The sequence below is a fragment of the Homalodisca vitripennis genome, chromosome 4 (assembly GCF_021130785.1).
Source record: "Homalodisca vitripennis isolate AUS2020 chromosome 4, UT_GWSS_2.1, whole genome shotgun sequence".
Classification (NCBI taxonomy): Eukaryota; Metazoa; Arthropoda; class Insecta; order Hemiptera; family Cicadellidae; genus Homalodisca; species Homalodisca vitripennis.
This window is the reverse complement of record NC_060210.1, coordinates 166,536,546-166,638,359: the sequence shown is the minus strand read 5'-3', so window position 1 is coordinate 166,638,359 and position 101,814 is coordinate 166,536,546. Positions and strand designations below refer to the sequence as shown.

Sequence of the window (101,814 nt, the reverse complement as noted above, 5' to 3'; positions counted from 1 at the left end):
CAAACAGTCTGTTACACAACAGGCCTTTCTCTTAGATTGCACTCTTCAGTCTGTCAACCACTAGCTTCTCTCCCTTTCCTAGCTCCGGGAGCAACGTCACTGTCCTGTACCATTTTACCTCAATAGGCTCAATTTCTTTGCTCAAAATGAAGACCCTTACCACTCATTCCATCCACACATCAGGAAATCTTCCATCCATCAACATTTTGTTGTATATGTCTGGAAGATAACCTCTTATTCTTCCCAACATCATCTTAATAACTTCTATTATCACTATGTCGTACTCTGGGGCATTCCCATTCTTCTTCATTTCCTATACCGCTTTTTCGAGTTCCGCTTCTACAAATTCCGGTTCATTAATTCCTTCGCTCTCCATTTCTATCTCTACTTACTGAATTGTCAGCCCTTCATTATCTTCCATTCCATTGACACCTACCAGAAGTCCTTCGGTTAATGTTCTTAACGTATCATATACCGTAGTTGTATAGGTTTTGCCTTCCTTTCGCCAAGGATCACTTTCTCCTTCTATATCCAGAATCTATAATATATCTATTCTTCACAAAAATTATCCTTCTATCTGCTTCTGTTCTTGTCCTTATATCCATCGTTTCAACTACTTATTAACATTGCTCTCATTAATGTTATTCCTTCTGTCCGCCATTGCTCTTTACTAGAATTTGGCTCTGTCTCTCATTGTTCTCTCCATCACATTATTGATAACCCTCTGTATCTCTTTGGCATGCTCATTCACTACTAGAACGTTCCAGGTTACTCTCTCGAGCTCTTTAACTAAAATCATATAACAAATCTTTGTGATTCTAAAAAAAAGTACTATGTTACATTATTTAAGTTTATTGCCGTACGGTTCTATTTTTTTGAAACCAATAATATAATATGTTTATCTCAATCTGGGTTCAATCACAATATCTTCACAATGTCTGCCGTTTCTTTATTTCTTCGAAACTCATTGACTGCCGTTACGTGAAATGAACATAATTTTACTAACTTTTTTTATTTAATTAAGGATTTTTACGTTGTCGACGCTCAGGGTAACTTAACGTGGTATATTTGAGCCAAGCTGAGGTATGTTTTCTAAGAGTTTGTTTTCTTCAGAAAATTGTAATAGAATATTTTCCTCGTGGACTTGTTGGTAGATCAGATCGGATTTTAACATTCTTCACTTTATTAATTTATCATTGCATTGATTTATGCTTTGAATATCAATAATTTGTTTAAAAATTCAAAATATAGTTCCAGCAAAACAAACTAAAATTAGTTATACATATAGAAAAACTAAGACATTATCTGGTCGGAAAGATATTAAACTGTTCGCATAAAGTTGTCGAGTTTATTATATTTGTTGTCGAGTTAACAATATGAACTTTCTAGTAATATTTTGTTAGAATTATTTATTTATATTTTATTTCTGGAATCGTTGTAAAGAAAACAAGTTTTGTTGTGTAAAATAAAATCATAAACAATACGCACTTCAAGTCGGTTTTATCTAAATGGCCAAGATATTTCCTTTCTTTGGTTGTGAACTTTTGATTAAAATATGTTGTAAAATAAATTAAATGGGTTATTCCATAACTTCCAACATAACATAAGCTCACTACCAAAAGGTTGAAAGTAGGCTACATTATTTTATTTTTATTTCTTAGTTCAACTACACGTATAAAACAGGTGTTAATAAGGATCTAATTGTTATACGTATTGCACAGTTTTGTTTTAAATATTGAAGAAATGTATCAGTAACAGCGAGTAAAATGTAATCACTTTTAAGAAGTAAAATGTGTATAAATAGTAAAATCTGCAAAATAGAGGTATTGTACTTTTAATATTTACGCCCAGTGGGATTTTCGAAATAAGAATAGTCCTATATTCGTCCAGGAACCGCAAGAATTCCAGTAAAGTTCTAGTACAATGGTTGAATAGTTTACGCGATAAAGCAAAACAAACAAAGGCACTTTAACATTTATAATATTACTAGGATTAGGATACTGTTTTGTGAATTAAAGGGAACTCTTTGTTTGCATAGTCTCTAATAATGTCAAAATTATTTGTCTTTAATCATCTTTGTCATTGAACACTCTACTCCAATTATCGTGTTGGAATGTTTTTTTTTCGATAGTTTACTTACTAAAAATTATAAGTTTTATTTTTTAACTGGTAGCGTACTTGTTTCTAAGAAAATGGTAACTAAATAGCTAATATGTTTATGTTAAAGGTTAACATAAATGTTGCCTATACCGTGCCTCCCCTGTCAGATCCCAGGTTGATGCCCTGTAAAAGCTTCTCTAAAACGGTAACCTAAAAGCATATATAATATGGCATTAGAGTTTTTGTTATGACCAGTAGGCTGAATTTAAAAACGCTAAAAAACAAAATAGATTTTTTTTTAGATTTATGTTCTTGTATGTTCATTAATATTATTACCATGGTCATTCGCCGATTTTCATAACGATTTCCGCCACACTTTGTGTATGAAAACCCGAAATTACACAACCAAAGTAATAACATCGCGATTAGTAAAAATAATATTTAACTTGAAGTTCATATTTCCTGACTATATTTTGTTCTCCGCCGAGCGTCTGTGGTGTTTATGCGCAATGCACGCAGTGAACGCCAACCGCTCAGCGGCGGTAAAAACACACGATTACTAATTTCATGTCTCAAAATTTGTGTAGTTGTATGCAAAGTAAATACACCCTCCACCAAAAAACAGGTCGTATTATATCGAAAATATTTTGTATCAGAAATGGTTTGAAATTAAAAATAACATTTAAACTATAAAATACATATTGTTAAAGTATTACAAATACACACCCATATTTTAAAGTAAAATATATGTTCCGAAAGCTCATTTTATAATCTATAAATTTAAAGTAACAGGAAAAAGATATGACTTGTAGTTCTTAAGATATCGCCATTTTGTAGAGCCCCTTTCAAATAGCGTCGTTTTCATAAATTATTTTTTGTATTATCGGGTGGTCTCCAAAAGATTAAACTGTCACTTGAGTTGTAGGCGTTTTTGAATAGCATAAAATCAAAATAGTATTAATGATCTCCGAGTGCTGTAAAACTTACAATTTATAATATTATTAGCATTTAACATATTCGTCGGGGGGGGGGGGGGGAGGATGACTGGGAGGTACGACGAAACATTTGCAACCCTCCCTCATTAGATCATCCTAGATACGCTTATGCACGTTACTACAGCTGGAATAATGTGTTTCCATAAATATAAGTGACGTCATCAGTGTAAGCTGCCATCCATATTCGTTCCTGTAGAAACACTACACTACGTAAAGTATCTGGTGTAATTCAGTGCCGCCACATTTTACTGCTAGTCTGTCTACAACCTAGTTCAGACATTATGTAGGCTACTTTATTGTAAACTCCCACAGTAGCATAATTTTTCACAGAAACTAATTAAACTTCTACCGATCCAGTGATCCGGGCAGTGTGCATCTAGCCATTTTTGCACAGGAAGAGCATAATGTGGAGGAGGTCCATCTTTTTGAAAATAATTCATATATTATTTTGGGATATAAGTCTTTTAATACGAGTTTGAAGTTTTCAAATGAACACCCTATATATCAGCATGATTATTAATTAACTATACAATTATAAGTGAGCCCTCAATTAAATTGTTCAATGTTTTATTAAATGTTTATATTATAATTTCGCCACATTAAACATTTTTCTCTGTAAAGTAACCTTCTATCAAAGTACTGCTTAAGAGAAGCCATAAAGGACAAGCTACAAACCAATTGAGTGCCTTTATTTCATCCTTTGCGTTTTCGGCAGGTCCTCTCTATTTATGTATTGTATATAATGTAATTTGCATTCTGAGTTTTGTTTCCAGTGTCAAATAACGGTTTGTATTTCAATATGCTTTCTAATATATTGTAGTAAAATTTACTACAAAATTAAACACATTTATAAATTTTACATAAACAATAATATAGCATGGATTTAAAATTTTTAAGATTCCGATGTTATTGTCTGTACCAGCCCAGCTCAGCTATATTTTGAAGTTTATCAACAGAGGCCTCTCAAACCTTGTAGGCATGTTTTCTTGGTTTCTTAGCGTAGCGAGTGGTGTGTACATCTTGTGGATTGTGAGGTTTACGTATTTGATCATAGGGGATTTTGTTAATTTTAATGTGTTTGAAGGTGCACTAAAGTATCAATATTTTGCCAAATATTTAAAACTATTACTTATGATTTAGAAATGCATGAAAAATTAAATGTAAAATATAAAACTAATTTTATTTCAAATAAATGCAAGGACTATTCAAGAGCTACTTGAAATACTGTGTAGACACCTCCTTTTAGATTATGACTGGGCAAGATAAATCAAATTCTGAACTAACTGGTTTGCATAATATTCTAGTATGTCATGTTATAAGAAAAAAATCTCATTTACGAATTTTAGTTCTGTTGCAACTGTAAGTCAAATAACTGGGAAAATAAAATAATAATAAACCAGTTTGTCGTTTGGATGAGGGTGATGAGATTAGGTTAATCCCGAACCGTGGCTAACGAATTTGAAATTTAATAGTTATTTTCTTAATATAACAGATAATCGATACAACTGTTTAATAATCCACATATGGGTTCTATTAATTGATCTTTAAAAGCCATTTTCAGGCCAATATTTGTTGATCTTGTATATTGAAAGACCAATAAATCTGTTAATACTAATGCAGCTCCAGGAATGTTGGGAGTTTATGTAATAAAAGTTAGTTAGTTTTATTAAAAACTATTATTTATAATGTATTTGTATTTGGGGGAGTTTGGGTTCTGGTTTAGTCAACAACAAAAATATTTTAAGACTGTCAGTAAATCGCCATTAATAATTATAAGACTAAGGAAGACCAAGTGTACGAGTCCAAATTCAAAGAAACTCATTTTTTAAACAATAATTTGGGATATTACTGTGTTAATGGTCTTATTTCCCCGAAACCGCGACGACTACATTTACGATATTGTGAAAAGAGCTTTAAATACATTAGTATTTCTCTTGACGAAGGGATGAACTGGGAAATTTGTCATAATAAATTAAAATATAACTTATACAATATCTTAAGATACTAAGAAAAGTGTTAACAGAATCCTGTTACAAAAGTTATTATTTTGTTCTGGTCGAAAATAAACTAGGGAATAAATTTTGGGGAATAAATATGAATACTCAAGTCCCCAATATTGTGAGACTACGAGAATAACAGAAATTATAACATGTCTCATATAATGATAATGCGTAAACAAACTTAAGAATAAGCCTTTGTTATAGCAAAACCCTAACATCTTGTACAAAACTGTATACAGTATTTTTATTAGGCTACAGCTAAAATATTAAAACTTTTTTAAACATCTTTAAAATTCAAGAATTTGTTATACAGTATTTTGGTGTTTTGATATTAAAACTGTATTAAGGAATTGTGTTTGAAGCAAGCAAAAGTTACTGTGCTTTATTATTCTCTCAGTGAATATTAATAAAAATTGTTTATTTTATAACTATTTAAGTAATTATTTATTTTCGTACTACATGCACTTTTAATTTCATTTTGTCTTAAGGGGATACACTACTGAAAAATTAAGAAATTTTTGTAATTTTTCAAAAATAATTTTATTTTAAATTTTTTATATAGCCTATATTTCTTTTAGACTCCAGAAACAGTGTTTGGGTGTGTTCTGATGATTTTTTATGCATATAAACACGTTTTTTATACAAGCTTACATATTGAAAAAAAAAAAACCATTTTTCACACTTTGTTGTTCTTTAGTAATTTTTATTGTGCTACAGCTTATATTGTGTTATTGTAACGATAGTAAATAATAAAAATGAAGAAAACACTCTTCTAAAGGACATAAAATGTGTACACAATTTATATTGCATACTGTACAAGTGTTACTCTTTGCCCCTCACCTGTCTCAGTCAGCTGTGTGTTGTGTTGTTTGGTTAGAGGTTATGTCTGTGAAAGTTGATATGGTTTATTATTGATGTTTGTTGCGAATGTGTGGTTGTGTTTTTAGAAAAATATGGGAAGGTTGAATAAATCCAAGTTGTCTTTATCCAAGCGTAATAAAAAACCGACACCTTTTGGCTCATAAAGCATTGCATTTGATAAGCATATATATATATATATATATATATATATATATATATATATATATATATATATATATATATATATATATGATATGTACATATATTTAGACACATGTAAAACTTGTTTATATATAGGCCTACAAACATATAAAAAAACTTAGGAAGCAAATATCATCCAGTTATAACATAATACTTACAACATAATGTTGAGCTCAACTTTACGAGCGATTTACCGCAAATTTGATTTTTTCCTTGTTTTCAGGTACAAAATGGGTTATTCCAAGAGAACGACTAAACCTAAAGAGCTGACATTTTTTATGGGGGATGATAGCACTATAATCTAAAACTTCATGTCATTTAGTGTATACATGTGCATTAGTTTTTGTCTAAACAATTTTAATATAAAATGTACTAACTAAAATAAAAAAGTTTTTTCAATTACCTTTGAACAAATAGTAAACCTTTAGTAATCACTATGAAATGACATGAGTTTTTAGGGCTTATCAGTATCAACAATTTGCCACCAAGATCAAAAATATTGGACTTTTAGTTCCTGACTTATATCAAATTTAAAAAATCATTAAATTAAATAAAAAAACGTATTTAATATATATATATATATATATATATGTAAAAAAAATTAAAATTTCAAAATAGGTCATTTCATTTCTAATTGGACCTATTTACCTTTAGAAATAATAATCTTCATTTAAAAAAAGATAAGAAAAGATTTTTGTGATTTCAGTAGTGTATCCCCTTAAGTAAAAGACGTAAGTGTTACGTGTCCTACAGTAAAACTGGCATGAGACAAGTTTTAGTTTTATTTTAATAGTCTTCCTAGTATAAAATCAATCAAGTATAAATAGTGTTCTGATTTGTAAAATTAAATACACTCTGTTCTAAAGACACATATTAAAAAAAGTGGAAGCTAGACGTTGATTTTGAGTAAACTATTAAATATTATTCCGTGCTAAAACTGACTTTACCTAAAATTTAAACCTATGCATTAGTTACGGTACAGAGAAAACTGTCATGTGCGTAAAAGGTTAAGATAAGTTCTATATTGTGCTTTATTTGATTTAGGATGAATTGTCCTAGTTCGACATGATGCCGTAATGCCCTATTTACTTATGATTTGCCATCATTTTGTGACTCCACTCTATCAGATATTAAGTTCAACTAATATTTAAAAAATTAAATAATTGGGCCCCAACCATGGGATTAAAATTCTTAACATTGTTGTTGGGGTTCACCGTAGAATGGTTATCGGAATGAAAAACAGAGGGGACCGGAGGAAAAATTACAAAATACTATTAGATTAAGATTATAACACGGCCTTTTAAAACTAACCTATTCCGATTGGCAATAACGAATAATTAAATTGACATTTAATTTAATTATTTTGAAACCAAAAGCTTGTATGAAATGTTTTGATAACAAAATACAACATTTACAAATATTTTACATTTACTGTGGTTCCATTAACCAGCGTAAGAAACTAAATAAATTGTACGGGTATTATGCCATGGTATCAAGGTGTTTATCGCGGCATTTTTCCAGGTATTACCAAGCGACTTTCCCAAATTTGCCACTGAGCTAGTATTAGACAAATTTCGTTCTATGATACTTGTTTAAACGAGAACCATTTCAACACCAAAAACTTGACGCGTAGATTTTAACAAATGTACCTTGACGCGTTTACAAAATGAGTGTAATTGAACCAATCTAACAACAGATGTGTACACTTTCATTTGAAATATATTGGTGGGGCTCAGGCCCGTGTGATCGAGACTTGGTACCATATCAAAGTGTCTCTAAGCACATTACCGTAGCGTATGTATATACACACTAAACCTGATCTCAGAACTATTAAATACTGTACATTAAGATTTAATAAATTTAAACTTGTGAATTTTTTCTTAAGACACTCTAGACTTCAAAACTTAAATAAAAGTTTACTACAAAAATCATGCATTTGCCAAAAGATAAAGGGTACAAAGTTCTAAGAAAGGTCAATTAACTTTCAAAATAAGTACATTATTTCAATTGTTTTTAAAACAATAAAGGAAGGTTGTTTAAAGCAGATTTGATTTCATTCGATAAGGAGCAATGAAAAGATTAAAGTACTGGATATTGTGAACATGAGTATATCCCTGATTAGCACAAAGATTACTATGAAGTAATAAGAAACTGGTTAACAATAGGTACTGAATTTTTTGACATTGACATAGAACCTGAGAACAGCGATGATTAAATTTATCTGCTATTGGCGTTTCATCGGTTTCTCCGTTTCTTTTTTTTTAGTACATTTTGATCTTGAATATCTTGATCAAAATGTACTAAATATTTGTTTATTTTTTATAGTTAATTTTATATACATTATAAGTACATTTAATCAGAAAAAAGTTTTTTTAATTTTTCACAGCATTTTCTCACAGCAAATTTTAGATTTCTAAAACTGCACTTCATATTTATATAAAACCTGTAACGTATATTAAATCAGTAGGTTGTTTCAAAAAACGTGTTTTTGGATTTTATTTTTTCAAAATCATAAAATATAATTTTTTTTTATTTCCTGAAACTTTACTTTGTTGACTTACGCCCATTTAACAAAAACCAATTCAATTTCAACTGACCAAACTCTAATAATGGTTAAAAACAGTTTTCTTTTTATATGTTTATCTAGGCTGTTATTGTTATTCTATAAACAGAAGTGCTTAAGAAACTGTAGGCTTAGAAATTTAATATGATGTGTTTATAAATGTTTTGATATATTGAAAGGTTTATAGATAGTGGAACTTTCGAATTTGTAGAAATAATATTTCATAAAATATGACTACATTGAAACAGCCATTAAGAGTGTATAAGTAACATATTTGTGCAAATTAACCTTAAACATTTATTTATTGAGAGATAGTTTGGATCTTCACATTTTGGCCTTTCCTAGCCCAACACGCTTACACGAGTGTTATAGGTGTGTGGTAATAATATAAACAAAGAGTTTCAAGATTGCGGTTTTCCAAAGTTGGGGGAAGGTTATTGTATCAAACCCAACAAAGTTTTAAAACGTTCAGGTAATTTAAACAATGTTTCTGTCTACATGTTGTTTGATATTAAGTAAGGTTTTACGACAACAGGCGTACAAAATATTTAGAGGCATACGAGAACATGGAATCCATTATAAGTGAATTAGCCAAACGAAATTTCTGGTTTAATGCATCTGAACCGTATCATGTTTCAAAAACAATGATTATTATCATTGGTCGGATGTATATGCTTGTAACGATTTGTGTCTTGTAATGTTTCAAGATAAAGTTTCTTAACATGCATATTGAAGAGTTGACATACTATTGTCATAATATTGTCCACATTAACTCTTTTACATAAAAATGTGCCTCCAGTTTCATATTTTCAAATGACAGTTAAATATGAAAATCTATCTATCTTCCTACTGACCCGGAAGAGAGGTATTTCAAACTCTAAAACGGTTTCCATGTTATGAGGAGAAATTTGGTCTGAGCCCAAGTCAACAAGTGGTGAACGTGAAGAAAATAGAATCGGCTTTATAGCCTCAGCCTACACGGCTACACGTACTGTTCCACACTGAGTTGACAGCCGAGTCCACGGAGTGTCGATGACTCAGACAGAACCTTGTGCCAAGTCCAAGGTCTTTCACACTTCATTCCTCCAGCGAATTAAAACATGCTCTTAGAAAGTTCTGGATTACTTCACTCTCCGCCTGTTACGAGGTTCAATTTTTTGTGATTGTTCGCTTTCTTTGACGGAAAAAGTGCTTTCCTGAATCGACTACAAAACGAGTTTCTTGCGTCCGTGACCTCACTGCTACTGCTAATTGGCAAATATCCGTCCGCTGCGGCATGCTCCGAGACAACGATCTGAAGTTTGTCAACGCAGTACTTGGGGCATCATAACAAATCTAGTTGGTTTTAGTATAAGTTACTGCTCAAATGTGTCAAAACATATGCGTCCGTCCACTGCGAAATACTCCGAGACAACCGTCTGAAGTTTGTCAACGCAGTATTTGGGGCATCATAACAAGTCTAGTCTGTCTTAGTATAAGTTACTGCTCAAATGTGTCATATGCGTCCGTCCACTGCGAAATACTCCGAGACAACCGTCTGAAGTTTGTCAACGCAGTATTTGGGGCATCATAACAAGTCTAGTCTGTCTTAGTATAAGTTACTGCTCAAATGTGTCAAAACATATGTGTCCGTCCGCTGCGAAATACTCCGAGACAACCGTCTGAAGTTTGTCAACGCAGTATTTGGGGCATCATAACAAGTCTAGTCTGTCTTAGTATAAGTTACTGCTCAAATGTGTCAAAACATATGCGTCCGTCCACTGCGAAATACTCCGAGACAACCGTCTGAAGTTTGTCAACGCAGTATTTGGGGCATCATAACAAGTCTAGTCTGTCTTAGTATAAGTTACTGCTCAAATGTGTCACAACATATGTGTCAGTCCGCTGCGGCATACTCCGAGACAACCGTCTGAAGTTTGTCAACGCAGTATTTGGGGCATCATAACAAGTCTAGTCTGTCTTAGTATAAGTTACTGCTCAAATGTGTCAAAACATATGCGTCCGTCCACTGCGAAATACTCCGAGACAACCGTCTGAAGTTTGTCAACGCAGTATTTGGGGCATCATAACAAGTCTAGTCTGTCTTAGTATAAGTTACTGCTCAAATATGTCAAAACATATGCGTCCGTCCACTGCGAAATGCTCCGAGACAACCGTCTGGAGTTTGTTATAATTATATTTGGAGAATTCTTTCAAATCTAGTCTTCGTATCACTTACTATTCCAATGTTATACCACAGATGTGGCAGTCCACTGCGAAATGCTCCGAGACAACTGTCTGGAGTTTGTTATAATTATATTTGGAGAATTCTTTCAAATCTAGTTTATCTTCGTATCACTTACTGCTCCAGTGTTTTACAACAGAGTTTCGAGTCTTCTTCGGGACGCCTGAATCTTGAATGTTTATTTACAAACAGTAAATAGTGTTATATAAGAGAAGGTCTCTAGGTAGAATCCAAGGACTTTTAGCTTAGGGAGACAAAACATACTATTACAGGTGTCTTAGGAGGTAGTGAGTATTCGAACTATATCCTGACATATGTTATTCATTTAGCAACATAAACGTGGACGTGACAATAAATCATGGTGGAGGGGACGGACCTTGATGTTACTATCTATTTACTGAGTGTTCCTTACTATACTGGACAATAACAAACCTTGACCTGGACTCAGTTTCCTGTCTGTAACGACAAAATGGTTAGTTGTCGCGGTGACGTGTAATCAAATTGTCATAACGGCCTACAAGCGAGTCTGTGTCCTGGCCTCCAGCTTCGTCATCGTCACTATCGTGTCCGGACCAGCGATCATTGACTGTACTATAAGTTACTCTGTTACTGTCGTTGATTTTCTGTATTTTTTATCTAATGGGATAGGAATCCATCATAAGTATTAAAACTGCACGCGTTATTAGTAGAATGCCTTGAAGGTGTTTTGTAGAGGGAGCAGGACTAATTAAACGTTACAAATAAGTTTGAAAAATGCCTCATCGTCCTTTGGATGGCATTAACCGTGAATAGGCTACTCTGGAAGAAACGTTTTACATATATAGAAAAATTAATAGGTAGCGAAACGTTGAGCATACACGCCGCATCATGCCTGATCAAAGCAATACGATCAACTTAATAACATTAGATAACTAGATAACATTAATGTCAGTAAACTACCAACATTAAAAACCACACCAAGAAACTCAACCACCTTTCTGGTAGTTTGATCAAAACGTTTTAGGATAAAGTACCAGGATGGATAATACAATTTCACGGTTGATCAAGTCTGATCTGCATATTTTTCATAATTTCATACAAAATGTATAAAATTTGATATTTTTGGAACATTAACTAAATACTTTTAATGTTTACTGGGTATATGTATATGATATTATTTATATGCTATACAGTGTGTTCCAAATTTGATGCACAATGATGGAAGGGATCTTGGAAACTATCAGTGATACAGCAAACATTAAATGGACAAGTTTAGCGTAACAACAATATCAACAAAGTAAAGGGATTAAATTAATTATTGATTATGTCGTTGTACTCACGGCGCGCAAAAAACTGTTTTTGGTTCAATTTTTCAAACTGCCACAGCAACGTGTACCTTTATAATGAAACGTTTTTTACATCATATTTCTTCTTTTAAATATTAAGTTTTTAAATATTAAAATGAACTATTTTTCACGACCAACAAGAATGAGCTATAGGGTTTAAGACATTTTGTTTAAACCAACGACCCACTTTTTACTTCATAAAAAAAATAGATATTTTACTCATTTCAAAAAATATGTTGTGCGTTCTTTGTGGTTTTCGTCAAATGATTCTTAAGACCTCGTTTTTGTATGGCCCTTTAAAGGGAATTTAATTATACTATTCGGATGGTTGATAAAACGGACTGATATTTCACTATACATAGTGTTGGAATCATCTGTTACAAATTAGAATAGAAATGATATGACAAGGTCAGTCTAAAAATGACTGTTACTGACATTTTTGTGACTGATTATTATCACAATAGAACACAATGCTATATTAATTTTATAATCTTATAAAAATTAAAATCATCATATAAAAATAATTAAACAACCTAATTAAACTTGTGCAACTTATTTTATTCTAACTCAAAATACCCGCTGGCCCGCACGTTCACAAAACTGGATGCCATTGAGTTTGTTGTGGGGGAAATCGCTAACAGTTGACATATGAAGAGCAACATGCGGTGTTGAAATAGTAGGACGCGCGTGATGCAGAGAGGGGGTATTAAAGTCTTACTATAAAATATGATATAACTAGCTTTTACCCGCGGCTTCGCTTGCATTTAGTCTATTAAATAGCATTGGAGATCATTACTAATGAGGTAAATTAATATGATAACTATATTTTACAGCACATTCCAGCAGTTTCATCTTTCCATTTTGGAAGTATCACAATACTGACATTTTTTATTCAATCAATCAATCAATCAATCAATTCATTTATTGCCAAAAACATAACATTGCATAGGCATTTCGTCAAGAAAATTATAATATCCTAACTTAAAGTATAGACTACTGAACAGATCAAACACAACAAGACCAAATCAATATAACAGGAGTGATCTACAATTTATTATCCTCAACGTATTCCCGGACACTGTAATATTCTCTCGAAATAAGAAAATTTTTTCAGACGATTTTGAAATTCCCTATCGTCCACAACAATTTTCAAGCAGGATGGCAAAGAGTTTAAAAGGCGGATGCAGGAGTAAAGACTTTGTTTTCAAAAAAAGATGTTTTTTATGGCAGGGTAGGATTAGGTTGTTTCTTTTTCTTAAGGAGTAATTATGGGCTGGATTAACGTTGACTGAAAAAAGGTGGGGATACTTTTTTGTAAAAAGAAAGACACTGAAGGATATAAATGGATGGGAACGTAAGGATATTATTACTGCGAAAGTAACCTCTACAAGACTGGGAACGACTCAACTTGAAAATAATCCGTATAGCTCTTTTCTGGAGACGAAAAACATATTGAGTTTTCTTACTCTCGTATCCCCATATAGAGACTCCATAGCAAAGGTAAGGATAAAAACAGCCATAGTAAGTAAGCAAAGAATTTCCTCACTAGCAAAACAGGATAGTCTATATACATCAAAAATATGCAGCTGCTTAGTTTTTTTTCGTGACTTTATCAATGTGACTAAAAAAGTTTTAGCTGATCATCCAAAACAATTCCAAGATAATTAACATTCAAAGAAGGACACATTTCTGACTCTCCAATCATAATGTTTTGAGATTCAATCAACGTTTTAGCAGACTTTTCTAATTCCAAAATCAAGAAAATTGGTTTTAGATGTATTTACAAACAGAGAGTTTTCACCCAACCACTGCAGCAAATTACTGGCCTGAACAAAGGTTTGGATTTCAAGCTCGGCTCGATTGCAACCAGAGATGACCAAAGAGGTATCATCAGCAAACAAAAACAACTTGGAACCTTTCACGCTTCGATGGATGTCATTTATGAATAGTAAAAATAATAAAGGACCAAGTACGGAGCCTTGGGGGAACTCCAGTGCGTACTTCTCGCTCCTCAGAAAATTGTTTTCTTAAGCACCCTGTATCATCAATAAAAGGAATTTCAACAATCTGTCTACGGTTCAGGAGATAAGAAGCAATCCAATCAAAAGCTTTCCCTCTAATACCCAAGTTTTCAAGTTTTCTGAGCAAACAACCCGTGATCCACAACGTCGAAAGCCTTCGTAAGATCCAAAAATAGGCCAAACACGTGATTCCTGTTATCCAATGAGTTTGATACCTCAGTTAGAAGACTAAAAAATTGCATTGACTGTAGACAACCCCTCACGAAAGCCATATTGATGGTCATGTAAAAATTCCATTGACAGACAGGTAGTTGGAAAGTCTGGTCAGCACAAGCCTTTCAAGAACTTTTGAAAATGTAGAAAGGATCGAAATGGGGCGGTAATTGCTAAGTTTCATTTGGACTATCCTTTTTTCTTAAATATAGGTTTTTACAATTGAGAGCTTCAAGTGTGATGGGAACTTCCCAGATTCAAATGACGAGTTCGCAATCTGTGCAAGAGGGATCAGCCAATATATCTATACAGCTCAACAAAATCCTGGATGAAACTCCATCAAATCCTGCTGAATTGCTTGTTTTCAAGGACTTTACGACTGAGATGATTTCATTCTTATCAGTTGGAGCAAAAAAATATAGAGGAACTCATACTTGATGAAGACAATGATCTAGGAGGAACAAATGAAGAATTACCCTCAGAATCTCTCAAACTCTGGCTTATTTCTGCAAAAATGGATGTTGAATTTCTCTGAAATCATCCTAGGGATTGTTCATCAGATCGCCATTCTCGTCAATTAAGCGTAATATGTGTGAAGGCATTAGCTTTCTTATCAGGAATGAGATCCTTAACCACATTCCAAGCAGCTTCGCTGTTTATTTCTGAGCCCCGCTGATGTAGGTCAATACTTTTTTCGCTTTGGCGGAATGGATGCCGATTCCTAAACTCCTTCTTGTTTGAATAAAAGAAACTCTCAAAGGATGAGAAGAGTCACAGATGCTTAGACAGCAAGTAGAGAAACAAAAGGCGATTATGAAGTTTTTTTTAGATCTTCATCCAAAAGGAATCCTCATCTGAGTGCCCCATGTACCGAACTTAGTCTTTTTTTGTAGGAAAAACACAATCAATATAAAAATGACAAAATTGCCAAGAAATGAGTCAAACATTTCATCAACATCAGCGGCTCCAAAAAGCTCATGCCATGATTCACCCTCCAGAAGACTCCTCAAGACCCGAATGCCGTCCGGGGTGAAGCACGCTTGAATGTAAATTTAATAATATTGTGGGTTGAAGGAACAAATGAGGCAATGTCTCCAATTTGCGCATGATGATCGGAATTCCAGTAATTAGAACCTGAGGTGAAAAACATATTCTTTGGAATATTGCTAAATATGTTGTCAATGAGTGAACTGGAACCATTAAATTCTCGAGTGAAAGTGTCTATTGTGCTCACCAAGCCGAACGAATTCATCAGATCGATAAAAATTTTAGATGACTGACTAATGGTGGAAAAATCTATATTGAAATCACCAGACAAAACAATCCATCTGTCAAGATGGATACAGGTTTCCAAGCAATGCTGAAATCGATAGAAAAAAAAAATCATTTATTTCAGAAATGCTCTGATTAGGTGGTCTATAGACACATATAAAAATAATACTATTTGCTTCAGACTCAACTCTAACACCACACAACTCACAAACACACCCTCAATCGAGAACTCAGACATATCAATTTCATAAAACTTAAGTAGTTCCTTAACTAAAATACAAACGCCTCCTCTTTTTAAGATAGAACGACAGTACCCCCCGAAGCAATACAGTAGCCAGGCATGCTGAAAGAGTCTAAGGTCCGCTTTATTAAAAAAAATGCTCCAGAGATACAAAGCAAATCTGGGGAGTACAGATCAAGTAAAACTTCAATTTGAGGCATTTTTGCCTTGGCACCCTGCACATTCTGATGGATAACTCGGAGACTTCGTAATAGAGGCCTGCCCACCAAAGAACAATTACCATTCACTAAAACACTATCCACTCTCGGCAAACAGCCCTCAAAAAACAGTCATTCTTAGGGAGGATAGGTGTCTTTCGGCACTGTATCCGACATAACTGGGAGTGATTCGGACATATAGTTATATGAGAGATCTCGGTTAATTAAGACAGGAATAGGAGAGGTTTGGGAGCTACAATCAACAGGCATCATGTTAAAAAGGAGACTAGCTATCCTCCTCTTCCCTGAAATGTTAAGATGGAGGCCAAATTTGGTGTAAAGTTGAGGCTTGAATACTGAGCTGAGTGACAGGAAATGGGCATGAACAAACTGTGAAACGATTTGAAAAAACTTTCATATTAATCTTAGAAATCAAACTATTTAGATCAGGCCTATCCCGTCTATAAAGGAAGGCCAACCACAATCACGTTTGTGTTGCTAGTCGATGTTAATAATCTGGTAAATGAGTTCAATAAATCTTCAATACTACAGTGTCCAGAGTTTACATCATTGGTCCCACCAAAAATTATCAAATAATCATTTTTACATAAATCACTAGATACATCATCTATATCATGTACAACATGATCCAACTTAGCACCAGGTCTGACAAAAGAAAGTACATCAGAACCACTATTACATTTTTCTTGTAACAAGTTACTTAGCAGTTTTACCATGACTGTCAGTTAACAACCTAATTTTCCTTCTTGGACGTCTTACAGAAACAGAAGGAGAGACATTTTCCTCATCGCAATATTATTCTGGTGTTTAAGCTTAACACTTCCGTACTGATTACATTTGTTCTATCAGCACATTTGTTTGACCTAGAAGTCTTGTGTCTCCTAAGGTGACTAGGAGAGTTGTGCAATCTTATTGGACTATACCAAAATCTCCACTTACTCTTGGAGTTACCCCTACCACCTCACAAGGAGGTTCAGATTCGTCAAGGGAAGAGAGGATGGAGTAAGGATTATTGTGCTCAAAAGAGACATCAAGAGAGGTACTGGGGTGAATTTTACTGGAAGTTTGGACAGTTACCCAACCTAACTCATCTGACTGCTCCCCTCCAGCCTCCAGGGAAGCTGGTTTAAGCTGTACTTTCAATGAGATCAGGTTGATCAGGTTGGCGACACCATCAAGCTACTTGAAGAACAAACCTCACTTAAATCAGAATTTACATGTAATATCACATCAGTGTACCAATCAAGAAACGGTATCTGCAACATCTTATTACAGTAAGCTTCATTAACCAATTTAGTATACATCAAGACATTCAAGCCACACTCATAGTTGTTGTTTTGTTTTGCACAATCCACCTCAACAAGAGTAAGTCCAGCATTCAGTCTCTCGATCAAAATGTTCGCACTTAAGAGATTGTGTTTGCCAAGCGAATCAAAATGGAATGCCTGCTTTACAAACAAGTCTACGAATAGTAAACTCCAGTGATCACCAGAATCACTTTTAATTTTATCAAGGTTATTGCCTACACAAAAAAAACGCATATTTTAGAGTTATAAAATGATAATTCCTCTAGAATTGGCAAAAACATCACCAGAATCACCCAACTTAACAAATTGCGTAACAGATGGACCGAAAAATTTCATTGAACCAATATAAATTGAAGGATGATTATGACATTCAATTGAAGGGTAGTATTGAAACCCAGTACTATTAAATACATACCAATTTTTACGCATGAAATTTCGACAGCGCGTGGTCTGAATTTCTGCATTATGAATTCTTCTCGCCTGCAATTGTTCTGGCGTTTCTATCGCTCTTCTAGCTGCCTGCAGCGCAGCTTGTCTTTCTGAACGAACTTGTGCCTGAATAGGCGTTTCTGCTGCTCTCAAAACACTTTGTCGCATTGCTTGCTGTTGTCTTTCAGTTCTGCGTGAACCACAGATTTTTGATTCTGAGGCATTTTTAAAGAAGAACGTAGTAAGAATTGGAATCAGTGAGTAATATTTAAAATAATGAAATGGCATCCAACCACAAAAATAAAACTTAACCTCAAAATTTCAAATATTTGAACACCGCATGTAATAATGACAGAAGAAAATAACATTAAAATAGAAGAATTCCTCCAAACAGCTGAAATTATAATCAATTAGATGGATGGATGGATGGATTGGATTGGATTAAATGTTAACGTAACCATCGATAATACAATGTGACGGTATTACAGTACTTAGGGTTGGAACTTCATTATTAGAATGCAAGATGGCGTTTAAGTAGCTAGATTTTGAGATTTGTTGACATTTTTTTTAATTTTTCGTAAAAAATAAAATTTGCTTATTAATAAAATTTGTTTATTAATAAAAAGTAGCCTATGTTACTTCTAGCACCTCCAAGAATATGTATACAAAGTTTCATGATGATCGGTTAAGTAGTTTACACTTGAAAGCGTAACAAACAAACTTACATTCGCATTCATAATATTACTAGGGATTTGAAACATGCTATTGTAAAAATCAGTAAAAAAAATATCAGAAACGGTCATTTTAGACTGACCTTGTCATATAATTTAAATTATAATTTATAACAGCTGATTCCAACATTATGTGCAGTAAAATATCAATCATGTATACCAACCAACCATCCGTATAGTATAATTAAAATTCCCTCCAAAGAACCATACAAAAACAGGGGTTTACGAATTATTTGATGAAACCACAAAGAAAGTACATGGTATTTAAATCAGTACAAAATCTATTTATAGAAAAATAAAAATTTATAAAACTATCAAAGCCTAGTCAAAAGATTTGATTAATATGAATAAAAAAGTACCTATCTGGTAAAGTAATATACCTGAAACTAGATGATATTTTATTTAATGAATTGATAAGTATGATCAAGTAGTATGAGTAAGACACATCAAGTTTCATATTATGACTAAATGGATGACAAGTTTTGTCAAGGAATAATATGAATAGTATCCTACAGTTTTGATACAAAATTGTTAATATTAATAATAGTATTACACTTGATCATTCTTAATATTCAATTTTGATTTAATGGAGTGTTAAACTTCACCAGGTTTGACAAAACAATTAAATTAATTAAAAGTGCATTAAATCAAATCGTTTGTAAATATATAAATTATTGGATTTCACATTTGTTTACGTAGTTATTAAAATTAACACAACTTCAAAGTTGTGCATTAAAAAATTGTCCTTGAAGTTTTGTGAACATTTAAAACTGATCTCTGTGATTTTTTTGCCGAATGATGTCACAGAGTTGAAAAATTATGCGCTTTAAATTTTGAGAAATATCTCACTGCATATTTCATATCAGTCGATTAGCAATATTCGTTAATATAGTTAAAATGGAACTCCATACAAGGCAACATAAATCAATTTAGACAATGTGCTAGTATATGTGGACAGTTGAAATTTTACATAATAATAAACTATATAGAATTGTTAAGTAAAAGAAATTGTATGTTTCAAATAACACAGCCTGTGTTCTGTAGTAATTGTATATATAAACATATAAATATAAACACACACACACACACACACACACACACACACACACACACACACACACACACACACACACACACACACACACACACACACACACACACACACACACACACACACATACACACACACACATACACACACACACACACACACACACACACACACACACACACACACACACACACACACACACACACACACACACACACACACACACACACACACATATATATATATATATATATATATATATATATATATATAAACATTATAAGATGTACTACAATACGATCTTATAACGCAAAAATAATGTTCAAATACCGTTATTAAACAATAGTATATTGTGCTATTTCAAGATTTTTACTTTGATAAAACATTAAATTTACCGTAACAACTTTAATTTGCCATCACTTTGTAACTGTATAGGTATTGTAGACTGGTAAAAGTAAATTAAAATAAAGTTTAGCGTTGATCGAAATAATTTTAAATATTGCAAGTTTTGTATCATCGTTTTTGTATTGGAATGTTCTAATTCAGTTTATAATTATTTTCACTAAGAGAGGCCAGTGAATAGGTCTTTGGATGTACGGTTTATGAAAACTATGAGCGGTCAGAGAGTCCGGACAGCTGCTAAACAGTGGAAAATTGATATCGGAGGGAAAAATTTACATTTCACGGTCATGTCTAATATTACAGCGAACCCTATTGACTTTCCTATCAATGATCAGGAGCAGGACCAGGAGCAGGAGCAGGACCAGGACCGAGTCGGAAACACTTTCGCCGTCGTCTCCCCTCCATCAAGGTCAGTATAAAGGAGGATTTGACTCCTGGGACGCAGTAGTACCCTCCTGTTCCTCGCCGACCGACATGTGGGTAAGTTTGTAGGGGACATACGCTCTAAGGGGGAATTTGTATATTTTAATTTTGAGAACTATAGTAGTGTATCGAAAGTGAAGAATGCAAGTCATTTGAGTTCTTAATGTTTTTGTTAGTTTCAGGCCTACTATGAAACCATTAAAATATTACCAAGCCAGTTCCAAATATTCAGTACCTAAACTACAAAAAAAATCATAATGACTTTTTATAAAAATGATCTCGTGACGTACAAGATAAACGCATTTGAAACAGTACAATAAGCTACAATTAATATGCACAGTGAAAACTTAAAACTACTTTTATGTCAAATTTTAAATATCAATAATGAGTAAACCACTGTTAGTGTTTATTTTCAAATTTGATATACGGTAATAACAGGAAGTAAACTTTTGCAATAACTTTACTCTGATGTTAAATTGTTTGTTGTAAATGTAAATGTGAGACGTCAGAAAAATATTTTACGTTTGTTATTGTTAATATAATATTTTTTATAATTAGTGTGACATTAATTTCTCATTATTATTTAGAAGAAACTTATCAACAGTACATTTTTAATACTAATATTCTCTGAAATACTCCTGTGTTAACTACAATAGTAAAAGGCAGTTAGTTTTATATGGATGTGGAAAAACAATGAAATATTGTATTGTAGTGCACACGCATTTAGTGGGTTAGGTTTACTATCCTATTTAGGAACATGTACTTAGTGGTGTATATATATTTGTAGTTAATGCTTTATTTAATTGACTTTTTATTCAAACCATGATTTCCCGTATTTGCTTAATACATATATTTTATCTTCATGAACTAAAACCTTATATATATATATATATATATATATATATATATATATATATATTATATATATATATATATATATCAAGACTTAAAGGCTTAACAGTTACATATAAATAATATAAACCTGTATATTTTATAAATGTTGAATGATACCTACTCTTTACTTTTGGGAGGGCTGATTGCCGCACGATCTAAGACGTCGGACTTAAGTTCTGAATTAAAAGGAGCGCAAGTTCAAATCCTGCCTGTGGCCGTAGCACTTTTTATCAGTACCACCGACCTTGTAGTGTATCGACTCTCCTGTTATTCTGTGTAATATACCGTAATCCTCGCACAGGCCGGTGGCCCGTGAGAACGGGCGGAATAAGGGTTAAAACAGAATTGATTTCTCCTTAAGGAACATAATCTTCTAAAATAAAAACTCAAAACTATAAGAGTATTCTTGCAACAAATTTTTGAATCCAGGTACTGTATTTAGTGGGATTGTGCTACTTTCACAAAACAGAACAGTTAAAACAAAACTCCCATTTAGAAAACTTTACTTAGAAGTTGAGGTTAATTTTTAGAAACTATGAAAAAAATGTATTGGCCTTTTCAACTCAAAGTCTGCATGCATGAAAAAGACTGTAAACAAAAAGGAGAGCAATGATAGAACACCGACGGACAATTTCTTAAATAATTTAATAAAATTGGAATAACATAACGTATCTAAACTGTAGTTTGCATTTAAGCTTACTAATTATTAATTAACCCAAACAATGTTATTAGAATTTACGTTGTTTCCATCAATAATAAAACTATTATTAGAATTGTTTTTAACATTTCAACTAGTTTTGTAGTCAAATTATTTTTTGTTAGGGTTAGGTGTATATTGCATTGAACAATTACTACGAACATTTTGATATTTTAAATATTTATAATTTTTCTTACCATCAAATAATATTTGTTCAGTTTTTATTTTTCATTATTGACCTTTCTACAAAAGTGTTAGTATGTGTTAGTCTATCAGAAAAACGAGTTACTCGTGCAGGGGATAAACAGGCGTCCAAAGATTTGTGTTTATTAGTATTTTAAAATTGTTATACTGTTTTATATCTACAACTTTATTTAATAACTGTTCTCAAATATTTATAAAATAAAAATAATACATATATTTCTAAAGTGTTTTATTAATGTTTTTAGGAAATTGTTCTTAGAATGTCGTCTTAAGTTTTGGTACAATGTTTAACGAGTAGAGAGTATTTTTCTAAATTTTCTAAACGCGACGAGTATTTCATTCTTCTTGTTTACGGACTGGTATGGAACGAGACCGGAAATATTACTAAAACAAAGTTCTACAGAATAAATAAAAATCATCATGAAATTTATGATAGGATAACGAATGCGAAAAGTGTTACTGAGTAGTCCTTAATAAATTTGAAACTTTAAAAAAACTGCAACTATTTCAGATTGTATTATTTAATTCTAATCCCTTGGAAAACGAGAAATATGTATAATATTTATAATGTATATAAATATATTACAATGTTTTATTGCTTACACGCCTTAAACTTTATTTTAATTCATGCAATATATATATATATATATATATATATATATATATATATATATATATATATATATATAATGCAGAGCTTCTTATAAAGACAATCTATGCTTAATATAAATTAAAATATTGGTTTTCACAGATAACAACATTTTTTTAAATTCATTGATACATTTAAATTAAAACTTCTGAGAGAAATTTATAGATTTGAGACGAGTTTATATATATATATATATATATATATATATATATATATATATATTTCTATAGTATGCATGATAAAATAACATACTATGTTATATAAATTTTGTAATTACTTTTGACCAAATTAATGGATATAAAGTTATTATATAAGTTAATAAACTGTACTATGAAAATGAAAAATTTTAATACGCATGTAAATGATATGCGTGATAGATATATATGTCATTTATAATTACGTTTACCATCAATGTTTGTGAAAAAAGACTTTCAATATCTTACCACGTAGGCTATAACGCAATTGTAATATAGATGCACCTTTTGTCTCGTAGGCTACTTTTTGCTTGTTTAAATATTCCTTCTAAATAATCAAACATTGTGGGAAAGGAGAATTCATGAGCCATGGAAGTAATCTACGTAGTAAACATTCAGTCAGTATTATTCAGCTTCGCGTATCAGTATCTCAAATCTGAATGTTCACGTGTTTTCGCGCTGTATTAATGCAAAATTTCTCACATATCAACAGGAAGCCTTGTTTCCGGCTTATCAAGGCCGTTGGCGGAGTTCCAACTTTACATAAATACCTAATTGTATGAATTTTGATTGCCAAAGTTTTATCCCTCCAATTTGAAATATTTAAACATTATATTTGTGGGTCACGAAACATAAATATTGGCACGAATTGTTAAATTATTAATAAGCAAATAAACGGTTTATAGATGAAATTAATAAATAGTTTTGTATTATATATATATATATATATATATATATATATATATATATATACATATATTGCAGAGTTTCTTATAAGACAATATATGCTTAATATAACTTAAAATATTGCTTTCACAGATGACAACATTTTTTTTAAATTCATTGATACATTTAAATTAAAACTTCTAAGAGAAATGTATAGATTTGAGACGAGTTTATATTTACTGCAGCCTATAATGCAGTTTTAGACTTTAGCCCCATGTTAAAAGCGGAGATTCAGACGATGTGTGGTCAGCAGCTGAGTAACGTGCCCTCTTAAAGCTTTCATATAATACTCAAGCTGTACATCTTTACAGAAAATAAAAATCCCTTCTGGAAAAGAAGATTATGTATTGCCCCAACGATCCCGTAGGTTTTGAAAATAAACACTGCAAACAAAATTAAATATGGTAGTATCTTTGAACACGATTTATAAATATAATTTATGGTAAAGTAACCATAGCCGATGTGACATATAGGAGCAGTTGGTACTGATGAAGGGGACTGTGTGTCCGATATGGTCTGAAGAGGCGACGATGACCTGTGTGTCATTGACTCTCACGCCATATACTGAGGAGTTCCCACGTTAAAAAGTTGCACGCAGGAAAAAAATCATCATGGTTAACTCTTTCTAAGAAACGTGATGTTAAAGCTAATAATACCGTCTTTTCGTCACGCACAATAATTTGGTGCAACATTTTGTTGCCTTGGAGCGTGTCTTTGTTGAACTCCAGGACATCCTGACTGGAGTTCTTCAAGGCAGTAATTTAACGTAACTAAGTTGACCAAGGCGATATACCAGCCACGTGTTTCCTACAATTTTTTCCACTCATATTTGTATCCTTTCGTAGTTCTGTCATTGCTGGTTATATTTCTGGCAATGTATAAAAAAGGAGTAGGAATATGTGTGGTCATTTGCTGTCGTAATATTATAATGTAAATAAAACACCTAAGTATAATTAAGTCAACCAGAGCTGCCAAATTAATATTTTACGTAGATATTGACAACAACGTAGCCCAAATGTAAACTTAATTAGACTAGTGGTTGATGAAGAACAGATTTATGTTCTTATTTTACAAGGGTATAAAGTGCGCCTTGCACATGAATACTAAAATCCATAAAAACGTCTCGAAATTATTGTGACCTGCTTTGTCGCGCCTTTTGAGACCTTCAAAAATTTGTGATATTTACTTTGCTAGGCAGACCTCTCCTTTTCTTTACGCAGTTATGAACTTCACATTATTTCAAATGTTAAATATACAGTATACCAAGAAATTATTAGTCAGATTATTTCGATTTTAACTTTCCCTGGATTCCGACGCTTCTACATTTTTACATCCAATTATTGAAATTTGCCCGATTTCACATTAACCGGTAAATCGCCTCTAATCTGAACACGTTTTCTTATTTATTGCAAGAAATTGGTCTAACAGGTATATCTCGTAATTGTTTGCTTTCGAAAATGAGTTTAGATCCATCACAGTCACGCCTTTAAATCGATTAAAGATGTTCTCAAATTTTATATGTTAGCTATATTGACGCTCCCAACCTATTATTTTGAACAACGACCTTGTGTGTTCAGGTCAGGTGTCCCTCGTGTCTCACGTCTGATGGATGTGCATGTGTTACAGGTTTCTCCGCTGGCATTGGTCGTTCTGGCTCTGGTACTTTCCGCCCGGCACGCCTCCTGCGAACCTCCGCTGCCAAGTAAGGCTTTCACCCTGCTGACCTTGCCCTGCCGCCGCCACTGCTTTCATCCATTTACAACCGGTCATATGCTTCCATCATTTCCCTTTCACACATAACCCATCATTATTTATACCCGGTTTAATAATATCTACATAGCAGACGGTCTAGTGTGGAGGGAAATTGATATCTGCTGCTGATCGTTCGGTGTGGAATATGTAATGTAGAGAGAAATTACTTTTTATCTTTAAGAAATTCAAATATATAGAAATTCATTACCTTTTGGAAAACTATGAAAGATCTTTAGAAATTCATTTCGTTCTGCGATATTTTATAAAAACCTAAATGCAGAAAAATACTATTCAAAAGATTAAATTACAATTAATTAATGTACTCCTAAATATTGGACATGATTGAATATTAATAGATTGTATATTGTAAAATATCGTACGTGTGAATGTAGTGTTTAGCTCCAGTACACGTATATCATCCTATCTGTTTTACCAAATGATACTTAACATATTTATTACATGTACGATATTTATATTAAGTATATATGTATATTGGTATTTATTAATATGTATTGTTTAGTACATTGTAAATATTAAGTTGCTATATTTAGCCAATACAAAAACTAGTAGCCCCTAGGTCTCTGATTTATTTAGTCTCAATGAATGAAATTTTAAATTTTAGAAACATATTTTTAAATAAGAAGAACACAAAACCAAACATGAATAAATGTAGTTGTGACCATTTACTAATGAGGTTACAGTGCTACCAATACATTGATTACAATTCCGCCATCATTATATTTCATTAATGGTTTGTAATGGTGGTAAACATGCATTAGTGTTAACATACAAAAATATCTCACAAAGATTAACTGCTTCAATAAACTTTTAACTGCGATTTTCAAGTAAAAAGTTTTCATTCTACTTAGCACTGAAAATATAAGGAGGCAGGATAACAGAGACTTGTACTCAAAAATAACGTCCCGGTCGTTTTAGTTGTACGACCAAGTAACAAAAATCGTTTGCCACATGCTCCTCAATGTGGTCAGAACACCGCAAGGATGTAACAAAAAACGGCATTTGAGAAGACCTAGAAACCCACTAAATAACCCGTTTACGTTGTAATGTGAGTTGCCGGTATCGTCCAAGCAGTCACTTTCATTATTCAAAGAAACGCTCGATTAAGGTGAAATTTCAGCACGTGGCTGACGACACTCGACGCTAACTTTATAGCAATGCTAAGAGGGGAGGAGACAATATATACACAATGTCAGAAATAAATAATTAAAAACATTTCGAAGGTTAACAATACATTGGCTTAATTCGTTGCCACGGACAAAGCTCAATTCTTATAAAATTTATGAGACTAACCTACAAGAGTGACTTCATTCTGATTCGTGACAGCAATCACTGTAGGAGGGAGTTAATAGTGTACACCTGTATGTTGTTTATACTTGAAGCTAAGTCATGACTGTTTTTGTAGCAGCAAAAGTTGGAAATAATAAATTCTGCTATTAGAGTTTCCAGATTAAATGTTTTATTTATTTATTTATTTTTGTACAATAACTACAGGAATATTATCCCAAAACAGCTATATTGACAACACAAGTTAATAATAATAATTTACAATATAATATATAAGTACGTATACGAAGAAACTCAATTACAAAATCATTATTAGGCTGAGTAAAAATTAACTGTTTCTATTACAGCACGAGAAAAAAATAAAAATATAATAAAATACATAATAATAATTTAAAACTTTAACAAAACTCGGTTACTACCTTAAGTTTAAAAAATAATATTTAGCTTATTTACAAATGAATTAATAATTATTATTAAGGGGACCCGGACAGTAAAAAATTTGGTAAAAATTACGTTTTCACTTTTTTATTTATTTTTTGTAGACAATTTTCTTGTGAACATTTTGATATACAACACTTCATATTTTAAATTTTATTAGCACTCATAAAAAAATAAATTCGAAAGTGTGTTTACGTAAATATGGCAAGGAAACAACACCTCATAGCTGAGTAACGCAACTTATTTGTTTTAGTACTCATTACTTCATCAGTAAAAGAGATGATGCCTTATGGAGCAGATGTCCTAATAGACAAATTAGAGTGTATTGGACACGTACAAAAGCGGATGGGTACTAGGCTACGCAAACTAAAGTCCTATAATAATTCCATAAAACTTGCTGATGGTAAACCTCTGAATAGTAAAAAACCGCCTTTCATCAAGTGCTATAGACCAGCTCCAGGCCTATTATGGCCAAACCATAAGAAGGAGCAATACAGTTGAAGAGATGAAGCAAGGAATATTGGCTTTATTTCATCACAAGTCATCCAGTGATGAAAATCCTCAACATGGTCTTTGCCCAAAAGGCGCTGAAAGTTGGTGCAAGTATCACCGATCTCTTGTAACTGGTGAGACATACAAACATAAAAATAATATCCCCTCAGTTATTATGGAGTTTATTAGGCCAGTGTTTAGGAGCCTGTCAGATCCTGATCTCTTGAAAAATTGTTTACACAAAAAGACCTAAAACCCTAACGAAAGTGTAAATAGTGTGATATGGGCTCGCCTCCCAAAAACTGGATTTGTGGGTATAAAGACCTTACATTTTGGAGTTTATAAAGCCGTTTCAACTTTTAATATCGGACAGATTACTAAATGTAAGGTCCTACAGAAATTGGGCATTTCAATTGGCAAAAACACTGTTTCTACAATGAAATTACTAGACACCGAGAGGCTTCGAAATTCAATGTGCGCTTCTGCTGAATTATAGAAAAGGGCAAGGCAGACCAAGAGGCAATCTAAAAGGAAGCTGGAGGACAAGGAAGAAGACACAGACAACCAAGTTATGGGGCTGGCCTGTTTTAAACACAATTTGTAAGTATAATCTGTTTTTTTACAACATTGAAATGGTACGCATTACTTTAAATCGCGATTCCCGAAAGTTGCATTTTTTTACATTGTGGAACACTTTTTTCAAAAACCATTTGAGATATCAGACTGAAATTTTTACCACATATTCTAGGCTATTATTTGAACACTTTAACACGAGCATTTGTTAATTAGCACGTTATTTAATATTTTATAAAATATTATATGTGAAATTTTAAGTAAAAAATTAGCAGCATATAAAAAAAATTAAATTTTTAAAACAAATGTGTATTTTTTAAAATCCCTGTGTTAAAGTGTACTAATAATGTCAAAGAATGTGTGGTAAAAATTTCATTTGGTTATCTCTAATGGATTTTGAAGAAAGTGATCCACAAAATACACAATTTAACATTAGCGTAATAGGACTGTCCGGGTCCCCTTAAATATATCCAATTCATTTTTATACATATTTAACAACCTAATACCTTTAAATAAATGAAAAGTTATAAAACTGCACTGTATTACAACGTGGTGTAAAAAAAAAACCAAGGAGGGTCTCAGATTATTTCTTGGGACATGCAGAAAAACCTTACCAACTAAAAAAGAACTATCAACTAAGTTATGTAAAATTTTATAAATGTATAAAATAATAGATCGGTTTCGTCTTGTTAACAAAGTCTCAAAAGAAAAAAATACGTCTTCTTAAGACAGTTGTTGACAGGTTTCGTTTACAAGAAACATTAAATCTTTTAAAATATAGAAACTTAGAAACTTGTTTTGAATTAGCTCCAGAGAAGCAATGTTATGTAACGAATAAGGGGTCCAAATTATTGCACAATACTCCAGCCTACTTCTTACGAATGCATTATATAGTTTAATGATAGGATTAATTGAATGAAAAAACATTGTGTTTCTAATTACAAAACACAACATCCTATGGCATCATTTTGTTCATAATTCTTAGAGTGCCTAGTACATAGTCAAAAAAATAAATCGAAGGGTAGTACTGAAAATAATTCCAGCTATACTTGCTTAGAATAAAACAGCTTAATTGAAACACACTTACTATTTACAAATGTCAGATTTAATTTAAGGAAATGTAATTATTTTTCACTTGTTGTAGGTTATATTGGTCATGGAGGAGGTGGAGGAGCGGGTAGTCACAAAATTGAAGTCGCCAAACACGGCGGATATCTGGAAGACGACTCGTTCCATGGAGGACGAGGCTACAGCAGCGGTGGCCCTGGAAAGGGTCATGGTGGGACAATAAAAACTATTGTAGTCCGAGGAAGCGGAGGAAGTGGAAGAGGACTTTCAAGTTTATTCGGATTGGGAGGTAGTTACAGCAGTGGAGGGTACAGCGGGTATCCAAAAGTTAGTTATAGCAGTGGAGGTTACAGTAGTGGTGGTTACAGAGGATATTCCAGTAGTGGATTGAAAAGTGGACCACATGGAGGAGGGTATAGCGGTGGAAGTATAAGTGGATACTCAGGAGGAAGCCATAGTGGGGGTTATGGAGGATTCTCAGGAGGAGGTGGAGGATATTCGAGCGGAGGATATTCAGGTGGAGGACACAGTGGCCTCGGAGGATATTCAGGTGGAGGACATAGTGGTCTCGGAGGATATTCAGGTGGGGGACACAGTGGTCTCGGAGGATATTCAGGTGGGGGACACAGTGGTCTCGGAGGATATTCAAGTAGTAGCTTAAGCAGTGGAGGCCATGGAAGTTATTCGGGTGGAGGATATAGCAGTGGAGGTAAAGGTGGATATCTCGGAGGTGGTCATGGTGGTGGATATTCGCAAAGTGGTTTAAGCTCCGGAGGATATTCAGGTGCCCACGGTGGACTTGGAGGGTATTCTAGCGGTGGGCACGGAGCTGGACATGGAGGATATTCAACCGGAGGATACAGTAGTAGTGGTATCGGTGGTCACTCTACAGGAAGTTACAGCGGCCTGGGGCATGGAGGATACTCTAGCTCTAGCGGAGGATATTCAGGACTTGGTGGGTACTCGAGTGGTGGTTTGTCTTCTGGTGGCCATGGTGGCTACTCAGGAAGTAGCTACAGTAGCGATGGTCATGATAGCAGCGCTGATGGAGGATATGGTGGAAGTGGGCACGGAGGATATTCTGGTGCTACTGGGGGCCTCGGTAGTTACTCAGGAGGAGGTCTAGGTACAAGTGGGTCAGGATCTCATGGAAGTGGAGGTTACGACGGATACAGCAGTGGAGGACAGAGTAGTTACAGTGGAGGACAGAGTAGTTACAGTGGAGGACAGAGCAGTTACAGTGGAGTGGGAGGGCATAGTGCGGGTCATGGTAGTGATTACACCGGGGGTGTTGCCGAATACCCTGGAGGTTCCAGTTACTCCAGTGGAGGCCACGACAACTACAGTGGAGGATATTCCACTGTGGGGAGTAGTTACAGCTCTGGTGCAGACAGCCACGGTTCAGGGGGGAGTGACAGCTACGCCAGTTCCTACCAAGGATCCTACTCCAGCCCCAGCGCATCGTCATCAGGCGGCCATAGGGTGTCCTCAGGCAAGTAGTTAATAATAACAGACAGACATTATTGACTTTTTTTGTAACATACAACTACGGTAACTATTGATCATAATTTTTTATTGTTATACTACATTTAATAAGTATGCATAATCATGTAATCACATTTCAAATAGGTATCGGTAGCCCTTGACAGTCTGGCACATAGGAGGACAATTTGAATTGAACAATTGAACCAGAGAGTCAGAATCACGTATTGGATAATCGACCATAAACTGGTTGAGATATAAGAAAATAATTGGAATGAAACAAACATATTTTGTAACAATACATCACAATTGATTATTATAAAAGGAAAAGACATCAATGTTTTGCATTATTTGGCAATTTTCATAGCGACTTCGTGATTTACAACCCTACCTAAATAATGCAACAGGCACATTACAATTTTGACGCTAGCCGTGGTAAACAGTCTGCTTACACTCGCCACAGAGTTCACAACATCAAGCTTGTCTCCTATATCTTTGTAAGGACGTGTCACATAGACTCTCACAATGCGGTCATCACCTCCTCGTCACTGGTTAGAATATCAAATTCCTTAATACCGTTGCCTGCTCCAGTGAAGCAAGGAACATCGGTTCTTAGCTTTACCGCCGAGTTCCACATCTCAACTTGTTCACAAGATCGTTTGAACATGTCTCTAAATCCTCCGGATGGATATTAATATCATTATATCGTATTAACATACCACTACGTTCGTATAATTATAATAACATTCGTCATATGTTTTAGCTTATAAAAACATAGGTCCGAATCTTTTGCATACTTTTAAATCATCCTGTATTTATAATTGATACATAAACTTAAATTTAAAATGAATTTAAAACAAATAACGACGGTTGGTTATGTTACGTTTTAATATTGTGTGCAATGTTTACATTTACTCAACGAAAATCATTACGTTGTCAAGTGATGATTTGATCGTAAGATGTAAAGTAAAGTAACAGTTTAGATTTGTAAGAATCGGAGGATTAGCGAATTGCAAGTTGCTTATAAACTTTTCTACGTTTTATTATAATTCGTGGCAGTCTTCAATGATGTGACATGATTATCTCACAATGAAGTATTATATTCTGTGATCTGCCTAAGGTCTTTGATTCAGATGCGCATCATATTCTTTTATAAAAACTAGAATTCTACGGCATAAAGGGAAACAATTTGAGCAGGTTTAGGCCTTATGTTAGAAACAGAAAACGAAAAACTATTATTTTTAGTGACAAGATGAATCTGACTGGAAGCAGATAGATTGAATTAGGTTTGCCACAAGGCTCAGTTTTGGGCCTACTTTGTTTTTAGTTTATATTAATGACAAGTAAATACAAATGGAAGGTAATTTAATTTTATATACAGAATTACGTCAGTAATTATTAAAGAATCAAACATGCATATTTTAGAAAATAAAATTATAGAATCAATATAAAAATTAAATGAATGCTTCCATTCCAACGGCTTGCAAATGAAAAACCAAAATCAAAGTTAATTCATTTGAAAACATGTCAAAATAAAACTTATTTGAGCCTAGCTATTTTGAATATAATTGCATTTGAAAAGACCGAAACTATTTCTTTCTTAGGTATAAAATTGAATGAGCATTTAAGCTGGATTTTACAGGTATAGAATTTTTAGAAAAATATTTAGTTCTACTTGCTATGTATTAATGTTTTTACAAATTATAGTGAGTGAAGTTTTAAAAATGATATATTACGGGTATTCCCACTACATTATGAAGTATGGCATTACACTATGGGTATGTTCACATAAAAAGCAGTATGTATTCAAACTAAAAAAAAGCAGTAAGCGTGTTACCAAATGTAGCTCCAGGACACCACCATTCAGAAACTTTTTTTAAATGCTACAAATATTTATAGTACCGTCACTTTATATTTTGAGGTTTTACTTTATATGTATCGAACAGACATTTAACACTAGAAACTGTCCCCATAGGTATAATAATACAAGACATAGAGAACTGCTTCCAATCCCAATTCATAGGACAAAACATTCTAATGAACACCGTTTTATGAATTGAGCTGTTCATTCTTTACCACACATATTTATCATACAAAGAGTTTTCACACACAATTAAACACCTATCTCTCAGATAAGGCCTATTACTGAGTAAATGAATACTTTTTATATTCAACCAATTTGTAAAACGTGCAAATATTTTTAATTGCATGTTGTGTATTTTTATTATATGTTTTAATACTTTTAAATTATTTTAGTTAGTAAGTTTATATTATGACAAGGCCTGTTTCGTACACCTGTTTCGTATTACGAACAATTTGTAATAGTGTATAATGTTACCGGTATGAGTTAATAAACACTTGTGACTTATTGTGTGTGTTTGAGTGTTTCTATATAATTGGAATGTTTGTTATAGGTTACAACTGAAACTCCTCGAGAGCCTGTTCGTTATTGAGTCAACCAAATATTTATTAACTGTTACTACAATTTTGTACAAAACTAAGTTATTTTCAATTAAAAATTCAAGGAGTTGTAGATACAAACTGTAAATAGTATTTCTGTATGTCAAATATATTTGTTATAAAACGGTATTTTCTTATTTCTGTTTTCCCTACGCCAATGTTGATAATGTCATAGGTTATACTGAATAAGTATCATAAACGATTGTGTACGAGTGTTATGAAAGAACTCACAGTCATAAATTTAAGTGCATTTCCATACATTCATTTTTTATATATTATTTACAGCTGTTAATCATAGAGTCAATGGTATTTGAACGTCTATTCTCGTTTCATATTCAAAAGCAACAACACCAACACCAACTGTCCGAATCCTCTGGTTAAATAATCCGTTATTATGTATGATTCCTTCGTAGACAAGTCTACAAAACATAAATTTGGGAAGATGTCATGACTGAAACACACGCTAGTTTAGACGCGGTGAAGTTTATATCGCGTCTTTTCTCTTTATAAAGCTTTAAAAACCAGAAAGAATTTTTATGTTAACATCCATGATCATAATAGAGATAATAAGGATTGAGTTACGACATGATTAACTGGTAATGAGGGTTAAAGATGACAAGAGATATTGAGTGTTTGGAAAACCTATACTGAAATCCTTCTTGAACATTTTGGAGAATTTGAAAGTCGTTTTCCTACGTATTTAAGATGTGAGACGGTTAGTAAATTCTCTTTCCACTCGAATGGAGACCTACACCGGCATGCAGTCGTTCCTTGGCGGGAGAGTGGTTGGGAACTGGATTGTCTGATCACCACACTCGGCTCACCCTGATAATACAACTGACACTAATTTCCGACGTGTTTCTGATAACACGTGTACTTGTTATTTTTACAGCATGGCTCATGTTTTAAGTTATCTTGTATCTAGAGAGACCTATCCGGTTGACATTTGTCAAACATTTAACCCCAGCTTGCATTCCTGAAAAGATAATCAAAATATTAATAAAACAAGAAAAACCTCTCGCTCGAGGTAGAGTAACCTTAGACAAGACTTTGAAAAATATGTACATATGTATTTAACATGATAGTTAAACAGTATTATAATTCATAACAACAAGTAATAATAAAAGTCATCCATGTATATGATGAACATCGCTTAATTTCTCAAATTTCCACACTTCGAAACATTTTTGAATTGATTGTTCATGAATACTCAATTAATATTTTTTAACTCTCATTTGTTTGGATTTATAAAGGGAAAGTATTCTAGTGAGGAAATAAGAAAATTTAATATCATATTGTGACTGGAATAAAAAAAAGTAAAAACGAGTTTGAGCCATGATGATGCACAACATCTCCTGGATTTTTGAGAGACCTCAGGAAGTGTCTCTAAGACTTAGCATTTAATTTGACTATCTTCGTACATAATTAGACGGATAAATTTTACTTATACGGATCACATATCCAGAATTAAATAATACAGACAAGAGAAAACTGCTGACGTCTAGGTATTATAGTGAGAGTAGGCCTATAAGAGTGACTTACATTACAGCTTCTGTCTCAAAGAGACTGTGTTCAGATTATCAAGCAACGCAGGCGATCATCAGGGATCGATTCTGGGGTCAACGTGGTACAATCTGTATGTATATAACTTACCTGTAGCAATCCCTGACCACATACCGATCTGGTTATACTCTGAAGATACTTATGTCAGCTTTTCCAGTGGCGCTATTTGAAGAGTTTGAATTTCACTGTCATACATACCAGACATACCAGTCTGGAATTGCTTAACTTTACATCTGACCGTTAAAAACTGTATACTTGAAATTTTTAGGCCTGTCAAATCCAATTCACTTGTAAATGTTCACTTGTTTCTTGTAACAAGAAAGCGAATGTGTTAAAATACTTGTGAGTCCTATAAAGTTGATAGTCTCAGATTAAACAGATTTGCTAGTCGCTCTCTTATTAAAGAGATTCCTTGATAAAACTTGCCTAGTGCCACAATAAGTCTTCACTCAAATAATTGTGTTTGTTGTATTACAAAAGAGTGCTGTTCGTGTATTTCGTGTATTAGCTTAGGTAGACAAGACTCTTTTAAATATTGCTTTAAATATTAATACTGTTAAAACCTTTATCTTTATAACAAGTATTTGCAAAATCTAATAGTGCAGAAGTCACTGACGAGTGGGCAGTACTCAACCACACCCAACCATGGGTGAACATATTACAGAGCCAATCGGTTAACCATTCGTATCCGTATTAAGATAACAGTGCCAGGAGCATTTGGGGTTTTTTTTAACCATCTAAATCTAAGTTTGTAAACTATACAGAGAATTAGGGATGATAACAGTACAGCTACTCTGGATTGGTAATAACAATCTTTTTGTAAATAGGAACTGTCCCACACACATTGTTTAAAACAGATATTTGTGGTAGTAAGAGCGAATAAAATGCAAATTTTAACGAACAATATTTATATCTGAAATTCATTTTAAGTTATTCAAATATGGAGTTAAAAATAAGTGGTTGAGCAGTTTTTTTATCATAAGGACTGTTGTAATAGACTAATTTAGGCTAATACTAATACATTACCTATTTATTACTCATGGATTTAACATCTGTAACTACTCCTAAACAAATTATAGATCCGTTTTGTTAAAAATCTATTATTAGGCCAAGTTACTTGCAGTAGAAAGATTTTAAAAGTATAAAACAGCGTAAGTACTGAAAATACTGTCGTGCTCACTTTCCTAACTAAACTTTGTACAGAGGCAGTTCTTTAACATATTTGATAACTTTTTAGAAAGTATTAAGTAGTAAAACGTCGAAGATGGCGGCCGGGTGAAATTTTGTAAAGTTATGTCTAGGCTATTTTAAACACAGAATATAAAAGGAATGTTTTGTTAAGAAAATAATACAATTCAATTAACTTTTATATTCACACATTTATTGATTTATCCACCAATGTATGGCAGCCATTCAAAGTTTCCAAAATGTTTGGTTATATCTCTGTTATCATGTTCCCCATAGAGCACTACAGAAAGGGGCTGTTTTCACAAGTTTTAAAATAATTTTTTAATAAGGTTTTAATATGATTGCCGTACAATGTTTTGAGAAGTATACGATAAGTTTGAGTGAAAACAAGTAAATACGTTAGGCAAAACAATTTCTGACTGATTCTAACAAAACTAAGAAGAATTGTAACATTTCTTATACGCTTTTAACTGTTCAAATATGGTAAGTTTTTAAGATTACTTAATTTCGTAATGTTCGAAAAATTGTTAGGTACCCTATTTTAACATAGCAAAAAATAAGTCATAATACAAGCATTATGCAAATTATCCTTCAAAACTCATAGGTAACTTCTCTTTGATATTGCACATGGAAGCCACATATTAAATCTACATATCTTCGGAGTGTGCTGGAAGAAATCTTTTGATACCTCTCAAAGTTCAATATTTCGGAATTTCGAAACGGAATAACTTTTCTAAAGCTCAGGTATTACTCAACACATGACAAAATGGAAAAGACTTTTGATAATTTCTGGGTAATTTGAAGCAACTGTTGTCCTAATAATTTATTTTACACCTCCTAACGTGTAAAAATGTTGGCACACAAAATCTGAAAAGCATACGATAACATCGTGTGTAACATACGATAACATCGTGTGTAACATACGATAACATCGTGTGTAACATACGATAACATCGTGTGTAACATACGATAACATCGTGTGTAACATACGATAACATCGTGTGTAACATACGATAACATCGTGTGTAACATACGATAACATCGTGTGTAACATACGATAACATCGTGTGTAACATACGATAACACGTGTGTAACATACGATGACACCGTGTGTAACATACGATGACACCGTGTGTAACATACGATGACACCGTGTGTAACATACGATGACACGTGTGTAACATACGATAACACCGTGTGTAACATACGATAACACCGTGTGTAACATACGTGTGTGTAACATACGATAACACCGTGTGTAACATACGATAACACCGTGTGTAACATACGATAACACCGTGTGTAACATACGATAACACCGTGTGTAACATACGATAACACCGTGTGTAACATACGATAACACCGTGTGTAACATACGATAACACCGTGTGTAACATACGATAACACCGTGTGTAACATACGATAACACCGTGTGTAACATACGATAACACCGTGTGTAACATACGATAACACCGTGTGTAACATATGATAACATCGTGTGTAACATACGATAACACGTGTGTAACATACGATAACATCGTGTGTAACATACGATAACACGTGTGTAACATACGATAACACGTGTGTAACATACGATAACACCGTGTGTAACATACGATAACACCGTGTGTAACATACGATAACACCGTGTGTAACATACGATAACACCGTGTGTAACATACGATAACATCGTGTGTAACATACGATAACACCGTGTGTAACATCCGATAACATCGTGTGTAACATACGATAACACCGTGTGTAACATACGATAACACCGTGTGTAACATACGATAACATCGTGTGTAACATACGATAACATCGTGTGTAACATACGATAACATCGTGTGTAACATACGATAACATCGTGTGTAACATACGATAACACGTGTGTAACATACGATAACATCGTGTGTAACATACGATAACATCGTGTGTAACATACGATAACATCGTGTGTAACATACGATAACACCGTGTGTAACATACGATAACACGTGTGTAACATACGATAACACCCTGTGTAACATACGATAAACATCGTGCGTAACATACGATAACATCGTGTGTAACATACGACAACATCGTGTGTAACATACGATAACATCGTGTGTAACATACGATAACATCGTGTGTAACATACGATAACACGTGTGTAACATACGATAACATCGTGTGTAACATACGATAACATCGTGCGTAACATACGATAACATCGTGTGTAACATACGATAACATCGTGTGTAACATACGATAACACATGGTATTGTTTTATTCTGTAAATTATTTAATAGGCTATCCATTTAATAACATTTTTAAGTATGAGTTTATTTCTCAATACATAATATTAATTCAAATGTTCTAAACTGATAAACATTTTCGTTAATTTACACAATTTTATCTCGGTTGTAATTCAATATAGCGCAAAAATTCGGTTAAAACACATTTTATCTATGGTTTAACTACTTTTGAGCTTTTAAATATCTTAATATTGAAATGTGTACATATCGTGGAGCTACTAAAGTTTTGAAAATAAATAATTAGCATGCAGTGATTAAGCCAAAAGTAGCCATACCAACAACACTGTGGAAAGTATCCTTCAGAACATATACATACAATTTCAATATGATTATTTCCTTCCCATTTTCAATAGCTGTGTCCTCAAATTCTCCAGGAAGCTATATTTTAGGTTAAAATGTTAAAACACATACACAAGAAAATAATCTCATCTAAAATAATTCGTATTACACATTTATGTTTTTAAACTAGCGAACACATGACTTTCTAAACAAGATTATAGTCTGCGCCACAAATCAATGTGAAACAACAGCGTGTTTTTTTTACGATTACACCTTACCCAAACACTGTGCCATCATTAGTAAATGGCAAGAATTAAATTTTTATTAAAAAGAATTTGTATGTGATTGACATTTTAATCTCCCCAAAAACAACAATAAAATATTAATACAGCGATCACAGTTTTGATTTGAACAAAATTAACAAGTGCTTTTTTATCTATTCTTTATTGATTTCTGTACATCATATTTTCCTACGTAATATTACTTAAGATAGCAAAAGTATAAAAATAACACAAAAAAATACAATTTAATAGGCAAATATAAATACAAACTAGAGCTATTGGTCATCCAGTTGGCAGTTGACTAGAACTAGAAATATTAGGAGAAAGTTTACTTGGCTACTTGACATTTAACTTTCTTTTTCAGATTTGGATATTGATCTTTCAAAAGTCATGGCTTATGTTTTTTTAAGAAAAGGTGAATGAACATGAAAATTTGTCCAGGATTAGAATAATAAATAGCTCTCTTTTGGTTGGTGGTCGTATAGCAACCACAAGGTCGAAGCAACAACAAACTCCTGCGCACGTAGGGCAAAATCAATCCACCTTGACTCGTGCACGATGTGTATGACCCCGCACTCGCATTCCATCCACAAGTAAGTAGTGTATGGTGTCTAATATATATCTTGTATAAGTAGCAAAATTAGCTAAATTTCATTACAAACATTTTGACACTGTTTTATATATTTATAAATAGATAAAATCTGAGTACATTAATTACTGAAATTCCAATATGTATTAGGAAAACTGCAGATCATCATATCTTAAAGTGTAAATTATAGGAGACCGCTTATGATATACACGAAAGAACTGAGTCAACAATCGCAGTTTTATTTAATAAATGAATTTATATCTCAGTTTTTAGACATTTTTTGTATCTTGATTCAGAATCCTTTGGAGAGGAAGTACCAAGCGCAGCAACAAACAAAACTTTACGTATGGACTTGGCCTTAATCTGCGATCCTTCTAGAGCAGACAGGATGTGACATGCTGCTTCATGAGATTCTCGTCAAGACATCTGGAACATCTGATGTAAGTCTGAACATTTAGGACCGTAGACTCTTTATGGGAGTATCCAGGTACTTTTCTATCGCCCTCCTTCTAATGGACAATGATGCCTGTATTAATAGTACGTTTCATAAATGTTACACGATAAGGTAATGTAAGTACAACTGCTAAGTTTATGTTATTCTGAAGACTCTAATTGATGAAAATAATTTTAGTTACATTTTATAATAAACCATAAATAACATTTTTAAACTCTTAAAGACAATATGCTATCGAATTAGATAGTTTGTTTACAGCACACTTTTATATACTTCTTAGTGAGGTTACAGCTGCAAACGAATAAATTATTTTGTCACTATTGAGAGTTACGTCAGTACACAAATATAATTTAACACTTTTAGATATAATATCTTTGGTAATTTAGTGATTTAATAAACTGTGAAGTAAAGGCTACGGACCAAACGATACTAGAATGCGAAAAGTGAGACGTCTATTAGGCTAAATACAAGTAACCGTACAATAAACTTTCTAAGTCTAAAATGGCCCTATATTAATAAAAATTCAGAATAATTGCAGTGAAATGGTAAACATAAATACAACACTATTTCAATAGTTAACCATAACACTAGAACGAACATATGTTGAATATTATGTCAAATACCTCTTTCCAATTTTAGGTTCAGAAGTTATCACTTATAACTTACAATATCACTTACGAGAGGTTCTACTTTGGTAGGAAATAGATGAAGTTTTATTTAGTATTAGACAAAGATTTAGTAAATAATGTGTTTTACACATTTTTGATTAACGGCACATCTTAAAGTTTAATCACACGTTTTGCTACAATGTCTTTAATAAAATGAGCATTGATGTAACGATTATAGATAGATCCCGTGACTTTAGTTATCTAAAGACAAAGTTGCACCAATAGCTCACATTTACAAAAGTCAGATGTCAGTCCATTAATGTGAATCACTTCAGATACACAATGTGCAGCTCTCTGCCTCTGCTGTGGACAAAGCTACAACTTGCTGCTTCTTCGGGCCCAGAACACAAGATTTCCGAATATATGTATTGCCTGAACACAAATTGGAGATAAATGTTTGGTCACAAGTAAATCGTATAAAAAGTAACAACCATGAATATAAAAATTTTTAAACTTGCTTGATAGCTTGAAGTATATAATTTAGGTCATGAACAGAAAATATGCTCTGTTTATGTTTAAAGGTCACCTTTTTTAACGTTTCAAGGTAGGATTTCGAACTCCTTAAGACAAAGAAAGTACGGTTTAAATTTACTACTGATTATACGAGCTGCTGTGTAACTTTTCGACCACAGAAATCTTATTATACCACGCACTTCACACTTGGCGGGATTTTCTATCACGGCGCTCATGTTTTTACGTTGTAACAAAAGAACGCGCGATCGCACCATTCTCTCCCTTGCACAGCTAGAAGCGTACTGAACGGCTGCGCACGCCGATGTGAGAATGACGGCGCTACCCCCACTACTTATCGCGCCACGCCCAAACGGCGGTTACTTTATGGACGACCCTCGTAGATTTAAACCAACACATAGACCCGTTTAAAACCTTTGCTCCAAATAAGGCGAGCGAACAGCCTGTTCAAAAACCAAAGTATCTGTGATCCTACCTGCTCCAGAAATCGAGTTGAATACTGTTCATTAATGTCTTGGCAGCAGGTACAGAATCATAGCAAAATTCACACACTTCCTATAATAGTTGTTCATACGTCCCTGCAAACTATAGTTTACGTCAGAAACTGTAGTTCCAACGTCTCGGTGGGTTGAGTTTTGACTATACCAATACATTGTGTGCTATTCTACTACTGTTGAAGGTGAGTAAGCATACGAGAGAAGAGAGATATTACTGCAACTAGTGTTCCTTATTAAAAACAATTGGGTGTGGAAAAATTAATTTTTTAGAGATGATACAAACACTAATCTATATAAAAATTAAAACCTGATTTGTGTAACTGTTCTGGAAAGATTTACAGTCAATTTTCTTTATTTTGTCTATGTCCCTGTCTCATGAAATGTAAATTTATGTTATTAATACAAAATTAGTAAGTAAAAAGTAACTTTATAATCGTTACACTTAATGTTCTTGTATGATTTGGCTGTTTAGAGAATGGAAGACATCACACGGTACCTTGCAGCAGAGCAGAAGTGTGTCCAGCTGATAGCACAGGTCAGTACAGTACAGCACAGGTAAGCACAGTACAGAACAAGTGAGCACGAAAAAACTTGGATTTTATGGTATAAGAGGCGTGCCCGTTCAGTGACTTAGCTAAGTTCTAAGCCACCGAACATAAATAGTCCAAATCTTTAATAAACTCGCTGATTCTCCTGAGTTTTGGGGTCCTTCAGGGATCAATTCTCAGTCCGATTATTTTTCTCATCTATGTATCTAATGGCATCACTACTGCATGGGAGATTCCGTACAGTACACTGGAACAGTAAACGTTTATTGACTTCAACAATCTTGTCCAAAATTTCAACAGCCTTAATATCAAAGCGAAATACTCAAAATCAAATGTTCTGACTCTCGCACTGCGATTGAGATCCAAATGACGGACTGGCTGTCTTATTGGATGATTTTATTTGGAAGAAGTTGATTGTTCCAAACCCCTCGGAATATTCCTGGATCGGGGATTGACGTGGAATGTTCACATTGACCTTTTTTTCCCCCAAACCGTCCTCGGGCATTTATGTTTTGGGGCATTTCGCCAAAAACTGTCCTATTCAGATTTTGATGGCAGTATTTAAGGATTTATTTACTCCCAAAATTCCCTACGGTTTAGTGTTCTGAGGAGCAATCACAAACCAGTTCTTCAGAACTTTAAAAATAAAAAAACAAGCGGTTCGCATAATTGCGCGATTGGTTCAGAGAGTCGTGTAAGGAAGACTTCAAAAAGTTACAACTACTGATTCTGCCTAGACTCTACATTTAAGAAATAACATAATTCTGTATGTCTAAATGTGCTGCGACTAGCGATCGAGAAATACGTACGAAACACGATGCAGAGATACCTACACACTGGAAGACACATAACGGGGGTTTACGAACACTTGCCTTAACATGCAGAGGTTCTCTTTATCAACAAATGGTCTGATTCAATAAAAAATGCCACTCGCCTAAGACGTTAAAATCTCGTTTGAAGCGCTTTTTAGACTCTCAAGCATTTTACAGTGCTGGCGAGTTCATGGCATACGACTGGGTGACCCCACAGTTAGCAGACTGACAACCAGCGTTAGAGGTAGAAATATAAGAAGTATAATAGATGAAATTGTATGTTTGCCTGGCGTTTCAATGTAGTATGACTGTTCTGAAATTTTAAGCTAAAATTGACGATTTCTATATATTATATTATGTTTCTGGCAACATATATCTCCTTACATCTGGATCAATATCACGCATTTACCAATCGCCAATTGTAGGTACCTCAACTCTACTCAACAACTAGTATAAAGCGGTGTCACAGGGCAAGTGAACATGACTTTTCGATGAAAAGGGGAACCTGAGAGCACTCCTTAAATATTTCCTCACCAGTCTCTCTTGATTATTCAAGATCCAAACGTATGCAGATAGATTTATGCTATGCTTCGTTCCAGGCGCATCATATAGATACACTTCATGATAAATCTATGGTTATTGCTCCGGTAAGAGGTTGAACTCAAGGGAATGTATTGTCACCTCTACTTTGGCATTTTGTGGTTGATGATCTCTTGGAAGATCTGACGCAAGTAGGTATCTATTGGCCCAGTATTATGTCGCTGATATGATGTCGTTGTATTCATGCATGTTTTAAGTCTTGATGTCAATCCCACTAAGACAGTAGTATTTCACGAGGAAAGAGAACCTTGAGTCTCTTTTTGAGTCTTACAACTGCTTTTAGAGGTTATACCATTAGACTTACATGTCATGGCTGAAGTCTATATCGAATGCGAGTTGCAAACCATTAAGGGTAATTATCTCAATGGTTAATCCGTACGAGCCAACGCACCATTTTGATCTGGTGCTGGGTTACATCATCGTCAGATATGATAGGCAAAGAGTCTGTCTTGAGTAAAACCCTTTCTTGTAACTATCTATACCCGGAAGATTGAAAAAGGAATATAATTAGATGAAAGCAACTTGGTCTGTTATACAAATAGCGATCAGGTTGTTGTAGCTGAGTTTAAACAAATAACTTCTCTCATTACTGGACATGGCCGTTTCATGAAAGTGTTGTACACACTTTGTGACTAACAGCTAAAGATCCCCAAGAGACTACCCAGACACATCATCTAGGATTGCAACAGGCCTGAAGAGAAGGACCCTGTTTGGAATCTTATGAGACTATGACCGTATCCTGAATATAGTCAGATTTGGAATATGATGTCATTATTAGTCTCATTAAACTTACGAGTTTGTTAGCCAGCAATTGGGGTGTACTAAAACATATGTTGCTATTAACATATCTTGTCGGGCTAGGAACTTCCAACTTAGTGACATAGTTTTTCACTTTTAATTTGGTTGTAATAAAATTGAATATTTCACTACAAGTTGAGAAAAGCGCCTTTTCCAGTGCAACATTGCGGCCCTCGTGTGAGGCATAGCCTCACACAAAAATAAAACAATCGAGCGCTGGCATTGCTTTTTGGATGAGTTATGAACAATAATTTTCAGTAGAATGTACAATATGTAATCACTATTATAAGCCACAACGTCACTAACTTAACTTTTCAGTAAACTGAAAAGTAAACAGTACTGGTAAAACTTTTCACTCACAACAGTAATATTAATAATTGTTGTCAAAACAAGTTATGAAAAGTTGTTTCACTGGGCAAGGGGCAAGAAATGTAACACGTGTACTACCGTCTCAGCTATTTGAATTTAAATTTTCTGTTTGTATGCGATAAGAGAGGAAATTACCACTTTTTCAAACAGTCTAAATTTTTAGAAATTTTTACTTTTATGTGTAGTATAAGGTATTGTTCCGGGTATCGTTAAAATGACAAATTTATTTCAGTTCTTGCTGTATAATGATTTCAATGCTACTTTACCAATGTTCATCGAAGAGGCAGTTACCCTGGATTACCGCCTTTCGGAAGAAGAACTGAACAAAGTGGATCACATTAAAAGAGAAGACATCCAAAAATTAATTTCAGCTTTTCAGTCATCTGAACACGCACAGTTCTTTAAGGTAGAAACTTGAGAAACTTTTTGTAATTCATAGTAGGTAACGATAGTAAAGATTAACAAGGGAGAAAATGTGATTTTCTATTGAATAAACAATTATTCCTACATTCCTATTCCAAGGATAATATAGTGATGGAGTTTTTAATATAGCATAGTTGCTATTAAAATAGTACTTATTAACAACATATCAATACAACTTTTCTGGATAATTGTATCTCTTTAGAAACATAATAATTAAGTTGATTTAATGTTTAGTACACAAATTTTTACGGAATTATTACATGTTCCGTTGAATGTTTAATCAATTATAATTTACATTCTGCAGTTTTAATTATTTCTTGTCTAACCTAGTTGGCTAAAAAAGATCAACATTTGTTTGTTCTAGGCTTGGAAAGAGTTCATTCCTGAAAGCATTAAAACAGTTCCAGACTACAAGAAACTGACATTTTACTTGCATGTCCATTTTGCAATAGTTCCTTTCAGAAATAAGTCAGTGACTACAGCAGATGAGGAAAAGGAACAAGAATTTCAGGAAAAGGTTCAAGATTTTGATGAAAAAGTAATAGAGAATGTAAATCCATATAAAGCTAAAGTTGAGAATGTGGTAAAAGATTTCAATCGATTAGATGTGATAGAGGAATCATCAAGTCCTAGTGTAGAGTATGACACAGACAGCCTGGACCAGAGTCAGGTCGTGATCGAGGGCGACCACCAAGAAAGCAGCGATACCCACGCAGAGGAACACGATCACAATGAGATTACTAAAACTAATGAAAATACAGCACCGAACGGGATGGATGTTTTGAAGAGTTTCCTGGCAGCGGAAGGTGAAACTTACAGCCCTCAACAAGAGTTCCTACCGTTTTTTGCGCTCCCCTACGTTCCAAACCCTGACGAACATCCATCATTTACAAATCTTTTCCAGGTATTACATAAATCACATCCATTGATCCAACATTTGAATTCAGATTTTATTGGAAATTATTTACTTCGGGCATATAATTTAGGGTTGATATATGGTACATTCATTGATTAAATGCCTATTTTCCAAGATTAATTTTGTTACCTATATATGAGAATCATGCTTTTTATTGGCTTCAATGTAATTCTTTAGTCTTACTAAAATAAAGTGATTTAAAATACGTTATAAACATAATATAATGTTTCACAAATGGCTTAAATATCTGAAGAACTGATATGTTTTATAACTTAATTGAGCTCACAAGTTAACCAAAGTAATTTACTTATATTTCAGGAAAAATGGTCTAACTCACTAAATGAAAAATTTTATGAATTTATATATCGCCATAGTTGTGGTGCAGAGGTTGCTCCGAAAATTGCTAAAATGTGTGAAGAGCCAAGTACAGGCAACAGTAGCCAAGAGCCAGATGTAAAGCCAAGTATCGATAAAACAAACTCAAATACAATCTCTTCTCCAAACACAGGTGAAATTGTGAGAAGATACAAACAAGCAAGAAGGAGATTCAGTAAACTTCACAGGGATCATCAGAACTTGATCGGTGAGTTTCTTAAACCAGACAAGCATGTAGGGTACAGCAACCTCAAAGTGTATTAGCTAATTTTAAAATATGATTTTCTTTCAAAATAATGCCAAATCCCCCATAAAAACATAAATATATACTTTAAATATGTCCCTTTTCAAATATTTTGTAATTTATCAGACTTAAAGCACAATTTGAAAATATTGTGATTGAAGACACCAATTTCAACCATATTCAATTTAATTTAGTTTATTTAAAATATCCCAAAGGTTCTAACTATATTTTGCTAATCCACAGAAAAGTTATGAAAAATTCAAGGAACCTTAAGACGCAATGTTTTGATACTTTTACATTAATTTAATCAAAAAGGAAATGCACATTATACTTTAAAAGTGGTTTAACTTATATTTTTATATACAGTATTACAACTTTTATTTTTATAAATTTTATTTTATTCAGGCAACAGTAAGACACTTTTGTCAATTTAATTAAGACAAATAAAATAGTAATTTGTATTTACTTTGTAAATGCAATGTAACATTTAATTTAGTGTTAAAGTAAACTCATATGAGAACATTTCATTAATTGTTTTACTGTGATAGGAGATCAGATCAGATAGATATAAACTCCACTCTATTTATATCTACGACATTCGCTAATTCCAGTTTCTGCTAATTTTGTAGTATTAGTGAACGTACCCGAACTATAGAAGTTTACAGCTAGAGAGTTATGTATTTTTATGACATTTGCTGCAGGTGTACTCAACTACTGTGCAAAGGAAAATCTTTATTAATGGAAGTCTCTATATAAGTTTGGGGTAGTATAAGATGTTAGGATAGTTTATCTTACTAAATATTACTATTGTAAATTTAATTCCTGCAGTTTAATTTTAAAAATTATTACCAGGCAATGTATAAGATTTATTTATATTTTTTATATCTGCATAATATTCAAATTAAGGCTTTCGTGATGAAGAAATATGATCCAATTATTTATTATATGACTTTAAATTATGACCATTGTGCTATTGAGGCATAGCAACATGACTCGAAGGCCATCGCCAAAAAGCATCAGTGATCGAGTCGATTCCATGTATTTGATTGAGCTAAGCTTGTAGACATAAGTAATTCATAAAATGGTCAAATCAACATATCGATAAAACTGATTTATTAATCGATAATGGATCTTAAACTCTAAAGTTATTAGTCAAAATATGCTTTTGATAGAGAATTTGATCATTTTTCTTGAACACAACGGTTTGTGGAGGCCTGGCAGCTTTGGATTCTTTAGCATTCAGCGCATCAGCACATACGGTACTGATGAATCACGCCAACAAACTAGAAAAAAGACAAGGAAGAAGGCAATTTGGATAAATAGACACTTAGCATAAGTAGTCATGTAAATGAAAGAATGTTGATAATGGGACTGTCTGAGAGAAATGGTTTAGGCGACTTAAAATATGTGGCTTCCTATGCAAATTAATTGTTTTGTGGCAAACCCACAACGGCCAGTACCTAATCTCAAAACGTGGAATATGCACATAAAACAACTAACGAAAGCTGTTTAGGAGCTCTAGCTTCTTGTCCCAGATTAAAATATTAAAATCTATAAAACTGAATGTGAAATATTACATAAGGATTAAAATCGTACAGAACAACTTGTGTTTAAAAACAACCAAAAACTGGTTTAAGACAATAGTTAGTGTATAGAAATAGTTTCAGATTAAGAATGAGGGCGATAGCAAATAAATAGATGTAGCGATACAAGCTAATGTAGTTCACTTAGGTTGAGCAGTGTACTGATAATTAATTGTGGTAATCAAAATTACAAAAGCTGTAAAAGTATTAATTGTCCTGGAATATCACTTGCTGCAAACACGAGATATAGCTGAGGTAGGATAAAAAAAACTTTCCGGATAAACCTCAAATACTTACGATTTATTTTGATTCACTCAGAGGAGTTGTGGCTAAGCTGTAAACAGTTCTTTTTCAGTTCTGTATTCAGTTCAGGAAAGAGTTGACCGCATTTAAAATACTTTCAAAAATGGGTTTTTATTTTTTTGCAGTAATATCTTAACATTTATCAATAATCATCTTTTGATACCATTATAAAAGTTAAATCGAACTAACATAAGAACAAACTCTGAAGTACTTACAAGAACTTTGTTTTGATCCTTCTATAGCAGGTCTATACAAAGGTTCCACTGATTTGCATTGCTTTCTACTTTATCTACTTTGCTACAGGAGTTGCAGCTGAGCTTACAACTGCCCTGGAGAACTCGGTTCGGGGGCAAGCTGTCGATCTCCGTACTACTCTTAACAACTGTGCCTTGATCTTTCCAGAATTATTCAGTAATACCTCAACGCCTACTGATGGTTCTTCACAACGACTAAAGGTAAAATGTTTTACAAAAAATATCTTATTAAAAATAATTGCCTGCGAAGCAACTGGATTTGTCCTTTACGTCAAACCATGTTTTTCCATTTTCTTTGTCACAGAGTCTTCAAGATATCTTAAGCTGTAATTAAGGTATGACTCACGCATCCAAATTCTTTTGAAGTACAATTTATATAATTTATTCGTAAAGTTCTAATTTTAAAATGTTTGACTATTTCTTGAATAACCAGTAATAATATAGAGGACATTGAAAGAATCTTAGGTCAGTATAAATAGTATTTTTATACATTTTCAATGTGTATGACGTGAGAAAAGTGCCTTTAAACGTTGTTCCTTGTCTTTGTTTGTAATTTGTAAGTTTTTAGTTACGGTCCTGATAATTTTGGAAAAGAAAATTAAAATACTGTCACTTGTTTAGAATATGTACATAAATAACAATCTCTATTGGTTTTGTAGTCTATGCTCAGTAGTATACCTTTATTACATTGGTTTTTGTTATTGATAAAAATTATATTCCTAAAAGGGAGGGTAAATGCTGAAGGATTCATTTAGTTTTCAATAAGCCAAATGAAACAAATTTTTGGGATTATATATTTTTGAAGAGTCAACTAAAGGTGTCATTTCGAAATTTCAACAATGGAAACATTTTGTTTTACAATAATAAAAGAAACTCATATGCTTGTTCAGAATTTAGGTTTCTCAAATTTAGTTATGAAGTACACTTGCAATTCATCCTAAGTTTTAACGCTCCGAACCTGGACTAGAACAGTTGTGGCCATTTATACAGAAAATATATATTTAAAAATCTAACAGGGTTTTTGTGAAATTTGTTTTTAGATTTTCACCTTAGCCTTCAGGAAGCAGTGGATGAACTATCACTGACTATATAAAGATCAGCTGGAATGCAATATAATTTTATACAATTTCTTAATTTTAAAATCGTTTTTCCAGGTAATGGTTATTGAACCACTAAGAGACTCAAAGGTTCTGTGCTGTTCAGAGCTTGATGTAAACAAAATTAAAGCACAACTCTCAACAGGCAGCATAAAAACCAAGTTACTCCTTCTGCAAGCAATCCGTTGGGTAAGTAAGACTAATAAAGTTTCACTTTAACCTGTATAAGTGCATGGGGTCAGTATCGAGCCACTAATAGTACAACCATAATGTTAGAGTTTATCTGCTTTATATTCTTGGTATATATGGGTTAAACTACTTACCGAAACAATATTCCTGCTACATTTGTCAATAAGGGTCTTTAACAAAATTTTCCATATTATACTTGGCTTAAGCAAAGAGGCACAATACATTTTTTCAAGCCGCTTGCAAGCTGTGAACAAGCAGCGTGCGAATGCTGGGGGTTCAGTAATACCTAGGTCTCAAATGAGATCCACAATTGCACAACACACTTGAGCAGAGACTTAGCTTACAAGCGGTCACTCATTGTGCTTGGAAGTCAGATTGAGACAGCAACCGAGACACCACTCCAGAGTGTATTGATGAGCTAGCGCATGCCGCTTGCCCGTAATTTGAAAAAAACGTAAGTGCTCATGGAGCCTAAAATTGTATGCTTGGGTCCTCAGAACTGTTTTTAAACATTTTAACTGATCGGTTGTTGATCTATGAAATGACTGTGTGGGGATACTTGACTTTAGTAAAATATCACACCTGTAGAATAAATATTTTTTTAGGATTTGTTTTGTGAACCTAATCAAAAAGAGAGCAATAAATGGTTTTTTGGTAGAGGATGACACGAGGCAGTGGAGAAGAGCGAGACCAGGCGGTAGTGTGGTTGTCCCGCCATGACGTGTTAAGTGTGCATGGTAGATTGGTGAGAGACATGCTCCAACCTGCAGATACTAGCACACCTCATCCTCTGCAGCAGAGCCTGGCTCGCCTAATAAACACTGTAGCCTCGTTGAGAGCCGGTCGAGACTACTTGGCTTCCTCGCACTCTCTCCTGGTTCATCTCATCAATACGGTCAAACTAGAGTCCAATGTCAGACTGGATAACGTCACTTCAGACATGCTCTTGGCCACTCTTCAAAAATTAAGCCTTAGGTTTGTCAGTTGATCAATTTTAATACTAATTGTTCTAGTTTAAGTTGATGAGGGTGATTATAAAAATCCTTTTGTTATTTTGTCTAAAATACACCAACACACTATGAGTTATAAACAAATTTAATATTTACTACTAAGCTCTTCTTTTTCAAATCTAGTAGTTTTTGATTGAAAATATAGTTAGTTATCCTTTGTGAATTGTAAAGGTTGTTGTAAGAGTGTTTTGATGTCAGCCACTAATATAAATGAGAAATAGAATCAGAAAACCTTTCAGGAATAGAAATGGGTCAGTGAAATAGAAATGGGGCATCTAATATGTTAAAACTAAATACTTTGACAATTATCTCTGAAGCGCATTGAACAATTTCAAGCATTTTATTTTGTTATACTAAATAACTGTTACATGCATTAAAATAATTTTTGGTAATTTTTTGGTACTGGTACACAAGAAATATCTCCTTAAAGACAAAACTGATTATCACAACTTCATGGAATAACACGTCATCTTAATTTTGCTGTATTATACCTCCTCAGAATGAAACCATTCCTTCGACATATACAAACATTTGTTTAATTTTAAGCCTTTCAAAGTTTTTTTTCTAACAAAGGTTACCAATAATTTTGGTTATTTATGTATATGTTGGATTATTGTCTCATTATATAATTATTTGACTGTTATATTACTAATCCGAAATGATCATAATATAGTGAATACAGATATGAATCAATATTCCTGTCTTTACACTAGCTGATAATTAATTGGACCTATGAAATTTTTGACCTTGTGGTATATTTAGAATAACTTTGCATCATATATGTTTGGAAATTTCCTTTTTGTGTTTTATATATATATAGAAGAAAAAGACTTCATATATATAATATATTTCGACTTTTATGTCGTTTTCAAAAAGGTACAAAAAGTGTATATAATGTAAGAATATATATATATATTTTATATATACATATATATTGTTCTTGGAGGGCAATTAATTCCAGATCATCATATTTTTTACTACTTTTACCAGATGCTTTGCAGATTTAAAAAATAGTTGACACTTTAACTACCAAGTGGCACAGTGTCTAATGTCAAAACACACACACACACACACACACACACACACACACACACACACACACACACACACACACACACACACACACACACACACACACACCATATTGTAGAACACTTGTGCTGCGACATATACATATCTTATTATCAACTTCAAAGTACATTTATTGTTCCTATTCTATGTGTAGGGAACACACATAATTTGCACTTGTTAAAACCAATTTTGAGATTCTTTAGTGACAAAACGTTGGTGAATATTTTAAGCTCTTGTAGAAACTGTCAGTTTGTTTGAAGGTGATATGGGATCAAAACAGTGCAAATGTTTTTGAGTTTTGCAGATTAGAGAAAATCCTATAACAACATTATGGATCAAATCAGTTGCACTATTCTCATGTCTTAATCGTTTCTGTTCCTCAATTATTTCTCTTAGTTAATTTTTAAGTTTATTACATAGAAGATTAAAAACTCTGAACATTTTTATAACAAAATGTTATATCAGTATTTGGTATATATTATTACTAACAGATGGAACAATACATTTGGAAAACACCGGAAAGTCATTATAGTCTCAGAACACATTAAAATATTTCTCAATTATAGTGTGGCTTCTCAAAAAATTAATTTTAGTTTTAACATTTTAAACTATCATTATCTTGGTAAGTTCATAATCATCACATATCTTCCCAACAAGGGAATGTTGCTAGATGCGTAGCCTTGCCATAACCTAAGATTATATTGCATGAACATTGTCCCGCCTAAATATAGTTGCTAGTTTCTTGTACTTTTACCTTTTTAAATCATTTCTTCTTTAATTAACTAAAGAGTTTATATATAATGTTTAAACAATAACTCTTAAAACTTAAGTCTTAACTACTGTGACATAACCATTACTATCATTATATGGAACCTTGTATTTATTGTACCCTAGCTAGAAAGAATGTTAAATTTTGTTTTAATTTTGTGCCATTGATTCTATAACCCCTAAAAAACAACCTTTGCAAATTTATCAAAATTAGTAATATTTTCAGACTGAATTTTTTTACAAATAGAACAAACTTCATTCTAATTTGCCACTACAGCAATTACAACCCTTTTCTGAAAACCATGAAAATTGTTTATAAACATGTAGATATTATGAGTTTTATTAGACTATTTAGTTACAATTTATATGCATCTTGTCATTTGCATTTGGACACATTGTATCTTATTTTGGTATTTTATATTCAGTACAACTTAGTCAACATAAAGTTAAAACAAATCAATTACGTTAATAACTGAAAAATCATGAAAATAAGATATTATGAAAAAACAATGATCATTGACTAATGAGTGAAAGTCTGGAGGATTTGTATATAAACCCCCTCTTCCAAAGAAGTAACTGGATACTACGAGTATGAACATAAAATAAATACTCTAGGGCGTAATTTTCATCATGACAAGACAATCTGCATCCTCTGTTTCAGGAGAAATGCTCGTTTGATGATGATCGAGAAAGATATGGTAGAGTGGTTAGTGAGCCGTCTAAGTGGAGAGTGTGAACGTCTATATTCACTAGAGTACAGCACTGCTCTACTACTTAACCTATGTCTGCATGTGGAAGCCAGGGAGCGCTGCCCCACTACTGTGCTCAAACTACTCACTGATCTGCTCGACACAGGCCAAACGCAGGTACACATTAATACCAAACGAAGAAGATAAGAATTGTCATATTTTGGTATTTTAATATAATAATGTATATTAAAATTGCAGATAAAAAGAGTCATATTACAAACACACTCTAAAAACTAAGAATTGTAAAAACTATATACTCCAACTCAGGTTTTTTTTACATTAATTTTTATTTAATTTAGACACAACATTGCTAGCTGTTCTCTGTTTTTTTCAAAAGTGTGATGATAACCACTCCACTGAACACCTTTTATAGAAATCAACGACGCTGAATGTTACGATTTATGACATTAGTTTGAACCAAAATCAAATTGTGCTTTATGGAACTATGGTGCAGATTCTAAGGTTAAAAACCACTTCTTCACAACATCACGGATGTTTAGTGAAGCCATGAATTTTAACCAAAGTTGGTATTGACATTCTATAAAATAGATGATATCCCAGGAATGTTTAGGTGCCCTTTGGGCTAAGAGAGCGGAGCACATGATTTTTACTGTTTATTGAAATCTAAATGGAAAATATAGATGCATGGATTTGGACCAAAATTAGCATGGCTGTTAAACTTGTTTTTCCATTTACTATGAACACACAGAAATTTTATGATCAAACTGGTACTTTTTACAGATCTAATTGTAAGCATGAATAATTGTTTAGATTCATTTGGAAAAATTGTTCTAATAATTGATTTTTTACTAATAAAGAGTTTTTTCACATGTAAGCAATTACCCCACAAAGTAATTCCATAACTCAACATCAAGTATACATGGGCATAATACATAAGCTAAACCAACTTCCAAAAGATATTATTCTAAGTAGTATACTCAAATCATACCTGGCTGAATTAAGTTTCTTATTTAATATATTGAAATGGTCAGAAAAATGTAATTTAGTGCCGAGATGTATGCCTACAAATTTTACTACTTGTGTATTATATTACTAACCCCTTTACAAAAATGATCATTTCTTAATTTAAAGCATAATGAATACATTATGCTAATATCTAATAAGTTTTATCTCGATTTAACAACAGACCGCGAGTAAGAAAAATTTGGTCAAGTTTGTCAAAGACATCTTTGGTGTCAAATTCTAAGTCACTTAACATTTTTCGTCTATTAAGAGCAGTATCATCTGCATATAAAAAGAGGCTACAAACTTCTTTAGAGAGGTAATTTGGCAGATCATTGACATAGACAACGAATAATAATGGATGTAAGATTGACCCTCGGGGTACACCATGTTTTACATCTGCTCAATTAGAACAATATTTTCCTGATTTATTAGTAATAACTGTCCTCTGTTTATGATTAAATAAATAAGAATATAATAGTGTAAGAGATGTACATTTAACACTCATTCTTCTTAACTTTGTCAGCAACAGTGTGTGGTTTACACAGTTAAAAGCCTTAGATAAGTCACAGAAAACACCTGAAGTGTAACTTAACTCATCCAAGGCCTCAATGGTACTGTTTACAAAAGAGAACAGAGCTGCTTGTGTACTAATTTCTTTTCTAAACCCATACTGCTCTTTACATAATTTGTTATTAGATTATTCTAAAAAGTCAAACTGTCTACTATGGATAATTTTTTCATACTTTTTTGAAATCAAACTTGGAAGAGTTATCAGTCTATAATTGTTTATTTCACTAGGTGAACCCTTTTTATGTATTGGGTGAATTTCTGATAACTTTAATAAATCAATAAAAATTGTTTTATAATGAAACAACTGCCCAGCATGTGATATGAAGATTTACTGGTTTAATAAAAATTGGCATAAATGCCCTATAATTTTGCCAATAGTCAACAAGCAACGGTTGCAAATAGCTATTGAGTGTTTTCAAAGTCATAGGGTAGATTACCATGGTTAAAACTGCCACATATAACAACTACACTAAACATCTTATAGATTCATGAATCTTAACAATAATCAAGATAAATGAATGTCAATTAAAGTTAGTGCATGTATACCTTTAGATAAAAGGAGCTTCAAGCTCTATGATGTTAAATGGTTTGGAGCTCTCAGAAGATGGAAGTTCCCCTGGACTGAATTCTTCCACAAGCTGGAAGCTTTGAAAAGGTGGAAACTTAAAGCGTTGAAGCTTCCACAGGTTTCTAGATTCACCGGATTCTTTCCAATCTGTATTAAAATTTGGCATAAACCTTTAATAACCCAATCACCAATATGAGTGCAAGGGCTCAATGGTGGGAATTAAGCATGATTGGGTTGTGCTTTGATTGCTAAACAGAAAGATACAACTATGAATTGAATTTGATTTCTTTATCTGGAAGAGATTCATAATCTTTTACCTCACCTCATTACAGCATGAGATCCTTTGAACACCTGCTTACTACAACAGGCTTTTGGGTAGATTTGTAGTATAAATATTTCACAATGTTTGAGTAAATGAATATCTATTTGTCATCATGATTAAGGCCACAAATTTGCAAGAGTTTATACATAATACAAATAAAAAGTAAATAACAAGATCTACTTAGTTTTTGGGTCTTATCTGATGACGAGAGCAGAGAGTTAACATGGTTTTCTATAAAACTACTCTAGATGCTTTGAGGTTAGATGGATTTCTATCTAAATCAGCAACAACTTTCAAGGAACAAATGTTTGCTTTGGAACCGGAAAGTGGAGCCATATGGCCAAAACCACAAAACCATTTTCTATACCACAGTCCCGGACCTCCTAGTGATACATAAAATTTGACAAAGTGTAATAAGAGCACTGTATGGAATAAATTTTGATCCATGATAGTTGTTGTATGGGCCAAGGAGGCAAAGTTTCAAGGTCAGAAACTTTTATCTGCACAATTTCCCTGCATTTATGAATGCATTGATTTTAATAAAAACTGGTGTGGATGTTCTACGGAACAAATATGAAGTGTGAATAGTTTGTGAGCTCCTTGGGTTAAGGGAGTTCTAATTTGAAAAATGTTCTTTAGAATTGAAAACACATTATTACAGCATTTGGTATTTCAAACCAAACACTTGATTACATTTTAAAGAATTTGAGGCAACCTTGCTGTATGTCCAGATTATGGCAATGGTGGCCGGCAGTCTATATTGCCTTCTGAGTCATGATCGTCTAAACAAAACTGCAAGACAGATGAACCTTGAAAGTGTCCTCAGCTCCCAGGCAGAGAGGTATGCCAGGGATCCTCAGGCCCTGAGACAGATACAGACACTGCTGAGGCTGCTTCGAGGAGAGCTGCCCTCAGACTCAATTTTACCAGTATCAGAGGAACCATCTGAAGATGAATTGGTAACAAAACATAACATGACATTACAAAATATTTGTAACTCCAGAATTAATTTAATAGAAAAAAATGTTGAAAAAGTCTAGTAGTAAACTGACTACTCGTTGATATTTATACTTCATTACACTTTTGTGAACTAAATACAATATGGAATATTTAATTAAAATAAAATTTTATATTTACAATGTACAGTATTATTTTTAAGAAACAAACAAATATACCATTTGTTTAGTTTGTTATTGATGATGGAAGGTTTTAATGGATAATAGGATTTCGGACATTTGCCATTGTTATATGTTACAAAATGAGATCTACAATCTGATCTCTTCCACAGGTGAATAACCAGCCTAGTTGAGACCTTTCTTTAATCTAAAAAAACAACGCTGAAAATGAATGCAGGAAATACAATTAGCTGAGCTAAAACTGAATTTAAATTGTTCTTGTTTTGAAAGCATTGATTAAAATTGGCAAACATTTTAACCTAGAAAATATGCAAAGGAATTTTACAATAGGGTGCTAACTTTGGGAAATTGATAAGAAAAAAAAAAAAAAAAAAAAAAAAAAAAAAAAATATTTTTTTATTATATTGGTTTTTTCCAAGTAATTGTTAAAGGTATAAAGTTGACTTTGGAACATATGGTATACTTATGGAGTACCTATAAGTTTATCGTACTATCACTAGTATAAAAAAATTCAACATTTTCCAAAATATAATTTTTTTTTTTGTGTAAGGCCTTTCTGAATCAAAGAGTCCATCATCAGGCACTTCACAAATTATCTGCAATTGATATTACTAGTGATAGTACGATAAACCTTTTTTCCAATGCTCCAAGATTCTACATTCAACATGGCACTCAAGCCCAGTGAGCTAAACAGACTTCACAAATACAAACAAACAAATCAATTGCAGATAATTTGTGAAGTGCCTGATGATGGAATCTTTGATTCAGAAAGGCCTTGCACAAAATAAAAATTATATATTGGAAAATGTTGAATTTGTTTATACTAGTGATAGTACGATAAACCTTTTTTCCAATGCTCCAAGATTCTACCTATAAGTTGTTTAAAAGTTTGGTTTCCCTTTTAAAGGTGGTGATTTTTATCCCCAATACTTAAACTCTGTTCACTTAAAATATTCAACAATTTGAAAATTTTCCCTGTCCGTTCAAGTTCAAATTATCAATGTTTAACTGTATCACTGTGTAATATTCAAAAGTACAACATATGTTTTTGTTATAACCTTTCATTAAACTGAAACCTCAACCTTTTCTAATTATAATAATCCCTAACACCATGTAGCATTATTCTCTCTTATTTGTTTGTTTACAAGGACGACCCAGAAATCTTGGAAGCAGAATTAGATGCTGATGATCCAGTGAAAGCTGTGGGAGATGACCAATCAGGAGAGGCACTACTAGAGAACCATTACAGACGTATCTTCCCATCACATGGAGTTGTCTGCCCCTATCGTGCAGAGCCCGAGATAGCCATCCTACCATCCACCCCTCGATCTAGACCCCCAACTAGAGAAAAATGATTTTTATTTGTTGCAAACTGTATATAAACTGAATTCTACTATTTACATTATACAAGTATTACCTCGATATAGTATCAATAAAGTTAATAAAATATATTTGATTAAATGTTTATTATGTATTTTACATTCCAGAGAAATGTTACCTATTTATTTAATTGAAAAGCAAATTATATTTGTAACTCTGATCTTGGTAACTATTTAACTAAATATATTGTAACTATATATAAAGTATTGAGGATGTAAACTTGCCAAAATTGTACAAAATTTGAATGAAAGATTTAATTTTCTGAAAAATTAAAATTAAAGTATAGTGTGAATGTTGAGTTCATCTCCAATTCACCTTCCGCTTAATGCAGCATGTGAAATATGACACTGTCCACAATAAGTGTTATGTGTAGATAACGCAGTTGTTCCACTGAGCTTTGGTATTTTATCTTACACATTATAGTGCAACCAATTGTGTACCTGATGAGATAATGAAAGAACCTCTTTATCTGGATTACACTGGACGGTAGCTGAGTACCTCTATTTGTGGCCTAGGTGTCTCTGATATTGAAACGATGCAGAGATTGATTTGAATGTTTTTTCATCACCGACTTTTTTGGATCTCTTCAGACAGACGTGGTCTCAAGATTCCAGGAGTGAAGATTGTGATAATGTCAGATTTTTTACACTGCACTAAGCGGAAGGTGAAATAGTGAAATACAACTAAACTTAACATTCACATTGAATCAATCCTTCCCATTATAGTTACATTATATAAAGTATAGCATTGTGTCTTCCAATTTGTCTTAATGGTAAAAAAATAATATTTTATTAACAAAACGTTAATTCAGACAAAAATTATCTGTCTTTATAAGTCGGAAATAGTTTTAAATTACTGAAACATTTAGTACATAACAATATTACATACTTCAATAGTCTTTGTATTTATAAGGCAAATAAGAGCTTTTTAACACCTACAAACTAAGTACTACGTCTGTTACTTTTGTTCAAGGAGTATGTATGAGGGAAGTTACATTTTGAGAAAATATACTACACATGTCTTATTTATTTATTACACAAACAGGCTGTTTATTAGGCTGAGAGCTCAGTAACGGCTTTTATAATATTTAAGTGCCTACAAAAAGATTTCATCATATACAAATGTTCTGAAATATTTGAACATTTCAGCAGTAGGAGTGCATTGTACCAAGTAACAACTGCATGCTTAAAACAAGATGATGGTTGCTTTTGAGTACTTGGCCAGTTTGACACTGGGCACTGGTAAAAATGACCATTAATATACCTGTAGTGGAGTCTAAAAGCTTTTGAGTGGAAAGTAGCAGGACAGGTGTATTGAGATGGAACATTCCTTCAGTTCACAATTCACATCATAATCAGTTGATCTTAAATATTCTCAGAACTCAGTCACTGGATCTTGCTATCCAGGTAAGGATGTAAGAGGCATGCAAATTCTGAACCTAATACAAGTGAACAAGAACCACGGACAATTCTTTTTTATGACTAAAATTGATCTCAGTAAAAGCGCATGTCAACATCTGGATTAAAGTGTTTATAACAGTTCTGGTGAAACCTTGCAAGCCTGATAAAACGAGTTGAAGTACAGATATAGGATTTTTCATAATCAACAATGCAAGAAATGCCACCATCCCTATAATATACATTCTGTTTAAGCTATAGAGTGCAACACAGCCATGGTTCTTGTTCTCAGAAATTAACTAGCCTGAAGACGTCAACCATAGTAATTAGTTTTAACACATTGGCATTCATATGTGTACATTTGAGTGTGATTGTATGTGTTTGTGAGTCGTCTATGCATATGTGTACGGGGAATTGTGCCAATATTTGATATGAATGTGTTGGGTGAGTTGTTGAACAAACCTCACAAACCTGCTTGTGTACGCAAAAAAAAGAGGAAAAAAAAAATCCTGTTGTATTTCATAAAATTTATCTTTTCTACCCTAAACATAACACTATTGACTTGCTGATAAATAATTTTTTGTAGTGAAAACATGTCTATTTTTATATAGCAATATTTTGTATTACATGTATGTCAATATCTTTTTATGAATACAAAGTAGATGCATCAGTTCGCAAAGATATTGACTTACAAACTCCCTGCACATATAGATGCTGGCTTGTATGGGAAGCTTTTCAAAATTTTATTTAATAATATTTTTTTGTTTGATAATTGGGATAAACAATGATTTCAATTTATTTTATTTTGTGAATTTAAAAGAGACATGTATGCATGCATACACAAGTCATATACACTGTATTTGTACAAAAAGTATTTTTGTGCTACTGAATTGTATGCATGACTGTGGTACATTGAATAGCACTATATTACTACCCAGGTTGGAGATGATGGGCAAATAGTTTTTTAACTAATATTTTTTAAATTTTGCTTAGTTTTATTGCAATCATTAAGGTTTCAATAGTTTAATACTAGTTAATAAATTAAAATTTACAAAAAAGCAATCTACACAACATATTTTATTCAATATCACACTTTGGTCACGTTATTTTTGTCGGTTTTTAGATAAAATTGATATAGATTGAATATTATCGATTCTGTCAGTACTTAGAGGTGACGGTGCTCTACTACTTATCTGGGGCGATGCTCGTGGCCTGCTGCACCTCCTGTTGCCAGGAACTAAGGGTGAGGGTGTTTTATCATCACTAGATTCTTCAAGCAGTGGATTGGATTTAGCACGGCTCAAAAGATTCAATTTTTGCTCATCTGTGTCTTCATAAAGCATTTCAATTATACGTGAGTAATCTTCTGTACACATTTGTGATAATTTCTTTCTCAATTCATTCAATGAATCCTTATTTGCTGAATCGTTAATCTGTGACTGTGTTCGTGGTGTGCTATGATGATCTTGAGCTAGTTGTTGTTGGGGTCTCTGTTGGGGTGATGTACTGTAGAGATCCAGTACCGTTTGTTCATGGGAAAGTGATCTCTCGGGATTAGATACTCTATGTCTACTTTCAGGCCTACGACAGTGCTTTGGGTGAGGCCTACACTTATGATGTTTTTCTGAGTCTTTTATAAATCCAGCTCCGAGAGCAGGTTTTTTCAAAAGCGACACGTCTATCCTCCCTGAAAACATAAAAATATATGTGGTTTATTTTTTTTTTAAATTTCAGATCTGTGCATGAATAAATCCATTCATAAAACCCCCCCACTACAACCCCTAAACTGGAGGACGAAGATACCAATCGCTCTGAAAATGCTACACACACACACACACACACACACACACAAAAATACACCTTTTGTAACACATACACACAAAAAATGACAATTGTACTGATCTTGACGATTATGTTCAAATAAACAATGTCTTATGTCTTATGTCATTAGATACTAGTAACTTATAAATTAAGTTTATATATACATTGAAGTTTATTTGTCCTCAAAGTATTTGGGTCTGTTTCCCTTAATAAAGTTTTAGGGACTATGATATTACAAGAAAACATTTGAGCTTGATATGGTCAAGTGCATGAAGAAGAGCTATAGCTGTTAGAAGAAACTGTGGCACCAGTGCTTCAAAGATAATGTTTGAAGAGGATGAATCATGCAGAGTGATAGTAAGAGAACTTAGAAAAATTCTAACATTGAAAAAAGTCTGTCTTAACTTTGTGTATCTCAAACTTGTTTAGTAAACATAGTGTTAATGAATTAAGGGATTACAAAGTTTATAAAAACCAAGTAATTGTTTATCATTCCTTCTTATTTTGAAAACTGGTAAATGAAATTACTGCATACTATTTAATACCTTTTTGTACTGTAAAATAAATTATGTATATATTAATTATAAATAAAAAAAACTCCTAGAACTCTTACAAACTATTTGATGCCTTAAAAATTCACAGTTTATTAACACTTCTCATCTAGTATTCATATCTAGTATTCTGTGTGAGCCAGAATGACCAGAGGCGTCTTGAGAGTAGATGGAGTCAGCACGAATTATGTACTAGAGAGCTGGAATAGTTTTCACCCAAAAGAATACGTACACCTATCACTACATCACAGTGGTACTTAGAAAAAGTACAGTGTACACAGCATGGAATATAGTTGTTTTCTTTGTATCTTGTAATTAAAGTATAACACAATTGAATCATTGTATTGTTCTGTACTTAATAATTGTTCTATGAAGATAGCATATTGTGTGTTTATTGTACCTCATAATGTAGCACCTGACAAGACTTTGCCAGGAGGGATTTGAAAGAAGAAGCATTACAAATTGGAAACAAGATAAAGTTACTCAGGTGGTAAATAAATACTGAGCATGAATTTAATTTACTTGATTTAATCAATCTTTTCATTAAAAAACTAGACATATTATACATCCTAATAAATAAAAATGTTGTTATATTACATTATTTTTACATCTACATATATTCCTTCTAGCTTACAAAAGCCAGTTCTTTAACAACTTATAACTAATACATACATAATGTTAGTTTACACATAACTACAAAATTGAATAAAATTAGATTGTGATTACACAAGATTTAAGTCTATCGTTGAATCCCAATATTTTGCTTTTCTGTTATGTTCTTAAAAAATAAATATCCCTGCAAAATGTTAATTAGTACAAGCAGATTTTTTTAGTTTTAGTACATAGCATTTCATCCTAAAAGTATAAAATGTTTAACTAACAGATCATAGAATACAGACTGAAAATAATACTAATTTAAATTATTCAAATATTTATAATCAACAATATAACATATAATAAGGCAAAATGTTTTACAACATTTTACTTATAGTCCAAACCAAAATGTTCTATATCAATTTCTAAAGGTTACAAAATTGGTATAGAACCTTTAAAAAGTTACATAATTACAAGCCAAACGACTTAGGTTTTTTAAACATGTTTGTAAGGTCAAATACTTTTAAACTGAGGAAAAAAACAAATATGGTTTTATCTGGTTTAGTAGGCCCTAATTGTTAAAAAAGTACAAAAGTTAAATTTTCTTCTTAAATTGAAAAATTCAAGCCCACCCTGTCACCCTCGAATAGTTAAACATCTAAGAAAATATATTCTATCTAGATTTACAACTGTTCAAACATTTAGTATAAAATTCAAATGAAAAAAGTAATCTTTATAAGTGCTCACAAAACTAAATATCAATTGTCATTACTTATTTTCATTTATTTATTTTCAGGCAACAAAACCGGCAGAAGCCCAATCAAATCACAGCAGTTCTATAAAACATGACAGAAAGGAACTAGAATAGTAGCAATAAAACAATAATAACCTAAAACAATATGGTTTCATTTTGCTTTACATTTAAATAACTTACTAACACAAATAATTACATAATAGTTAATTAATGTAATATAAATGTATATAATAAGTCTACACGTTACGCTCTAATACTGATTGATCTTGGAAACAATGTTACACTATCACCAATTTGATAATAAAATAAAATAAAGTATGTAAATTTATGAAATTTTCACTTAAGAAAAATGCACAATCCAAGTGGAGCTTACCTACTACTTTCAAAATTCTTGAGATTCTACAATAATCACAACTGTTTACACAATTTTACAACAAACTTTACAGGAGCGTAAATTTAAAACATCCGTAACAGACATTTAACTTTAACCAATAACATTTTTTATCAAATGACAATAAATGCTTGATTCTTTCTAAACTTTGATTCATCTAAAATTATGACTCAGATTTCATGTCAAGTACATAATGATGTAATGTAAATTTAAAACATTTTAATAAAGCTATAATGGAAGTTATATATATAATTTTTGGCCTATTCACCCAACTGTATTCTAAGTATTACAAAATACATGAGATGATATCATGATAGTCACAAGAGAGACATGTTTAATGCCAGTAAAAATCCCCAACAAGAGAGCTGAGAGATGGCAGGATAGTGAATCACTTTCATGAAATATGATCATACAGTAATGGCAACATCACTGATCCTGTGTTTAAAGGTATGATCATATCCGTTGTATTTTTCTATATCCAGCACATGGCCAAACATTAATCCCTCTCTTACACACCAATCAGGTTTACAACATTGAATGACAGTCTCTTTCTATTTGTCCAGTCCATCCATGAACCCAGCACACGTCTATCTGTGTAAATTTGATCTGGTAACACCAAAGGAATTATTATACATTTTTATAAAATTAATTATTACTCATAAGAGATAGTATGAGACATGACGGTAGTGGCCACTGAAGATGATAGATAGTTTGTTGTCTTGATAAGGGGTTGACAAACTGAGAAACAAGTGCATTAATAATTAAATATGTTTTCTCATTACTGAAATCAAATTAAAACAAGCCGCTGGGCACTTGTCCAACAATAAATATTGATTTTAAGAAAATTATAGAATTTCTGGTATGCCAATTTCTAAAAATTGTAAGTGGCACACAGTGGTTGTTGAAAAATAAGAAATCCTAAATGTTTACCAACTAAAAATGTTTACACAACTGATTATGTTACAGACTTATTGAAACAAACTTAGTAAAACAAACTTTACAGCTAAGTAAGGCACTACAAGCATGACAGTGTTCGTCAATGAAGAAATAGGGTTATCAGTTTGCCTCTAAACAGAGAGTCGAATGAAAAAAAACAACATGAGCGAAACAGCTGTTCCAGTATTTTGCCATAAACACAAATTATATTACATGACAAATAACAGAAAGGAATGACATCAGACTATAGGCAGGGTGTTTCACGAGTGGTTGGCACAATTTCAGGATATGATAGTAGACACAAAAGAAAACAAAAAAGTCCATAGTGACATCCTGAAGTTATGCCAATCTCTCGGGAAACACCCTGTATATACACCATGTAATCATATATTCTACAAATACCAAGTACAAAACATATATTGGTAAAATTAGAAAAATACAAAATACTAGAAAATTGGTTGAATTGACCTCTTGTCATAAAAGGGTTAACAAAGGAATGCCTTGTGTCTGATGTCTAGAGTATGCAATTTAGAAACACTAAAAGCAATATACTTCACATTAATTAATTTTCATATGGCATGTCATATTGTAATATATCAATGAAAAACACTTCGAATTATTTTTTAATCTTAAATCAAGGCAGCAAGCAAAAATATTTTTTTAACCGTATTATGTAGTCTGACAGTACACTCATCATATATTTTTGAAACCATAATAAATATTAAGGTAAACCAAATATCAAGTCCAAATACTCAACCATACAATACCATATTTAACAGATATCTAGTCCCACACAATTTAATTTTTATTTTTAAAGAAAGCTTGTTTCATGGTACAAAGTTTTTATTTTATTTACAAAAAGATAATGCTCGAGAACACAATTTAATATTATTATAAAAGCTACTTTGCATTAGTATGTCTGTTTGTGTGTAGTGCAGTCTGTCTTGTGTATAGAAGCTACTTCAAATTAGAGCATCTGCCGCATTCAATGTGTTAAATTACTGTACAATAACTGTCCAGCTATAATACATGTTATTAACACCTTCACTGAAGCTTTATGCTGAGTGTTCTTGTCTTGTGTATAGAGGCTACTTCGCATTAGTGCGTCTTCCGCAGTCAACGTATACTATTCCTTATACTATGAGTTATTTTATTTTATTTTAGACTTATTGAACAATTTTGTATACAAGAAATTAAGGAATTTGGTATTGGCTAGTTATATGAATATTATGAATTTTCTGACGCTGTCAATTGCATTTATATACGTTTAAAGACAAATAAAGAATCTTGAATTTTGTTAAATAATGTGTAAATTCCAGTTGTTTTTTTATTAGCAGCATAATTATCAAATGCAGATCAAAATATACTTTTAATACATGGAAATGTGGCTTAATCCTGTATCAATCAATATTCAAAGAATATGTTTAAAACTTTCTTGATAAGTGCTGAAACCTAGTGGAAAATCTGAAAACCACATGTGATGCTGCCTGACAAGATGATACAATTCAAATATTCTCTAACATGTATGTTTTCTACGTATTACAGTTTCTGATGTTAATGGATTAAGTGAATACTCAGTTAACAACAGAACATCAACATGTTTACAAGTAAGATTTATGGAGGATCCAATTATTATGTTCAGAAACAAAAAAGTCTGACCTATTTAAGTCTAAAATTAACAATACAGATCCTATTTTTTCTGAATATGCACGTTCCTTTACAACAAGGTATCCCATTTTATTTTAATTAAATTTAGTCTAAATAAAATCATACTGAAACATTAATTTACAATCATAAAAAGATGATACTGACCACTGACAAAAATGTACTGCTGAGGTAAACAGCTAAAATAAATTAAAACGATAACTTAAATGATTTTTTACATATGTACTGTTTATCTGTATAATGCATTAAGGCACATTAGTGTCTAATAATTAGCAGTTTTAAGTCTTTTAATAGATCGTTGTGATTAAGCTGAAAATATAACATAACTTACCCTCGAGGACAAGTAAAAGCAGGAGTCTGTTGTTCACTTGGAAGGGGTAGCAGATTTGATGAAAGTCCAAATGGTGTTTGGAAACCTCCAGGATTTTCAGGTTGAGATTGAGTTTCAAAATTCTCACGAGGACGGCTTGACGAGTTTGCTTTTGGGCATGGCAAGACTCTTCTTTTTGTCAGAGTATTGGGTTTAGGGATGGGTGTAGGGGAGTAGGTTCTCTCGCTAGGACAGATTCTAGAACATCGTGAGGGTTTACATGAGGAACGAGGACATTCAGGTAATGGTAATTGCCTATGCTGATCACCAGTTGGGGGAGGACGTTGAGTTTGACGTTTGCATTGCTTGTAAATCTCTGCTAATTCATCTAGTTTGTCGGCAAGATGGTCAGATAGGTCACTAACTTCGACTAAGCTATTTTCTATCTTTTGTTTAGTATTTAGTGGTTGGTTTTTGGAGCTTCCTTGTATATCCAAACAATCTATACTCTCCCGCCGCATAGTTAACAATTTTTCAATATATTTTCTCAAGTCCTTTTTCAAATCAGTTTTTTTGAACATTTTCTTCAAATTTTCTATAAGCTCTAACTCAGAAGCTGTCAACTGATCTGGTGGATCACAGTAACTTGATGTACTGGAGTCTGTTGGAGGTGTCTCAAACTTTTTACATTTTTTCTTGTGTTTTGCCCCTTTATTTGGTGGTTTTACAATAACATGTATGTTTCCAGAAGGTTCAGTACGAACAGAAACCAGAGAATTTACGTGGTAGCTGTGATCTGCTGAGTGTGTAGGAGACGGGGATCTGGAACTGGTTCCTCGAGATCCTGACTTGGGTGAAGTCCTGTGAGGTTGTCTCTCTGTCTCAACACAACTATCTTCTGGTATTACTGGTAGCTGTGGCATGTCGACGTGTTGACACAGCGCAAGATTTAGAGTCGGTGGTGGGGAATCATTAGTAGTTTTTGATGTTGTTTCATGCGGAGAACCTTGAACACAAACAAAATTGTTCTCTGAGTAGAATTTAAAATGAAAGCACATGTGTTTAAGATATATACTTATTTATAGTAGTTAAGTGCTGTAGTTTTGCAAAAAGGCAACTTCAAATTCTAAATATTTCAATATTTCTCCAAAAGATCCCTGTAGCAAAATTAAGAAACAGTTAAAACATTACATAAAGTTAGTATTCACAACTCAAATATCCAACTGTTTTCTTTTTTACATCGGATGGGTAAGGTTGGTGGCATGGACCGCCCCCTGTCGAGATCCCATGAGGAGGGATAGCAGACTATATCTCAGTCATCTCACTTTGAAAGAAGGGGAGGCTAGCTCTGTTCCAGCCTCATCCACCTAAAGCGAGTAGAGGAAGATACTTTAGGCTAGCAACACCCTTTAACACTAAAGGAGTTCTACTCATTCCAACAGTCATCCTCCACAGTAGATCAGATCTATCAATCAACCATTTTACCCATATATCTTGACATTTGCGACTAGTGATGTGCCACTCATGGACGTTCATGGAGTTGCCCAGATGTAAGTGACAATCGGTTTATTATACTGCACCCTTTGGCATTTAACTTTCATGCCCGTGTCATCACATTTCCAAACAAATTATCCTTTAATTTTGAAATAAAAACCACAGATGATCTTCCTCTAGTTCTAGTATAAGAATAAATCTGAAATGATTATAGACAAAAACCAATTCTGTGAATGTCATGTTACAAAACTCAAATGTTTTTTGTGAAGACCATTTTTGAAACAAGCACTAAAATACTAATCATCTATAGATGTTGATAATTTTATTAAACAAATAAATATCGCCTTATAAAGTGATCATATTCATTAAAATTTAACTATTTGATAGTCAAATACCAGAAAGTTTTTTTTATTCTTGGGGAAAGTTGTATTTACTTTGATTTATTGTTTTTCTTTGGCATTAGCATTGACAGCTGTTCCTATGATCAGTCTTGAGTTATTGTAACAATCACTGTGCTGTTTAAGTTCTTGTCAGTTTTACTCATTTCGTCTTCTGAAGGAATAGTACGGGAGCTAGCAACGTTTCTAAAACAAGAATTTCAGGTCAGCTGAAATTTTGATATGCTGTCTTTCTTGCTCTTTCGGTTGGAGTCCGGGCTATCTGGCTGGCGGTAGTGGTTGCGTTTATTAATGCGCATCTTACCTGCACAGGTAAAAATCCTGCAGCGCTTCGGCAAATGGACAACATGGCGTCAGTCTAAAGTCACATGTGTTTCTGTAATTAAAAAAAAGCACTTCAAACTGTCTCTCTCAAACCACCTGTCTCATTTATTTCAGTAGGCAGTTCAATGTCACGGTACTTTAATTTATATTTTAAACGTATATTCAAAACTTCCTGGCACTTCTTCAGTTTATCAACCACGAAAAGAATGATTTTATCTTTATGCCCTTTACAGAAACACGTTTCATTTTACCACTGGCGATTGTAGCGAAATTAATAAATAAACATCACAAATAACACAAACACAAAACAAACATGTGACTTTAGACTGACGCCATGTTGTCCATTTGCCGAAGCGCTCCAGGATTTTTACCTGTGCAGGTAAGATGCGCATTAATAAACGCAACCACTACCGCCAGCCAGATAGCCCGGACTCCAACCGAAAGAGCAAGAAAGACAGCATATCAAAATTTCAGCTGACCTGAAATTCTCTCTCGAAAACGTTGCTAGCTCCTATACTAGAAGACGTTATTACATCTAATGGCAAAATGAGAAAATGAGGGAGAGATACATTAACATTTCATGAAAATAATACATGGAACGTTATTGATGAAGAGCTTGATTTCATTTTCGGTGCCTATTACTCAATATAAATATATGTGTGTGTGTGTAAAAGTCCTATCAATTCCTCCTAACATCATACGTGACTTATATGTGTAGCTATTTGAAGGAAATATTTCTTTGCTTATATTATATATCAGATATGAAACAATACTGGTTCAGCATGGTTAATTAATTATTCAAAATTAAGGAGAAACCCTCTTTTTAATTTCCAAACAACCAAATAGTAATAATTACCTGATATTTTGGACTGCTTGGATTTTTCTGTATGAAGCAGGGTTTCAAATGCACCAGCTAATTTTTTCTGTTTATTTTCATTTCTAGCCAAAACATCTCTTTCTCTTTGATAGATTCTAGGCTGAAAACATAAAATATATTCATATATTTAAGTAGAGATATTTAAAATAGACCAAATTATAATAATTAAGCTACATGACTGTAAAATAATTTGTGTACCCTATTATATTACAAGGCTAAAATACATTTGTTTATTTGCATTAGAATGTAAAGTATACAAATATAACTAATTGTGTGGTAAAATTTAAGTAAGCAAACTCAAAAACTAAAATTAAGTGGAATATATTAAATGTGAATATTTAATTGATGTCTTATAAGTTGTTTTATAGGGGGATTACAAATTAAAGACCAAGTATAATGTCAAAAAAGGACTGATGGTAACGTAAATGTTTCTATCTCAAGTTTATTGGCAGTCAGTAAACAAAACCAATATTTGTGAACAATTATTTTGTGAAAGGTAAGTACAAATTGATAAAGTTAATTTAATAGCAATTATCTTAAAATTGAATTTGAGAAAACTGCCAAAAAAAGAGCACATAACAGTATGTAACCAACAATTACTTTGAAACTTGCTCAGCAGGTGTTAAGTAATGTATCTATTCGTTGTCCTTCGATGAAACTTTTTTAGTACTGCATACTACTATGATGCAGGAAAATAACCAATTCTTAATGGTATATTAACCATACCCTTTATTTATAATCAGATTCTTGGATCACGATGTTATTATTTATTCTAGGTCTTATTTAAAATTATTTCAATAAAAAAGTGTTAATCAAATATTTTGAATTAAATTAGCTATCAAACATATCAAACAAACAAATGTTCCATAGCTGATTTCCAAGAAAATAAAGGAACAAGTGCAAAAGTTCCCCAATTGCAGGTATTTTTGTAAAAATGCCCAAATTCCAAGATTTTTACATAATTGTTTTTACCCAATTAGAACCTTACAAAACTCTGTATATAACTCAGTGTACTTATATTCAAGACATTCTATAAATTATAGAAAACAGGATACTAAAGGATAAATTCTGAGATGTTATGTTTATATTCAAATTAACTAATGTAAAAGTTAAGCCTAATAAGTTATTGAACAATTTCCACATTGAATCTTGAGATCCATTGGGATGAAACCTCAATGAGTACAAAATACCAAGTTTAACTATAAGTAAAAGGTATGAGGTCACATATGTTACTGGATTCAAGAGCAGAAAACACAAAAAAAATTAATCATTTTTGCATTATTCATCTAGTTTTGTTTTGTTTGAATAGAAATGCTAAAGTAACTTAAAGAAAAGTATCTTCATGTCATATACAAATATTGCAGTTTATGTAGAAAGTTACAGTTATATAATTACTTGAAGTTACACTAAACATCTAAGAACTTAACTATATCAACATATCAAAATATTATGAATATCAAAATACTCTCTTGCTTAGTTTATAAATAAAATTTTGCTCAATAAATAGTAAATTATAACTAAAGTATCTAGTAAATACTATCAATTTGAGCTAAATTAACTGACTAAAGAAATCAGAAGTTTTATTGGCCATTAAATACTCCAAAAATTACAATAGGCTTCGTCAAAATAATAATTGTTTAGCTTGATTCAAGTGAGATTGTATAAATATATACTAGTTTCCAGTCATATCCATATTAAGTTTTAATAATATCTAGCACAAAAAACCTGAATAAAAATATATACTTCTGTATACTGATTAAAAACAAACTCGTGATTAACTTGTTTTCGATGATAAGCCATAAATGCCTACCATTTCATTTAAATTTATTGAAAGTTATCATTTTAAAAGTTTGTTCAAATTGTAATTTTTAAGGTGATTTAAATATATTTATTACTTTGTTTGCATTTGTTAAATAAGGAAGAGGAATTAATTTGAATAAAATATTCAAGTACGCTTACTTACTTTTGTTTTTATTCTACTCTTCAGAATCTGCTTTCTGCGAGTAAGATTCTTCAAGTCATGGAGTAGCTGTTGAAAGTCTTTTTTGAGATGTTCTCTCTTTAAGGCTTTTTTACCTCTTTCCTCAATTTTTTCTTTTATTTCCTTAGTGTAATTACTCTTTGTACTGCAGCCTTTCTTCTTTAAATCAATAAATGTTGCTAAATCTTCCTTTGACTGCAACAAATAACATTGGTTCACCATTAAAGTCCCCAGATCATTATCCAAATACCACTAAAGCAATTGTGTATACAAGGAACTGGCTCCCTCCCTAAACCGACTTCTGAGAAAATACAAGGGCTATTTATAAAGTAAGGAACGTTTCCACCTGACATCACCAGATGTGTGTCAATCATATATATTAGTGTGCTCGTGCTCGGCACCTCAATCAGCATCCAGCCATGACAACGGGAATATCTTCATGCTGCCTGATTTTTTTTACATTCAAATTGTGCTGCATTCAAATCCTGCCAGTTGTGTGGTCTGTGATCAGTTTCTTGATGGCAAAAACTTAAAACAAATAATTCATCGTGAACTATGTGAAGTGTACAGGAATAATGTACTGGACTGAAAGTTCTTTCAAGAAGAAGAAGGTGCATTCAAATTAAAAATGGCAAAACAAACATTTATGATCAAGAGAAGAGTGGACATCCGAGCATTGTGACTGATGATCTGGTCATCAACGTTGATGAAAGGATTCGTAAAAAACCGCCGTTTCACAATAACTGAGCTTTCTTTATGTTTCTCACAAGTTTCACGGACTTTATTGTTTGAAATTTTTTAGCTAGGCTACCACAAATTTTTTAAAGACCAATGCCAAAAATCCTTGCAGATCACCTTAAAGAACAACAAATGGGGCCAGCTTTGATGTTTGTGGAGGCCTACTACAGTCAAGGTGGTCATGGATTTTGACTTATAAACATGACAAGTCCAGAGATATTAATTTTCACTTGTTTCCGAGAATCAAGACTTGGCTAGCAACACATTGTTTTGACAATATGCTGAGTGACGCATTTTTGGTTTGCATCACTGAGTGGCTGAGATCACAGGCAGCAGAATTTTATGATACAGGAATTTCAAAGCTTGTCCACAGCTATGATAAGTCCCTGAATTTGTATGGCGATTAAGTAGAAAAAAGTATTATTTTAGTCCCTCTTTCATACGTATACAATAAAATGTTTTTCTAGGACTTGGTTTTCTATAAATCCAAAACATTCCTTATTTTCTGAATAGCCCTCGTAATAGTACCCTGATAATGGTATACTTTTACTATAAATGTTATTAATAACACTGACATAGTGGCAATTACTTGAACAGCAGGCATGGCATGGCTCTTAAGTCAATAGGTTAGGTTAGTAATGATAATTTGAATGAATGAATTAATATTTATTTCCTCATATAAACACAGATTACAGCATATAGTGTACAAAAACAGGAAATGATCTCCACATGGGCTTAGCCTGTGTGTGGAGATAGAGATGCGATCAGCAGCATGAATATATACGAATTAACAGTATAAGTACTATAACTTTTTTTATGGAAAAAATACATAATTAAAACATGAAATTTACAATATAAAAATGTATTAGTGTAACGTGTATATATATATATATATATATATATATATCAATCAATCAATCAATCATCTTTATTCATATTTGCACAGAAAGTACAAGAATAGTGTCATATTTTATCTTATTTCTATATATTTTTTTTCTTCTTAGTAGTACACTATCATTACAATACAGAATTGTAAACAATCTAAAGACAGAACAATGCCATTACACACTCATTTATACTTAATTAAAATTTTTTATAACCACCAAACTAACATATTTTATTGCTGACATTTTAATTGTTGTGAGAAATAAACTCTTCTATAGAGTAAAAAGCAGCAATGTGCTAAGAATTTTTTTCAACAAACTTAAAAGGTATTAGGGTTTTGCTCTTTTTTTATGATTTGGGGTAAATATTCAAAAAATTTATTTCCTTTTAAAAGTGGGTTTTTTTCAAAAAATAATAATTTATGAGGTTCAACCAATCTATGTGACCTAGTGTTATACCTATGGGATGTATTACCTATTGCAATTCTTTTATTGATAAAATACAAAATTTAACTGACTCGTAAATGTACAAACTGTAAACTGTAAATATATTAAGTTCTGAAAACAAATAGTCATAGTCATAGTCATAGTCATATTTCTTTATTAACATATTCTTCAAGAACAGTAAATAGAGTCACAATGTTAACAAATTACATAATTGATATTAATAAATAATCAATACAAGATGTCAGAGCCTCCAATCTTCCTTGTTTACTTCTGTGAATTCTTCGATGGTGTATATTGGGTGGTCCACTAGGAAGTTGTGAAGACATCTTTTCAAGGCAGCTCCCTTGAGGTTTTTTTCACAGCTTGTGGCAGGAGGTTCCTCAGCTTCCTACCAATGTAGGATGGTTTTTCCTCGAAAAAGTGATGTCGATGTAGAGGTAGTGTGTAATTTCCTGCATGGCGTGTGTTATGTGTATGAAGGGTTTTTCCTGTTTGTACATGCAGTTGGTCAACGTGCAAAATTACTTCTTGTATGTAGAGTGCAGTAATTGTCATAATTCCCAAGGTTTTAAATGCTTGTCGGCAGCTTTGTTGGTGTTCGAGTTCCGCTAGGGTTCGGATAGCTTTTTTCTGCAGGAGTAGTACTCTGTTCAGGTTTCCTGCAGAGGATCCACCCCAAACAGCAAGTCCATACCTCACATGAGTTTCCACCAAAGGCATAGTAAGCTGTTTTTGCTGCCTCCAAGTTGCCGATACATTTTATTCGGCGTACTACATATATACCAGTGCTGATTTTTTTGCTAACCTGGTTTACATGCTCAGTCCACGTAAGTTTGTGGTCAATAGTTACGCCAAGGAATTTGATATGGTCTTTTCTTGATACATCAAGTGGGTTAGGGATATGGTCCATTCCTCTTGCTGAAGTTGATGTGAACTGTCTTCGATGGATTTCATGGCTAGATCATTCCTTCTGCAGTAATTGAGGGCTTTACTGAGAGAGCTTGTGGCACTTTCGTACACTCCTTCAGCAGAGTCATTCTTAATCAACAATGTTGTATCGTCTGCATACATCACACAAGTGGTATTGTGATCACGTATATAAGCTGGGAAGTCATTCACAAATAAGACAAAGAGAACTGGGCCCAAAACAGATCCTTGCGGTACTCCGCGGGTAACAGGTAGTGGATTGGATTGATGTGAAGTAGTTACACCATAAATGGTAGTTTTGCAGCTCGACTATTTGAGATCGGCCTGTGAGGTAACTTACAAATCATTTGTTAGCTGTGTCTCTGATTCCTAATGATGTTAATTTCTTTGAGATGATGTCGTGGCCCAGGCAATCAAACGCCTTGCTGTAGTCAAGAAAGAGTGCAGATACGTATTGTTCTTTGTCTATTTGGTCAATAACATGTTCAACAAGGCTGATGATGGCAGAGCTGGTTGATTTTTCCTTTCAAAAAATCCATGTTGCTTTTCGGTTATCAGATTTTCTTGTTTTAGGTGAGCCATGAGTCTGTGTAGAGCTATTTTTTTTTCTATGATTTTTGAGAATGTTGAGATTAGAGAGATGGGACGGTAATTTTGGACTTCCAGTGTTGAACCTTTTTTATGTTTGGGGTATACTTTAGAGAGCTTAATGGCTGTAGGGAACTCACCAAGGCTGAAGGACTTATTAATTATGCTGACTAAAGGCGGCATTAGCTCTTCAGAGCAGTGTTTTTCACAATTTTAGAAGAATATTCATCCACTCCACTTGAAGATTTTGATTTTAGGGCATTTATGATGTTCCGTACTTCATTGATGCATGTTGGGGTTAGATATAGAGATTTATCAACATAGTTAAGTGGAGTTTCGTAATTTTCATTATCATCTGCGTCCCCTGGGGAGCAGTTATTCTGTTTCAGCGTCAATTCTGCTACTTCTGTGAAGAAGGTGTTAAAGTGGTCTGCAGTTTTGTGTGGGGTTGTCCACATGTTTCCATTCACTGAGAGACATATGTTTGGCTATAGTTGATGTTTTCCTCTTCTTTCATTGTTTATGACACTCCAAAGAGCTTTACTTTTGTTGTCAGCTGAGTTGATGAAGTCAGCATTAGCATTTTTTTTCTTATTTCTCTAAGTTTGTTATCATAATTTTTTCTTTTTTACCACCATATCTTCTTTGTCTTGGGTATTTCCTGTGGTTTCAAATTTGTGCAGGGCTTTTAGAAAAGTCATTTTTAAGGTCTTTGGCCTCGTTGTCATAATACACATGTTTCCTTTTGTGTTTTTGACTACATTTTTTAGTAGGACAGGCAATGTCTAGCGTTGCTTGGAGAGTTTCTATGAAAGATGTTGTATGCTTGCTCTGCATCTGGGGCCATATAGACAGCATTCCAGTTTTTATTCATTAGGAGAGATTTTATCTGGTCTGTATTAGAATAACAAAAGTTTCTCTTGAGAATGATCTGTGGAGGGATGTTTACTCTCCAGTCATATATTTTTATAATTTGAGCAGTATGGTCAGAAAGTCCAGTTTCAAGTATGGCTGTGCCAATGTTGTCCTCGATTATGTTTGTGCATATGAAGTCAATTGAGGTGGCAGTGCTATGTGTGATACGTGTTGCAGGAAGTGGCAGTCTTCGGATGTTATGGGTGTGTAGTTCATCTTCTAGGATAGTGTTGGTCTAGGGTTGTTTTCATCCTGTCGATGTTTATGTCTCCAGCAAGCATGATTGATTTACTGTGTGCTTGAGTATATTCTAAGATGTTGGATAAGGCATTTACCCACCGGCTCGTACATTCTCTTTGGGAGATCGATATACCCCAAGAATGTGTATGTATTTACCCATGGATTCAATTACTGCCCATGGCTGCTTCACAGTTAAATTTTTTGGCAGAGGTGGGATATGTCAGTTGCTGTTGTGCAGTTTTTGAGGGTTTTCTTTGGCATATATGGCAACACCACCAAGCTTATGATTTTCTCTGCAGTATTCTGCTATGAGAAAGTACCCTTCAATTTTTGTATTCTCTATTTCTTTTTTTTCAGGCCATGTTCAGTAATATTGGGGTCAATGTCATTAAGAAGGTGGTTAAGTCTGTCTAATTTTTTGTCTAGTCCACGGATGTTTTGGTGTAGTATTTTTAGGTTACTTAGGTTTGTTTTAGATTTGAGTTTATAAATATACCTGTTTTTGAATTTTGATCTTTTTCTGTTGGGTTTGGTCTAAAAAATGGTGGTTGTTTTTTTGGCTTGTATTTTCAGTTACTGTCGTCAGATGGGGTGATAGAGACTTTTTCGTTAGTAGTGGTAAGTTTTGTGTTGCCTTATAGTGCTCAATATACTTGTCGAAAAAGTCCTGGTATGTTTCATTGGGTGCTTTAAGTTTAGCTGTACAAGGTGGTGACTTATTAGATTTCTGAGCTTGGTTTTTTGTAATCTTTAGACTCCGGCATTGTACAAATATTTTCTCTGTGAAACATGGCTTCCACTTCGATCACTTCAAAGTCTCCTTTGTCCCTTGGTATGCATGTGGGAATTGGTCACTGTTTATCTGATATGGTTAGGATGGGTTTGTTGTAAGGTTCTTTGGGGTAGGTTGTTTGCTCTTTAATTTTTTTGTACTTGTAAAGAGATACTAAATTTATTTTTGGAATTCCCATTAATCTTTTGTTTTTTTAAAAGAGTTATGAGCTTCCCCTTTTCTTTTGATTTGTTGGATTTTCTGCACGGTTTTGACTATCTAGGTTTAAACGGTTAAGTTTTTGCTCTAGAAGATAGTGATTATTTTTTAGTTGAACAATCTCTGTTACCAGTGGGGTTGATTCAGCTACTGAAAATGGTGGGGAGTCTGTTTGTGTACCAGTGTACCAGCTTCTTCAAGAACCTTTTCTTGGGACATATTTTTCTTGGGTTTTTAAACGTTTTTTTAAAAAATTAATATTTCTTTAGATAGCTCTTTAATCTTTTGTTCCTAGTCATTTAGAACTTGTGCTTGTCGTCTATAGTGGTCTTCAAAGATTTGTTGTGTATCAATAAGTAGTTGCTTTTCTTTTCCAAGTTGCCTATCCATATCAGAAAATTTTTTGTTGAAAATTTTCTACTCTTGAGAGATAAGTTTCTTCCTCTCGGCTGTAATCTTCAATTTTAGCCTCCATACTGTTTAGCAAGAAGTTTAACCTTCGATTGTCTTCTTTGAGGGCCTCGTTTTCTTTAAGCAGTGCTTTTCCCAATTTTGCTGCCATGATTAGACTGTCTTCCCCATTTTGCAGTTCACTTTCAATTAAGCTTTCTTCTAGCTCTGGTAGTGTAACTTTCTAATATTTGAGTCTTGACTAATATAGCCTTTTAGGGTTTTATTGGAGTTGCTCTCTGTTAGAGACTTATTACAAGATGGGTTTTTTAAAAAATGTCTCAGCTTCTTTCAATGCCTCATTAAATTTTTTGTTTTTGAAATTGTCTGTTTTTGGTTTTTCCATGAATTAAATTTGTATTCTGAATACAGACACATGTCATTTTGTTTGACATTTGCAGTGTTTTCATCTCCAAAGAATGTGACATTGTATTTGGTAGTTCTGTCAGTTTTTGTAACCCCTTTTATCACTGCCTTCCTCTCACCTTTTAAAAGTACAATATGGAGTCCCCACAGGGATCGATTTTTAGGTCCTTATGTTTAACAGAGTCTGTTTGCTTTCAAATTAAACATGATTCTTAGTGCCCTTTTTTGTTGCATTAAAAGTTGGTCCATATTTCTTTTTGTTGTTGATCCATAAATGCAAATTCCGTAGGAAATATGTGAATGGATTAAAGCATAATATAAATTTTTTAAAGTTTCAATATTACATGAATGGGCTAGTCTCCTTAAAGCGTAAAGAGACCGCTAGACGTTTTACGAATTACAAGATTAACATGTTCTTCCCAGGCTAAGTTTTCGTCTATAGTCAAAGCCTAGAAATTTTGTTTTCCTCCACCTGCTCCAATATTTCATTGTCCACAAATACTGTAGGAAAAATTTTATTCCTTGTTTGTTTTGTTGAAAAGGAAACAAAACTAGATTTAGATGAGTTTAAAAAGAAGGTTTTTACTGTTTTAAAAAGTCTTTTATTAATGATAGGCCAATGTACGATGAAAATTCAACTAATTCTTTCAGTTTTTGCATTTACGATTACATTAGTATCATGCATAAAGACAGACCTTATTGTTGATATCTCCTGTACTACTCCAGGTAAACCTTTTAGGTAGCACAGGAATAATAAAGGACCTAAAATCGATCCCTGTGGGACTCCATATTGTACTTTTAAAAGGTGAGAGGAATATTTTTCTTTATACTTAATTTTTTTACTATCCAAGAAATGGTCTATTTCAACATATTGTTTTCTTTGTGATAGATATGATTTGAACCAAGTTAACTCAGTGTTCTCCACTCCTAGATTTTGAAGCACATCTCCACTAACTTCCTTATGTTCTACGCTATCAAAGGCTCTTGACAAATCTAAGAAGATTCCAATTACTTTTTCACCTTTATCGACAGATTTCAATAATCGACTCTATAAAACTCAACACCGGCTGTTATAGTAGATTTGTTGGACCTAAAACCATGTTGTTCTTTGTCAAGTATCTTATTAGACTCTAGGTATTTATAAAATTGATTAAAAACTACTTTTTCTAAAATTTTTGAAAATACAGGAAGTAAAGATACAGGTCTGTAACACTTGACATCTTCCAAAATTACCCTTTTTAAAAATAGGAATGACACGAGCTAATTTAAATTTTTCAGGAAATACTCCTGAAATTAGAGAATGATTAAATTATATGGGTCAGCGGAGTGTTGATAAAAAGGCAAGGCTACCTTAATGATCGTAATAGGGATGTCATCATTTCCTGTTGAGTATTTGTTTTCAAAAGAATTTACTATTTTTTCAATTTCGTTTTCTGTTGCCATTTCAAATTTAAATTTTGTGTCCACTGTAGGGAAATTTGACAAATTCAAATTTGCAGAATATTCTGTAATTTTCTGGTAACACTAAGTCTTTGACTGCATTAACAAAAAACTCATTGAAAGTATCACATATAGCAATTGGGTCTGTTTACGTAATTCTCTGATAAAATAATTTAATATTTGCCTTACATATATACGTAGAAAAAAAACAAGAAACAAATACATCATACCTACAACAAAGCTAGTGTTAGGCAATAAATTACTACCAGATAACAATTTCAGAAACGATTATGTGATGATGAATGATTAATAAATATAGACCAATAATATTAACTTCATTTATATAGAAGAAAAAGATTATATCCATAACAGTTTATTAGGAGGCTTGGAACATCTCACACACGTATACACTCACACCACACATAAACAACATAACCTTTTTCTCTCTCTCAACACATAATACAAGTTACAACATTATGACACTATCATACGCCAACCCACTGTAAATGCTCCTGATGAATACTGTATAAGATCAACAATTAAGGTAGTGTACGTACAAATAAGTAATAAAATATTCTAGTTCACCCTTATCTATGTTTAGTATCCATAAGGTTACTTTCTTTTTGTCGGGTTTGTAAACACTTAGTAGGTAGCTTAAGGCAATCTGGTAATTTAAGAAAAATTATATTTGCAATGTAGTGTGAATTTGTGCAATTAATAGACCTCCATTCCACTCCATCTTCCATTCTTCTTACTTTAATTTTAACGTTAAAATATTTTACTAATTTCACCACATTGTTTAAATTTAATTATTTCTTTTCTTTTTTTATTCTTAAGGCAATATTTATTTAATGTTTTAAATTTTACGTTGTCGCAGATTAAATGTAATAAAGGGCCATGCGGCCCTAACTTTGCTTGTATAAATAAAGAATTTTTAATTTCTCCAATTTCGGGGCAATAATCCCAGATGACACTGCCAATCTGGTCAAATAACTATGGCTTACTTGGTTAAAAATATAAATGTGGTTTTTGTTAACATAAACATGTACATTATTATGTTTCCAACGAGTAAATGTCTAATGTTAAAAACCTTAAATTCATCAAATAACAGTTCCGAAAGATAAAGACGGTTTTTTCAAGACAGCTTTAATAATTGCTTTTTGGACGATTTCTAACGGTAACAGCGAGCTCTTAAATGTCCCACCCCAAGCAATAATTCCGTACTGCAGAACAGATTGTACGAATGCGCAGTAAACCAGTTTTAAAATATCAAATGTTAATACATTACAAAGTTTTTTTAAACATAAAAATTTGTATCCTTAACTTACTTCTTATATACTGGATATGACCTATCCATTTTAGCCGATTATCAAAAATTACTCCTAAATACTTGTATCCAGATACATGCTCTACACATTCTCACAACATTCACACAGCCAGCCACGCCGCCACAAGTGTGAAGCCTCAGGTTTAAATTGTCCGGATCATGACACGTCCGAAGTGCCACTGCCATGCACTTTGTTTTTTTGACATTCATAGTGAGTCCATTTTAATCAAACCAATACTTGACAGTGTTCAGACCATGCTCACTCCCATACATCCCTTGTCAGCTGGACCCCTCAAAACAAAGAGCTGTGTCATCTGCTTATAAAAATATCATCATTTTCCATATTTATTTTGCCTAAATTGTTCATATATCAAAATTAGTATAGGCCTATAGTACTTCCTTGAATTACACCGTACTGTATGGTCTTCCTCAAACTCAGCTCCCCCTAAATTGTGACTACTTAGACAGAAAAGTAGTTTTTAAACCAATCCAAGGTTGTAGCATGAGCCACCAAGAAATTTAGTTTCTTCATTAATAAGTCCTGATTAATTGTGTCAAGCGTTTTAGCCAAATAAATAAATACCAACAGAGACTTCCTGTTTTTTGCCCACAGCATCATGTAACTCTTTAGTTAACAAAATAAAGCGTCATTCAAATTGCTATCGCTCCTAAATTAAAATTGGTTTTAATCAATTATATTGTTAGTTTTTAAATAATTCACAAGTTGGTTTTTAATTAACACATTTATCCAAAATGTTTGCAAGTACACTGGATAAAATAACAGATCTATAGCTTACACACTCATGTTTCGGACCCCCCTTAAAAATTTGAATAACTTCACCTACTTTGAAAATGTTAGGATAAATCGTTTTTAAAATACTACAGTCAAATATGTAACAATGGTGTTAATTTGGTAATATTGTCTTAGACGATCTTAGCGGGAATCCAGTCAATCCCTGGGCCGAAGCCCCCTCTGAGTTTGGTTACACTCCAGACAACATCATCCTGAGTGAGAGGAACCAGCCGGAGGGCCGAGTCCATGGCAAAGTCACCATCATCAATAACACGGTCACGGGAGGGACAGCCCTGGCCAGCCCTGCTCCAACACTTACATAATAATCATTAAAGGTTCCACAACCTCTCTTTTATCCAGCTCCTCATTCTCTTTCAAAAATGGGTCAATTTTAAAAGCCTCTTTTCATTTAGTATTAACTAATTTTTCTAATATTTTCCATAGAAATTTCACGTTATTCTTGTTTAAGTTAATATTATTATGAAAAAATTCCGTTAGGATTTAAACTGAGCTTTAGGATTGAAAGTTGTTGTGTTTTTTTTTTCTAATCTTATCTCTGTGTTTGACCTTTATTTTCATTTCTTTCACGGGAGATGTTATTTAACTTCTGTAGTTTTTCAATATTTTATATAGTTTGTATCTGACAAACAAATCGCTCGCAAGAAGTGTTGATGTCGTCTGTATTAACTAAAGACTCCTAATTAGTTATAAAAATGAGATATGCAACTTTTTTTTAATCCATCCAAATATTGTGGTCTGTTTTACTATACTTAGAATGAATAATGTTGTTATTAATTGCAGCAACTGTAAAATAATACAGATTTTTATATTTAAGTGGTCGGCCAAAACATGTCTTCTATTATTATAGATATATTAATATATAGCTTAAATCTGTAAAAATAAAATTAGTCATTAATTCAAGTTCAGTTAATATAATTTATAGAGCTAGAGAAAAGTCAATGTGTTTTGGAATGCATATTGCATTTCCCTGACTCTTTATATATAATTATATATATATATATATATATATATATATATTATATATATATATATATATATATATACTTCTGCTGTATGTTTCTAAGGTTCATAGACATTCTTTTTGGTACTTTGGGATTATACCGACCACACCCAGACATGAATCGTTATTTGACATTTTGCTTCTACTGATTACTAGATTAGTCTAGAACAATATTTCGTCAATTTAAAACAGGAATTGTCTTATCGCAAACCCCTCCCCATCCTCAGACAGAGGTCAAAGTCGAGCGGTCTAGTAGATAACGTGATTGAAGAGTCTCGCCGCCCGTTCAGCTGGACGGTGCGTCGCTTTGTTGTACTTCCGTGTTTTACCCCTACATTTTTCCAAACACAAAAATTCAACAAAAACAAACATTACCAATCAAAAACTAAACTCTTTATTGAAAAAAACACACAAAACTTGTTTTTATTCTTGATCACACTCCGCCACCCAAAATGCGAGCGCCTCCGGCCATCAGCGCGGGCTTCGGCTGCCCCGCACTGATGTCAACGAAAGAAAAACATCCCTCGAGATAGTACCTATCAGTAAAATATCAAATTCTAGAGGGGCTGATCAGAAATATGAATTGAATTGAAATGGAAAGGCAATTATGTAAATTATGTACTGTGCAAAAAAACTTAAATAATCATGTGATGCCATGCGGCCGTAATCGGGATTCTCGAGAAAGATAAGATAACAGCGAAAGATAAGATAACAGCGACAACAATACCGATCAAAATACCTGGAAATGCTTGTTGATTGATGGAATGTTAGTTCTGTTATTCAACTACATCGTTTTATAACGTTCTAAGTTCATTGAAAAAAGTTCAAGCGTTGGGGGCATATAACAGAATCTGACCCCATTAACAATTGATAATCGTTGTAATTAAAGAGTTGTTTTTTTTTTCGTTAAATCATGTTTGTTTCTATAAATTTATATTTTTGTGTTCTTCATACTGGTGTGGTCGGTATAATCCCAAAGTACCTTCTTTTTTCATTTTAAGGTTACCGTATGTAATGATGTAAGGTGGTGTGGTTTCAAAGTTAAATAAAAAAGTGTTCTACACAGAAGACAATTGTGTACAAAAGTACATATAGATGTAATAACAAAAAACAGTGCAGAGACTCTTAACCATGAACAGAAGTATAAGATTAATACAGAGAGCCAAACAGCAATTTGATTCCTATTTGTGGCTGAAGGAGGAATTGATGCAACAATTAATTTGTGACAATACAGTATCGAGAACCTAATAAGTTGCTTACCTTCGGAGGAGAGGAATGATGAGTTACAGTCACAAAATTGCGTTGATTACTCTCAAAGAGGTTACCAGCATCAAGATAATTAAGAGCTCTAACACTTCTTGGAGAGCAAGAACGACTTCTTGTCTTAGTTTTGCGTGGATGATGTATTCCCAATTCAAGACTGACCTCACTGCTCAATCTTGTTTCTGACTGACAACGTCTTCTGAAACTGAAATTACATATTTCAAAAACTATTTCTTAATAAATAGCCTTTTCAAATATCTAATAAAATACTCACTTTTCTTATTTAAAAAGTGGAAGAGGTTTTTAGAATTTTAAAATATTATACAATTTTGATTTAAGATAATGAATCCTACAAAGTGGAAACTACAAATATAATTTTATGATCAATTCGAATAAATTTTTAGAAAATGACTTACGAGACTGGAGGACTATTATGACAACTGCAGACAACATAGTCACAACAACATTCCTTTGGTGATGAACTACAATTATCCTCCTCCTGATTGAGGTCCGTTATCACTTGTTCTGTGTTTGCTTTCTTTTGATTTTGACATTTAACATTTAAATTTCTTTTAGCAGATTTTTCGTTTTCAGGTTTTTCATCAGAAATCAAAGATCCTGTTGAAGAGGCTTGAGAGACCACTAAATTGCTAGGAACTTCTTGCAAAACCTGCGGTACGACAGCTGGTGGACTGACTTCATTACTGGATTTCTGTGGTTTTCTAAAACACAAATAATTTAAACCATGACCATCACATTATGTTACTCCATCACCAGTTTGCATAACAGACCATGTTAACATAATTAGTAAGGTAAATATACATGTATAAGTAATTATGGATCATGTTCTTAATTTGCATTACATTGTGTCAAGTCATGGTAAGTAATATTCCACAACCTCTAATATTAAAAGCTAACACTAGTTACCATGATACAACTGGTGCCCCTAGTCGGGATGATCTATAAGATGAGCATTAGTCTATCACTGGAGAGGCTGGAAAAACTTCATTTCTATCTTTCTGTTTGTCTGTCTACACGGTATCTCAAAAACAAATTTATCTATAGACTTGAAATTTTGCATGAAGCTTTATTTCTGTATAGGCAACACTGAGTCTGATGATGGTTCATGTCACTCCACATGATTTTGCTGAGCAAAGTGAATATTTGTATATTGACCTTGTTGGTAATCATGATAGCAACGGGAAAATAGCAGAATAAATAAATTTGTAAACAAACTGAGTCCAAATCATATAAGATCTCAACATATAACTTTTATTCAAGAAGTAAAAGAAAAAGTAATTGAGTAGAAACTGGTTAAAATTGTCAACAGATTTGATTTTATTAGTACTCTTGCTAGATCACTGAAACTTTTATTATTTAAACACTCCGTTATGAAACCTAACGCAGTGGACAAAAATGTGAATGTATCATGTGGCAAGAAATCTCGAGAAAAATTGTATCTGTAGACATTAACATTTTGCATGAAACCTAATGTCTACATAGACAAGAATGAGTTCTATGATGATGCATGTCAAACTCTTTTGGAGAAATAAGAGTAAAAATTTCTTTTTTGTATGATTGACCGTCTGTCTATCTACCATAGCACATCTTGAGAATGAAATGAGCTATATTCTTGAAATTTTGCATGTAACCTCAGTGAAGCCTGTTACACAACACATGGTGTGACAAGCACATTAACTATTATAGACGTTTTGAATTTGTACTTAAAACAACATTTTATTTGATTCACTTGTATTCACCAACAACAGTACAACGTATGACATAAGGACACAATATTACAATTAATGATGTTTTCTTTTGTAAGCCTAGATTTATATATTTTATAGACATAAGCATTCATTTAAGATAATTTTGTTTTCTTTTATTTGATGTTTTTTATTCTTACAGTTGAACATAAATAATTTGATAATATTGCAATAAAATTTTTAACCTAATTTTAAAATAAATATACAAGATACACCTTTATACCCGAGGTATTTTAAACTTAGAGAAAAAAAACAATTTTATACACTTAACTTAGAAGGTGTTTAATGTAAACTTTTGCTGCTTCGTCAAACAAAATTATACAGGAATTATTTGAAAACCGTTTGACACTACCATTATAACCGTAATGTGTTATACATCAACAATGTGGTGTAAATGCTATAAATAAATATAGATAAAACTTCATAAACATACCATAAGTATTTCAGTATGAAATACAGATTAATCTTATTTAAAAGCACTGCCACAGTTTATGATATTAAGTTATTGTTATAAGGTTATGTTTATTACTACTACTAAACAATACACCACACGCTGCTCTATGAACATTTATACATACTTTTTGATAGTAAAATTCTGTTGTACGGATATTTTAAAATTTTTACTTTAATTTTAAGTTAAATTTTGATTAAAATGAATGATGTAAATATGAATGTTATAATGCTTATGTAATGATAGTGTTATTTATGTTTACATTATGAGAAACAGATGACAGACTACTAAAGTAAAAAAATATTCAAATTAATAATAAAGCTGAGAAATGTGAACTAATTTCCTCTCTGTAAATAGTCATAGAGAATAGTCAAATGTTTATTTTTATAATAAATTTGATTTACAAAAGCATTAAAATGTTGTATGATTATACCCAAAATTAATGCTTGTTTGAGTACAATTTATCTAAATAAACACTGAAGAGAAGAATTATTTGTTTTTTTTTCATAACATTGTAATGCACATGTAAAGTTTAGTCCATGATATGCAAAATAAACATATTGTCACACACTTATAAACCATTTTAGCTGTCTAGTTTCATGTTTGTACATGTAAACATTTTTGAAAATGTTTTAATTAAAATTTAACCTCAGAAGATTCACCACTTATACAATTTTACAAAATCTAATACATACTGAGTTTTAAAAATAGGCATCCATTACTAATTTATGAGGTAATTTTATTATTTATAATATAGAACTAAATTCATTCCTGGACAAAACAATCTTCCAAGCCTGCGGCTTTAAGACACTAAGAGAATGTCAAGAATGCACTACACAAAAGCATTGAAAAAGTTGGACCCAATTTTAATTTATAATTTTAAAAGTATTTATGAAGCGATTACAGGAAAGCTAACGCCTTAATACAGAAAATATATTGAAGTTTTAATATTGTCATTGGGCTGACCTTGCAACATCGAGCAAAGCATGTTATACAACTAATCATAGAGGTGCATTTATTACTACTAGAATAATTGTAACATATGTTTTACAAGTGAGTGTGTAACTTTAGGATACAAAGTTGAGCTGATTTGCAACTCTGCGCATGCACCATCTCCTAATATGCACCAATTCCCTATTCAGTGGATTGGTAGAGCTGGTCCTGTGAAACTTAAGGAAATGAATGAATACTGCGATTCCAACTGTGATCCTGACATGATTGAATGGACCTGGATGGAGGTCAATTATGAAAGATGCCTGTCATACTACAGGGAGAGCTCACTTAAAATCATATTTAAGTAAGTAAAAAACTTTAAAGATTTTTCTATATCTTTTGGTACCAAAAACAACTATCTTTATTACAGCTTTACTTATTAATGTTTAAAATTGGGTCCACCTATTTCGATGACCCTGTATTGTGACTAATTATAAAGGTCGTTCAAATAAAATTTATAAAGTAGGACAGTAAAACTTTCCAAAATTCCACAGATTTGCAAGTCATCTAAATCTATTTTTTAAATATAGTATATTATGCCTTTCATGTAGTGAAGGGATTAAATCCCAACATGAGTTGTATTAGGTTACAATATACAACAACCCCAAAACTGCTATTTATAAACGTTAATGCAAAAGAAAATTGTAAACAGGCAGAATTCATATCCGTTATATATAAAAATGACCAATATTGCTGAGATATTTACTATCAAACATTTCTCTTCTCTTCAGTGTAACCAAAAAGAGAAAAAATATTTATAATAAGTTATTATTATTGTTGTTGTTGTTGTTTGCATAATACAGATTCAAGAAATAGAGCAACAACCTTTTTTTAATATTTTTCATTGTGTATGAAAACTTTAATGTTTCGAAAATATCTTTACCTTTTTATAGGGAGGAAGGGAATAAACCCTATAGGAATCAATATTGTTTAGAAAATTGTTTAGAAATGTAGGATTTCAAACCATGCGATCGGAAGAGAGTAAGATTTTTTAAGTTTCATACTCCAATCCAGGCAGTTTTGAATGAATGATTAAAGTACTACAATAATCAGTTATCAAATATTTGGCATCCATAACTCCATGTGTTTGCAATGTTTTCAAGTAGTCCTCCTCTGTAGACTAGTGGATATAGACATGGCTCTCTAATTGAAAGATTACGGGTCCAAATCCCAGGGATGTCCCAGATAAACCCAGACAAACTAGCATAGCCAAGAGCTGAGGCTTACAAAAGATAAAAAAAGGTTCATTACAACATAAATCTTTATAGATGGCTTTTTTATTACTACAAGAATTTGTATCATATATTTTAGAAGTGAGTGTGTAACTTTAGGATATAAAGTTGAGCAGTTAGATAAATATAGCATAATACGCTTAAATAATATCATACTAGATATAGAGTACGATATTAAAATAGTAGTAGTAGTATTTTTAAATTGATTTAAAACGTTTCCTAAAAACCAACAGTTTAAATATTATATTTATCTTGTTTTAAATTTAGACCTTTTCTAGGTAACTAGTTTATACACCTTTCATGATGAAGGGTATGAATGGGGCCAAATTTATACAAAAATACTGTTATTACAAATAAAAACATACAAAATACATGTGTAACAATTATTTTTAAAATCACCATAAAGAAAAAAGTGTTTATGTAGAATAACATAACTAAATAGCCTCAACCAAAAATAATACTTAAGCTTTAAATAATAATGATTTGTATGAATTCAAAATCTGATGTATACTTTTCCAGCTTATTAAAAGAAATATTATATATTGGCCTATCTTATCTCCCTGTGTTTTGTATATTTCTGTACCCATGCTGGTAGTATATTATTTTATTTTAACCAAATGTGTATAAGATAAATGTGTAAAAATGTAATTTATAACAAATTTATTTAACAAATTCCCTAGCCATGGTTACAGTAGCACTGTGAGGTGGACAGGTAAAATTAGACTTTGCAGCGCTCAGTAGTAAAAGTGTGAATAGTGGAACTGATAGATCAATTTTATACATGTACAAACAACATACAAAAAAACTACCATAAGAGCAATTTAAATTTTTAGCTAGTTAACATTATTTAATGCAATTTTCTTACAATGAATCTACAGGTAGTTGTGAATGCTTTGGCAGAGATGATACATAAAATGACCTTAAATTTTCTTTATTTCTCGTCTTTCTTTTCTGTTTGATAGGTGCTTCAATTTGCTGCTGATGTAAAGCTTCATTTTTAAGTTGCTGTTTTCTTGCTTCAGCCCCTCTTGAAGCTGCTTTGATAGCTCTTTGTGTTTCATTTTCCACGGCTTTAGAAGTGATATTTGGCTAAAACAAATGTTTAAACATCATATTTACAAACCATAATTTAACATTGTTGACATGTGTAAAATGCCACAATATTCTACACATGTCATGTAATGTATCCCAACATGATGACTGTTGTAAAAATTATTATTATGGAGTTTTTGAAACTATTTAGAAGAAAAATAGATATGCATGTGTATTGACTGGGACATAGTAAACAGATATGTTAAATCCATATAAATACAAGGTGAAAAATATATAGGTTCATGTAATGTATTCTCAAATACTCTTTTTATGTTAAACATGGTTCAAGGTTTGAAAATTATGCCTACCGATTATAATACTTATTTGTAATGGTTCATATAATTTTACTAAAATAAATGTGAACACAAAGATTTCATAACACAGAAAAATAACTAATGCTGAGAACTTTGTAATCTTATTTCTTGGAATTGGTTGAAAAATATCAAAAGAAATAAATGTTTACTTCTGTAGTCTTCTATCTAACAATTTTCAGATTTATAAATAGGATTCATACCTGTATGTTCACAAAAGAACAAAGTTGATTATTTTATTAACAATATTTTTTCTAGTATCAATTATAATTAAACAAGTCTATTAATATGGTATAACAACTTAATCGAGAGGTTAAAGTATAGATCTATAAAAGAAATTAAGGGCTACTGTTAATAGTTATTTTCTTATATAGTTTGGAAAGGGACCAGTACAGTTAAGATCATAAAAAGGTAACAGAGAGTAATAATAAGAGAAAGTTTCTCATGGTTCTAGTTTCTTAACATTTCACTTCATGGCACACTGTAACAAACTTTTATGAGTGTAATAATATACTCACAATCAAATCCATTGGGATCCAAATGATCAGATGAACTGTGGAGTTATATTTTTCTAGGTCATATACTCAAAGGACCAACCTACAGCCAATACATGTGTGAATGCATGATATGACTTTGAACCGATACAACAGAGTATTAAGGATTCTGGCAAAATGCAACGAAAGAGTTATCACACAAACGTACAGACTGCCCTTTAAACTTTACACCCCGAAATCAATAAAATTCTTCATCAAACATAAAAAAATCAATGCACCAAGATTCAAGCTCTATGATCTTTCTATCAAGTGTTATTGCACAAACAGGTGGACAACAACACATGTCTTGGCCCCTGACATGTCTTTAAGTCCTGTTTACATTAGATTATGTCATGTCCTTAAGCCTGGTTTGTTAAATCCATTAGTTGAGTAAGCTAGGCCTAGTTTACCCGCCATGTAGAAAATTGTGTCTACTCTTAGTTTAGAAAAACATATAATAGTTTATGTGCAATACTATTAATTTTTTTGGTTATCCATTCAGAGTTCAAACATATTTTTAATACATACAGGAAAAATTGAAAAAAATTTGATTATTCTAAAAAAAAAGTAAAGAATGTCTTACAAGGAGTTGTACAAATTTGAAGCATCATTTAAGATCATCTTAAAATTAGGTCCAAAGTAAAATGATAAAAAATATGGATATGATCTCTTGTAGTTAGAAAACTATCAAAATTTAATACTTTTATTATTAGCAGTTTTTACTTGAAATTGATTATAAAATTTCCAAAATTTCCTACTTCAAATGACTGTCATTTCTTGTGGAGTGACCATTTGAAGACATCTTTTTTATTTGTTGTATATATGGGAAAGTTACCTTAAAATACTGAATTTCAAAGATTAAAACAATTTCCCAAAAAAAAATCAGTGCCACCAACTACTTTTATTCTATCCAGTTATAGGTAAAAGAGACATAAATTTATTGCAAAAATACTTACTTGCTTAGATGCTTCTCTGTGGCCCTCTCCGACAGACTTGAGACAAATTTCATAGATATCTCTGAGACGGTTAAGTTCTTCTAATCGTTTTTCTTGTATTTGTTTCCTCTTCATCTCACAAATCTTGTTTTTCTGGTTGATTGTTTCTTCTTTAATATTTTCTCTTAGTTTACTAGCAAAATCTTTGGATTGTTGACGAACCTAGAAATTTCATTTAAAAATAAATGTTAAAGCTAAGCATTCTAAAAATGTTTATGTCAAGTAGTAAATAAACCTTCTTCCCAAAATAACACATATGGTCATAATAACTGACGTAATTAAAATGTATATACGTGCCCCATACATTATACATAGACTAATCCAAAAACAAAATTTAAGTTCATTCTCATTATTACAAGAATGAAATTAAATGTTATTAATACTGCTAATATTGATATATCCTAAAGTAATCAAACTAATAATTTAACTAATTAAGTGAGATCATTTTACAAAAAGTAGACTAATTGCTGCCAATGAAAGTTCAATGATCTTGAACATAACTTTTCTGCCACATCTAAGGAATAATTTTCAAAAGCAATAGTGTTATAGCTAACATTTTATTCTATGTCTGTAATCAATTGCCTAATCCTTAATCTCTGGAGGAATCCATTTTTTTAGAACATGCTTCTGAAGGTTCCATTCATATAATGTGCTTTAATACAGTAGTGTGTGTTTATTTTTTCCTTTCAAAAAGTATCATTGTAGGAACAACATAGATGATAATGTTGTGCCTTCATCTCTGGAAATGGAGTGATATCCACCATTGCAAATTCTTAATGCAATCTTCCACTGCATTCAAGCTTCTTGAATCCAACCAATGATCTCCACCCTAGGTGCCACTCTGCACTTTTGGTGCAAAAGGAAAAATATACCTCGAGATAAGTACCTAAATTCAAATTCCGATCATGTAATCACTCATGAAGGTAAACATTTAACTTTTTTCTATCAATAATATGAATGGACCTTTTTATTTTTCGCCTATTTCATATTGAAGTTGATACAATAAGCTATTTTATCAACCTTATACAATAAATTTTCAGATAAAAAAACAAATGAATTACAGATAAAGGCTCTCAGCCATTCGTGACCAGACAATCTAGAACTTAGATATTTTACTATTTCGAGGGATGTTTTTCAATGTGAATGTTGAGTTTAGCTCCAGTTCACCTTCCTCTTAGTGCAGCGTATGGAATCTGCAGCTGTCACAGATGCACTGCACTAAGATGAAGTAAACTGGAACTAAACTCAACATTCACACTGAATTAACCCTTCCCACCATATGGATATATGGATTTTTTTCGTTCATCACCATTAGCGAGGGGGCAGAAATTGAGGTTTTGCCGCAGTCTGCGCTGATGGCAGGAGACATTTACATTTCAACTAGTAGTTCTTCTTACAAAGAAAAGAAAAATGCTTAAAAAGTCAATAGGTCAATACACAAACATTCAGTTTTCGAAAAGCCGAGAAATTTAAAAAAAAAACTCTCATAAAAGGAACTAATAGTTGAGTGGGATGAGCTGATGGTGCACTGCCCAATGCTGATGGAAATGAACAAAAAACATTCCTCAAGATAGCAGCCTACCAATCAATAAAATATCAAAGGTCTAGTAGATCTCAGTACGAACCACTATGTCCTAGTAATACACCTGCAGTCTTCAAATATACATCCGAAGAAACCTATTTTTTTTATAACAATAGTAACATTTTTTTGCTTTCTTTGTGTTTTGACTTCATTTCATTTAATTTAAACATTCTACACACTTAATGACAAACATATGCCTCAATATGAAAAATAATATGACTTATGGGTGACAAGTGAATTGTATACAATTGCCCAACACAAAAAACACACCGGTAGGAATTAAACACATTAAACAAATCCTTGCCAGATAACTTTATTTTTCAGCATATTTCAGATATATTTGGCTGGTAGTCTATGAAATTAAATATCCCTGTTTGGAATAAAATGAGATTTTCTTCTAAATAGTCATTTGGTTTTCGTCATTGATGGTTCTCGTTTTCACCTTTAAAATCCTCTTTACCACATCACATTTTACTCATTTTGGAATCTATTTTTGCTTTACAAGTTTCATTATGTAAATGCTGTGAATTACGAAATTCTTGCCAATTTCATTACGAGCTAATAATAATTTTAATGAAAATAGTCTAAAACTTCATTCCTGTGGAAATTTCATGAGTGAAAACATGTGGTTGTGACACTATAAGCAGTATTGATTCATATAAATATCTAGGAATTATGTTTGACAAACGGATGCGTTGGGCAGTGCAAATAGATTACATGAAAAACAAAATAAGAAAATTTATTTTTGTATTTAGGCAGCTACGTGAAATTTTTAAATTTTAATGAATTGAAACTTGCTTATTTTGCTTATTGTCAATCAATGTTATTGGTTGAAATTATAGCTTGGGGTGGTGCCTATAAATCAGTATTAGAACCTATCAATGTTGTCCAAAGAGCTATTCTTAAGACTGCCCTGTGTAAAGGTAACCGTTATGCATCATCTGCACTTTTTAATGATATGGGAGTTTTGGGGGTCAGGCAGCTATATGTAAAAACATTGGTTTTGTATATGTATTAAAACAATAACACAATTTTTAGACGAACTAACCATAGTTTTAGGAACTAGGATTTCGGTTTCAGTAAATATTTTTAAACAGATAGATTAACTAAAAGCTTTACATTAACTAATTCTCATTATATATAATGCAAATTTTTGATTAGAAATTTACCGAGACCATTAACAAATTTTTATAATATAAAAATTGGAATATTTAAGAGGCTACTGGTTAATTGGCTTACGGATTTGGGAGGGGAGGCAACGGAGAACGTTATTGCATCCAATTACAGACAGGAATTTTCTTTTTTCTTTTACTTCAAGCTCATATCTGTTACTAGTCTATCCCGTTACTTTTACTTACTTTTTTTTTAGTTCTATTGTAATGGGAGCTAGGTTTATGTATTTATGTATGTACGTGAGTGTGTTAAGTGTGCTACATATCTGAGTTATATATGATTAAAACTTATCAGCAATGTGGGTCGACCTATCTTTTCAACAACTCGTGCCCACGCACAGGCTTGCCTATGTGGGTACTTTTTTTCCTATATTTTAAGTAATGTTAATGTTTTAATCATACTTGAAAATTACTATAGTATATATATTATTCTATTATGGAATTGTAATTTCTTTATTTGGAAATAAATAAGGTTTTGAATTGAATTGCTGTTTAAGTACTTTTTAAACATGAACAAACATATAACAATAATTAATATAGCCTATTTACTACATACTGTCAACAGCCATTTTCAATAATTTATATCCAACTTACAACAAAATAGCAACAAATATTGAACTAAAATTGCATTGGTTTAGTAATGATAAACTCAATTTTATTTGTTTTTAGTTTAAATGGTAAATCAAGAATAACTTTACTTTGATATTATATTTAATTATTTTTATGTCTTGATTTGGAACTGCAATCGTAGACTAAATAACATTAGTTTCATTATATTTTAAAGCCTTGAGGTTGCATAAAGGTAATTTTCATTTTAATAAATATATATTTTACGGACTTTCACTAAAATAATCTTAAAAATATTCCTAACCATGTTAACTATCATTATTACCATGAAATTGCTATTAATAAGGAAAGTATTAAAAAGTACTAAAAAAATTAATAACAATGATAACGTGGATTAATTCTTTGGTACGGTACTATCTGAAGTCCACTATGTTTTGGTTATTTTTACTGGGGATATGAAAAAAACCTATATTATTAGAAAGAACAGACTGTATATGACCTACAGTGAAAAGTACTGTACATATCATTCTGACAATCATTTCTTGTTTTCTGCCTCACAAAAGGAAGCGATATCAGCAAGGAGGTCACTCTTCTATCCCTATCTTCTTTTTGTTATTAGGCGATATAGGTAGGTTTAGATTAGATTATCATAAATATGTCATTTAACTAGTAGTACCAAAGTTAAAGGTAACATTTACAAGCACTCATGTAAACTGAGCTTGAATTTGGGAACTATCTTAAGGGATGTTTTCCTTTTACGCAAGAAGTGTGGAATCCTTTTACGTGATTTTTGCACCCACCGAAGCCTGCACGGATGACCAAGGAATTTCTGATCGGTACTTTCCCCGACCTCAGATCAAGTCCCAAATTGTGCAACTTCTTCGATGTCATATCACGATGGGCAATCTGGCACATGATGTGAGGTTGTGAAAGTACTGATCGGAAATGCCCTTGGCCATCAGTGCAAGCTTCGGTTAGGTGCCACCCCGCACTTACTTTTGGTGAAAAAGTAAAAACATTCCTGAGATAGTACCTAAAGTCAAGCACATACCACGTGAGTGTTCATTAACTTCTTATATTTATAATACATGTATACGTATTTATCTACTTATACACCCTAATAACATGCAGTAGATAGAGAGGGTAGATATTGCCCACAAATGCCTTCTTCTCACCTACATTGGTTTCCTTTTGTGAGGCAGAAAACAATAGCTGATCGTCATGAACACAGGTAATTTTTACAGTAATTCAAATAAAGTTTTTTCTGTCTAGTAATGTAGATTTTCTTAGATCCCCAGTAACAAAACTCATCAAAAAATAGTGGCTTCCAGATAATACCAAAGTACCTGTGAATTCAATACAATACCCACTTAACATTCAACCAGCTAGTGGCCGGGATGGAATCTGGTTCTGGATGGGGAATGGCAAGATAGGAGGAGGAGGAGGAGGAGGAGGGATATCAGGGTGACCAACATTATTCATCAATTTTGTTATTTTGATATTATTTATTCATCATTAAATTATTACTTTTTTTAGACATAAAACCCAGATGAACTAGGCTGTAATTTTAAATAACTATAGGTTACTGTAATTCGGTTTGACATATTTTGGTTTCGGTAGTTTAGACAATCATGAATATTGATTATGGTGGTGGCCGCATAGGGTAGAGTACGATAAGCGGACTCCGTTTTTATATTGATTATTACAATCATCGATACTTATATATAGAATAACAGAACTATTAATTGATCTAAATGTATCTGAAGAACTAAATTAAAGTCACATGTTTCAAATTAATAGAAATAGTTTAAACAATTACGTAATGTCATAATAATAATGGGACCATAACCATTAACGAAACAATAAAACTAACACAGGTTATGGAAAAAAAAACATTATAAAACCGGGGTCTGCTTATTGTAAAGTACAAGTATTCTACCCCCCGCTTCTTGTACTGCTGCTGTGTAAAAAACTGAGTGTTTCCAAAGTATATTAATATCTGTTTTAACTTAAATTACCCTCGTACAACAAAGCTCCAGCCCCGTAGATGGTCTGATTAAGAGGATGTCAACTGTACATTGAGATTTGATGGTAAATAAGCATTAATATAGAAGGGTAGGGTACGATAAGCAGACCCGGTTTTTATATTGAAGAATGTAGTCTTCGATACCTAATATTCGCATCTCAAATCCTAGACTATGAATCGATATAAAAGTATCTATAGTCCTCAATAACAATCACATGCTTTAAACTTAAATATGAATTTAATATTTATAGTGATCAAACAAATTATTATAACAAAAATTAGGAAAACTGAAGACAACCAAATTTGCTCCTCTCACAGTTACAGTTATTTCTTTCCCACAAATTTCACATAATGGGGTTTTCGGTACGAGTCCAACATGTTAAAGCCACAAAAACAAATATATTTTATTTAGGCTATGTCTATCATCTTTCAAAGCAATGTCTTGAAGTTTTCTAAAATTGACTGCCATTTTAATAATTAAAATTACTTATGTAAAATAGAAATATTACCATACATGTATTATTTTAAAGTGTTTACAGCTGTTGATATAGACTATTTACTAAGTTAATAATTCAAAATAATTCATCAGTATCGATTGATTATATCGATGGTTATGATTAAGTAATATCGTTTGCCAATTTCGATATAAAAAACCGGGTCCGCTTATCGTACCCTACCCTTAACCAATCCCAAACCTTATACAAAATTCATCTTAACACTACATCTTTCAAATATGTGAAATTGTACTAACCTGTAAAAGACGTAAATATTTTTCTTCTTTCTAATTCTTTCTTTTTCTCTAGCTCAAAGTTTATTGCACTTTTATTAGTTACATTCCCAGTACTATGTGACATTTTAACTTTTATAATCTTTATATGATACAATATTTGGCAAAACCCAATCAAAATAAAACCTTCAAGTATTATTACATCGACAATAAAATAGCCTATAAAAATCCACGTCTACATCAACTCCAAGTTCCAAGTCACAATCTACTAGTCACCATCTAATAAAGCTGCACTGGATTAACAGTTGGACTATTCACACTAGATTAAATTTAAAATTATAGTTCTAAATTCTAAATTTAACAAATCTTCTAAAGTTGAACAGTTCCAAACAAAAACAAAATAAACTTGTTTGTTTATTGTTTGAACTTTTGAATATTGAAGTATGAACTATGAAATAAAAAAAACCTATTCTCAGGTGTAAACAGCTGATTAGTTTATGAAACAGGTAGTTGGTTTATATAGCTCTGGATATTTTACATCAATTTATTAGTTTCCTTAATAGTATACATACTATATTAAGATAAGAGAGTTTATATTATGCAGAAAAATGTATACAAACAATGTAAGTTAGTTCATTATTCAGAACATTTGCCATTGTTCAGTGATACAAATAAACATGTAGCACTAGGTTTCGAGAGCTTTTTGTGTCACTAAACCATTGCAAATATCTAGAAAAATTCTGTTTTCTTCACAATCCTTCCATCGTCAAACAAAAACTGCTCTTTTTGAATATTTTGGTGCTGCAATATTTTAAAAAGTACAATTTTATTATAAGAATATTATGATATTATAAAAGTACTATGTACTAACCGTCTATTTACGGTACGATAAGTCGTTTTATTTATAAACAAGAAGCAGAGATGCTACTTATGAGTGATGTCCGAATCCTACGATACGTTGTTTGAAAGTAATGACACCTATAGCTCTAATTCAAATTGTGTGAATAATAATTGTGATAATAACCACCTTTTAACCAGACCGTGACTACAGGGGATATCAATAAGGAAAGACAATAAAAATCTATTGCAACGGTAACAAAAGTAAATCACAGGCAGTTTAATAGAAATCAGTCACTTTAAAATTACGAAAATCTTCACTGGGAATGATTCTTATCAAGTAACAACAAACTCCGTAAAATTTTTAAGGTGCACACAGCAGCTGGAATCATAGATCAAGGCCTTAAAACGAAGACCGAGGAAAGACAACCGCATCGAATTCTTATCACAAGATATATCTTATATAAGAAGTTGGTCACAAACGTGAAAGATGTACTGTCAATCGACCACTACACTTATAAATGTATTGTTAAAAGAAAAATACAATCAACCATATTAACCATTTAATCGTTCAGGTCATTATTTATTCAGGCATTTAACTGAACAAAAGGCCTGACTAAATATATAGACCCTTTTTTATATATCACATGACAAAGAAAAGGGTATATACAGGTGATACAAATGCGTGGAACTAGAATTTTATCTGTTGAGTGGTAAAAAAAAAATTGAGATTTTGTATACGGGTTGTACTATGGTTTTAACTATCTTTTGGTGCGCTATTTAACTTTTTATCACTGATGACATCCTGAGGAGGATGCAGTAAAAAGTTCTTATGGAAGCATATGGTAAATTACGCCTCATTTTTAAAAGGTAATTTTTCTGAGAAATAAGCCACAAGTTTCCTTTCGAAAGGACCACCCTAGCAATACTGGTGACTGTTAGAAATGCATACATATATAGACACGAAAATGTATTGTCACTAACACAAATAAACTAGGCCTAATGTTTTGAATTCAGAAGTAACGGAAGTTAATGATCTTATCGATAAAACATTGATTTTTACATAGTCAAGTATATAGCAACAGTGTAAAGAATCAAAAATACAAAACCATTATGGATAAAAAAAAATAGCAGAACAAGTAAGTATGGTAAATAAGCAAGCCTGGAAGATTGCAAATAGGCATAAAAGTAGAAAAAAAATTGTAATAAAAATTTGTAAACAAAACAAATGGCATGAGGCGACTGATAGTGATGTCAAATGTATTTATACATGCTTCGTAAGTTTTAAAATTTGTTATTTTTCAAATCTAGAGAATGAAAATTACAGTTACTTGAAAATGTAAGTTCAATAAAAAAAACTTGTACTATATCTGTGACATTAACCACTGGAGTTTATAAGCAATGTTTAGACTTAGTCTGTTAAGACATAGCCTTAAAGAATCCTCATATAGTATAGTAATCAGCCATCACAACTATCATCGATATTCATGATTATCAAAACTGCAGAAACCAAAATGTTTAACGAATTAGTTACAGTATTTTAAATTAAAGTATAGTTCAACTATTTTTATATCTTAATAAGTAATAAATTTTAATGATTAAAAAAGTTATGTAAGCTATTAGTATTTTTGAAATGTTATACAAAATCATGTTATATTTAGTTACTTTTCTATTTTGAAGAATAATGTTGGTCTGACTGCTTATCACTCCAAAACCAGGTAAATCTTAAGCTCAGCGACTACCGCTCCAATCGCCGTGATTGTTTGCATACTAACACAAATTTAACGTTATCGTAATTTCACCGAAAAAAATATAATCCCGATTATCGCCGTAGCCGTTTACTCCCCCCCCCAAAAATGTCGGAAAAAATAAATTTTAAAAAAAAACCTGACTGACATTGCATTTATTCATTTTTTTTGGTCTTATTAGTTCGTAGGGCAGTAGTCCAGGTACTACTTCTAGTATAAACTCGTCTTATCTTATCAGTGATAAACGCGCGCCGGTTACCTTTTGCTTGTAATGAAACCTACGTTAGTTCTGTCTGAGTTTTGTGGTGTGTAAGCAGTCATGGCGTGATATGGGCTTGGACTTTGCAAGCTCGAGTTAATTTTTTTTTTCTAAAAGAGGCAAGCAGCGCAAAGCGCCCTGCGCAGCGGGCAAAGCATCGCGTGATCTGAGTTTTGAATACACAAGCTAGGGTCTTTTTAGCGTGTGACAAGAACCATCGCACGCCATGGTCAATAAGTTCACTATTTATTCCTTGTCCATGTGGGTTTGTTTGTTTACGTCTGGCGGTCAATCGAAGCCGTCCTATAGGTCACGTGACCCGCCCGGCCAATCGGAAACTTTCTGTTTGTCACGTGACTACTGTCAACTCATCAAAACGACCATGGTCGGCCATTGTTTTTAGTTTGATAGTCGAAAATCTCGTTATTTATGTGTTTTGTATTGCCAACATTTTACTGCCGAAAAACTGGTTTTTATACGTTAGCGATAATTCGGGACTATTGTTTTCGGTGAAATTACGTTAACCTGCGTTAGTATGCAAAAAATTACGACGATTGGAGCGGTAGTCGCTGAGCTTAATATTTACCCAAAACCATGTTTGAATAAATTTTGGAACAAAATAATTCTCCAATACATTAAAAAGAGCTGGCAATTGTAAATAACTATAAACAGAATGATTTAGATTTGATAGTTTTGGCATTCCTAATTGACTATTAGGAACTCTGATTTGATTGTAGTGATGGCCAACCCTAGTGAATTGTGTGTGTGTCGGAGTGTTTCGTAGGGCA

At 32.6% G+C, this 101,814-nt stretch overlaps 3 protein-coding genes across 5 annotated transcripts; 2 read left to right on the top strand and 1 right to left on the bottom strand.

Annotated features, from left to right (window-relative positions):
• Positions 1–1,703: 1,703 nt before the first annotated feature.
• LOC124360549 (loricrin-like) lies at positions 1,704–33,640 on the top strand. Of its 2 annotated transcripts, XM_046814264.1 has the most exons (5): positions 1,717–1,823; positions 20,490–20,634; positions 25,568–25,643; positions 29,646–31,061; positions 33,466–33,640. In XM_046814264.1, the coding sequence occupies exons 2-5, from the start codon at positions 20,629–20,631 to the stop codon at positions 33,474–33,476; spliced, it is 1,509 nt and encodes a 502-aa protein (XP_046670220.1). In that variant the 5' UTR covers positions 1,717–1,823; positions 20,490–20,628; the 3' UTR covers positions 33,477–33,640. The 2 variants fall into 2 exon arrangements, with proteins under 2 accessions (XP_046670219.1, XP_046670220.1); XM_046814263.1 differs by lacking the exon at positions 20,490–20,634 and having other exon boundaries at positions 1,704–1,823.
• A 6,373-nt stretch (positions 33,641–40,013) lies between these two features.
• On the top strand, positions 40,014–58,933 carry LOC124360548 (lisH domain-containing protein ARMC9-like). The gene is made up of 11 exons (XM_046814262.1): positions 40,014–40,151; positions 42,274–42,336; positions 45,161–45,334; positions 45,716–46,255; positions 46,586–46,850; positions 49,076–49,227; positions 50,181–50,312; positions 50,971–51,287; positions 53,823–54,027; positions 57,068–57,295; positions 58,621–58,933. Exons 1-11 carry the CDS (start codon positions 40,107–40,109, stop codon positions 58,825–58,827), a joined length of 2,328 nt encoding a protein of 775 aa, XP_046670218.1. The 5' UTR covers positions 40,014–40,106; the 3' UTR covers positions 58,828–58,933.
• A 2,374-nt stretch (positions 58,934–61,307) lies between these two features.
• Positions 61,308–98,450, bottom strand: LOC124360547. 2 transcript variants are annotated; one of them, XM_046814260.1, is made up of 9 exons: positions 98,207–98,447; positions 92,070–92,270; positions 90,043–90,266; positions 85,152–85,457; positions 84,733–84,940; positions 72,328–72,540; positions 70,344–70,464; positions 67,293–68,277; positions 61,308–61,936 (listed from the first exon to the last, which is right to left on the bottom strand). In XM_046814260.1, the coding sequence occupies exons 2-9, from the start codon at positions 92,181–92,183 to the stop codon at positions 61,861–61,863; spliced, it is 2,247 nt and encodes a 748-aa protein (XP_046670216.1). In that variant the 5' UTR covers positions 92,184–92,270; positions 98,207–98,447; the 3' UTR covers positions 61,308–61,860. The 2 variants fall into 2 exon arrangements, with proteins under 2 accessions (XP_046670216.1, XP_046670217.1); XM_046814261.1 differs by lacking the exon at positions 61,308–61,936 and adding an exon at positions 63,134–64,966 and having other exon boundaries at positions 98,207–98,450.
• Positions 98,451–101,814: the final 3,364 nt, after the last annotated feature.

Coding starts and splice junctions, on each gene's coding strand:
- LOC124360547 (XM_046814260.1), bottom strand. CDS start 92,183: ATGAAGAGGAAACAAATACAAGAAAAACGATTAGAAGAACTTAACCGT. Junction 84,941..85,151: donor CATAATAGTCCTCCAGTCTC/GTAAGTCATTTT, acceptor ATGTAATTTCAG/TTTCAGAAGACGTTGTCAGT. Junction 61,937..67,292: donor GCTTTTACTTGTCCTCGAGG/GTAAGTTATGTT, acceptor TTATGTTTTCAG/GGAGGATAGACGTGTCGCTT.
- LOC124360549 (XM_046814263.1), top strand. CDS start 1,791: ATGTGTATAAATAGTAAAATCTGCAAAATAGAG. Junction 1,824..25,567: donor GTAAAATCTGCAAAATAGAG/GTATTGTACTTT, acceptor CATGTGTTACAG/GTTTCTCCGCTGGCATTGGT. Junction 25,644..29,645: donor CTGCGAACCTCCGCTGCCAA/GTAAGGCTTTCA, acceptor CACTTGTTGTAG/GTTATATTGGTCATGGAGGA.
- LOC124360548 (XM_046814262.1), top strand. CDS start 40,107: ATGCTGCTTCATGAGATTCTCGTCAAGACATCTGGAACATCTGAT. Junction 46,851..49,075: donor GGATCATCAGAACTTGATCG/GTGAGTTTCTTA, acceptor ACTTTGCTACAG/GAGTTGCAGCTGAGCTTACA. Junction 49,228..50,180: donor GTTCTTCACAACGACTAAAG/GTAAAATGTTTT, acceptor TCGTTTTTCCAG/GTAATGGTTATTGAACCACT.